Genomic DNA, 108,866 nt, shown 5'->3' with positions numbered 1-108,866 from the left:
GTAATATATTTCTGTATAATGGGACTGATTAACAAGTACTCTGGGATCTCCCTAGTTTCTTTTTCAAAGGGGTGGTTATAGATTTAGAACAAGAATAAATGGTCAGTATGTTTCCTAGATATTAATGTGGAAATACTAGACATGATTAAAAGTGAACATCTGTTAGTGTCACAAACTACTTACATGTGTTTATCAAGTATTTTGTTTGCTGAGGGTTGACAGATCTAGATATCAAGACTTCTGAATATTTGTTTTTCCTCTGTGGAAAAGAGAACTTTTCAAACAACTTTTTGAACACTGATCTGTCAACCTGTTTTACAGATGTGTATGCCTCCTAACAAAGCTATCACAATTTGTGTTTCTTTTAAAAGATAAATTTAATATGACAGATGTTTTTATCCAAGATGTTCTAGTACTTTGGTAAAGAATCAGGATTATTATCTAAACCAAGTCTATCATTAAGAGATGGTAGCATGATGCGTGAAGGTCTGATTTTTTTTCATAGAATTACTAAAAACATAAAAATCATTTTCCGTAACTCAAAACCCTTTTTTATTTAAGGATCTGGTTCAGTAGAACTCTAGGTTTTATGAAAAGAAATAACCATGTTGGAATTCAGCCATTTTTTAAGCTAGCTTACCTCCTCAGTAATTATTACATGTACATGATTGTTATATTTCTTACAATGGAATCTGTAGCATGTGTGAAGTACATACATATGTGTGAGCATGTCCACTCAACAGATAGAAGATAGACATTAAATAATCCTTAAGGGGATAATCCGTTATTCATTAAAGTATCTTCTTTTTCTTAGTTGGACTTTCAAAATTACAGTGCAGTAACTTTAAATGTAGATAGTGCAACTATTCTTAATTAGCACATCAAATTAGTATGTTCAATTTAAATTTGTATAAATGTAAATTAGTGTAAGTGGATAAAATAATACTTAATCAAGTTATTTTTTAAAAGATTACAGTAATTTTTTGTCTACAACTAAACCTCTGTGTTCATTTTGTATATATTCTGTGTTTGATTCTAATTGCACCTTTGTGATGTGTATTTATATATATATATATATGTATGCAGAAAATGTTTGTGAAATTTGGTTTATAATTGTAGATTATGTATGATGGCATTGTTGAGAATGTTTTTCTTCTGAAGAGTTGAAGGTGCAATCAATTGCTTTTAGTTTCTCTGGTTTTTCAACAAGCTATCAAAAGTATTAAGATTTTTTTCCTCCCCGTATAGTACTTCCTAAATGTTTTCCTTTTGTATTTAACCATTTGCATCAAATCGCTCAACAAGATTAATAATCACACTCATTCAATTATTTTAAAAGAATATTTGGGGTGGGCTGGGTATATCATTTTCTAGTTCTATTTACATCCAAAAGTAGAGAAGAATAAATTTATATTTACTAGAGCTATTCAGAAAAATACACTTTTCTATATTGTAAAAATAAAGCAGCAAGATAAATCATAAGGAAAAAATAAACATTTATACTATTCTGTAAAAAAAATTTTGATTTTGCATTTTTCTTTAGTTTCTTTAAAAATACTATATTTTTATTACATTTGGCAATTTAATAGGTAAGAAAGCTTTAAAATATGTAGGTGATATTCATTGAAAGTAAAAATAGCTTTTACTTTTTAAAGGAACCCACAAGTCAAAATCTGTCACTTTGCTTAATTCTTTAAATCAGATTATTGATTGTGAAAATGATGATGGCTTTTTCCCCCCCAAATGATAAAATTCACAATTTTAGTGTTTTCTAAATTGTGATAGCCTTATAAGTACCTTGGTGCCCCTACATACTAATGTACCTTCCCAATATCTTTGTGATGAAGAGTCTACATTTTTTACCCTTAACATACCAGAGGCTACAAAAGACAAATCACTGCTAAAGCTTGCATTCTTAGAGTTATTTCCTACTCACTAAATATACAATCTCCTAATAAATAATAATCATTATGTTTTCCTGAATCTTTTCTTCCCATTTCCTTAATTAAGGGAGCAATCTGTGATTTGGATGGTAGACAATGGTTCAAATGATTTTGAGCTGTATATAATAACCCTGTGGGGGGTATTTTTTTTAAATACCTACATCTTCCCCTGAATGATGTATTTTATTAAAAGATTTAAAAACCTTTTGGAGTTTCATTGCATAATATTGTTAAATAAGTTTGACAACAACACCATTCTACACATCTTAATTCGGAGTTGAAACATTAAGTACATCATAATAACTCAGTGAAGTAGAGCTTGACCTGATGGCTAGAGGCTGACCTTAGACTAAGTGAAGCTTGGGCCCAAGCCTAAGATTTTTATAATCATGATTCCTTTTACTTTTTTTCCTTTGAACAAATAAGCATAGTCAAGCAAAACAAATTCCCACTTTGGCCATGTCCAAAAAATAGATATCTCAATCTACAACTCAGTTCATCAGATCTGTGTCAGGAGGTGGACAGCATGTTTCTCCTTGAGCCTACTGGAATCATTTTGAAAGTTTTTCAAAGTTGTCATTATGTCATTTTATTGTATAAATTGTTCTCTTGGTCCTGCCTATTTCACTCTGCATTAGTTCATACAGTCTTTCCAAGCCTTTCTGAAACTATCCCTTTTTTTCCCCTTTGCATTTACATACCACAATTTGTTCAGCCATTCCCCAGTTGATGGGTATCCCCTCAGTTTCCAATTCTTTGCCAACATGAAAAGAGCTGCTATAAACATTTCTGTATTCAGGAGTCCTTTTGCTCTTTCTTTTATACTAGTAGAGGTATACTAGTAGTGGTATCACTAGGTCAAACAGTAAGCACAGTTTAATAACTTCTGGGGCATAGATCCGTATTGTTTTCCAGAATGGCCAAACTAGTTCATAATTCCATTAACAGTAAGTTAATGTACCTGTTTTCCCATGGCCCCTCATTTATCTTTCAATAACTTTGTCGGTCTGGAGGTGAGGTGAAACCCAGAGTTGCTTTAAATTAATAATGCATTAATGATTTGAAGCAATTTTTTTAATGTGGGTTATTGATAACTTATATTCTTCCACTTAAAACTACTTGTTCATGTCCTTTTATACATTATCGATTGGGGAATGGCTCTTATAAATTTATCTTGGAAATGGGACCTTTATCAGAGAAACTTGCTGCAAAGATTTTTTTTCCTCTTTAGATATCTACTTTCCCTCTCATTTTAGCTACATTGGTTTTGTTTGTGCAATCTAAGTTTTATCTTTTGGTCCTTTTTGTCTTCCATGATCCTCCCTATCCTAGTTTTTGGGTAATGACCCTTTTTATAATTCTGCTACAAAAAATCATGAAATAAAGGATGACTTATCTTGCTATCATACAATTTTGTCGGAAAAAATTACATTAAAAAACCCAGCACATGATTCATTCTGTTTATTCTATAAATTAGCACATAGTTGCAATTGTAACCTAAGTTTTGTTAAGTATAAAATAAAATAAATTTATTTTCATAATTTTTAGTTTCATTTTTTTCAAAGATTGAGTCACAATCAAACTTTTTACTATTCTCTCTGTTAACATTGGCTCCTGCCTTTTTTGTTTAGTCATGTTCAGTCATGTTTGACTCTTCATGTCCTCATTTGGGCATTTCTTGGAAAAGATAATAGAGTTTGCTATTCCCTTCTCTGGTTCATTTTACAGATGAGAAAACTGAAGCAAACAGGGTTAAGTGACTTGTCTAGGGTCACACAGCTAGAAGGTGGCTGGAGGTCAAATTTGAACTCAAGAAAATGAGTCTTCCTGACTCCCAAGCCTGGTATTCTATCCACTGGGCCACCTAGCTGCTGTAAGGTCCTCACTTAGTCTTTTCCTGATACCAATTTCCTCCAAGAATAAATTTCAAAGCTGAGATTTGATTTTAGGTCTCTTCATTCTGAGACCGTACTGTTTTCACTACAACATTCTGCCTTTTCTTGAAATAAAAGAATGGCTAAACCAGAGATAAAGATGTTCTTGTTTAGCGATGCCCTGTCTTAGTAAGTATTTTAGTAGAAGCTGGCCTATGAACAACTTAATGAATCCCTTTCCAATGAGAACTTTCTAATATTTAAAAATACAAGAACACATGAACTTGTTTTGATTCCGACAATAATTTTGCATTTTGTTGTTAGCACAGGAAGAAGGGAAATACCTAGCAGTCGGTAATCAGTAAAGGAAGAGACAAAGGGAGGTATACTAGCCATACCATTTTCTATTCTACATCTGAAATCTAAAAGGTTAAATTTATAGTAACTGATTTGTTTTATACTGGATGCATTAGCATTAGAAATTTCCTTGGCAGGAACTCCCCCTACCAACACAACTAAGTACCTATCAGCTCTGAAATTTATTGTCTTTAGCACTGAGAATTTAAGTGACTTGCCTAAGGTTAACTTGAACTCAACTCCAAGACCAGCTCTCCATCCACTACACTAAATTATTGGTTTATTATATGATGCGCAAATAATAAACTTTTTCCCGATAAAAACAAAGCAACAAGATCAATAGTTCATTACCCAGCACATGAGCAATTTATAGAAAGGATACTAGAAAACATTTCAAGTTAAGAGGCTAGGAAGAATTTTCTTTACCTAAAATTTTCCTCTACTTGAGATATCTTAATTTGCCCCCCATTTTTTTGTTTTTTGTTGGAAGTTTTGATTTTTATATCACTTCCCAATAATACTTCTCCCCTTTGAATAGACACTAATGAGTCATTGTCTAGATATTCTTCAATCAATGTGCACCCACTTTGTTTCTGTGTTTATTTTTCCTACCCCAAAGATGCTCCAACATGGAATGCAGGGATTGCATTTCTTTTGTAGGAAAACAAACAAAAAACACCCACTGATGACTGTTTCCAGCATAGCTATTTCAGAGGGTGCTAGATGGGAAAATGAATAATCCTTTGAAACAAAACCCGGTTTTTTAAAACCAAAAATACCTCATATAGTTACTGGATCTGAAAATGTATACAAATACAACCTTCTGTCCTAAGAGTTCCCACTTCTCTTCCATTAAGGTAAAGATTATTTATTCTTTCGGACCTTTGATTTTTCAAATAGCTTAGCTTTCTCTTAGGAATCTTTTAATTTACTTCTGTCTTTTGACTTTGTTTTATTTGTTCTTGTTGTCTTGAGAGATCATTAGCTTCTAATTGCTCAATTCTAGCCTTTAGGGACTGGTTTTTGGCTATAACATTTTGGTTTTCTTTTTCAATCTGGTCATTATTTCTGGTGTTCAATTTGCTTATCAGTTCATTTGATTTCTGAGCCTCACTTTCCAATTGCAAAATTCTGCCTTTTAAACTGTTATTTTCTTGCCTGATTTCCTTTTGAGCTATTTCCCATTTCTCTAACCAAATCATTTCCAACTTTCTCGTCATCTCAGTTTTGAACTCTTCAAGAGCTTGTGACCAGTTTTCATTATTTTGGGAGGGTCCGGATGCTTGTTTGTTCTCCTCCTCTGTTTGCTCAGTTGTCTGGATTTTCTCTGTGTAAAAGTTGTCGAGTGTTAAAGATTTCTTTTTCTTGTTGTTAATCTTTCTCTTCTGAACTTCCTGATTCTGGGTAGCCATTGTTAGCCCAGCAGCTTCTCAGCTTTATCCTCGTGCTCAGGGTCTGTCTGCGGTCTTTTGGGTCCTGAGGTCTGAGGTCTGGTTTTTCTCAAGGTCAAGCCCCCTGGTCGACCCCCTTGCTTGGTCCTCTACTGGAGGTTCCTTTACAAGTCTCAGGGCGCTGCTTCCACAGTTGTATACCCGTCTGCACTTGTTCCCCACTCAGGGTTTCAGAGCCTTAGCTCACGCCTGTGTCTGCCTCCACCCGCGACTCCGCCTGCGCCTACGCCTGCGCTCCGTGTCTGCACTCAGAGTCCATGCGTGTTCTTTAGCTTTTTGGGGTCCTAAATCTTGCTGCTCTCAGGAACAGGCCCTGGAGCTGCCAATGACTCAATGGGTGCCCCAAACTTGCTCTATTTATTTTTAGCTGGCTTTGGCATTGTAGGTGGTGTGTGTGGAGGAGGTGGTGGTGGGGTGGTTGCTCAGCCCGCAATTTAGTGAGAGCTGTTTCACCCCTTTATAGCATGGAAATGTCCCGATTCCACATACCTTCCACGCTGCACCCTGTTGTGGGGTCCCTCTGTTCGTCTGGATTTGTTTTTATGTCCCCTTGAGGAGTCCTGTATGTTTTGGTCAGGAGAGATTAAGAGCTGCTTTTTACTCTGCCGCCATCTTAACCTGGAACCCTTTTAATTTACTTCTTGTCATCACTGTGCATTTTGGTGTTTTTTTTTTTATTCTGCTTATATATTCTACAACCATTCATACAAAATTTTGCTACTTAGATTATTTATATTCATCACTTGCTGGACAAATATTTCTACTAATATTCATATACTATAGGGTTTCTGTTTTTATTTTTTCTAGTCATTACAATTACCCAGTATGCAATAATTCCAGGTCTCTGCTTCCAGAAAAACTCTCTAGGAATAATTTGATCTATATTGAACCTTTGTTTCTATACTGGTTCCCTTGGGGGTATATGTGTACAAGTGATATACCTAATTCAAAAAGTATGGACAATTAGTCACTTGTATTATTATGTCCCCCCTCTCTGTACTACATATTCCAAGTAAATATACAGAAAGACTGAAGTAATTAACAGATTCCATCAACAGAATATTAATGTTCCTACTGTTTGCACCATTAAAAAATAATATTTTCCCCAATTACATGTAAACATAATTTTTAACATTCATTTTTATCATCTTTGCTAATTTTTAGGTTATATGTCAAAATTAATGACTTGTTTTCATTTGCATTTCTGTTATTAAGGTCCTGGAGCATGTCTTCAAATGATCATTTATAGTTTTCAAAACTCTTGAAAACTTCATATCCTTAACAATTTACCTATTGAGAAAAGGCTTTTGTTATATATTTGTGTCAATTACATAACCATAGTATCAGATTTTTATCAGTACTAGTTGATTCAATTATTTTTCTACTTAAAATTTTAAAATCTTCATTGATTTTATTCATGCAAATGCTTTTTAATTCTGTATGATCAAAATGATTTATATTGTCTCATGATCTCCATTAGTGGTTGGATTAAAAATCTCTCTTGGGTTGTGAAATATACTTCCTTATATTCCTGTCTAGTTTTCTAAAATGATGTAACCATTTATACTCAATTTGTATATTCTACTTCAACTTATTGTGGGATAGAATACTATTCTAACACTAATTCCATTTAAATTTTTTTCTTAATTATGAAAATAATTCTTAACAAATATTCCAGTCTACAAAGAATATTTTTAAAATTATATACTGTGGGCTTCTGTTACATATAACTAAACCTAATTTCTGCCATCTATTTCCAATCTTTCTGGGCAACTTTCCTATATGATTTGCTAAATTATAGTGTTCAAGTTTTCCTTATGATTTGGGAAAGGAAGAATACTTCTAGTTCTGCAATTTTTTTTATCTCATCCTATCATCCAGTTTAGTATTTTTGTTTTGTAGTGCCCTCATCTTCTTACAATCTTTGTGGGTTTTTAGCATATTCAATTAAATTTCCTTATACCTTTGAATAACAAGTCTGTTATTATCTTTTTTAATGAAGTTACTTATTTTGGAGAGTAGTTCTAGCCTTTCTTCTCAATGCTCCCTGAATTAAAGTAATAATTAATTAGAACTTAATTCCATTCTTAGGAACTCTGATTTCTGACCTTATTTCTTGGATATTGTCACAGAATTTTTTGATTACCCCTTCTTAATTATTCTGGAGATTTCTTGACATCACATCAGGGAACCTGAAGAATTTGTTTCAAGCTCTTCACTATCCTTAAGATTTTAACTCCATTTCTTTTGTTGCAAAGTACATACTTGTTTGTTCAGATGGCTCTTTTCTTTGTTCATTTCTCTTCCAGTCAACTTAGAACTGTTCTTTTCAATTGCAGATATTTCTGGGACTTCCTTGTTTTGTACTTCTTACTGTCCATACGTATTGTCACTTCTTGTAAAGGCATGGTGCTATTGAATTTGTCCTTCCAGCTAGAGGAAGCTAGGTGGCACAATGGGCACAGTGTTGGACCTGAAGTCCAAGGAAATCTGACTTCAGACACTTGCTGTGTGACCTTGGGTAAACCACTTAACCCATCTGCTTCAGTTTCCTCATCTGTACAATAAGGATAATAATAGCACCTGTTTCCTATGGTTGTAAACTATGAAGCTCAATATAAATGCTAGCTGCTGTCATCCTTCTACAGCCCCTATTCCTATTCTCTGTTCTATCTTTAGACACCCAGTTTTAGCTGTAACCTATGACCTGTTGGGGTTTGGCCACAGACAACAAGGTCACTGTAATTGGACTTATTTTCTACCTGAACTGAAATTTCACTTTGTACTGAAATTTCATTGTAATGAGTCTCACCCTCCTCTTTTGTTGACTTTCTTCAGTCCTTTAATTCACATTGGTGCACTAGTCATTAACCAGTCCTAATGGGAAACTCTTAGAAGATTCATCTTTGGGTCTTTTCTCTATCTTTTCCTTACTCGTTCTGTTGGCTGCTCTTTTCCTCCCATACAATATTGTTTCTATAACCCTCACCTTCTATCTTAGAATCAGTACTGTTTATTGGTTCCAAAAGTCGAAGCCTAAAACTGTATCCTTCAAAAGGGATACAGTGCTTCCTTGGCCAGGATGATGGCAGGGTGGTAAGAATTAGTAGTATTAGGGTGAGGAGCTGGTGTTCAGGCATTTTTCCTGTAGGAATTACCCAAGTCTGGCAGAGGATGAGACCCTTTTTTCATACCACCATTCATGGTAGGCTGAATCTATCACTCCATGAAAGGCAGAATTCAATACCCAGGCTATCACTTAAGGGCGAGGCTTAGACACCAGCCATCATCAGTAAAGTAGTTCCCATCCACTCTCAGGATCACCATGCTTGAGACTGGTCCTAAGCCCTATGTCCGTGCTCATCTCCTATGACCGGCAAACCTGCCATCATATCCCTCGGATACCCTATTGCAGTTCTTCCTCTTTCTTCTATTGTCCTTTATAATTTTTGTTTCTTGGTTGACAAATTTTTCGTCTTAGACTCTAACTTTCATTCTCCTGCCAGCTCCTGGCACTCATTGCCAGAATACACTGCATTCCAGACCACTCTCTCCAGCAATGACTGCTCTTCCTCTCATGCTACTTCCCCAAACCCCAGCACAGTGGTCCTTTGGAGGGGGAGTTGGAAATACTCCTTGCTCCCCAGTACTGCTTCCAGATTCTCCCTGTGCTGTCAGTACTCTCCTCCTATCCACATTTATGACTCAGTCTAGACCCTAGTGATAGTTATCTTTCTATTCACTCACAAAGCACCCACTCTCCTTCCTTCTTCCAGAAGTTCAGTACCTGGTTCACAGTCTTCTACATTTCTACTCCTGCCCTTACAATAATATGTTGTAATAATGTAACTATAAACATTAAAAATAATTTTATCTGTTTTATCTCCAAGTTTATTGTTAAGCAGGTCTTCTATCAATAATTCTTACACTTGTTTTCTCCTCTCTTCTCCATCTTTTATAAGACAATACTGCTCAGAATCTTCCACTGTCTTCCATTAATTTTTTTAACCTTTACCTTCATCTTAGAATCAATACAATGCATTGGTTCCAAAGTAGAAGAGTCCTAAGGACTAGGTAATGAGAATTAAGTGACTTACTCAGAGTCAGACAGCTAAGAAATGTCCAAGGCTAGATTTGAACACAAGACCTCCCATCTTCAAGCCTGGCTCTTGTTAAAGACACTCTCTTTGGGCTCCAAGCTCTACAAGCTGGCCTGACAAGCTGGCCCTAGATCCTCAGGTAGTAGATGGATCTGAGGCTGGGTGATGGGTAAGGCTGCCTATGTGATCACCAAGATGTGATGGTAACCACCAGGGCTTATGGATGTTTAGCTTAGCCAAGCCCTCGCCCCTTTAACAGTGCCCAAGCCAAGTATCAAGTGAGGAGCTATATGCATGTTCAGCAGCTCCTCTGGCTCCTTGGCTTGGGATTGGGTCTGATGATAAAGGTTGGTTATGGGCTGGTTGTTGATGTGTTGAATGGATAATGCTATTCTGACTGCAGTGTTGATAAATCCCTTTCCCCTGTAGCTATAGATATTCACTAGCCTGGGAAAGAAATACCAATCTTCACTTGATTTAGGTTGAAATAGGGTTTAATGCTTTAACTCAAAGGGAAAGAACAGGATAAGGAAAGAGGTGCTGGGAAAATGCTATGCCATGTCTATTGAAACTAAAGTAATCTAAATCTAAGAACACTAGGTTGACATTTGGCTGGAGACTCTTTCCCCTCTCACGTCTCCCCCTCTCACAGTCCCTGGTCCGACCTGGCCGTAGTCTGATCCAAAGAAAGGGTAGGATAGTGATGTTCTTCTTGGCAGCTGTGCTGCTGTTGTTATCTCTCAGCTCAATTTAGTAACAAAGTGAATGAAACTTCTTGTGGTAATGAGGTATGGATGCTGGATTAGCAGGTCTATGGCCTACCCACCCTTGACCAACCTCTCCCAAGGTTCCCTTCTCAAAACTGAGACCCTGGGTGGCTCAGCCCATGGGCTTTTATAGATGTGGTCCCAACTGTCTTTTGCCCTTGGCTCATGCCACTTGGGTAAATTCCAAGTTCTGTAACCAACAATCCTGTCACTCAAGCTGTTCTCCATCTTTTTCCAGAAGTTCCTTGTTACACTCTCAATCACCTAGCTGCCCCATTTTCATTCAATTTTAAAATGTATTTTCTAAATTTATATTTCACATACATGTTAATATCCTTTCAAACAGCTTATCTTGCCAATTCCTCAGTCTCCTAGACCACCATGATCTCTTGTTAAGGATGTTCACACCCTTGATCTAACCATTACTTATTGCTGTTACATTTCCCTGGTCAAAAGTCCAAAATTCCTTTGTCATGAAAACATCAACAATTTTATCTCAATAATTTTCTCCCTATGCCTTACCTCATCTAAATCTATTCTTCATCCCTACTAGATCCTCTAAGCCAGTGATGGCAAACCTTTTAGAACCTTCTAGATACTGTGTGCACTGCCCTGTCCTTCCCAGAGATGGAGTGCTTCCCCTTATCCCAGACAGGGGAGGGAAAAAATAAGGGAGTGGCCCAAGGGCTCCACTCAGGGGAGAGAGTAAACACTTCCGTTGGGCTGATGGGCAGAGGGGTGGGGAGACTTGGTGGAGAGGGGGAAGGGAGCAGCTCAGGCTGGGTCCCTTTGCCTTTCTAGTAACTAACTGGTAGGTGATGATGTCATGTGTGTCACTATATGTCTGTGTGCCGTCTTTGGCATGCATGCCATAGGTCTGCTATTGTGGCTCTAAGCCCTCCATTCCTCAATACTCTCCCAGGCCATCATCTTTGCTATAACTTCAATTTGTGTTGCTATTTAGTAGTTTTTAGTTGTCTCCAACTCATCATTATCTTGTTTGGGTTTTTTTAATTATGTTTTTATTTTTATTTTGAATATTTTCCCATAGTTGCATGTTTCATGTTCTTTCCCTCTTCCCAAGCCCCCCTAACCCCTCTTTGTTTGTTTGTTTTTTGGTAAAGATATTGGAGAGGTTTGTCATTTCCTTTTCCAGCTCATTTTATAGATAAGGAAAGTGAAGTAAACAAGATTAAGTGACTTGCCTGGGGTAGCTAATGAGTACCTTAGGCCATATTTGAACTTGGAACCAGGAAGTTTTCTTGATTATAGGCAGGGCACTCTATCTACTGTGCCACCTAACTGGCAACTTCAATTTACTCCCTTTCTATTATCAGTCCTATAATTAAGCAGATCAATTCTACACTGTTGACTCTAAGTGTAGATTCTTGCCAAACTCCAATCCTGGATTATTCTCACTATATGCTCTAATGTTGCTGAAAAGAGCTGGAAGAAATATAACTTCAGGTCTGAGCAACTACAAGGGTTTTATAGAGGAGAGGGAATAGATAAAAGACTTTTCTGTGCCCTGCTTGAGGCTATCAGCCCAAGAATCTACATTATAATTTCTAATTATTCTGATTGCCAGAAAAAAAAAGTGAAAATAAATCAATAAACTTGGCCTTATGGTTTATTTAACAGGAATATGTGAAGATTGATTTTGAGAAACTCATTGACAAATTTGTAGAACCAAAACCACAAACTGTAATATTATCATTCATTACTGCAATAGACCATATGGAGAGATAAATTTTTTCATTCTTTTACAAAATCCACTAATGTAATTAAAAAGTATTAATCTAAGAATTTTTCTTTTCCATACCATAATATTTATTCTATTTTTTATATGCATGATAGCATATATATATGCATTAAGTAAAAGAAAATTTGTGCTGACTACATTTTTATTCTGATGTTTTTTCATTTCATGATTATTACCAAAATAATTTTGTTATATGGAAGAATGTTGAAAAATTATCCATTCTGATTGCTAAATATACTTGGTTGCTAAATATACTATTGAAGTAAAGTTCAAGGAAGTAATGTACTGAGAGGCCAAGTTTTCTGAGGAGACATTAACAAATACATTGCAGTAAAAAAGTGTGAACCAGCAAAAACTAGTTTGACCCAGGCCTAGAGACCGGAGGTCCTAGGTTCAAATCTGGCCTCAGACACTTCCCAGCTGTGTGACCCTGGGCAAGTCACTTGACCCCCATTGCCTACCCTTACCACTCTTCCACCAAGGAACTAATATACAGAAGTTAAGGGTTTAAAAAATATTAAAAAAAAAAAAACCTAGTTTGACCAATATACTCTAGTCCCCCAGATGTATGTATGCAAGGTTAAAAAAAAAAAAAACACAAAAAATGGGCATTACTCGCCCTTGACCTCTCAGGCTCTTGCCAGATGGCAGAGCTAGAATTAACTTTTTGATTTCTCTACCCTTCATTTTAGACTCTAATAGACAATTTAGAAAGTCATCTCTTATTTCGATGGTCTAGTTTAGTGATAGTGAACCTTTTAGAGACCACATGCCCCGCCCCGCCCAAGACTAAAGTGCCATGCCTGCCCACCCATCCCTTACCCCATACAGGGGAGGGAAAATGGGAGGGAATAGGAGGTAGGGAACTCCACTCAGGAGAAGGAGTAAATGCTTCCGTTGGGCTGCTGGGCAGAAGGGCAGGGAGGTGTGGTGGAGAGGGGGAAGGGAGAAGCTCTGCTGAGTCCTTTTGCCTTCCTAGTAACTAACTCTGCTGGGACGGCATGTGCCCATAGAGAGGTCTCTGCATACTATCTTTGGCACACATGCCATAGGCATGGGTCTAGGTTATTGCCTCCTATGGGATTACAAGGCAGTCTCCTATTGATGTTAGGTCATTTTGGGTCTAAAATTCTATATAGATTTCAGCCCTGAGGGGTTCTAAGCCCCCAGTCAGAAAACAAAAACTGTTTTCAATGTTCCATGTATCAGAGGCAATGGGAACCACAGCAAGACTCTTCCTTGTTGGCACTCGTTCTCTGGTTTTCTTCCCTTCTGAGTAGTAATAACATTTTATTAACTGCTCTTTATCTGAACTCTCTATTACTACACACAAGGGCAGAGCCTGAGATTGAAAGAAACATGAGCCAAGCTGCCGGTGGCTAGCTCATGTAGACTGATGAAATCAGCCTCCAAGGTTTCTGAGAGAAGTGGGAGTATCAGGGAGGAGATATTCATCAGGTAAATTACATGAAATTCTTTACATTTTCTTCCATTTTTTCATTCTTTTGATTTTGTTTTAATAATTCTTGTTGCCTCATTGGCTCTATTTGGTTCATCTGAATTTTCAGGGAGATTTTTTTGCTTGGGTATGATTTTGTTCCTCTTAATGCCAAATTGTTATTTCCCTTTCCAATTCTTTCTTCTATGGATCTTATCTTTTAAAAAAATTCTTAATTCTTATTCTGTATTTTTTTTAAAGCACAGAGATTTTTATTTTATTTTTTAGCTCCAAATCTCTGTCTTCCCCATGCCATTCAATGAGAAAGCAAGAAAAACAAATTCTATTACAAAGATTTATGTCAAAATAAATTTCTGCATTAGCCATGTTCCTTCTGCCCCCTCCCCCCAAAGGGAAGAAAAACAAAGTTAAAAAAACATGCTTTAGTCTACACTTTGAGCCCATCATTCTCTGTCACTCCCAACATTCTATGGTCTGGTAGCTAGCATTTTTTATGCATGAGTATTTTGCAATCATGGCTGATCATGTTGTTGATTAGTTACTTAGTTTTTCAAAGTTGATTTTTTTACAATATTTCTGTTACTGAGTAGATTATTCTCCTGATTCTGCACACTTCCCTTTAATCATATTCCCAGGTTTTTCTGAAACCAGTCATCTTCATTTTTTCATATAGCACAATTGTATTCTATCACATTCACATCCCATAATTTGTTCAGTTATTCCCCAATTGATGGGAATCCCCTCAGTTTCAAATTCTTTGCCACCACAAGAAAGAACTCATTTCTTTTCTCATTTTCACCTCTGTTGCCCTTATTTTTTAACCTTTTTTTAATTCTTTAAAAAACTTCTAAGAATTCCAGTTGGACTTGTGTCCAAACTAATTTTTTTTTCCTCTGAGGATTTGCTTATAGATGTTTTCAAGTCATCATTTTTGTGTGTTTTTGTCTTGAATTTCCCTATCACCACAGCAGCTTTTTATGGATGGATTCTTTTTTGGTTTGGTCTTTCTTCCATACTACTTCTTAACATTAGTGTTGGGATCTGCTCACTTCTGGGGAAATGTTTGGCCTAAGCTTCTGTTTTCATCGCTCTGTCAGAGGGTCTGCAAGTTTTCAATACTTCCCAGGTGGTGGAGTATGTGAAGAGATTTGTTCCCTGTCCCATAGTATATGCTCTGCAAATTGCTGACCTTGGTTTAGATCTGTTATGATTGAGTTTCAGCAGACTACAGATGAACTCAGTTACTGGTATTTCCCTGGGAAGTTCTGCAGGTTCAGAGTATCTAAACTGTTTGACTCTCCTTTGGTCTTGGTTTTCTGCCCTGGTTTATTCCATTGCAAACTTATGCAAAGGGCTAAAGGTTAGAACTACATCTGCCTCTGCCCTAAATTTCTGAAACTTGTTCTTTGCTCTTTACACAGCAAGAGCCTCTCTTGTTCACTCATGATCATTGTTCCTCTCCACCTTGGAACTGGGCAATGGGTGACAGAAGTGCTAGCTGGCATCTGTTCTAATACTAGCTCAGAGATTTCTTTCTGACTAAGTTTTAGTTTTCAGTTTCAGCTTTCCTTTAATCCTTGGGTGGTAGAATGCTTCTTGATGTTGACTGCCTCCAGTGTTGCTGTTCTGGGCTTCTGGCCAGTCACTATCTCAATGCTTGAAGATCTATCTAAACTGCTATGGACTGGAAAAATGATGATCTCCACCCCACCTCCTTTTTTTTTCTTTCTCAATCAGAATGAAGTCTAATGTTTTCTAGATTGGCGTAGAGGCAACAATGCTGATTCCACCATCTTGATTGGGCCCCTTCAGCTCTCATTTATCTTCCAATTTTTTAAACTCTTTTTTCATCTCTTCTAGGAATTCTACTTGTGGCCAACTTTGTGTTTTAGTTCAAGGCGTTGATTGTAAATGTTTTGGAGTACTTCTTTTCTTCTGTGCTTGTATCTATGAATTTCCCTGCCCATCATAACAGCTCATTATTGAGTAATTCTTCTTTTTAATTTTTTTGTGTCTAGTTTTCCCAGCCTACTTTTTGATTTTGGACTTCATGTTATAGCTGGGGTTTCTCATATTTTTGTGAATGAAAGTCTCAGTTGGTCCTGCTGCATCTTTCTTGGGGGTACTGAATGTTGTCCTATAGAAGGATCTTAAAGATAGACTGGGGACTTGAAGCTTTTAGTACTCCCCAAAGAGTTTGATCCAGGGCAATTACCTGATCATCAGGTAATTGATAAGGGGCCTGGAATGCAGGAGAGGTAAGATCTAGATACAAACATCTACAAATCTTCTGTATATAGATGATCACTGAGCATATGGAAACACAAGAAATCACCAAAGGAGAGAGTCTATAGGAAGAAGAGGGACTAGAATAGAAACGTGGGTGACACATATCTTTAAGGAATGTATAGATAATGGTCAGCCATGAGACAGATAGGGGACCAGTGTCAAGGAAGACAAAGGTATGAGAGTCTACTGGAAGAAGGGATGGTCTATCATGACTCAAACTGCAGACAGTGTCCAGGGGTATACAAGTTATCTCAGAATTTATAGGAAATTAACACAACACTTAGGATGAGGTCAGGGAAGAGAACATCAAATTAACATTTTAAAAATTGTTGGCAATTTTGAAGAGGACAGCTTCAATTGATTGGCAAAGCTTATTATGGGGAAATTAGGATTTTAAAGTAAGGAGCATAAAGCAGCAGCCAGAGCTTACAGGCAAGACCTGAGAATTCCAATTATGGAACAGTGGTGAGAGAAGGGACTTTTTTTCAGTGATTCTGTTGGTAATGGCAGTTGGATTGGTTGGCTTAGCTGTTTAAGTGAAGAGCCTGGGAAAAGTGGATTGTCTCCAGCAAGAAAACATCTCGCCAGTGAAGGAAAGTCAGGTTGAGCATAGAATTAAGTTCTGCATGGTGGACATGCAGACAAATTCATCTCCCTGACTTTATTACCCTGGGGATTAATTGCTGAGATACCTATGTTCCTATGGAAGCTGAGATGATCTGTGGAGCTGAAGTGGACACATCAGTGAGAAACCTTTCCCTCCTGACCAGCCAAGCTGGTCCTGCCTGACTGCTTTAGTTATAGTGTAGGGAGCCCACCTTCCAGTCCTTGAGTTCATCCATAGCTGATAAGATTGTGTGACCTTTTTCCTCATCACCTACCCCTTAAGCATAACATTAAACTGTTTTCCATATACTTCCTGTGTCTCCTCTATACCAACAAGAGTCCACAATTAAGTTACCATCCCATCCCTGGTTTCCCTGGCTAGTATGGTGGACCTTGAAACTGCCAACTGTCAGTTATCCAGCTTGTGTATTTCCTCTGACACTACCCATTCCCCATATCCCCTGTGTGGTTTATTCAGTGTATCTAGAAAGTCCTTTTCCTTGTGGGGTCCGTGTGTCCCTTGTTGTGTTTGGCACCTTGTTTGGCACCTGTTTGACCCACTTGCTTCTTTCTCAAGCTAGAGGTCAAGATATTAAGAATACCATTCTTTCTGGGATTTTGGCAGTAAAAGTGAAGACAGATATACACTGGCAGCTTCAGGGGATAAGAAACTGTTTAAAAGCATTGATTATATTTCCATATATGGGGGAGGAGGAGGAGCTATCAGCAAGGATTGAACATGAAAGCAAAAAGGGCTCTGTGGGTTAAAATTATATATTATTCTCCAGCATAAATTAGCTAGTATTAGTAATCTTAGATTAGCAACTTCCCATAGAAAATTAGTGAAAGTTAGGTGCCCATCCTAAGAGAGATACCAACCAATCTCTTCTTATGAAGAATAGAGAAACCCCCCCTTCCCAAGCATATATATATACACACACATACATATGTATATATACCTTTAATTGTCGTAATTAGTACTCTTTTCTAATGTAGCCAAACCTGACCTCCCCCCACTCCTTTTTCTTATTATTGATTTCTAATAAGCTCTGACAGTCAGCATTCAAAAGGTTATAGAGGTTAGAAGCTAGATGGTGATGGAAAAATGACAGCTCCAAAAGTTCCTATGGGAAAAGTCCTGAACTTAAAGTTACAATTTTAATTCCCTATCTCAAATATTTCAGTCCGAAAGACCTTTGCCAGGTCTCTAAACTCTGACTCAACTTAGAAATTGCAAACCTGAGAAATCCTCCCACGAGTTTAAGAACACTGGGAAACTTAAGGAGGGTAGGACAAGATAAAGAAAAATATAACATACACAGACACTGTATCCTACACAGGCGGTGGGTGACTAGAGAAGCGTGTTAATTTCCTATAAATCCTGAGATCACTCATATACCCCTGGACATTGTTTTGACTCGACCATTCTGAGCAGTGGCCCCATCTTCTTCCTCTCTCTAATAAAGGCCGCATTTTTCTGTTAAGAAGTAAACTCCGAAACACTGGTGCTGTTATCGTGCTCATTTTACAATTGCTGAATTGGCGCAGTCAAAAGTTAAGCGACTTGCCCAGTCATTTGGTGTCTGCGGCTGGACCTGAACTCGGGTTTTCCAGACTGAGTTCCCAAGCAGCTAGGATAAGATCGTTTGGGAGGGAAGGCACCAGCAGTTAGTGTGGGAGATGAGGTAAAACTTCCTGCATTAAACGATTCCCAAGCCGCAGCCGAGAGGGCGCTGTAAGGGGTGGGGGTGGGGGAAGGGCGAGCATTCCAGACATGCGCATGTCACCAGTGCCAGAAGAAGTTGAGAGATTGGGAGTGGCAGAAGGAACAGGGGGAATCACTGAGTGGAAGATGGTTAACGTGCGTCGACTCAGGAAGGATGAACTCGGCCAGGTCGCAGGAGAAATAGAGACGAGCCTGGACTACGCTGGCACCCTAAGGAGATAAAGCGCACAGAAAGCGGGCCACCTCCGCGCTTCCGCTTCCCGGCCCGCCCACGGTGGTGACGCCATCAGGATGAAGCCCCGCCCCTCGGCCTTGGCCTCTTTGACGTGGCTGGAAAGCTCGGTCCGAGAACCAACCAACGGTTCCTTCCTCCTCCACCGCCAGCCCAAGGAGAGACTTTTTTTTTGAATCCCGCCAATCACCCGCCCGCTGTGAGCCCCGGGAGCCAATCGGAATGGCGGCTTTGGCTGGCTCGGAGCCCCGCCTCCCTCCGGCTTTAAATGGTGGCTCGCGGGCGCTTCCCTTTCTTTTCTTCATTCCTTTCTTTGCTCTATCGTCTCACTCTTCGCGAATGTGGTCCCAGCGCCCCGAGATGAGGCTTGCCACCACGGAATCTTATGCGAGTTGCCCGAGGTGGAGGGTGAGAGCGGACGGAGGGTCAGGGAGGGCCGGGGAGGGAGACCTCGGGCAGCAGTCGTTTGGCCTTGCCCCTCCGGGGTGAGGCTGCAGACACGTGGGGCGGGCGGTGGCGGGGCGCCCTGGTCCGGTTTACCCTACCCTCGGCCTTGCGATCCCCGGGGCGAGGCCTTGGCACCCTCTCCTTCCGCGGGAGCTTCCGCTTCCTTCCTCGTTTGGTAAAACTTGGGAGACCCCAGCGGGTACCCCTGGTTTGGCAGGAGGCTGCAAAGAGGTACCGAGGCTCTGCGGAAATCCTGCCTGTTTCGATGCATTCTGGGGATCACTTGGGTTTTAATAACCGTAGATTTCCCAGTATCCCAATCCTTTCGCGACTACCGCATCATATTAAAATTTTAGAAGGAAGTGAAGGAACTCATGGAAAACCGAATTCAGTAGCATAAAATTTTTACCCTTGAGTAACCGCCCTCGCCCCAATTCCTTTCCGAAGGGAAAGTTTTTAATGGGTTTTCTACTAGGAGACAAAATGGGATGTCCACTACTGCTTCGTAAGAATCGCTTTAGATAATCGGTTACAATATAGTCGGTATCTAAGATATATGCCAGGTCACATAACTTCCCTGGACTTCCGTTTCCTTATGTTTCAACTGAGGGATTTCGGCTAGGTGACCTTGTTTTTTCAAGTTCTAGAACAATGATCTTAACAATGAATTTTAAAATTGTTAAGAATCATGCAGTAAATCGCATTGAATGTAAAGTGATAAAAGAGTCGAGACATTTTTTTGATCAATGCTACCACTTGGAATATTTCAATAAGAATGTTATTATTTACCAAGTATTACATTGCTTGACAAGCTATTTATAACCTATAAACTCCAGGTTGCCAGGCCTGAATTGCCTGTTTTCAGGACATCTTTGCAATTTGGCAACAAATGTTGGCTGAACTGAATCATTAATCATTTACAGAGAAATTGTAAATCACACAAGTCCATCTATAATTTGTATTTTCATTCAGCAAACATCAAAGTGATGGTTTTGTGCAAAACACTGCCAGATTCTGGTGGGCTAAAAAGGGCTTTTTGGCCCTCAAGGAGCTTCTGAGGCCAAAAAAACTCAGCTGGTGCCAAGAAATGTTGAACATTTAAGTATAGCTAGCTGAAGAAACTGGCTAAGGTAATCACGCCTTGATTTTAGTGGAGGGGTACACATATATAAAGATGAAACAATTGTATAAGGTTTTAATTTCTTTTATTACTGATACCTTTGGCCTCATCTAATGGCTTCATATCCAGTGATTAAACCTTTTCACTGCTGTTCACATCATGAACCGTTGTGATTATTAAATATTTGTATGAGGATATGCAAATTGGTCCAAAGATAGTTTTTACAAATAACCTATGTGTTTTGGGTGAACAAATAGTTTAAAAGAATCTTTCTCCTCTTAGGAATTATGTTGTTGCAGAGTCTGGAAAAATGTAACCTGAAATTCAGAAGAAAATTGTATATGCAGGTGAAGTGGATTTAAAATGTAAGTTACTCTTAGGCTACTATTTTTGGGTATGTAGAAATAAAACATTTAGTGAGCTTTAAGGTAACAAGTTAATTGATGATCACCCTGATAAAATATAATTAGCTAGAATCACCTCAATTAGTAGATACATATTTACTTTTATTTTGCAATAATTTTCTAATTTCCTATTATATGTGAATCTAAAGGCAAAAATCAGGCTGTCTTTGAAAGACAACTAATTTTTACAGAAACGAGTACCTAAGAAATAAAATACAAAGGTACATTTTTTTTTTTGGAGGGGAGAGGACTGCAGCTGGCCTGGGGAATCCATGTACTAAGTGCTTGAATGAAATTTCGAAAGGAAAAACTTTGAGAACTGAACCCCAATGGTGAAGTGGGAGTATACATCTGGGAAAGGGGACATCTAGGGCAAAAGAGACAAATGTTTGAGGAATATCAAAAAGGGTGCACAGGGGCAGCTGGGTAGCTCAGTGGATTGAGAGCCAGGCCTAGAGACCGGAGGTCCTAGGTTCAAATCTGGCCTCAGACACTTCCCAGCTGTGTGACCCTGGGCAAGTCACTTGACCCCCATTGCCTACCCTTACCACTCTTCCACCTGTAAGTCAATACACAGAAGTTAAGGGTTTAAAAAAAAAAGGGGGTGCACAATATGGGATTGGTAATGTATGATGAGGTTGGGCTGGGTTATGAAGGGCATTAAAAGTGAAAAGGCTTCTAATTTATCTTAGAAACAATAGGGAGGGAGCAGCTGGGTAGCTCAGTGGGTGGAGAGCCAGGCCTAGAGACAGGAGGTCCTAGGTTCAAATCTGGCCTCAGACACTTCCCAGCTGTGTGACCCTAGGCAAGTCACTTGACCCCCATTGCCCACCCTTACCACTCTAGCACCTAGGAGCCAATACACAGAAGTTAAGGGTTTAAAAAAAATGTAAAAAAAACCCCAAAACAATAGGGAAGTCTATCAGGTTTCTTAACTAGGGGAGTTGACTAGGTCTGGCTTGAGAAGGGGCTTTTAAAGTTGTCTGGATAGGAGCTGATGAGTATCTGAAAAAGGGTGGCTGCTGTGAGAGAAGAGAATGAAAACTGATATGTGGAATGAGGGAGAGAAGTCAAGGATAATGTCAAAAGTTGAAATGTGATTGGAGTTTAGGGTGGAGATTTAGGAAAGGAATGAAAGGTAGAAATGATGATACCACACTAGCTGATGACTGTAGGGAGAAGAGGAAAAAGGGGTCCCAGGACAACTTGGGGTATTCTTGGCAGGGGTACTTTTAAAAGTAATATAAGGATGAAGTAGCAGAGGACACCCAGGAGCTATTAGCTCAGAGAGGAGAGGGTATTTAGGAGGAGGTGATAAGCATTGTCAGATGTAGAGATCTCAAGAAGGAGGATTGCCAATTGGCATATTGGAAGAGCTTTTTTCTTCTGATGATTTTGGAAGTTGGATTGTATAGCTTGTAGAAGAAGGGAAAGGAAAAGAAATGAAAGCAATCTGAGTTTACCAGGGTATGTTAACTATAGCTACTAATCAGGTAATCTTGTAAACCTGTTAAAAAATGAAATTAATTAAAATAAAAATATGAAATTAGATAAAAATTTAAAATAACATCTATTACAAATTTTCTTGCTAGAGCAATCCTTAACCTAGGAACCCAGAGTAGGAGGAGATGTTGGGTTAAGGTTAAATGATAGCCCATTGTAAAGAAGGAGGGAGAAAGAAGAAAATTGATCTTTGTATAAATACTATCAAACTTTACCCCCGTCTCTCCCCTGTCCTCCAGAAGGTAATCTTAAGGTCCCTTGGTAACTTTGAGAAATCCAAAGGTGCCTATGGTCCTTTTTCCTAATTATAAAGTATCTGTAATTAGAAGTGCTAATTACTTAGGGATGTGAATGATTCTTTGGAAGCTCCTTCCATGTCTGCCCATTTCCTGCCCTAAATTTAAAGCTCAACATTAACCCACAGGGACGGGCAATACTGAAGAGTGGCTATATCTTTCCAGTCCTTAATTAGAATATTGCTGGAGTACTTATAGTAATCTTGATTTAATTTGAAGATGACATCATGTATATAGGTAACCCTGAAATGTTTGAAGAAAATGTTTTTATGCTAAAGTTTTTATTTCCTCCCAAATCCAAAAGTTTGGGCTTAGATATTCAAATTGAACCATTCAACTCTTGATGTGCCCTATACACATTTAAATGAATTGATTTGATTTCCTCTTCATGGTTCCCACAATCCAATTCAAAAAGGCATTTATTTAACCTTGACCATGTAAGGAACTCTGCTATTCGCCTAGGACAGTACTGGTGAACCTTTTAGAGATGGGCCCAAACTACCTTCAAGCTGGGAGGACCCCTCCCCACTCCTGAAACACCAGAGGGAAGAAGTGCTGGAATGGGGCTGTTGGTCTGAGGGGCTGAGCATGCAAAAAATGTCCTCAGGCTTGGGAAAACTGAGCAGTGTCCTAACCCTAACACAAGTCTCAGATGAGAAAAATGTAAAAGATAAGTAATAAAAGTACTTATCCCCTTAGGGGGCTGTGTCCTCCCAGATTGTGACCATCATTAGCCATTTTAACTTGGTTCATTTCAAGCTCAGATTTTCTAGTTTTAAAGCAAATTCCATAATTAGGCACATCTTGATAGGTATCTTTGGGGGCTCCTGATTTTAAGGTTATTTTTTCCCTCAATTCCTTTTGCTTTGCTTGAAACAGGTTAGTTAAGTCATTTTATCACCTGCATCATCAGTTAAAAAACAGCTGAGGCTAAGGAAGGAGCCAGGCCTTAGCATTACTAGAATTAGAGCAAATAGCAGGAAATATGGAACACCTCTTAGGGTTTCAAGATTGAACCACCCTTTGAATGTGGAAGGAGAAAAACAATGTAAGATCATAAATTTGTAAGTAGAAGCAAATTTGGGAATTATCTACTCCAAGCACAGAATTTTAGAAAATTGTCCAGAGTATAATCTTTATTGTTTTAGCGGTCTCTTGTGGAACCTATAAAATGGTGGACTCCTCACAGAGATGCAAAATGGAGCTGTAGGAAGAAGTCAGGCCACATCACCCAAGTTTTGATGAAAACAAGTTAAATTTCTAAGTCTGTTTCAGATCGATAGGTTTTGGAAACTGTTCTGATTTGAATAATTAGGATAATTGGTTTTGTGAATTGTTTGTTTCTGGGTAAGATTATGACTTCAAGTAACCAACCAATGGTGAAGGAAGGGAGTGACCACCTTTGCCTGAGAGACTGGGGTTAAAAAGGAAGCAGCCTGCTCCCACTCTTTGAACTTGCTTACTGGCTGTGTAACACTGGCTCACAAGTACACATTCTTGTGAGCATGAAATAAAAGACATTGGGTTCAAGATTCTTTTGAGTAGGTGGTTGGGACTCATCATTCCACCTAATGTTTCTCCTGAGCATTCCATTCTTTCATTAGCAACTTTTGGTTGGGTATTTCTCAGAAGCTATGCAGACCTTCCATAAGGCATATCAGATGTATCATGTGCCCTACTTGAATAATGAGTAAATACTTAATACTCATCATCTTTTTCTTTAACCCAGCCTACTTTGAGCTTTGGTGTTTTTCATTCAAGGGGGGCTCAGCAAGCATTCTGTTCCTCGAGGTTCACGGCCTCAGCTTTTTTTGTTCATCATTTTTTGTTCCTATCCATTGATTTCCTTCTAGTCCTGTCCCTTATCAAGTTTGGCTGATTCTTCCTCCACTCTTGTGGCATCTGTCCTCATCTTCACTCAGCCCTAAACTATTGACTTCTTTCAGGCCAATAATTTATCCTCCATAGCTTTTAATTAAAACTCCTAAAATTATCACAGGTTTCACCATTTTCTCTGAATTTTAAGAGATTGAACAGTCAAGCCTTTAAAAACTTTCCAAAGATTTTTATTCTGAATTTAATAAACAACAAATACACATGAACAATGGATAAAACAAATAAAAACAGACAATTTAAATAATAGACCAGAAAAAGAATTACACATGAAAGTAATTTCTTTCTATTATGTATAGCTTAAAAAAGATATCCCTTGAGTGGGTAGGCTTCGGGTAAAAGGATTTGCTGCTTGTTTCTTAAATTTATTTTTTAAACCCATACCTTCTGTCTTAGAATCAATAGTGTGTATTGGTTCCAAGGCAGAAGAGTGGTAAGGGCTAGGCAATGGGGGTCAAGTGACTTGCCCAGGTCACACAGCTAGGTCTGAGGCTATATTTGAATCCAGGGATGTTCCATCTCTGGCCTGGCTCTCATCCCACTAAGCCACCTAGCTGCCCCCCCTTAAGTTCTTAAAAACATATTTGATTTAAAAACTGTCCTTAGCTTCAGGGTTACACAAAAATAGGGTGTGTGGTTTGCCAATCCTGAGACAGAATGTAACTGATTAGTTGAGTTTTGAAGGAAACTAAATTTTAAGATAGAGGTGAAAAGGGAATGATAGAGGTGAAAAGGGAATGCAGTCTTTAGCTAAACAGATATTGATGTACAGATGCAAATTTTACTGAAGTCTAGTCCAGGTGCTGGCATTCCTGAGGGTTCCTTATGACAACTTGCTCGTTTGCCTGGGGTTCTTCCATTAATTAATGTTGGTTACAAGAAGAAAATAAATAGTAAGTAGAGAAGCATTGAGATTAAGTGAGTCTCCCAGTCATCCAACTAGTCTTCTCCCTGAGATAATATTTATATTTACCATTGTTGAACCCTCCACTTGTCCCTTCTCACTTCCCCCTTCCCTCTAAAGGAATAAAGGAACAAAAAAAGCAAGTTAAACCTACATGTCTGAAAGTACGTCTCATTTTGCACCTTGTTTTATTGGTTTTATACATATTGATTTTGGTCTTTTTCTAGGAATAAAACTGGATAATACAACTTCATGAGGAAAATTACTTGTTCAGATTTTGATCAAGAGTTCTGGAATTTGGAAGTCAGTATGACATCTCAGCTTGTACTCACTGCATCTATGACTTTGGGCAAGTCACTCTCTTGGCCTTATCTGCAAAATGAGATTTACTAAGATAACTTAAAGTTTCTTTCAACTGTAAATTTATACTACTAGTATAAATAGATGAGCTTTGTAAACTTCATTTTGATAATCTAAAATGCTGAGGAACACAAGTTATGTATTTATACAACTATAATCTACTTGGTTTTCCTTCACTGCATCCACTTTCTGACTTTTTGCTGCCACAGAAAATGCATTTATAAATTTTGGTTTGTATAATGGTGTTTTAATTGTTACAATGGGGACTTGAACAACTGACACTTCTTGCAAACTCATAAAGTGGCTTTTATTAATGTTACTGATAATAGCTTGACCAATGGTGTATAAGTGTCTATCTTCTTTAATTAATAATTCACTATCCCATCTTTTGTCATTTGCAGGTTATGACCTGAGAGGCCATGCTTGTGGAGTTTTTACCATTAAAGTTCTGTGAAATGTGGTTTTTGGAATGAATTCAGCAGATGCACAGTGGAATGATTTTTGGGGTTGGTTGGGGGTTCTGTTCAAAAGCCTTCTCAATTTGAGCCAATCTTCTATACTCAGTTTCTTGAGCTTCTTTGATAGAAAGTGAATTTTCTTAAATATTTGCTATCTTCAGACTCAAATAAATTTGTAAAAAAAAGAAATTAAACTACTGTGCACTGTATTTTTTTTTAAGCAACTGATTTATGGATCCCGTCTTAGTTTCCAGTTTTACAAGTTTTCAGGAAGGTGAGGTAAAATTAATGAGGATAGTGTTAGGTGTCAGGTCTGCCCTGCTTGAGGCACAGGGCAGTGGTTGGCTTTTAAGCAGGTTAAATAAGATGGGGTGGAAATGGCTACTTCCAACTCTTAAAATAATTCTGTTGGAGCAAATTGTGCTAAATTGGTATAAGATGTTCTGCTCAAAATGACTGAAATGCTATACTCTGGGTTGAACTTTTATGCCATTCATAATCCTGTTCAAAATCTGACAGGTTTGTTAAGATTTCCACAGACAACATTCATAATAAATCACCTCCCAACTCAGACCACCCAACCTACACACCCCAGTTCTTCTCCCACTCCACCTTTCTACCTCTTGTTTTCTTTTACCAGTAAAGGAGAGTAATAGAGACCACCTTGTTTTTGTATCCTCAGAGCTTAGCACATTGCAAAAAGGGGCTACATCCAAACAGTAATAAAGATATTATGATCTAATTAGCATTTTTTTCCTCTATGTTGGACAGGTTTACAGAAATAATTGCTAGTTATTAAGTCAGCGATAACCGAATTATATAGTCCCCAGCTTCAGTTTCAAGGTTTTAACGTCTTTATGTTAATAGGCTGCTAGGTAAGCTCTACCAATCCTAAATTGCTTTAACCCATTCACTAAAACTAGCCAGGGTCTACCCTAATTTTGCTTATTCAGCTTAACTTATGAACAGCTGTGTCCACCAAAGAGGAATCTCAAACCTACTGGGTTAGGCCAGTCTTCCGAGGTTTGCAAAGTCTCATTCTTTATACAAAATAACTCCATATATCCACCTTGTCTCATGTCCTCAGTCTCATTCCCTTTTCTGAACATTTCTTGGTATCCCTGCCTTTCTCATTCAAATCCATTTTTCATTTAGCTATCAGTATTTTCCTAAAGCCCAAGTCTGGTCACGTCACTATGCTGCTCAAACTCCAATGCTTCCATACTAGGATCAAATATAAAATTCTGTTTAGCACTTCTCTCACAACAACCTTGAAATTTTAAACCAAGAGGTAAGGGCTCGTCTCCTTTCACAGATGAGGAAACTTAGGCAGGTAGGCAGGCAGTCTACCTCCCTTCCACTTCACTCTACAAATCAAGCTCCACCTCTACTTCATACCTCATTCAATGTCTATTCCTAGAATGCTCTTCATCAGCTGCCACTTGAAGGTTCCCCTGGCAAATCCCATTTTTCCTTGTCCTCTGCCCACTCCCCCAATAATTTTTGCTGTCATGTCTTCAATGAGAGTTCTCTGAGCGTAGGGATCAGCCTTTTAGCCTTACTCTTAATCCCTTTAGCAATTCCCGACATTGTAAGCACTTAACTTATTTCCAAACTTAAATCATCAGTTTTGTGGACGTCCACTAAAGCTTTGAGGCCAAAGTAAGTGTAAGTCCCGTCGTCAACGGAACCCCCTAACAGTCGGATAAAAAGTAAGATTTAGGACTTGGATCTCCGATCCCTGGCCTTTGTTAGTGGAATCAGCCCCTCTAATTTCTGCCCCTAGCTCCCGGTTTTGTCCTTGCTCCCGCAAGGCAGGGCCCCGCCTCACACTTGGGCCTTATGTTCCTGGGCTCTGGATTCCCGGGTGGGCGGCGGTAGCCGACCTCCGCAAAGTAGTCCAGTCCCTCCTCTCCGACTAGTTCCGGTTTGTGGAGGCAGAGGCCATGTTGTCCGGGGCTGGGCTGGGCTAGGCTGAGGCCTCCGGCGGTCCGGGAAGTTCTGGAACACTCGAGGAGCAGGAGCTTAGCAGAGTCGTTCACAGCCCGGTCAGCAAAAAGTTGAACGCTATTACCTCACTTGCGAGATTTTCTCTCCTTCCGCCGGATGTCGGAAGTGCAATAGCCTCTGGTCCGCCTCCGCTGGCGAGGAGCGCCCCGTGGCAGCGTGCGCGCCTGCGTTGTCAAGGAGCGCCCCGTGTCTGCCATGCGCGCCTGCGCTGGAGGTGGGGGGGGGGAATCTTTCTTCTTTTCTCCCTCCCCGCCCGCTTTGCTCCCGGAAGTGTTCGCGGGGCGGGGCCGGGCCGCGGCTGCCACGTTGGAGGAGTTGACCGGCCGGGGGGAGGGGCAGCTGCGACGACGGCGTCCGGAGGAGCGGCGCTTAGACCGACAGACTGACTGACGGCCTGCCAAACGCCACGGCCTTTCTCGTTTTCGGTCCCGGACCATCTGCCTAGGGCACTTCTTCTTCCTCGGTGGCGGGCTCAGAGCCCGCGGCCAAGAGGCGAGAACCAGGAGCCCGGCCCGGCCCCGGCGAAGTCCCAGGGACAAGAGCGCGACCCAGCGGATCCCTCTGCTCTCAGGTGCGTACGAAGCGAGGCCCGCGCCTCTGCAGTCCCTTAGGGGCCCCAGAGCCACTAGCCCCTCCAGGGCTTGCGATTGCATTCCTTTGCCCACCTCAGGAGGCAGTTGCAGATGGAGAAACTGAGGCAGCAAGGGGTGACGCTCCTGGGTCCTGGGAATCCCAAATCCAAGGCTCGCCCTGTTTGCCCTCCGGACCCGCCAGGGTACAGCCGCTGGGGGAGACTAGGATCCCAGTGTAGGGTTGGCAGAGACCTTTGATCTCCTTCCACGGCAGGCAGAGAAGCCTGCTCTGGTCATTTAATACCATGTTTGCCCGTCTTCCTGGCTTCTCCTGTAATGATAGATAACTAAGAAGCAATGCATGCTGAGCCTTTTGAGAGGAGAACCAAATGAGAGGAGAAACTTGACAGAACTCTTAGGGGTTGTTGGAGGGATGTTCACATACACACGAGTAGGTGAAATCCAAAGCCAGCATCATTAGAATCTCTTTTCTAAAACTTGGATATTATTTCTGAGCCCTGGGAACACAAATACAGAAGGAAAACTGCCCCTGCCTCCTTTTTATTTTATTTTATTTTTTTTGCCTCACTTGCTTTTTATTACTTTTTATTATTTCCCCTCCCCCTTTCAAATGGGCCAGACACCCCCTCGTCTGGGAAGAGAGTTTTGGGGTAGGAAGCCACTGGGATGGGGAAGAGACTCACACACTTCTTAGAAGTTGTGGTTGTATTGACTCTTAAATGTTTCCACTTGAATGGGTTAGTTGTGCAGATGGGGAGATGAATGGCAAGAATTGGGCTGGTGGCAGCTATATAGGCCCGTGAATTTGGGTTCCATCAGATCAATTCAGTTTCAGGGTGAGACACAGAAACAGAGTAAAGGTAGCATTGAGGTAGATGGAAAAGGAAAAGCCATTTCAGGTGGGAAGAAATGGATCTTGGAAGTTTTGATTTTCATAAAGGTAATTAGAATAAAGTACATCAGAGGTTCTTATGACACAATATATCTCACAAGTCTTGGTCACAGTACTCTTTCTCAGTTTAGTACTGTTTCCATTTCTGAGTCTGATTTCCCATTTCCCTAAAAAGTGTCACGGTTTGTCTCTTGTCAGTTACAACCTTATTTTTTTATGTAAGGTAGAATTTGAATACTTTTTTCCCCCCTTGAAGATACTTAGCAACAAAATTGTGGTACAGTGCTGTTCTGTACAATGAACTTTTCCATACACTAGTTGATTTATCCTGATATATCTTGTAAACCATCTTCCTTTTGAGGATTTTTGATCTTTCACAACAAAGGTATGGATTTATGTAATTGAAATTAGCTTGTTTTTGACTGGCTGCTTATGTTTACTGGATTGAGATAAGTTTCTTGACCTCTAAGTGCCCCTGGCAATTTTCTAACCCAGACAACTGAAGAACTGTTACAGATTTACACTGGTTGAAGGAGTTTTTCCTCACTGATAATCAAACAGCAATGAGATTTCTAGCCTGGCTTGAAAAAAAGTATTCTGAGTAGGTCAGGTTCCCCCTGGTCTTTAGTATTGGTTACCCTTTGTAAGGCAGTCTTGGGGCCTGGTGGGTCAGGCAATCTGGATGCTAGTGGGTTTCTGGCATTGTAATGCTGCCTCCACAATATTTTTTAGCAGGATGAAGTTAAAAGAAGTGGACCGTACAGCTACGCAGGCTTGGAGTCCTGCCCAGTGTCATCCTATTTACCTGGCTACAGGTAAGATGATGAGGCATAATTGCTGCATTAGAATTGTGTATAAAAATTAATTTGCTTAGAATATTTTTAGTAGCAAATTATTTTATCACATAAGCAGATACTAGTAAGATATGAGATTGTCTTTTAGAGAAATTTAAAATTTGGAGTGAAAAATTATTTGTCTCATCTGTCTTCTTCATCTAGTCCTGTGCTGTTTTTCCTTTGTATCTCTATCCAGATATCTGCTTGATGTCATACTTGTCAAGATTTTGGATAGGATAAAGTCCTATGCTATCACCTCCAGAATCAACTATAAAATCCTTCAAAGCAGTTTATAATCTGGAGCTCTCTTCATCCCTTATCTTCTCCCCACACTTACCTCAAACACACAAAATTCCTCCCTCCAGGACTCGCCCCCCCCCCCCCAGCTCACCCACCCCCAATCCATTGACTGTGTCCTCTGGGGTATTCTTTGCACAAGACTCTGTAGCTCCTAATGCTGGGCATTTACATTGATTGTCCCCCATGCCTGGAATCCTCTTACTCGTCTCTGTCTCCTCGATTCCTTTAAGTCTGGGTCCACTGTTATTTCTCAAATCATGATTTTAATTAGAGTTATAAATTCTTTCAAAGTTTTCTTAGATTGTTGCCATTATGTAAAATTATTCTATATTTGTTTACTTTGTTCTCTATCACTTGAGGTAAGTTTCTCTGAATTCCATGTGCTTTTTTAAAGGTTCATTAATATAGTGATATACTATGATTTCTTCAGTCATTCTCCAGTCTATGGCTACCTACTTCCCTTCTTGTTCTTTGCTATGACAAAGGGTGCTGCTATCAATATATTTTTAATATCTGTAACCTTTCCCTTTGTCTTTGATTTTTTGAGTTATATATTAGTTTGAAGGGTACGTTTAATTAATTCCTTAGTATAATTCCAGATAATTTTCTAGAATAATGGGAGCAATTCATAGTTCTACCAATAAAGTCATAATGTCTTCCTTTGCAGCCTTGACATTTTTATTTTACATTTTCTTTGCCATTTTGATAGGTGAGATGAAAAATGCCAAAGTTGTTTTATGGTAAATTTCTCTTAATGATTTGGTCCTTTCATCTGATAACTTATGTTTGTATCAATTCCCTATGCATCTTTGAGCTTTATAAAAAACTTTGTTATGAAGATTTTTTTCCTTCCTAATTCACTGCTTTTTGGAATTATTTTTCATAGGAACATCTGCTCAACAGTTGGATGCAACATTTAGTACCAATGCTTCTCTGGAGATATTTGAATTAGACCTTTCTGATCCATCATTGGACATGAAATCTTGTGCTACTTTCTCTTCTTCCCACAGGTATGAAGCTCAGTGTACACCTAAATTGTTTGCAAATAGTATGCTGCTATTTGTGGTGTTCATTCTGTCCAGAATTTAAGTCTACAGGAAATGGCAATAGTGCTGAGACAAGGGAAAATTGTTGAAAATCTCAAGTTTGACTTGGTGTGATGTTGCTTCAGTTTTTTTAATAGCAATGATTAATTTATTTCTTTTGAGGCTAAAGAAAAGTTTACCACATTAACTGTTTAAGATGCTTTTTTTCTCTTGCCAAGTCATTTAGTTGCAGACCAGGTCCCTACTTGCATTGGTAGAGAGAGATTTCTCATTGGAAATTCCCTATAGTCATGAAACCACAGGTCCAAAACAAAAATTTTTTTTCCTATTATTTAGAGAATTTGATAAAGTAATTCTACTGAGACAACAAGACTTCTTTTGTAGGAATCTGGTTGCTCTTGCAAAACCACTAATGACTTAAGTGATGGGTGGTACTGGTTAAACACTAAAATTTTGCAAATTATACGTGTTCTTTTTAGAATCATAGGTACATCAAATTTGTGTGCTGGATTGAGCCCTTTGGGATCATTTAGCCCTACTCCTTTTGCAATGAGGGAAATTAACACCTATGAGAAAAGATTTGCCTATTGTGGTCCAGTTGTTAAAAACACACAAAATATTTCAGTTATGTGTTTCTGCCCATTTAATTTCTCTTAAATAATTGGCTTGAGAGAGTAGTCCTCCCTCCTTTTGTGCATAGGAGGTATGAGGCCTCTTTCTACTTCAGGAACCCACAGTTCATTGACTTCTGTTTCCTTTTTCGAGTTGAATGCAGGCTCCCAACAGGAGCTGTTTTCAATTTCGTCTTTGTATCTCCAATATCTAGCCCAGTGCCCAGCACATATTAGGTGCTTAATAAGTGCTTGTTCGTTTAAAATAGCATGAGAAATAGGTAAGTGATTTATAATTACCATAAAGCTAAAATATGTCTGTTGGTAGTAATGACATAATCATTTATTTTCTTATTTTTTAATTATCCCAAAGTAGAAACTTCAGTTCATTCTAATTAGCATTCTTAATTATTTTCTTGGTTCTGTTTAACTTCACTTTGCATCACTTCATCTAAGACTGCTCAGCTTTTTCTGAAATCATGCCCTGCATCATTTCTTACAACACAAGAGTCTACTGAAACCTTCTGTTCCCTAATTGTTGGACATCACCTCTGTTCAGTCCTTTGCTTTCACAAAAAAAAGAGCTGCTATAAATATTTTTACATGTTTTGGTCTTTTTTTTCTTTCTTTGATATCTTTGATGCCTAGGCCTAGTTGTGGTATCATTGAGTCGAGGAGTATGCAGTTTAATGAATTTTGGAGACATGATTCTGTCTTACTTTCCAGAATGACTAGACCAGTTCACAGCTCTGCCAATAGTGCATGAATGTACCTGTTTTCCCACAGCCTTGCTAGCATTTTTTTTGTCAGCTTCACCAATCTTTTGATTGTAATGAATCTCAGAGTTTTATATTTTGTTATTTCTCAAATTACTGGTGATTAGTGATTTAAAATGGATTTTTGATAGCTTGGATTTCTTCTTCATTTAACTCATTTATTTTTAGTAACTCAGATTTTACAAACCACTACAGTCTTCCTCTGGTGACCATTTGGGACTTGGACCTTTAGGCTAGGCCAGAAGAGCTCCTGTTTTAGAAATTCCTACTAAATTGGAAGGGAATAAAGCTAGGAACAATAATTGCAATGTATTTTGTGTCTTGTCTGAGTTTGGAGAGGCTCAGCTCCAGTTGAGCCACAAATCCTCTGAAAGACCATCTAAGTTAGAGAGAGGTTTTAGTCTGCTTCAGGGTAGAGAGTACATTATTATTATATATTGTTTTAGTGTCCATTTGTTTTTCAGATGCAATAAGCTAATTTTAAAATTTGCTTCTGCAGAAGATATTTGTTCTTTATGGTTAAATATGTAAGAATGTTGTTTCTCTTTGATGTTTAAATTAGATTCTGATGGTTGCAATGCTTTTCATAAAATTATGAAAAGATAGCTGGGAGGAGGAGATAGAGAAGGTGGCACATGACATCTTCTGTTTTATTTGGCACTGCCAGTGAATTGGTTCTACTTCTTTTATCTTTCAGGTACCACAAATTGATTTGGGGACCTCACAAGATGGATTCCAAAGGAAATCTTTCTGGGGTCTTAATTGCAGGGGGTGAAAACGGAAATGTTATTCTGTATGATCCTTCCAGAATTATTGCCGGAGATAGTGATGTTGTGATTGCCCAGAATGACAAACATACAGGGCCTGTGAGAGCCTTAGATGTGAACGTTTTCCAGGTTAGATTTGGAGAATTGATTAAAACAGATGCTTTGGGCATATGTTGCCATACTTTGAAGCAAATAGACAGTGTGGGGGGGTGTAATCAATCATCAGTCTTGGACTTACTTATCAGCTAAAAACTCAAATAATCAAATGGTGTTAAGTATTACTAGAAAATGGTCAGAAGTGTTGTAGGGGCCTGGCCTATCACACAAGACTTAGAACTTCCCATATATTTGGAAAACACGACTCCTTCTTTTACTGCTCTGTTATACTTTTTCATTAAAGGACACACAACTTCAGTATTGCATGTTGAGAATTTTTACTTTTTAAAGTTTCTTTTTAATTTATTTAGAGTACTGTTATCTAGCATGGCTAGTGATTACAGATGGTACATTTCAAATTTATTTACCAAAATAATTTTTAAAAATCTGAAGTAAAATATTTTAAAAAGGATACATGTTTACTATGTTGTCAAAAGTCATTGGATTTCAGTCCTGAGTTGAAAATCAAATTTCAGAGAATCCTTTTGAAGGACTCAGAGAGGGAGCTAAGCATATTGACTAGAGTGATAATGGGAGAAGCCTGGCTCCCAATTTTGGGGCTTTCAGGTTGGGTAAATATACCCTCTGTACACCAGCTCCTGTTTTACCCTTGGCTCTAGGGTAGAGAAGCCCTCCCTCATACTCCCACTTATGACTCAGGATTTTAGACTAAGCCCAGTATTTCCAGATGGTCAGGGCAGCTAGAGCTTAGGAGGCCCAAGATTTTGCAGGGTCTTTGCTGAATGAGTGACAGCCTGAACTTCCCACTTTGAAGGAGCTGATGGCTTGCCTTTCTTGTAAAGATCTCTTCTTGGGAAGCCATACTTGCCCCACAGCTTTTGGGCATCTTGCTGGTACAGATGCTGCTGCACTCAGCTGAGGTTTCTCCAGGGCAGTTGGGGAGCCAGGTCTGGCCTAGTCATAGGGGCCTTTTGGCTTCTTTCCAGTGTGGCACAATCTCCACCCCAATTCAATGGATGAGACAGTTGTAGTCTTCCCAGACCTAACAGTCTAGAGGCTACTTATCAGGGATAAAGTAGTGAATTAAGGTTGTGGGGCTCAGTGGACTCCCATGTTCCTACTAACCATGGATGAATTATTTCCATTTCTTGACCATAAGCTAGAAGAAGGGTGTTGTAATCCTGGCAGTTCCCTAGGCTTTGGATTTAGTACTTCCTTTGGGAGGCCATGGATAGTAGTGCCAACCTGGAAGAACACAGTAGACTGTTTTGGGTAGGGGGAAAAGGAGAACAGAGCAGGGAGTTGATTCCTTCTCTGAGCCTCCTCATGTACCATGTTACAGCAGGATAGACTGGGAAACCTTAGGGTGGATATGAGAGCTAGGCAGGAACAGCATGGGCAACAGATAGTGTTGGACCCATCATCATCAAGAAAAAAGCCTGTTTCTGCTGCTCAATAGATCAGAAATGGAAGGAATAACTGGGTGAGTCCTTATGGAGTCCTAGGTCCCCTTATTCAGTCAACCAACAAATAATAGCTAACAATAATTAGCATTTCTATAGCAGTTTAAGTTTCACAAAGTGCTTTACACATGTTAATGCATTTGATCCCCACAATGACCTTTTGTAGGTACAATTATTATCCTCATTTTACAGATGAGGAAACTAAGGCAGATGGCAATTAAAGTGACTTTCAAGGGTCATACAGCTAATACATGAGTTAGGATTCAAATTCATGTCTTCCTGATCCCAGGACTAAGGCTCTATCCATTGTACTACCTAGAAGCCTATAATTTATTGTCTTTGTTCAGTGGTTACTCTGTTCCTCTCCTGCCTCTGATTCTCCCTAAAAAAAAAACAGACTATAAATTTCATAATTAGAGAGTTTACTCTTCTGGGAGTTCCCTATATCAAAACAATTGCAGGTGCAGTCTCTTTCCCTTTCTTTTGTGCTAGGTGCTGGGGTTACAAAGACAAGTAAAGCAAACCCTACCTTAAAGGAGCTTATTCTGTGTAGAGAGATATAGACCAAATAAATGCAGGTTGGGATTGGGTGTGCTTTTGAGAATGTGGGGGAAGAAGGCATTAGCTATCAGGGCCTCATAGCTGCAAGGGACCTCATTTTTCAAATGAAGAAACTTGAGATGGTGGAGGTTGAATGACTTTGGTGGGTTCACAGAGACAGTGAGTGTGAGTCAGTCTTTGGACCTAGATCCTCTCACTCCAGAGCCCACATTCTTTCCTTTGTACCCTGAAGCCACTATTATTATTATTGCTATTTTTAAAACCCTTACCTTCTGCCTTAGAATAAAGGCTGGGGAATTGGGGTTAAGTAACTTGCCCAGGGTCACATAGCTAGGAAGAGGCTGAGGCCAGATTTGAACTCAGGACCTCATGTCTCCAGGCTTGGGTCTCTATCCACTGAACCACCTACTTATCCCACTGAAGTCCTATTGTTAAAAAAGCTCCTTTTGGAGAAAGGTTGTTCTATTTGGTTTTAAAGGAAATTAGGGATTGTAAGAGTTAGAAATAAGAGAGTGAATTCTAGGCCAGGGGGATAGCTTGTGCCAAACATGGAAGCAGAAGATGGAGCATCATGTGTGATTCAAGAGGCCTGTTTGGCCAGACCATAGAGTGTAAATGAGAGACCATAAAGTCATGTAGAGAAGACCAAACTGCCAGCTTGTGAAGGACTGTAAATGCCCAATAGAGAAGTTTATATTGTGAAGACCTCATCAGAGATCTTCAGCAGAGGCCAGAGGACCACTTGTTAGTCCTTGGTGGTGGGGTAGACTTGCTGACCACCAGAATCCCCTTTATGGTTCTGGGGGTGTCATCCCTTTTCCTCCTTACTCATTACTTTGAGTTTGTTCAGGCCACAGGACCTAAATCTGGATTGGATCAGATATAGGGGTGGCTGAGAAGGTATAGGAACCTTTATGTTGCTTCCTGCTATGGTTTACATGGAGTGACCATATCTGATGTTTGAACTTTCTTTACAAGTTTTATGAAGGCACAGATGTGTGTGAGTGGGAAGAAGGCAATACAGTTTATAGTTTAGAGTAAGATTTTACCAAAGATACTAATAGCAACAATGAAGTTACAGGCTACCATTGTAACCTGGCACTTGGATTTGTCAGTCCATGCTGACTTTATAGGATGGAGGAGTATGGGTTAATAGAATACTAGGTTCACAATTAAATTTTCTATTGAAATATTTTTTTCCCCCATAATAGCAAGCCATTACAAAAACTCTTTGTTGTGATAGATAATGTTCTGTTTGAAAGTATTCCTTTTAAAGTAGTTGCTTTAGTTATTTGAAACAGAAAATGCATTTGCTAAACCTTCTCCATAGCATCTGTCTAGGAACCTAGACATTTCCTAACTATGTGACTCTATGCAAGTCATCTAACTTCTGTTTGCTTCTGTTTCCTCACCAGTAAAATGGAGATATTAATAGAACCTATGTCCCTGAGTTATTGTGAGAATTTAAGGACATAACATTTATAAAATACTTAGCACAGTACCTGGCACACATAAGGACTTAATAAATATTCATACCTTCCATTGCTGGAGTAGTTGTTAGTTTCTCTGCATTGGCTGCTGTCTGAGAAGTACATACTACCACAGATTTCCTTTCTTTTTTCCTAGTTCTCTGTTGGGGACTCAGAGTTGTATCTCAGGGCATGGATAGTCAGGGAAGAAAAAGGCAGTGGTGGTACTCAGTATCATTCTGAATACCCCATTTTCTTTCATGTGAATTCTTATGCTGCCATGAAATGACCTCCCATAAGGCAGGCAGCAAGAATGAGCTAAGGAGGGGCAGCAAAGTGGCTCAATGAATAGAGAGCCAGACCTGGAGTCAGGGGTACCTAAATTCAAGTCTGGCAAAAGATACTTCCTAATTGTGTGCCCCTGGGCAAGTCATTTAAATCCAATTGCCTAGCCCTTGCCACTCCTTTACCTTGGAACTAATACCTGATATTTATTCTAAGATAGAAAATGATATGGGCTTAAAAAAAAGAAAAGAACTGAAGTACAGGGGCATTTAAAGCTGGGGGACATTTCCGTAGTGTTGCTTTTGTCCATACCAGCCACCTCCCAAAGCTCTCCATGCATTATCTCTTTAAGGGATGATCCTTCAGGCTAACTGTACTTTTAAGGTGGTTGATTGGGGTTGTCAGAGATGTAATTTTATAGGGGAGAATTTTGCATGGTAGTGTTTGATTTTTTTTTTTTGTTTTTGTTTTTAAACCCTTAACTTCTATGTATTGGCTCCTTGGTGGAAGAATGGTAAGGGTGGGCAATGGGGGTCAAGGGACTTGCCCAGGGTCACACAGCTGGGAAGTGTCTGAGGTCAGATTTGAACCTAGGACCTCCTGTCTCTAGGCCTGACTCTCAATCCACTGAGCTACCCGGCTGTCCCCTAGTGTTTGATTTTAAGGAATTTCCCCACATAGTTTCTTAAAAAATTGTGAAAAATACCTTTTGGCATAAAATGTCAGTGCTCCTTTAGACTCAACTCTGATGTTACACACCATTTTTCCACAGTTGAATTTGTAATCTTGATGGTCAATGATGAGAGTTTTACAAGATTGTTCCAAAGCTTTATTCAGTCCTCCTGGGTGTATGTTTTTTTTTTAAACAAATGATGTGATGGGGAAAGTTGGGACAAAAACTTCAAGGTGGCTTGCTTGTCCCTGGTTCTGTGGCTGTGGAGGGTCATTTCTCATACCTGTTTTAACAACTGTGTTTGTTGTTATTTCAAATTGCAGACTAATCTGGTAGCTTCTGGAGCTAATGAGTCTGAAATCTATATTTGGGATTTAAATAATTTTGCAACTCCCATGACACCAGGAGCCAAGACACAGGTATTTATTATGTTGATTTCTAATAAGTAAATAGAATTTAAGTAAAATTAATAGACGTGAAGTGATCCAACATGGTTTTGATGTCTCAAGGGTTGAATAGATTTAAACTTAATCCAGAGATAATACAGATTTGTTTGAAATTGTGATTTGTGTATCGTTCCTCTGTCCCCAGTGTAGCAGGTATTTATAAATTTACTTTGAGTTGCTTTTTAAGTAAGAAAACAGGTGGTTCTGTGATCAGCATGCTGGGTTTGGGATAAGCACTGGGTTCAAGTTCTGCTCTGTCACTCTGAATTTGGCAAAGTCATTTAGCCTTTTGAGGCCCCAGGTTCCTCATTTGTGACAAGAAGGAGGGTCGAATAGGTGACCTTTCTAAGGTTCTTAATTCTGACCTGATCCTCAACCTGTTTGGAGTGACAGTTTTTTGTTTGGGTCCTTACAGCCTCCAGAAGACATCAGCTGCATTGCCTGGAACAGACAGGTCCAGCATATTCTAGCCTCAGCCAGTCCCAGTGGCCGGGCTACTGTTTGGGACCTTAGGAAAAATGAACCCATAATCAAAGTCAGCGATCATAGTAACAGGGTGAGTGTATGTTTCATTTGTGAAGAACATAGTTTTCTACAATTTGTTTGTGATATTTGAAGTGTGAGAACCAGGGTGGTATGATGAGTAGAGAGCTGTTCTTGTACAGTGGCACCTGCATTCAAGCCTCCACCCCTGGGAAATACTCTGGCTGTGTGGTGTTGGGTGAGCCCCATGGCTTGTCAAATGTAATTCTGGTAGAGAGAATTTGCTTATCTGGGAGGTCCCAGTGTCTGGCATCTGAGTTCAGTCCCTTTCCCTAATCTGTTGAAGTGGTGAGGTGTATCTCTTGCTTTATGAAATGGCTGAATTCCAGAAGCATATTTGGGCATACAACCAAAATCCAGGTTTTCTATTAATATCCATCTTTGAAGTGGACAGAGTGCTGGCCTTGGAGTCAGAAAGACCAAGTTCAGATACCAGTTCTGATGTTTGCTTTGTGATCCTTAACAGGTTAATTAATTCCTCTGAACCTTAGTTTTCTCATGGGCAGAATGGGAGAGATTTCTATGGAACCTCACCTCTCAGAGTTGTGGTGAGAATCAGCATGTCCAGAAAGCACTTTTTTGGTAAACCTTGACTGCAATCTCAATGTCACTCTTCTAGTAAAGAAATAAAGATTTTTCCATCAGGAAAAAAACCTCCCAGGAAATGGAGTTGAGTTTTTTTGTGAGGAAGAACTTTAATAGGGGGCCCAGTCAGGACTGTGGCAATTCTTGTATTGGGGAGGTGCTCTTGCCTCACACTCTTGGCCCCTGAATCTTCTTTCCATCCCTCCTTCTGTCTCAAACATGAGTAACCCAAAACTTGGTTTTTTCCCTCCTTTTGGGTGGGGTTGGGGCAGAGAGGAGTAGTGCACTATATTTATAGTATTGAGTAGAATCGAATAGCAATACTATACCTGGCTACTAGGGATTGCCACTTAACATGTAATATTCCCCATTCTGAAAGTTCCTGAAGGCTTTGGAATGTGGCTATAAAATGCATCTGAATTAGTGGCCTACTTTGTTAAGTTTGAGTTTAATTAAGATAGGATGCCTGTATGACCCCATGAAATAATTGTTTTTAAAAATAGATAATTTTTTAGTTTGAACCAAGAGCAACTATAGTATAAAATGAAGGGGGAATCAAGTATACAGTAGACATTTTGACATTTTCCAGGACAACATTTTGTTATTTCAGAAATCTGTACTCTGGTCAGTATGGGAATCTAGCCCATTGATGAAGCTCACAATCACTCTGTAATTTAGCAGATAATGTTTAAGAGATGATGTTGCCAATTTGGTCATGAGTAATCTCAGCTGGCCCCTTAATGACAGATATACACTTCATCATTGGGTCCAGCTTGGAAATCTATAGAGCCTGGTATAGCTCCCAGTCACTCACAAGTCCTTTGAGAACCTGCCTCACCTCCAAACCATGAGGAGGCTTCTAATAGGGAACATGGAGTAGGATATCTAGTGTCTTCAACTCAGAGTTCTCAAGAATAGTTGGTTTATATGCTGAAAGGGCTAGAAAACAGTGTATATATCCTTTGATCAAGTAATATCATCACTAGGTCTGTATCCCAAAGGGATTAAAAAAAATGGGGAAGGACCTACTTGTACAAAAATATTGATAGCTCTTTTTGTGTTGTCAAAGAATTGGAAATTGAAGGGATGTCTATCATTTAGGGAATGGCTGAACAAATTGTGGTTCATGTTGGTGATGGAATACTATTGTGCTATAAGGAATGATGAACAGTATTACAAAGAACTAGAAAGACTTATATGAACTGATGCAGAGTAAAATAAGCAGAACCAGGAAAACATTGTACACAGTAACAGCAATATTGTGGAATGATCAATTGTGTTGAAGTTAGAATGCAGATGATAGCATGCATTTTTACTTTATTTGGGTTTTTGTTTTGGGGTTTCAGTTTTTATGATTATTCTCTTTTGATCAATATAGAAATATGTTTTGCATGATAATATGTCTATAACCCAGAAAAACAAAAGGAAAGACTGATGATGATAATAATAATAATGATAATAATGATAATAATAATAAATAGCTAATAATCTCCTTACCCAAAGGTCTCCTTGACAAAAGGGTGAAAAAAGTGATTATTAAAGCTTTCTGCTATTTTTATTTCTGAAGGTGCTATAATGCTTAGAAACTTTTTGCTGTTTTGTTTTTTTTAAGTTAGAAGCTAGTAGGGGCAGCTAGTTGGCTCAGTGGATAGAGAACTAGGTGTGAATTCAGGGGGACATAGGTTCAAATCTGCCCACAGACACTTCCTAGCCGTGTGACCCTGGACAAGTCACTTGCCCCCATTTGTCTAAGCTTTCCCCTTCTATCTTAGAGTTGTTATTAAGACAGAAAGTAAAGGTCAGAAAAAAAAGTTACAAGCAGGCATGGTATAGTATAGTGTAGTGATGGGCAAACTTTTTTAAAGAAGGGGCCAAAGGAAAGGAAATGCTCATCTGTCAGTCTAAGGCAACTCTTTTGAAGTTTCATTGTATTGTATCCTACTCATTATATTCATAAGATTAGGAATAATGTTGCAGGGGTGGATAGAACATTTCAGGGCCGAAGTTTGCCCATCACTGGTATAGTGGCTAGAGAATTGGTCTTGAAGCCAAGATTTTGGGTTCAAGTTCTGTTTCTGAGAAATACTTTGTGACCTTGAGCAAGTCCCTTAAACTCTAATTTTTCTTGGTAGCTCTCTTAATACTATGTTTTTTTTTTGTAAAAAAAAAACAACAAACAACACAATTTTTTCAGTACTTAAATTCCAAACAAACATTTCCAAACATTTAGAACAGAAAAAAGGGATATACATGAAACTGTGAATCTCTTAAGAATTATAAGAAGTATAAACAACTATATAAAAGTTCCTAAATTCGGTGTATATACACATGCATACACATGCACACATATACACACAAACACAATTTGCTTTTCTTTTAAAATTTATGATGCAGGGCCAGCTAGATAGAAGAGTGTATATAGAGCCGCAGGCCTGGATTTTGAATGAGTTCAAATGTGGCCTGGACAAGCCACATAAATAACTCATTTTTGTTACTTTTCTTCCTTAGAATTGATACTAAGACAGAAGGTAAAGGTTAAAAAAAAGTATTTAACACAACATGTAACTTTCATATGCCTTGCTTATTAGTGTTGCCTCCTAGCCTTCCTTATGTTTTTTCTGTGTATTTGTAAGTTGCAAAGACAGTGGTAGTCTGCATGGGTAGGGAAAATGGAACCACGAAATCACAGGCCCAGTTCCTGTCTTTATAGGATAAGCAGGAAAATTCATTTTGGCAAAAAATTCTGGTTTGCAACAACTCACCAAGTGTCACATAGTGAAAGCATTAGACATTTTTCTTTTTGAGACACTTAATAAAAACTCAAATACTGGCCCAAAAAAAGTTTTTCTATGTACAAATTGGACCTAATCTAGTGGATTAATTTTGATTAATGTGTACAAATGAAGAAATATCTTAATTCCAAGCTGATTTTTAATGGGTTAATGTTCATTTCAATTATATGTGTGAAGATGCATTGTTCGGGATTGGCTTGGCATCCTGACATTGCCACCCAAATGGTCCTTGCTTCCGAAGATGACAGATTACCTGTGATTCAGATGTGGGATCTTCGGTTTGCCTCTTCTCCACTCCGTGTTTTGGAAAACCATGCAAGGTAGGTTTTGTGTGTGTGTGTGTGTGTACACTGAATTTAGAATCTCTTGTACAGTTGTTTATTGACTACTTGTAATTCTCAGTGAGAATTGTTTTTCCTTCAGTTTTCTATATTGAAACAGTTTGTTACAACAAATGAAATTCCATTTCACAAATAAGTTTTCATTCACTTATTGCAAATGCAGTATTGTCTCATTGTTATTTTCTTTAATTAAATTGGTTGATTCTTTGACCCACCTATTCTTTATAACTAAATTATTTAGTCTCCAATTACTTTTTTTTCCTTCATTGGCCCTTTAGTGAATAAAATTTAAATGCATTGTCATCCATAGAAGAAATGTTTAGTATTTCTGTTTTTTTTCATTTTTAAGTTTTCATGGACTGATTTGTAAGTTCATTTGAAAGTTTTCATGGACTAAATACATGGGCAGTATTTGTAAAGGTGCCCTGCACAGTCAAGAAGTAAACATATATATATTCCTTTTTTTTTTTTACCATTCTTGAATATTGAGATACCTATAATTTCTAACTTTTGTAAAATTCTGTTCAGGTCCTTAACTTCTTTCTTGTTCAGGGTTAGCTAGTGAATTTGAGGGCTAAACCTAAAGTCAGGAAGATCTTAGTTAAAATCTGACTTCACACTAGTAGTGTGATCCTAGGCAAGTCATTTAACCTCGGTTTACCTCAATGTCTTTGATTGTAAAATGGAGATAATAATACCACCTGACTTAGGGTTGTTGTATGGTACCTGGCACTAGAAGAAGCTGTATAAATTCTTATTCCCTTCTTCTTTCCCCCTTATTTTTGGTTACATTTATCTAGGTCTGAGAAGGATAAGTTGAAGTTTTTTAGTTTTATAGTTGTACTCTCTTTTTCTCCCAGTATTTCACTTAATTTCATTAAGTATTTAGATGCCATGTCATTTGGTACATATGTTTTAGTATTCATACTGGATAATGGCTTTTGTTCAGACACATTTTTCCCTATGAATTACTTATAATCTTGGATCTATAAGTAAATATACATATATTTAGATAGATAAATATGTATAAAACTATGCAAAATATATATACACACATATGCAGTATATATATGCATATATATATACACACACACATATATTTCTGCTTTGACTTCTGTCCTTTTGAGGCACCTTTTACAGATCAGTTTGGAAATATATTCAAAGCAGTTTCAGGCTTTCACTATACTGCTAAACCACCATCTTGGCTCTGCTGACCATTGCTTTTGATGAAAGCTTTTGCTTTTTGCCCATCTACTCTGTTCTCATTTTCTATTTTTTTCCAGTTGTAGACAACTTTTCTTTAGGATTTTTTCTGAAAGGAAAGGAGAGCTGTAGAATGAGAGCTTAACAATCATCAGGGAATAGTGAAGGCAGTAGAGATGGGACTGGGAGCTCAAGAATGTAGTATGCTTGAAAGCAAACTGGCTTTTATGTCAGAGGGCAAAGGTTCAAATCCTGCCTTGACTTTTTACCTTCACCCTGATCTTGGGCAAATCACTGAACTTCCCCAGGTCTCATTTTATCATCTGTAAAGTGAGAGATAGTTTCCAAGGTCTTTTCCATCTGTAAGGCTTTGAGACTGAGGGGCCAATACATCGGGAGAGGCTGAAGATGAGTGTGTGAGGAAAAGGATGATTTTAGAGGATACCAGAAGAGGTAGAGAGAATTCTGGGAACAAGTGTATGGGACCACCTTGAATGGAGCTGTCTTTTGTCAGAGATTAAAATAAGTAAATAGGATAATGAGTTTTGAGATTTCTCTAGAAGGAAGAAAAAACTGTAAAATTCCATTATTTTGTAATGATAAGAGTTAGGAAAATGGCTGATTTTTTTTTTCTGAAATACTTGCTCCAATTATACTTAAAAATTTCTTTCCTTTCTCACCTTAAATATCTCTACAGAGGAGTTTTGGCCATTGCCTGGAGCATGGCAGATCCTGAGTTATTGTTGAGCTGTGGAAAAGATGGCAAAATTCTCTGCTGCAACCCCAACACAGGAGAGGTAGGGGGGGAAATACTACTTTTAAACTTGTGCTCTCCAAGGTAGTGGTATTTTGTTCTTTACTAAAGGAAAAATTCTTTATAGTGATTATTTTATGTATTTCAATGGATATCTGAAAGTAATACAAAGATGTAAGTGAATGTTAAACTCAAGAAAAATTTTATCATGGATGTTATCTGGTGTGATAATTCGATTAAGTCTACTACTGCCCGTATTTAGATTTAATCACCAAAGGTGAGAACACCTCCAATTTTGGGAGGTCTGTAACCCATATGTGCTAGAGTGGATGATGAATCAGAATCGACTGACTGCCCTCTAGGCAGTCCTAAGAAAAATGTCTGTTGTGATTGGACACGTAAACTAGGAGGGAGGCACAGGAAGTGACGCATAAGTGACCCCTTTAAAAAGAGACCTCAGTCAGCTGGGCTCAGTCTTCTTGTTTTCCTGGTTCGTGGAGGAGTGCTGGCTAGAAAGACCTTGGTGAGACTGCTTTCAATATCTTCTTTAGAAGTTCACGTGGTGAGTTTAAAGACTGAATCTTCCTGAACTTCTCTTAAGGAACTTCCCTTTAATAGAGACTCTACGAATGATCTACCTGGATTAATTAGAGGATTGTAATAATTTACCTACTGTGTTAGATTCTTATTTCCTCTCTCTCTTCTCAATTGTAAATAAACTTCCATAAAAGTCAATTTTGACTTGAGGTTATTCCTTAGTTGGAGAAATTTCCCCTGGTGACCACCTTTTAATATATTTGACCCCAAAACCCTTTTTCCCCTTACATTGGGCACTACTATTTCACTGAATTTAAAGTAATATATTGAAGTTCTTACTTATCTTATTAAACATTAGTTAATTAATGTAGCACTACATTGCTAAAAAAAAAACCCAAATATTCCTAAGACAGTGAGACCATTTTCCATGTTAGACTTAAGGAAATACCACATTCTTTATATTACTATCACATGCACTGGGAGCCCAGTGTCCCATGATTTTTTCAAAGCCAGTTTTAAAAATTTGTTTTAAAGGGTTGATCAATTTATGTCTTATTAACCTTAGTTTTTTAAGTAAGTTAATTGGGGGGAAAAAGGCTAGACATACCATCTTAGATTTAAAAAGACATACTTTGAGAACAAAGATCTATCCATTTGGGTCTAGTCTGCACCAATTTTATATGTGGGATTGTCTGGTTGGGAGTGGATACCAAGTTCAGTTGAGTAATATAGCTATACTAGATATAATGAGCAAGAGCAACCATTGGCTCCTCCTGGAGCCTGAGGAAGGAAGGTCTTGCCAAGTATCAGTTGGGGTTGGGTAAGAGGGATCTGAGATTCCTCACATATAAAAGGCTACTTTAGGTTCCTTTTATAGTCTCAGATTTTAAATTTCATGTAAGTACTATATTTTTTTTATTTTTTACTTGCTTAAGGTAAAAGGCTAAGATTACTTTTGAGAGAACTAATAGAAAGTAATAATGGCTAGCATTTGAAGATTGCCTAATACAACTTAGAGACCAAATCATGGAAATCACACTCCTTTTCTTTCTTCTCAAGAAAATTCAGATACGAAAAGTAAAATTGACTATTACTTTTAAGTAGTATAACTTGCTAATATGACTTCTGATATTATTAAGACCTTTGATTTACTCCTGTGGAAATTAGGATACTGTGGTGTGGATTCATAAGTCATTATTTGTCATTGCCGAATTAGCCATTTTAAGTACGAAAGATACACAATTTCATTTAAACTTTAAACAATTGTGAACTTAATCCCATGGAGAACAGTGACCTTAATTAATGCAACATTTGTGACATTAGGAAGCCTTTATGACCTGCTATTTCCTGCATTTCTTTTCTTGCTTTCTTCCCTAGGAGTCCAAATTGTAGTATCATTTTATGTCTTGAATGAGGGAAGGAAATGTAGAAATGTGCATATTTCTGTTACTGCACAGACAATTATATAAGCCTTGGATTGTTGTTTTTGTTGTTCATTGTTTGAGATTATTTTAAAAACTAAACTAAAATTTAAATAAAATTGATGTCATGTTAGCAAATAAAGGTCCAAGTGAATCCATAATCATACTACTATAATATATAATTTCTTCGTTTACTCTCATTAACTTTTATAAGTAAATGCTTAAAGTATCAGTTTCTGAGATGTGTTTAAGCTTACTGTTAATTTTTATGTAGAGTCTTCCTTTCTTGTCTCCTTCCTGGAATGCTTACATTTTTATTATTTTAACACTGAATATGCTCTGTCCCCATATCCAGGGACTTTGTTTAAGAGACTTTCTAAATAAACGTGTTATTTTTATTCTGGCTGGTCCTGATACTAAAACGATAATATCATTTTCTGATTTGGGGTTTTGGTCTAGGTGCTGTATGAACTCCCCACAAACACACAATGGTGCTTTGATATCCAGTGGTGTCCCCGAAACCCAGCTGTCCTCTCAGCTGCTTCCTTTGATGGACGTATTAGTGTTTATTCTATCATGGGAGGGAGCACAGATGGCCTGCGGCAGAAACAGGTAGATAAGGTAGGAGAAGTTTGGAATTTCAGTCAAGAATTTATTTTTCTTCCTCTAGAGGTCCTTGAAAGCAACTCTGATCAAACAAACATACACACCAGATAGTGCTGATTATGAAGAATCTCTTTGTTTTTCTGTACCACATAAAATGTATAATGCCTCATGGAAATGAATTTTTATGTTATTTTTTTTTTTAATGAAGCTTTCGTCATCTTTTGGAAACCTTGATCCTTTTGGCACAGGACAGCCCCTTCCACCACTGCAACTGCCACAGCAAGCCCCACCACAGGGAGTCGTTGTGTTGCCTTTAAAGAAGCCACCCAAGTGGATCCGAAGGCCAGTGGGGGCTTCCTTTTCGGTATGTTGATTTTGCTTACATGGGCTGTTTGAGGGGAAGATTGGTTGTTAAGGGATTTTTTTCTTAGTAAAGTGTCCTTTCAGGATGCAGAAGGCATAGGTTTGCAGAGATCCTGTGGTTTTAGTATAATACAGTTAAAGAGACTTCACTGTGACTGGGATTGTTGAAAGGGGGAAAGAAAGAAAGAACATAGGAAACCATGGTAGAGGTTGGGGTGTGTAGTGATGGCCAGTTCACCAGTGACCTCTTAGTCTGTGATTTTGATATCTAGCCAATATTCTAGCAGAAGAAACTCAATGTAAGGAATCCTGTGCCAACTCTATGCTTTGTGATTTTGAATTAAGATAATATATTTAGATACAATAAAATTCCATTATAAAATTCTCCTCTCTTCCAGAGATTATTATGCTGTAGATCTAGTCACATCTCATGTAATCCAAGGATTTTTAAGGGAACTCTAGAAATGACATAGTTATAGGGCTTCCTGGGTAGACTTCTGAGCCCCAACATTATATATATGATTCTGCTCCACTTCTTCCTCTTCTTTTTTTTTTTTTTTTTTTTAATTTTTTAAACCCTTACCTTTTGTCTTGGAGTCAATACTGTGTATTGGCTCCAAGGCAGAAGAATGGTAAGGGCTAGGCAATGGGGGTCAAGTGACTTGCCCAGGGTCACACAGCTAGGACGTGTCTGAGGCCAGATTTGAACCTAGTACCTCCCCAATCTAGGCCTGGCTTGCAATCCACTGAGCCACCCAGCTGCCCCCTCTGCTCCACTTCTGTATGTGTAATGTGTCTGAATCTGAACTCTTGTCACCCACACCAGCTCCCCTTTAAGACTTGCCTGGAACTTTGAGATTATCATGGTGCTCCTGTGTCTATTAGCATGGTGCTTGGCCCAGAGTTAGTGTTTAAGAAAGAATTTGATTAGTAGTCCTTCTGTTTCCAGTTACCATGATCCTCAAAACCTTGACTTCTTTCATGTCCAGACCTCCTACCTACAAGCTCATTATTTGCTAAGTTCTACTGATTCTTTCTTTGTCATGTCACAGGTATCCTTTTCCTTCTGTCTTCCCTCTAGTCACTCTTGTTCAAACTCACTTCTGCCCCTTTCCTTTGTCCTTTTCAACCTTTGCTTCAGCCTGATTGTCTTGTTGAAAAGAAATTCATCAATAAATATCCTAAAATACACCTCATTCATCTCATCCCTTACATATTGTAAAGTTCCAAGATAATTTGTGTGCCACCACACAGTGTTGGAGATGGAGAGATTCTTTAGTTCAAACTGTGCCCCCTATAATACTTTCCCTTTAAGCCAAGTATTGTCTTTGCTCTTAGTCCTGCTCATTCTGAAGAGATGCCAGACAGGCTGGGTCAGAACCTTCTTCCATACATTGAGCTTTCATGTTTTTACATTGTGATCTTCTCCTGTCATTCTAGCCTTAGATGTCATTCCCCTCCACACACTCTGGGGCAGCTAATGAGGGGTGCGCAAAACAGCACAGGAGTCAGGAAGACTTGAGTTTAAAAACAATTTCAGACACTTATTGGGACACTGGGCAAATCATTTGATGTCTGTCTGTCTCAGTTTCTTCATCTGTAAAATAGTGATGACAATGCTGTCACTTATCTCTTAGCATTGCTGGGATAAAATGAGATGGTATTTGTAAAATCCAAAGCATTTAGTGCCTGGCACATAATAGGCACTATATAAATGCTTGTTCTTCCTTTCATCTCACCTTTCTGCATACCTTTGCCTTATCTGTCTACCATGCCTAGAACTTATCTTCTTCCCTTCCTTCCTCTCTTGGAATCCCTGTTATCTTTGAAGACTTAGCTCAAACTCCAACTTTTGCATGACATCTTTCCTGGTATTCACAGGCGTTTTGTTTCCTCTTCTCCTCTTCAGGTCACCTTGTATCTGCTTTGTTTTCCATATAATGGTTATGTTGCCCCTCAAAAAGAATGTAAGCTCCTTGAGGCCTTTTTGTTTTTGTCTCTCTAGTATCTGTGAAATTTGTTGCCACATAGTAGGTGTTTTAATAAATACATTGAAGTTGATAGCTATCTGACCCCATTCTATTCTTCCAACCTTATTTCCCACTTGCTCCCTGTATGGATTTCTATCAGGTCAGACTGATGGACTGAGTGTATTTATAGACTTGGCTTATGTCTTTCCTTCTACTGAAAATATCTTCACAATAATACTAGCATCATCATAATAACTAATATTTATATGGCACTTACTTTTCTACTTCCATGCTTTCCCATTATTAGAATCCTATTTAGGGGGCAGCTGAGTGGCAGTCAGGCCTAGAGATGGGAGGTTCTGGGTTCAAATCGGGCTTCAGACACTTCCTAGCTGTGTGACCCTGGGCAAGTCACTTGACCCCTATTGCCTAGCCCTTACCACTCTTCTGCCTTGGAACCAATACACAGTATTGACCCCTGCACAGCTCATGTCGCTGTGATCTCTTCCCTCCAAGCTCCTATATTTTTAGTGTTTACAAAGAGCAGATATGGCTTTCTTCAAAGACAAGTCATGCCAGATTTTTGTCCTTTTTTGAACAGAATTACTAAATTGGAAGAACAAGGGAATTCTGCAGATAGGATTTACTTAGGTTTTGACAAAGCATTTCGTGAACTATTCCATGCTATTTGGTGGGAAAGATAGGAACTTAGATGGGAATAGTCAAATCAGATCAAGTCACTAAGCCTTTATTAAGCACACACTCTGTGCCAGGTATTATGCCAAAGGCTGAGGATAAAAAGAATGGGAAACCAGACTCCACCCTTAAGAAACTTATATCCCAGTACAATCAGATGACTTTGAAGCTGGTTGAATGCTCAGTCTCAGAGAGTTGTCTTTAATGGTCCAACAGTAGCCCGCCAGGAGATCTTCACTGGGATCAGTCTAAGAACATGAAATTCAGTAAGGAGAAATGCAAAATTTTATACTTGGGTTCAGGAAAGTGACTCTACAATCTTAGTTGGGAGATTGAGGCAGCAGTTTAACCAAGAAGAAGTTTAATGTTTCAGAGAACTATAGCAAGCTCATGGGGCAGCCGAGTGGTGCGGGTCCCCCAAGTCAGGGTAGTCTGAGCTGCATTAAGGATGACATAGTGTCTGGCATTACTGAGGCATTTGTTCCTTCAAACTGTACTCTGGACAGATGTCATTCTTTTTTTTTTTTTTAAATCCTTACCTTATGCCTTAGAATCAATATTATATATTGGTTCCATAGCAGAAGAGTAGTAATGGCTAGGCAATAGGGGTTAAGTGACTTGCCCAGGGTTACACAGCTGGGAAGTGTCTGAGGTCAGATTTGAACTCAGGACCTCCCATCTGGCTCTCTGTCCACTGAATACCTAGTTGCCACCAATAAACAGATTTTGATGTTTCATTTCCTTCTTGGATAGTCAGAAGTTCAGTTTTAGTCCATCAGAACTGTCTGAGCTGCATATTTGTGTGTATTTACCCTGCCAAAGTTCTTAAAAATTATCTAGGGAAAATAGCTAACAGTTCTTTTTTACTGTGTCCTTTTGTAGTTTGGAGGTAAGTTAGTTACGTTTGAGAACTCGAAGCCACAGCCGGGCACTGAGCAGCAGCCGCAGCGCCACCAGGTGCACATCAGTCAGGTTGTCACTGAGAAGGAGTTCCTACTGCGTTCTGACCACCTCCAGCAGGTTGTGCAATCCCAAGGCTTTGTCAGCTACTGCCAGAAAAAAATTGAGGCATCCCAGACAGACTTTGAGAAAAATGTGTGGTCTTTTTTGAAGGTAAATTCCCTGTGACCTTGAGCACACTCAGTGATTTTCCCATTCTGCCTTTCTCCTAGTGATTGTTTAACAAAAGAACTCAAAAATTCCAAAAAACACAAAAGGATTTTAGGAACCTCATGATTAACTTTCAGACCTTTAAGGGTATATCTCTAGAATGTGCATGATAAGAGTTTTGCTTTGTATTTTCTTTTAAGATTTGATTTTGATTTATACAAATTCAGTATTAAATGGAGGGAGCAGAGTGGCTTAAGATGTAGTTTTAAAATTATACTTTTTTTGGTATTTTGTAAAATGTCAGAAAATGCTTTGTTCAGCTGGGGTTGTTTTATATAGCTATTGTGCCAAAAAATATTTTTTGCTATTGAATTTTGTTTTGTTTAATTACCTTCACTTCAGGGTCTACTTTCTTCAAGCTTGATTAATGGTAAAAATGGTTCCTTAATAGATGTATGTATTTGATTTTAGACAGTTAAAAAGATATTATTTTGCATTAAATCAGCCTTTGTGGAAACAAAGAGTTTTAGACTGGTTTTAATTTGATCTATTTCTTAAAGGTAAACTTTGAAGAGGATTCCCGTGGAAAATACCTTGAACTTTTAGGATACAGGAAAGAAGACCTGGGGAAAAAGGTATAAGTAATAAAAAATTAAAAAAAGATGTACTTATTATGCACATATAACATTTAAGTCAGAATTTTGTGATTACTGATATCAGCCCAGGCATGATTCAGAAGTCTGTTTACTAAAGATGTTTGCTACCCACCATTATGGAACCTCTCCAGTGGAGAGTTCAAGCAAAGAAAGGATTTCCAAAAAGATTACAATCCTTTTGTTTGTAGATGATGTTAGTCTGATTGTTTTAGTCCTTAAATCACTGCAGAACTTCCTAAATGGGACCCTTAATCCTTTAGTCTTTCAGAAGAATTGAGACTTGACTCTTTGTACAGGAAAAACCAAGTGAGTGAATGTTCATTTCAAGAACAATGCATTCCTTGCTGGTCCTTCAGTTTTCCTATCTTGAATAGATACTCCTTCTGGCCAGTTAGCCAGCTTGAATTAAATGCAAGGAGAAGATTGGACAAACTTGCCTTTGGAAAATTGTATAGTGCTTTTATTGACCACAGACTTCTCCCTCACACCTATACTCTTGGTAGAAAAGAAGCACATGTTCGTCATAAGCAAACTCTGACATGTTTCCAGGGAACAATTGTATATAAGAAGCATTATGTATAGGATTTCATCAGAGAGATGTATGACTGGACAAGAGGTAGGCGAGGTTGCTGGCTGACTTGGAGGATGACTGATGTGCAGCTAGTGTCCCAGTAAGGGTTTTATTTTTTGTTTTGTTTTTAAACTCTCCATTTCCATTTTAGAGTCAATAGAGTGTATTGGTTTCAAGACAGAGGAGTGGCCGGGGCTAGGCAATGGGGATTAAGTGACTTGCCTAGGGTCACACAACTAGGAAGTGAGGCCAGGATCTTCTATCTCCAGGCCTGGTTCTCTATCCACTGAGTCACCTGGCCACTCCAGAATAGATTTGTTAAAATTCTGCTCTTGAGCAGCACATCCCACCCTACTTGATCAAACCCTTGTTTATTTGATTGTATTTCAGTGAGATTGAAAATTCCATGTTGTCTTCATTGCTTCTCTGTTTTCTCTCATTAACTGAGTAAATTAATAAGTCCTCTACTGTATCCTTTCTAAATAATAATAATAGTACTGTGTGCATTTTGCCTTCTCTTTTACATTCTATACCCTCATTGCTCCTGACAATTCTTCACTACATTGAGTATCTAGAATAATGGGCCCATAGAGGTTTTGTTAGGGAAGGGTGATTTTTGAGGTTGACATTATTATCATGACAGTTATTCCATAATAAGTGTTTATAGGATGTGTTCATGGAAATACTTGGCAATGAAATTATAGAATGAGAGAAATTTTTCTTCTATTCCTTATAAAAGAGTTTATAGCATAAGGCAGGATGTCAGTGTATTCTTTTGAAAAAGAGCTTTTAAAGTTTAAAAAACATAGAAAGATAAAAGAGGAAGTAATTATTGTCTTTACAGAACTGAAACTTGTATTTTAGGGCTGTTCCTCTCTCACCAGAGGAGGGTACCCTTCATTGCACACTCACCAGGCTTGGTATGCCTTAAGAAATAACTTGGTCACTATGCCATAAAAACATTGATTTAGTTGAGTTAAGATTTGAAACTAAATCCATGCTTTGCTTGTATGGAAAGTAAAGAGTTTATTTTCTTTTTAGATTTGTCCCATATCTCCCTTCTTCTCCTTTCCAGAGAAATCATCCCTTGTAGCAAAAATTTTTTTAAAAAAGAAAAAGAAAAGGAAGAGGGGGTGGAAATTGGCAAAATCAACTTGTTAAAAAAATCTGACATTTTATATGGTGTTACCCACATATGGACCTCTCACCTCTCCAGAAGGGCAGGGGCATTATCTTTTCCTATTTCTTCTTTGGAGCAAGTTTGAAGAATCAGTTTGCAAAGAATATGGACCCCAGAGACATCCCCATAATTATATTATTAACTCTCTTCTATGCTTTTCTCTTGCTTTATAGATAGCTTTGGGCAGGTAGATGGTACAGCAGATAGAGCACTGGCATGGAGTCAAGAAGACATGAGTTCAAATATGGCTTCAGACCCATACTAGATATGTGACCCTGGACAGGTCACTGAATCCCTATTTGCCTTACTTCTTTGTCTGTAAAATGAGTACACACTGGAAAAGGAAATGGCGAGCCACCACTGAACAACAACAAAAGATAGCTTTTGAATCTGTAAGGAAGGATTTCCATTTTCTCAGAAACATCATTCTTGAATCTGTCTTCTTGACTTAGTAGGGAATGCTGGGTTTTACTTTAAATGCTGTCAGATAGCTCTTCACTTTTGACTAGTGTAGCTAATTGGCATTAAATATTACATGTTACCACTAGCTTTATTTTTTTTGTAAATGATAGTTACAAATTATGAATTTTAGATAAAGCAAGATGACACGTGTATATTTAAATTTATAGACAATGAATCAAAAAAACTAGGTCATTGGTGTATATATGGGCTTATTTTTCACTTATATTTTTTCTTCTAATTTTAGCAACATACTTGGGATTTGAGCTTAGGCAAATAGCTTGCCCTCTAAGTCGTTTTCCCATTTTATAAGATAGGTAAGGTTTTTAATATTTAATATTTATTAAGCAAGTATATCTAGTACTATAGCCATTTTCTTTGAGTTTTGCAAAAAAAAAAAGACAATAAATTAATATAAAAGTATTACAAGTAGCCATTAATGGGGGAAAAAAATCAAATCCTAACTTGACAGTGACTGTTTTATTTAATGCCAATCTTTCTAGCATGGACACATACAGTGAATTGTGTTATTTAAAATAAAGAATATAGAGAAAAATGCCTCTTTTGATGATTTAAGTAGCAGGGAGGCTTAGCATGTAGAATTACTTGTAAATTAAATTAGTACTATTAGAGAACCAATTTTGGCCATTTGTTTTGTAAACATACTAAAAACATTTTATTCCTTGCTCAAGAGTTTTGGATTATTTTGCCATTAAACATGTACTAAGAAGTGAAAATTTTCCCTGTGTGCTATAAAATCTCACTTAATAAATTGTTTTTTTTTGCTTCAGATTGCTGTAGCTCTGAAAAAAGGAGAAGGGCCTGAACTGGTAAGAAAATAGAAAACAACTTTTGCCTTTTAGTTTTTCATCTTTAATGGAAGTGCAGTATGCATTTTTGTCTCTCCTGAGCCATCTGTTACAAATGAAATCTTACTTTGAAAAGTTTAGTTCAGGGGTATAATTCTCATTTTATTTTATCTTGCTCTTTGAAGTGTACCAATTTTCTGACAGAAGAGGAATAACTGCACATTAGGATTTAGCATATATGTGAACTGAAGGGATTTGGGGCTGGGCTAGACTGGGGAAGGAGATGAGAAGCATTGTTAGCTATATTTTTATTATTATATGATTATTACATTTTAATTTCTAGTATTTGTTGCAAATTAAAATGATTTCCAATTGCTGCTTATGTCAAGTCTATCAAATATTTGGCTTCCTTATATACTAATATTCTTTAATTCCTACGTTCTTACAACTCTTGCTGTTATTATTTCCTTTTTAAAGGTTCTTAAAGAGTCTAACCTGCTGGCACCAAATGATGTTCAAGAGAGCCATGCTGCTGAAGAGAACCTTTTTGGAGAGGTACTTATTTTTTATTGATTTTTAATTGTTGGACATGTATTTCTTGAGAGTGTCTCTTAACTGCCTAACTAAACATTTTTCTGACCCCTTTACCACATACAGTTGTGGAATTCGAGCTGTTTATATGCTTAGGTTTCAGATTCTCAGACTGAGGGATTTGTGTTTTTTTTTCAATCTTATGATTCTGTGACCGTGCTCTCAAGAGTAATATGTAACCTGGCATCAGATACTTCCTAGCTGTGTGACCCTGGGCAAGCCACTTTAATCCCCATTGCCTAGCCCTTATTGCTCTTCTACCTTGAAACCAATACCTGATAATGAGTGTAAGATGGAAGGTAAGGGTTTAAAAACAAAGTATATATACAATCAGCATCATTTGAACTAATGCAATATCAAAAGGGTGGGGGGGGAATTGAGATTTTATTCTACAATACTCTGCTGGCATTAAATTCTGAAGTTCATAAAATCATAGCTTCAGAACTTAAAGCAATCTTAGAGGTCCTCCAGTCCAACCCTCCCTCATTTTATAGATGAAGAAATTGAGGCCTGAAGAAGGGGCTTTTGCATGGTCAGAGGAGCAAAGAAGGTCACAGGGGCAGATGAACTTTGCCATTTTTTATTAACTTGTCAGGGATTAGTGACAGATATGTGTATCTGTTATTACTGTTAGTGAAAAAAGGAGGAGAAAACTTTTCTCTTAACTTTTTAGTTTCTTTTTGACCCTTGTCTAGACAATCCTTTCATTTACCCTTTTTTCTTTCTGGTATTTAATACCAGAAACATATTTTGATTTTTGATATTTCATTGTGGAAAATTGATCTCCAGATTTACATTTTTCCATTTTCCTTCAATTTCATCATTGCACATTGACTCATGGGAGAGTCTTGACAACAGAAACTTTTCCACATGAATTTTATTAGTAAGTTTAAAAGATGATAGTGAATTTTGAAACCATTAAACCATGGGGGGAAATTTTGTGTTTGGAGCAGACTAACTTTTAGATTATTCTAAAATGTTTTTTAAAAAATCACTTTTAAGTATTTAAAACCAAGCAACTAGTAATTTTAATAAATGCAGTTTCATTTGGGAAGACAATAGTAAACAAGTAATAAACAGATAGTTAACACATTGTTGTAAATGGGTGTTTTTCAAAGTACTTCAAAACATTTTGCATATTAAAATAGGTTAAACATTGTGACATGAAAAGAAAAGGAGTTAATAAAGTTATTCTAGCCTTTTGAAGTTGGATAATTAGGAGGAGGTTCATCATGTTGTAAATGTGTCATGTTTAAGATGCTGGTTGGATATCTACATAGAAACTTCCAGGATATCTTTTTTTTTTTTTTTTTTTTTTTAGACCCTTAACTTTGGTGTATTGTCTCATAGGTGGAAGAGTGGTAAGGGTGGGCAATGGGGGTCAAGTGACTTGCCCAGGGTCACACAGCTGGGAAGTGGCTGAGGCCGGGTTTGAACCTAGGATGTCTCTAGGCCTGACTCTCACTCCACTTAGCTACCCAGCTGCCCCCACTTCCAGGATATCTTTGAAAAATCCACCAGACTTTATTATGAATAAGTGAGCAGTGAGGAGGCACTGAAGCATTTTTAGATTGGCATTTACATGGAAAACTTACTGGCGAGGGGAGAGAATAATAAGCAGGGAAGCTATTTAATGGAGTAATGTTGTCCATGGGAGAAGTGATAAGATTTGAGGTAGATTGTTATATCTGTGGGTGGAAAGAGGGAAATGGATGCAAGATAAATTGTGAAAGTAGAATCAATGAGCCTTGACAACATTTGAATATAGTAGGTATGGTTGGGGAGATTTTGGGGTGGCTTTAGGTTCCCAAACCTAGGTGCCTGGGAGGAAGCATGGTGGTACCCTCAACTGAAATGGGAAAATTGAGGATGCAAGATGGTCAAAAATGCCTCCATGATCAGAGGTACTTTCCTTTCTCCTCCACTTGTTAGGGCTACCCCTATCTAATCATACATGTTGTATATAGCCTATATTTTCTTATTATGAACTGCCTTTATCCCCTAGAAGAACATAAGTTTCTTGAGAACAGAGACTTTCTTTGGGACTTGACCTGTTATTTATTGTGCCTAACAAGTAGAAAGTACTTACTAAGTAATTTTTCTAAGTTTTGACTCCCCTAATAAAACTGCTCAGGAAATTCTGAAGCACCATTACATATCTTTGAAGAAATAATATTCAAAATGAACAATTTTTGAGTTGCCAACGTACCTAATGAACTAAGAGTTAAAGTCGGATTTTGAATCAGATACCAATACATGATACAAATGACAGGATTTGAATGTTACAAATTTAGGATGATAAGATACTTAAACATTTAATAATCTGTTTCTATGATTCAGGGAAATTCCTCAGTATTGGTTGGGCTTGATATTAATAGTTGAAATATATCTCATTCCTTTCTTATTATTTAAAAAAAAATCAAGATTACAAGTCAGAGATATCAGACTTGTAGCTGACAGACCAAACTAGATTAAAACATAAATTAGGGAATGTTTACCAGTTAAATAAAATACAATAAAATAGAGATTATATGAATTTGCAGTTTTCTAGGTCAACATGTGCCCTCAGGGATCTGTTTATGCCAGACCAAATATTTTGTATTTTATCCTAATAGCAGTATTGAGTTGAGGAACCTCTGAATCAGCTCAGGCTAAAGCTTCTTGCTCAGAGAATAAAATTTTCAGGGAATAATAAAAATGTTCATGTGTGTTTCTGTTTCCCTTTCATTTTCCTTTCAAAAAAGTTTTCAATTTTCTCCTGGACATTAGATCATTTGATCTTTATTACATACACACTCAGGGCAACAGGAGAGGCATTAGTAGATTCATTTTGCTGTTGAGGGGACAGGCTTGGCTCAGTCATTTGTCCAAAGTTTAAAGTAATATTGATAATCCCATAGCCTAGATCTCCTTTCTCTTGGTCCAGTGCTCTTTGCACTGATGCAAAGTAGACTATTCCTAGAGAGAATCTTGTGTATAAGTCATGTATTTTTATATTACCTCTAAAATATTTCAAAGCTATTTTCCCAATAAACTGTTTCTTCTCCCTTCTCTCTTTAAGAGTATCAAGGAAGAAAATCGAGAGACTGAAATTTCTCTGTCAGCTGGAGGAACATTTAATATTTCAGTCAGTGGAGGTAAATGTGTATTTCTTTTGTATAGTTTATAAATATGTGAATTGTATATTTGTATAAATGTGTATTTGTTTTGTTTTTAGATAGAAATTAAACATTTTAATTTTTCTAGTGAAATATTACTATTTCCTCACTTAAGAACTGTTACAGTTGACATAAGGAACAAAAAGGAAAATGTCCATTATTAGATGATACTTAGATAAGTCCCTATACATTTGTTAAAATATTCTGACTAGGAAAATATTTTATTTATCATAAAACTTAATTAAAATGTTCTTAAATGTTAATGAAACTTCAAAAATATAGATAAATATTGTCTTTGTGTGTATAAAAGAAAAAATGAATGGACCAAATTATAGTGTATTTTCCCACATTGTCTTCAAAACACATATTGGTTTGTTTGATGATAGACTTAATTTAATTTGGTGGTTTTATTTTCCTATTGCAGATATTGATGGCTTAATTACCCAGGCTTTGCTGACTGGTAATTTTGAAAGCGCAGTTGACCTTTGTTTACATGATAACCGCATGGCAGATGCCATTATATTGGCCATAGCAGGTGGACAAGAGCTCTTGGCTCGAACCCAGAAAAAATACTTCGCAAAAACTCAAAGCAAAATTACCAGGGTATGTATTTTTTACTGGATAAAAGATGAAATAAAATCTCTAAAATTCTTTCTAATATAAATATCACAGTCAAAAATGCATAATGTATTTTTCCCTTCAAATTTTTTGAATTTTCTTTTTTTGCCTGATTTGTAAAGTAATACCATATGTTAACATGCTATAGAACTACTCATTTTTTAAACTTTATTTTACCTTCCTTAGAACTGAAAGGAAGAGGGGAAATAGACAATTAAGCTTTGTTGTTTTTAGTCCTAGTAATTTCAATATTGTGAATATTTGTGTAAAATAATAACAAATGCAATTATAAAGAATATAAAGAGTGATTCTCTTTGGAGCATCACTTTGGTGACTTGATCAGAACTCAGCAAGAAATAATGCCTTCTCATCTAGGTCTCAGTGAAGCTCTGTAATTTTGTAGGTGGGAAGAGAAGAGCAAATGGAAGGGTAGCTGACCCTTTCTTTTATTGTCACCATTCCCCCTTCACTGGAGGTTACCAGATGCTGTTTCAAATATGCCTGTCATCTACAATTTTTAAACCACCTCAGTCCCCAAAGTACCTACCAAAACAGAGTGCCACATTGGAAAGTTCTGAATGCTTGAGCAATTCAGTGAGGCCCCATCATTGAATTCAGAATAGTTCATTTGCTTGGTAATAAAAGTCATGTTGTCAGCCCTATTTCAGCATAAGGTCCTCTTATAGATGGGAGAATTCAGCCTTAACAGTGTTTTCATTTGTAGCTACATTCCATTTCTTAAAATATTCTGGATTTCATCATCATGAAATTTGCCTAAAATAATCTCTATGAGGAACAAGCCAATTGTGAAGAGTGGCTGCCTTTTGTTATTCCTTCCACCACCCAGCACATATATGTGTATACTTAACACATGCGTACACATAATACAAGAAAACTCATTTACATTTTTATTTTAAAGTTTTGTTTTTAAAAGAGGTCAAGTCTCTCCCTCCTCTCCCATAATAATTTATCTTATTAGGATAAGTAGATTCTTAAAATGGTACCATTTTGTACATCCAGAACCTATATTTTTATAGGAAGTATTTTTTTTTGAACACAGCAAATTTTATTTGTCCATGTATGAGTTTTTTAAGCAGTTGTTTTCATTATTTGACTTATCAGTTTTAAGATAGGCTGTGATCTCTCTGAAGAGGATTTTATTTCATCTAAAAAACAGATCCTTATTGATATCTTTTATTTTTAAATTACCTGCTTTTCTACCTACATCCTTCCCCTCTGAGAGCCATCCCTTATAGCAAAAAAAAGTTTTCTTAAAAAGGTAAGAAAAGAAAAGTTCAATAAAATGAGCCAGTATATTAAAAAAGGTTCCATATCCTTGGACACCCCCCCCCATATTGGAGCAGTGGGAAATAACTTCTATAATTTCTCAACACTCAGTTGCAATTGTTTCAAGTGTTTTGTGGTGCTTTATTTACATTAGTTTAGTCATTATATACATTCTTTTCTCGACTCCACTTTGATTAACTCTTCTGATGTTCTCTATTTTTGTCATTTCTTACAGCACAGTAAAATTCTTTTGTATTTTATTTTTGTTTTCAATTAATACTCATTTATTTTGAAAAACAAAACCCTTATAACAAATATGCATAGTCAGATAAAACAAACTCCCACAGTTGTCTATATCCAGAAATGTGTATTTTATTCTTCATCACTGTTGTCAGAAGGTGGGTCCCATAAATCATTAGTCTACTGGAATCATGGCAAGTCATTGCATTGATCAGAGTTCTTAAGTCTTTCAGAGTTGTTTGTCTTGACACTGTTGTTATTGCATAAATTGGTCTCCTAGTTCTGTTCTCTTCCCCTCTCATGGAGTTCTTACTATACAGAGGAATTCTATTACATTCATCTACCTTAGTATGTTCAACCACTCCTCAGTTGATTAGTACTCCTCTTAGTTTCCAGTTCTTTGTTACTACCTAAAGATCTACTATAAATATTTTTGTTCCAAGAGTCTTTTCTTTCTTTGATACCTTTCGTTTATAGGTCTGGTAGATTTATTGCTAGATTTGATATACAGTTACACTGATGTGCCACAGCTTGTTAGCTATTCCTCATTCATCAGTCATCAACATTATTTTGAGTTATTTGTAATACGACATAAAGGACAACCTGTGCTTTTATTTTTGTCACTGATCACCTTGGAATAATTGCATAAAAGTGAAATCTGGGTCAATGATTATAGACCTTTTAGTCATTTGCATAATTCTAAATTGCTTTCCTGAATGGTTGTTTCCATTCAAACCTCAACTTTTACTAGTCTCATCTTTTCTAATTTATTGTGAGATTTTAATTTTATAATGAATAATTTGGAGCATTCTTTTAGGTGATTGATAATTTTCCATTCTTTTTTCAAAAACTGTTGGTTCTTATCCTTTGACCTTTTATCTCTTGAGGAATGGCTTTTGGTCTTCTATGTTTTTGTTTGGTCTTATCTAACTTGAATATCAAATCCTTATCAAATATTTAATTCATAATTTCCCCCTCCCACCCCAGTCAATCTTTTCCATTCTTACTGTTGATGTATTCTTTTCTGTTACCTTTCACTGTTTTCCTTATCTACTGAGTTCTTAGCACTTGGGCATGTTCTTTTGACTTTGCTTTCTTTGATTTAACATCACTTAGAAATTTCCCTATATTTCTCTAAATTCATAATATTCCCCATTCTTAATGAAGCAGTAATATTCCATAATTTTCACATGACACATTTTGTTCAACTCTTCCCCACTTGTGGGCATTCATTTTGTTTTCAATTTTTTGTGGTCAAAAACAATGGTTTTTGTACTTATTGCTTTTTTTCTTGCTATTAGCGACTCCTGTATCATCTTACCAGTGAATACTCTTAAGTCAAAAAGGTATGAACAATTTGGTAACTTTTCCTGTATATTCAAATTGTTTTTCTAGAATATTTAAACCAGTTCATATCTTCACAAACTCTGAATTGTCATGCTAGTCCTCCACACACCATCCAGTAATGAATTTTTCCTTCTTTTCCCATTATTGCTATCTTGATGGATATAACATTAATAAACTAGGTCATTTTAAATTGAATTTCTTTGATTTTTAGTGTTTTTAAACATTTTTTTCAAGTGGTTTTGATCATTTATATTCTTTAAAAAACCATATCCTTTAGGACTCTGCTGAAGAATAATAGCTCTTAACTGGTAAACTTTGTGTCAGTTCCCTTTTTTATTTGGATGACAATCTCATCATGTTTAATGCAAAGTTTTTTCTCTTTTACTTCTGTATCTTTTCTTCTGATTCTACCTATACTGGTTTTATTTGTGCACAAAATTTTTAGTAATAATCACAGTTGGCCGCTTTTATCCTGTGTGAGACAATATAGTCAGAGGAATTAGTGCTGCAGATGGAGTCACTGAACCTGGGTTCAAATCCTTATCTTGTCCCATATTAACTGCAGTTTTGGGCATGTCTCTCACTTCTCCAGGCCTCACTTTCTTTTATCTCTGTAGGGAGGGGATTAGACTAAGCGAATGGCCCCAGGGCTACCTTTGAACTCCAAATCTGTGATCCTGTAATCCATTTATGAATTTCTTCTTTACTATAGTTGTAAAAAGCTATACTCTTTCACCAATCAGAGAAATTTCAGAGATTGCAAACCTGTATGGGGGCAGCTGGATGGCTCAGTGGATTGAAAGCCAGGTCTAGAGATGGGAGGTCCTAGTTTCAAATTTGGCCTCCAGCACTTCCTGGTGACCCCGGGCAAGTCACTTAATCCCCATTGCTTAGCCCTTACTATTCTTCTGCCTTGGAACCAATACACAGTATTGATTCTAAGATGGAAGGTAAGGGTTTAAAAAAAAAAAGTAATGCTTATGAGTGATGCAGATATCAAGGACATATTTGTCCCTGTGTATGTCTTGGAGGTTGATGATCTGGAATATCAGGATTTTGAGTGGATCTACACATCTACTTTTCCATTGATATACAAATTATATGTAAATAACTTAACACCTATGTTAACCCCTTTGTGGTATTAGCAAGGAACAGGAAGGTTTTCTCATTGTATAAGAAGAGATCACATCTTTTCAGTGAGACAGTTGGTAGAGAGCTATAGAGAACTCAGTATCACATGGTGCTTGCTTGTTGATTCTACCAAAACATTTGGTTTATTTGAGTAAACTGCCATCCTAAAGGCTTTCTTCCAACAAAATGTTTTTCCATGATAAAACGAGAGAAATAATCTTTTTCTTTGAAACATCAATATCAGACAAAGCATAAAATAGGGAGATGAATAGTCAAAAAAAGTCTTGACCACTCTCAGGGATGATGTCCCTCCTAGAACAGGAGTTGATGAAGAATTCTCTGTCCATGGTGATTCCCTTTTCTTTGCATATGGTGTCATGTTGATAGCACAACACTCAGTCCTACCATCCATACAGGAATAAACTTTTGAATAGAGGAGCACCAGTAGGTACGTGACAGTTAGGCCCTGCGGATACAGGGACATAATGCCTACTTGGAGCTGACATTGTGGACTTACAGCACAAATGGATGATGAATTGGGCCCAGAATGAAACAGGAGGGAGAGAGTGGATTGGATTATCTTGGGAGAATCATAAAGCTTCTCAACTTCTCCCAAATACAAAGGCTTACCTTCTTAGTAATATCTATACTTTATACCAGTGGTAGACAAACTATTCCCCTCCGGCCAGATCCAGGCTATAGTTTGTCACATTATTGCTCTATACAATGTCGTTATATGACTGCAGATCTTAGCACTCTAAGAATTATAATGAGCATGTTAGCAAGCATTTAATAGGTACTTATCATGTGCTAAGCATTGTGCTAAATCAAAGTTTGAACCAGAAGAAGACTGTGCCTGCCTTGAGGAAGCTCCCATTCTGATGGGGAAAATAGGATGCAAACCTCTATGAATAAGTGAGATTTATTGATAATAATTTATAGATAATTTGAACAGAATAACAGGGAAGCTTAAAGCAGGACCAGGAACAACTTCTTGCAGAAAGTGAAACTTTGGGTGAGACTTGAAGGAAAGCCAGGACCTAGCAGTGACGAAAGTAATTTCAGGTCTGGAGGACAGCTAATGTAAAATTTGCATAGTTGGGAGATTGTGTAAAGAATAGCAAATAGACAAACAGATTGGTTAGGTTAGGATTTGAATTGTTGGAATGAACTCCTGTGTTGATGAGATTAGAGGTATTTGAGTATCTGAGTAGCATTCAAAAATGGTAAAGCTATATGATGAGTATGGATAGGCAACAATATCCAGCAAGGACCAGAGACAAAGAGAAATGTTTGGTAAAGAGGATGGGCTGGTCTTGTGATGAGAATGAAGAATAGCCAGATGTCCCATGATCTGCTGGTATACTCGCTTTGTAGGAAGACTACATTTGTAAATATGAAAAATGATAAAGGCTTGTATAAATATATAAATTAGTATTTTAATTAAAGCCATGCTGATAGATAAAATCATTAGACCACGCGCTTGTAAGCATTCAAAATTGCCGCCTCCATTACTGTCTCCGAGTCTGCTAGCCAAAGCGCCTTACTGGCAAAGAGGCCACTTCCTCCTAACCCAGGAGATTTAAACCCTTCCCTGCGTCAAGACGTAAGCCTTCCCAAGCCCAAAAACCGGAAACGGAAACCCGTTGGACCACGGGAAATGTAGTTTGATACATTTCCCAAATTTCACTTTTACACATTGTAGGAGGAACCTTAATATGTTGAATGAAGCTGTATGGTAAATTTAGGAAAGGGCCCATACAAAGAATGGAGAGATCATCCAAATCGATGAAATAGTGCAAACCTTAAAGTAGCTGAGATGTTAAGTGGAATATTTATCTTTCTCTGCTTTATTTCTCCTGCTATTCAGAAAAGCCAGAGATTTTTATGGCCTTACCTTATGTTTTGCATAGCCAATAATTAAAAAAAATGCCAGCTAGACTTTCTTGTCACTGACATCAATGTCTTTTCTGTTTTAACCTGTGTTTAAGGAGATAACAATTTTAGTCATCTATATTCACATCTAGACCTCAGAAGTGCCACCTATATAGTTTTCTTACCAATCTCTGCCTTTCTTGAAAGAACATAGTCTCTCATTGACCTTTTCAGCAGTTGTGCATATATTCTTTCATATTTGCTGTCAGTTCTTGATCAGCCTTCCATAGTAAGTATAAATTGCTTGCTCTTAAGACTTCTTAAGTTTTTTGGTCTCCTCATGGTATTGTTTTTATTTATAGTAAATGCTGTAAGAATGACATTTGGGAGATGCCATCTTTAAGTATATATATATGTATTTTCTATGGACACGAGGAAATTATCAAACTACATTTCCCGTGGTCCAACGGGTTCCTGGTTCTGGTTCTTTGGGCGTGGGGACGCCTACGTCTCCACACGGAACAGTTTAAATCTCCTGGGTTAGGGGGAGTGGCCTCTTGGCAAGCAGACTCAGGAAGAGACGGGAGGTAACAATAATGGCGCGGGCAGCAGTTTTAAATTCTTACAAGCGCGTGGTCTAATGATTTTATCTATCAGCATGGCTTTAATTAAATTATTAATTTATATATTTATCTCAGTCATAATTATTTTTTATCCTTATAATGCCATCTCACTATATAATATCGTTTTTTCTTATGAAGCCAGTAGGTGGAAAGAGCAGCAGTATTAAGTAGGAAAGTAAATTGTAAATTGTTACTAAGCTCAAGATTGGTAGGTTGGAGTAGGGATTGAGGAGGTTTGTAATTAGCGCTTCTCCATGGCATGAAAGTTGTTTAATGGGTCAGATCTGAGCATTAGAGGTTGAAGATCATATTTAAAAACTAAAGATATGTTCTAATTGAATGTGCTGACTAGTAAAGTTACCTCTTGTGTCAGGTTATGTATGTCCAAAGCTCCTAGTCTTGGTAAGCAAGGATAATTTGTGGTCTTCATCTCTACAAAGAACATCCAAATTGATGAGATACAGAAAGGTCCTTTTGATTTGTTGAGCAAGTTAAGTTGAACATTTATCTTTCTCCTTCCTTTTAAAAAAATGTACAGAGAAGCTAGTAATTTTTAAAATTTAATTAAAAATTTTTTTATTGTCATGCTCATACATAACCAAAACCCCAAAATAAAACCATAAATACACTGATGTGAAAGATGACTCTAACAGTTCTTTCTGTGTAGGTGGATAACATTCCCTGTTATGTCCTTCAGGATTGTCCCAGATCATTGCAATGTTGAGAGTAGCCAAGTTTTCACAGATAATCATTGTCCAGTATTGCTATTACTGTGTACAATCTTCTCCCAGTTCTGCTTATTTTGTTCTGCATCAATTCCTGCAGATCTTTTCAGCTTTTTCTGAAATGATCTTGCTTATCATTTCTTAAAGCAAAATAGTCTTCCATTACCAACATGTACCACAATTTGTGCAGCCATTCCCCAATGGCACCCATCCCCTCAATTTCCAATTCTTTGCCACCACAAAAAGAGCAGCTATGAATATTTTTGGCAAGTAGGTCCTTTCCCCTTTTTTATTATCTCTTTGGGATACAGCCCCAACTGTGGCATTACTAGATCAAAGGGTATGCACAGTTTTATAGCCCTTTGGGTATAATTCCAAATTGCCTTCCAGAATGGTTTGTATCAGTTCACAACTCCACCAATAACATTACTGTTTTGTTTTTTTTTTTTGTTTTTTTTTTGCCACATCCCCTCCAACATTTACTGCTTTCCTTTACTAGCCATTACTTTTAAAAGAATACCAGCCAGGCTTTGTTCTCTTTGTAGCTTTGACCTGTTAACCTGTGAAATTCTCATCTGTTTAAAAAATTCTTCTTAACATGTAGTAATAGGGCTGGCTATCGGGAGGATTTTTGTCTGCTTCAGTGGGGGGTTACCCATCTCAATGAAAGAATCGCACTCAAAGAATTCTATGACTTAGTGTATGTAATTACAATTTCACATTATTAGTTACCATTTGTTGGTTCACTTGCTCTATCTTGGCCTCTGCATTTTACTGTAAAATTATTCTAAATGACTCAAAATGGGTATTTATTATCATTTATTGCAAGTTCAGCTGGGAAGTTGAAATAGTGGATAAAATAGCAAAATATGGTTTCAGTTATTTTACTGAAGTTTTAGATTATTACTTTATTCTTTGAGGGAAAAAACCATCCTAAACTGTAGTAATGCAGAGCCACAGTCTCCTGCTAGTATTCAATTTGCCTTGGCCACCATCTCCTCTTCTTCCGTCCTTCTCATTGTTTAGTTGGAGTTTTTCTTTCTCTTCTTATTCTGATTTCTTCTAAGAATAAGAAGAAATAATATCTGGCTTACTTTGGCATATTTGTTCCCTGTTTTTGCTTCCATTATGTCATTTGACTTCAAACTTGTTCATGTGGTATCAGTCTACATGAACTATGCACACTCTTCTCCTGCACCCTCAGATCCAGTTAGCATGGCCTTTTTTCTTCCTCCCACTTCTCCCATTTCTCCCAACTTTTGCCCTGGTAGTACCTCATGCCTGGAGTACATGGCTTCTCAAAGTCTACCTCTTCCTTCAAGACACTGCTTAAGCATCAGTTTCAATGTTAAGTCTTTGCGCATCTCCAGACTAGGAGTGTCCTCCCTCCTGAGCCGCCTCCCATTTGACTGCTCAGTATGGATTTGTCTTTATGTGTGTTTCACGTGTGCTTGTCTTCTCCATTAGAGTAGGAGCTCCCAAAAAGGTAGGGACTGTTTCTTTCTTTTCACTTGTCTCCCCAGCTCCAGGCATGGGGGTGGCCCTTACTGAACCTTGACTGATTGATTGAATGATCGCATGTTTTTCCAAAGCATTAATTCTTGAGGAAATGGACACTTAGGAGGCATTTACTTTTCTCTTTACTCTCTCTTTCCAAGCTGATTACAGCAGTGGTGATGAAAAATTGGAAAGAGATTGTTCAGTCCTGCGACCTTAAGAACTGGAGAGAAGCTTTAGCTGCTGTGTTGACTTACGCTAGGCCAGATGAATTTTCAGCTCTTTGTGGTAAGAAATGACGATTTCCTGAGCTTTATTAAGTGTCTGTGTTACTCTATATTATATGTAACTATGTTATGGTACACACATCATAGAATTATGTTGTTATACATATAATATATTGTAATATGCCATCCTCAGTTTCTTCTGCTATTTGGATCTTCTCTGTCCTTTCCTCTATCCTCAGCCATCTTCTCTTCCTTTGCTTAGGTCTTAGCAGAAGAGATAGCCATCCTCTCTGCCAAGGCTGACTACATGTATCTTCATCTCCTGAGACTTAATTCTACCTTCTCCCATAAACCTTCAATCTCTAGCTTTTCTGGCCCCATCAGCTCCTGCAACTGGCTTCTAGAAGGAGGAGTCTATCCTTTCAAAGCTGTGTCTGCTTCCTGACCACCCTCAGCAGCTCCTGCAATGCTTTGCATGGATACTTAACAGATGTGGAATAGTATTGATGCTACTGATGACTTCCACATTGGTATGTCCACACACAGCTCTAGTTCCAGCAGTATAATAAATTTCAGAGTAGAAAGCAGTTTCACCTGGTTCAGTTGCATCTCCCTTACGCAGGCTCAATAAAGCTCTTCCATGGTGAGGGGCACACTTAGCTAACAGACAAGGGGGTCTGTTCACAACTAGACAGCTCTCATTGTTTGGAAGATCTGCCTTGATGCTGCCACCAAGCAAACATTCCTTGTCCTGTTCCTGCATAAGTCACATTTTCCTGTTGTAGGATGGCCTTCAGTTAATTAAAGACACCTGTCTTGTCTTCTGAGGTCCCAGGACCTATTTTGGCTCCTCATACACCCTGTTAACTCACATTGATCTTGGGAAACCGATAGGTCTTTCTCCACATGAGTTTTTGTAGAACTTCTACAGCCATCGTCATCCTCTACTTGTACAATTGATTTCCTAAAGCTGAGTACCTTTACTATGGATTGCTTGGATATGCTGGGTCTGAAGGAGGATAGGCTTTACTCTTTTTGCAGATGATCAGCTTTCTGGTTTTCATTCTCCTCATCAGCTTCTCACCAGCCTGGGCACTTTGCTTCTGCTTTCTGCATTGTAACCTCTGTGACTGTACTTATGCTATTCCTTATGTCCAAATCAGAATCTTAACTTAACCCTTATAAAAATCCTTTCTCTCCTTTGAGGCCCAAAGGTCAGGTGGCCCTGCTTTCTATGTGACACCTCCCCTGATTCCCCCTATAAGAATGGTCATTCTCTTCCAAAACTCTTGAAGCCTCCCTTTCATTTGTGCATAGAGAATAGTCTGTTTCTACATGGCACAGGCTAAGAATGAGGTGACTTGGAAATGGTGCTGAGCTCTGAGTAAGAAGAGACCTAGATTTGGTGATTCAGGCTCCATCACTAAGTACACAACTGGGTTGGATTCTCTTCCTCGTTAACAAAATACCTCTCTTACCAGTCTCAGATTTTGACCATCAAATGAGCTCTTGTCCATAAAGGCTTTGCTAACTTTGAAGCACCATGAAAATATCATCTAGTACCGTCATATTCATTTTTTTTTCTAGTGGTTTCAACTGCCCTACTGGAATGGAAACTCTTATGAGAGCAGGGATAGGGTCTTAATTAGAGCCCCTCTAGATGCCTGGCTATACTATAGCAGGTGCTTAATTACTATTGAATGGATATTGAATCTGTGGTTAAAAATTTGGTCAAGGAAAACTGCAATTTTTAATTAATAATGGTTGCAACCAAATGTCATGTGAACTTTTTTATTGCACTTGGTTTGTTATCTCTCTGGGATTTTTTCCTCCCCTGCTATTCATGAGTTATAAAGATTCTTCTTTGATGCTGATGATAATATGAGGATAATAATAATAGCTAACATTTTTATAGCACTTTGAAGAATTACAAAGCACTTGATATGTGCTATTGTATTTGATCCTTACAACAATCTTATCAGATATTCGATGTTATCCCCATTTGATGGATGAGGAAACCGTGGCTAAGGGTTAAGTAACTTGCCCATCTTGATACAGTTAGTAAGTTCCTCAGATGGAATTTGTCCTTAGGTCTTCCTGACTTCCGAGACCAGGGCTCTGTGTATACTGGGCAATACCATCTCCCTTCAACTCACAAAAATGTTATTATAGTTCAGTTACTCATGTATCATTTGCCTCTTCTTTTTCTCCTCAGATCTCCTGGGCACCAGGCTAGAGAAGGAAGGTGATAGTCTTCTGCAGACTCAGGCCTGTCTCTGTTATATTTGTGCTGGAAACATAGAGAAATTGGTTGCATGTTGGACTAAAGCTCAAGATGGAAGCAATCCCTTGTCACTTCAGGTTAGTGTTTGCGTAAGGGACAACTAGGTGGTTCAGTGGATAGTCAGGCATGAAGACAGGAGGTCCTAGGTTCAGATCTGGCCTCAACACTTCTTAGTTGTGTGACTCTGGACCAGCCACTCAATCCCCATTGTTCGCCCTTACTGTCTTCTGCCTTGGAACCAAAACTTTGAACTGATTCTAAGACAGAAGGGAAGAGTTTAAAATAAATAAATAAATGAAGTAAATAAAAGAAAGTGTTACTACTGTTTACTCATGGTGTTTGTGATTTTGATGAAAAGATTTTCTTTCTCTTTTTAAAAATATTTTTTTCACAAGCCCTTGATAAGTAAAGTCCTTCCCTGTGATATTTTAGTTTGAACTTTGTTTTTCTCTGTGGGATTTCATTTCCTGGTGGAGTCATATAAGAGACTCATCTGCTGAAAATGAAATACAAGTATTGATTAGGAGTTTTGTGTCAACTTATACAGAAGAAAGCAATTATGGTTCAGTTTTAGATTGCCAGATTTGTGTGTGGCCTGTATCTACAAAGTCTTTGCAACTGAGACACTCCTTTTTGCTGATTTTTGTCATGAATGGCAACATGGAAAACTTGAAGTTAATCAAGTGATTATGGAATATTATAGATGGTGATCCTTACAGAGATGGAATGCCATGCACTGCCCCCATTACCGTCTAGACCAGTGATGGCAAACCTATAGCATGGCTGCCAAAGATGATACAGAGCACTCTCTGTGGATACTCTGTCACCCTTCCTTTCTCCCCACCCTCCACCCCCAGAGTTCCTTACTAGAAAGGCAGAGAGACTTGGGCAGAACTGCTCCCTCCCCCACTCCCCACCATGCCTAACGATGCCATTTTTTTCACATCTCCTGCCCCTCTGCCCAGTAGCTCAATGAGAGTGCACAGGGGGTAAGGTTGGAAGCTCACAAGTGGCAGAACTAGAGAGGAGTGGAGAGCTTGGGCCACACCACTACCCCTCTCTACACTTGCTGAGGACATTCCTCACTTCACCCAGCAGCCCAATGGGAGCTCTTCCTCCCCTGTGTCCGGTAAGGTGGGGCAGGGTGTAACCAGCATGTGGTGGGGAGGAGGGGCATGGCACTTGGTCTCTTTATGGTGTAGGCATGGCACTCAGTCTGGGGGGTGGAGTGAGGGAAGGGCCCAGCACTCCATCTCTAAAAGGTTTACCATCATTGCTCTAGACCAGTGATGGGTAAACTATGGCCAGTGGGCCAGATGCGGCCCCCTGAAATGTTCTATCTGGCTGCCAACATTATTCCTAATCTGACGAATACAATGAGTAGGATACAATACAATGAAACTTTGAAACAGTTGCCTTAGAAACAGACTGCCAGATGAGCATTTCCTTTCCTTTGGACCCCTCTTTAAAAAGTTTGTCCATCACTGCTCTAGACCAAGCTCCAGCTCTGCCACCTGTGAGTCACCCACCTTACTGCCTGTGTGCTCCCATTGGGCTGCTGGGAAGAGGGGCAGAGGATGTGAAAAAATGTTGTCAGGCACGGTGGAGGGGGGGAAGGGAGCAGCTCTGCCAGAGTCCCTCTGCCTTTCTAGTAAAGAACTCTTGGGTGGGAGGGTGTCCCATGTGCCCACAGAGAGTGTTCTGCATGCCATCGTTGGCACCTCTGTCATAGGTTCACCATCACTGATCTAATGTATTTCACCACTCCAGCTCTGCTGGCTTTTCCTTTTGATCTTCCCTCTATGACTTGCTTTCCTTTCCCATACCTCCTCCTGCACCTTCTTCAGCTTCAAGTTTCTACTTTGGTGCCACACTGGTGGGTATCAACATCTTTATTAGTCCAAGTATAGAATGTGGCAGAATCAAAAGCCAGGGAGTGTGGTTGGATAGGCTTTAGTCCTGTTAAAATAGGTTTGCCAGTGGGCATTAAGAGTCCTTTTGCTTTTCAGTGCATTGAGTGTCACCACCTTTTAGCCTTAATTTTTGGTAAGTATATCAATCCTTTCCTATCTTTTGTCTTTTCATTCTCTTTCCTTCAGGATCTGATTGAGAAGGTTGTCATCCTCCGAAAGGCTGTGCAGCTCACCCAGGCAACAGACACCAGTGCTATTGGGGTGCTTTTGGCTGAGAAGATGAGTCAATATGCCAGTCTGTTGGCAGCTCAAGGCAGTATTGCTGCAGCTCTGGCTTTCCTCCCCGCCAACACTAGTCAGGTAAGTGGATTGGACTGTTTTTCCTACCTTTCCTTTCTGTGAATGATTAATTTTTACAGATGAGACCCAGCCATAGATTTAAACCTGCTCGTAGGTGGTGAATTCTGGAGAAAATGAACTCATTTCACTAAGTGAAGACTAATCTTACTGACCTCATGTCTTGGTTGTATGTGTGCATCCTGGGGCTGTACCAGTGGGATGGAATTTCATTCAGCAATCATTGATAAAGTACCTGCTGAATTAGTTGGGGCCAAGCCTGGACTAGGAGTTGTGGAAACACATGCAGAGAATGGAATGGTCTCAGCCCTCAGGGAGCTCCCATTCTGAAGAAGGAGAGAGCAAGGGCACATGTATGTCCTTAGAGAGGTAACTACTGAATTAAATACAGAGTAGTTAGGAAGGGACAGCTTAGCAGAATGGCTTCCTGTAATGTGCAGCTGGGCTGTGTGTCCTGGAGGAAGGAAAGGGTGAGTTCATTCTAGGCCTGAGGGATGCCCATGCTGAAGTGTAAAGGTGAGAACTCCATTGTCACAGATGAGGATAGAGAGACAGCCAGTTTGGCTCGATCACAGGGCACGCACCCAGGCTGTTCTTAGCAGAAGGATCTCTTAGGTTTTGAAGACCCAGGCATTAGAGGAAGGACTTCAGTGATGGAAAGATGAAGATACCCTGCTGGTAAACACTTGTCTTTCACACAACTGACTCCAAGTTTCATCAATAGCTGAAGAAGGAATCAGATGGATTTGAGTCAGAAGCCTTTACTCTATAGCTTTTATTTCTTATAAACCCTGCCATAACTTAGTCTGAGGAAAATATTTGGAACTGTTCAGAAGCATTTTATGTACACTGCAAGGTCTGATGACCCAAGACTAGGTTTCTGTAACTTAGCCTGGAAACCTTAATTTCTAGTCTCTTCATAGTCTTTTTTTTCTAACTCTCCATTTTGAAGAAGAGTTCTCTTGAACCTGAAAGCAGGGTGGTTATGACTCTTCCCTGTGAATCTCCAGACTCCATATAAATTTTGTTGTCAGGGAGAGTGGTCAGCCACATGGTGATGGTAACAGACCGCTCACTCTTGGTTTTGTTTCCTTGTTTCTTTCTAGCCAAATATTGTGCAACTTCGTGACAGATTGCGCAGGGCCCAAGGTGAGCCCATGCCGGAGCAGGAAGCAGCCTCCCGGGCTCTCTATGACAGACAACACATGTCCAAGGGAGGACCTGGACCTGCTATGGGTCAGACCCAAGTGTCACGAGCACCAGCCCAACAATATTATCCCCATGTAAGTAATTACAGGCCCTAGGAAGGGCTCTCTGTCTCTGGCTTCACTTCTGCTTCTCATTATCCCTTAGCCCGACCGAATGAAGGAAGGTGAGATGATAGCCCTAGGTAAATTTGCTTGTAAAGCTTTATAAATGATATTTGTAATATTTGTTCTGAAAACAATGCTTCAATTTAGTTAAATTGCATAGATTTTTAGGTAAAAAGTACCTTTTAAATTACTTCTGTGGTTGTTCCTCATTTTCCCCTACTTAATTTTCCTCTAGGTCAGGGAATCTTAACCTGGGATTTGCCATTTGGATTGATATTGGAGGCCTGGGATGGGGAAAAAAATTTTACAATTTTCACTAACTTCTGAAATTTTCTTTTTTTTTCCAGTGGAATGTTTAAAAAAACCACACACACATTCTGAGAAGGGCTCCATAAATTTCATTAGATTGCCAAAGGGGTCCATGACACAGAAAAGGTTAAAAACCTCTGCTCTAAATTATTAAGTACCTAAGCTTATATGTTTTACATTCAGTGAAGAAAGGTTATGGAGTACTTATCAACATTGTTGCGTGCTCAGTCATCTCAAGAAGTTGGAAAATGAAGAGTAGCATTTTGGTGCTTAATTTGAGTGGTTCTCAATCTGTTTGGTGCTGAAAATAATAATCCTTTCCTTCAAGGAGCTTAAATAGTCTATTGGAGGATACAACATGTAAACGACAAATAAATGCAAGGTAATATGAGGACAAAGAGACTATACAGTACTTCCTAAAGGTTGTGGCATTTAAGCTGAGACCTCTTAAGAGATTAGGAGGAGAGCTTCTCCCAGGCATAGATAGAGAAAGAGCTAAGGTTATCACAGTTGTTGAAAGAAGGACAAGTATTGGAGAAGAGGCTGTGGTCAACAATATCAGAAGATGGGAAAAACACTAGTATGTCAATCTTTGATAACTTTGGAGGCTGCGGCTTCAGTCAGCTAATTGGACTAGAAGCCATATGTCAAGGGATAAAGAAGTGAGTTAGGAAATATTAAGTGTGGATGGCTATGGAAAGGAGAAGAGGGTCAGGAGAAGGATTTTTTGATGGGGTTTTTTGTTTGTTTTTGTTTTTTTTTTTAGGGTGGGAGAGTAGGGCATGCTTGTAAACATCAGGGAAGGCACCTAATAAATGAGATCTGTAATCATTCAAAAAAATACTTCCTGCTGCCTATCCTACTCTAAACAATAGACATGCTTAATTCACTTGGCTTTTTCCATGTGAATTCCTAAAAGTCAGACTTTTTTGAAGACAGGTACATAAACTGAGCTGAATATTTAACAGAAGGAAGAAATGAGTGTCATTACCTTGGAGATATTGGGTAGTAGCTTAAATTTTTTCAGAGAACTAAGGGCCACCAATATCCTATGACTATGAATCATATAGTCTGATAGGAGCAGAAGAAAAATGTAGAGGCACCTGGTGGGTGTGGGTAGGATGCTATATATTATCAGCAGACTGAAGTAGTGGTATAATTAGAAGTGTCTTCAGAGAGGCACAAGACTCTAAAAGATGGGCTGGTCACATGACAAGAAGGAAAGCTAATGGAGGATGATCTGCATGTCCTATTGGTCTCCATGCAGTGTTATGTCGTCTAGAGAAGGATCTCCAGAACAAAGAGTTGACCATCTCGGCATGATAATGGAAAGATGTGGACAAGAATTGCCCAGGATAACACAACCTAGATTGATTGTAGTCTGCAGTTTTGGAGGGAGTTTCCACCTCTAGGAGGTCCTAGATTAGATACATTTAAGCAAAGTTCATTAAATGCTGGCTGTGTGCAAGTACTGTGCTCTATAGATGCTGTGGGCACCAAGGCAACAATTAAATAGTTCTTTCCCTCAAGATCTCATATTTTACTTGGTGAGAGAATGTCGGATACCAGCAAGAACAAAGTACACACAAAATAATTTTAAGAGGAGAGAGTGTTAGTATGTGGGGGATTGAGAAAGGCCTCTGGTAGCAGGTGACTTGAAAGCCAGAGATTCTACTAAGAGAGAGTGCATTCCGGATTTGGGCAACCACTTGTACACAGGGCAAGAGATGGGACGTTTTGTGTATGGTGAACAGACTGGAGCAAAAACTGTGTGAAGGGAGGAATAGGGAATCAGATTGAGGATATCAGTTGGAGACTGGATCAAAGAGTTAAGAAACTGGAGACAGGAAAACTAATTGGGAGATTACTGGCCACAGTTGTCAGAGAAGATAAAGACCTAGATTAGATTATAGTTTTCCTGAGTAAAGAGAAAGATAATGAAGGTGAGAAACTTTGTGGAGGTAGAATCAACAAGAATAGGCAATTGAATGTTGAGAGAAGGAAGTTTCAAATGTTACTCTTATATGCACACCTGGAGTACACAGAGATCTGGTTATGGATTTGGGGTAGAAATAAGAATTCCATTCAGGACTTATTGCATTTAAGGTAATGAGGGACTTGGAAGTGTCCAGAAATATTTGGTAACATGGTACTGTTTAAGAAATAGATTAGGGCTGAGTATGTAGGTCTGCAGTTCATCTGAGTAGATATGATTGTTGTACTCATGGGAGCTGAAGAGATCACCAAGGGAAAGAAATAGAAGTTTTTTTTTTTTAAACCCTTAACTTCTGTGTATTGGCTCATAGGTGTAAGAGTGGTAAGGGTGGGCAATGGGGGTCAAGTGACTTGCCCAGGGTCACACACTGGGAAGTGTCTGGGGTCGGATTTGAACCTAGGACCTCCTGTCTCTAGGCCTGACTCTCAATCCACTGAGCTACCCAGCTGCCCCCAGAAACAGAAGTTTAAAACAGAAGAGCAGAGGCTTGAGAACAGAGTCTAGGGTCTGCCAGGAGGAGGAGGAGAAGGAGGAGAACCCAGCACAGGCCTAAGAAGGAACAGGTAGAAGGACCAGGCAAAATCATTGTCACTGAAGTCAAGGGAGAAGAGAACATGCAAGAAAAAGAGAATGGGGAGCATAACAAAAGCCTTTAAAACCTCTAGAGCAGTGATGTTATGTTATGACCTTTTAGAGAAGGAGTGCCATATCCACCTACCCCTCAGACCATGGGCCGTTCCCCTCCCTTCCCACCAAAGTGCCTTGTGCCCTTCTTCCCCCCTCCCCCCACATACACATGGGAGGGAGAAAGAGCTCCTTTTGGGCTGCTGTGTGGAGTTGTGGGTGAAGTGAGGAATGTCCTCAGTGAGTGTAGAGGCAGGGAGGGGAGTGACCCAAGTACTCCACTCCCCTCCAGCTCTGTCGCCTATGAGCTGCCCACCTTACCTCCTGTGCACTCCCATTGGGCTGCTGGGCAGAGGGGTGGATGAAGTGTAAAAATGTCATTAGGCCTGGTGGAGAGGGGGAGGGGAGCAGTACTGCCTGAGTTCCTCTTCCTTTCTAGTAACAAACTCTGGGGGGGTAGAGGGGGAGTGACTGCATTCCCACATCTTTGGCACCTGTGTCATAGGTTCGCTATCACTGCTCTAGATAGAACCTTGGCCCGGGCCAACCTTTCCAGACTCACTGCACACTGATGCCCACAGATATAGTCTAAATTGCCACCAGACTGACCTCTTATTGTTCCTTTTATACAACATGACACTTTATAAATATATGAACTTCTCTGGCATCTTCCCATTCTGGCTCCAACTTACCTTTAAAGTCTCATTTCTGTTACTTCATTTCACTCTTTCTATATACTAACTACACTGGTCTACTAAGCAGTTACTCATACATAACGTTCTATTTCTCTTACCTTTATCAAGGCTGTGCCTAGAATGTTCTCTGTCCTCGCTAGCTCTTTGGAAACCCCTCCATCCTTCTTCAAACTCCATGTACCACTTACATTAAAAGGTCTTTATTCTCTGATTGTTGTTCTGTCTCCATCCTCTTGAAATTACTTAATTTTTTTTTATTACTACACAAATATTTGCCCATATTTGTACCTGCTTCCTCAAGTAGAATGTTAATTTTTTGATCGTAGGTCAATCACTGTGTCACTAGCATTTATTAAGCACTGGAGCTCCCAATATGAATGGGAGAGACAGCCTATGCAGAATTATGGGCAAACAAGCCATATGCAGGATAAATAGAAGAGGTTCTTAGAGGGAAGGAGGTCCTAAGATGAAGAGGTTAAAGAGATATTAGAAAGACTTCTCAAAGAATGTGGAATCTCAGTTGTGACTTGAACAAAGCCAGGAGGAAGAGATGAGAAAGGAGAGTTCAGGCATGAGAGACAGCCATCAAAGATGCCTAGAGTTGGGAGACAAGTGTCATATTCAAACCAGGAGACCAGTGTCACTGAATCGAAGAGTGTGCAGAAGACTGGGGTGAGGGGAACCAGTTAAGAAGGCTTTTAAAAGCCACTTTAAAAGGCTCAAAAATAGGACTTGGGAGTCCTCTACAGAGAAGAAGCAGATCAACAATGTCAGCTGCTGCAGAGAAGTCAAAGAAGATGAAGACTGAGAAAAGTTCATCTGAGTGATGATTAAGAGATCATTGGTAACTTTGGAAGGAGCAAAAGTTTAAGTTGACCAAGCCAGAGTGCAGCAGAAAGGGAGGGGAAGGAATAGGAATGGAAGGAGGGAGGGAGGGAGGAGCAGGAGAGAGAGGAAACTCTTATTGTAGGTGACTTTCTCATCCTGTCAGTCGAAGAAAGATAATGGGGATGGATGGGTCAAGTGAGGATGAAGGAGCCAGGGACACGTTTATAGGCATGGGAGGGATATTGAAGATAAGTGGGAGAATAGGGATGATGGATATGCTGGAGAAGAAGGGGTGGGATGGGATGGTGCAAGAACTTGTGTAATGTGTATTGTGCCTTGGCAAAGAGAAAAACTCACTCTTCACATCAGTCAGGGTTGAAGGGACAGTATGAGTGATATGAGATGAGATTGAGGGGATGAAAAAGAGCTCTGAGAATTACTTTCTGTGAAGTGTAAAGTAAGATTCTCAGCTGAGAGAGTGATTGGGAGGTTCAGAGCCATCTGAGCCCTGAGGAAAGCTCAGAAAAGCTGCTCTGATGAGTCAGACAGTGAATCATTAGGGAATATCAGGATTGTCTTGCTACAGTGAGGGCCCCATTGAGGTAATCTAGTGAAAACTGGTAGTGGACACAGAGCATAGTCTCCAGATTTTCTCTTGCTTTGTTTAGTGGGGCGTGAATATAAGCAAAGGTAGCAGAAATGGGGATATCTGAGGTGGGGGTTTGGAAGGGGAATGTCTTTGATAGGATTAGGAGATGGGGACATGGGAGAAGAGGACAGAGATGACTGTTCATCTTACATCTTTTTTGTAGTCTCAGTGCTTAACACACTGTCTTAGTACATGCTCAAGCTTTTGCTTATTGGATTGAGTTCTAGTGAAAAGAAACTGGGTTTGGCACAGGAAATTTGGATTCTGATTTTTGCAATCATTTGTGATGCGATGATGGGCAAATCATTTGTTCTGCAGCTCCTTATCTGTTAAATGAGGATGTTGGATTGGATAATTGTGATTATTCTTTCCATTCTGATGTTTTATTATCTGGGAATTTCTCATTTTCTTTTCAAGAGAGTTGTACAAGATGGATATAACAAGTATTGTTAACATCTGTATTAGAAATAAGGAGCCTGACATGAGAGAAACTAAGGGCTAAGGGTAAAGAGACCTGTCAAGTGGCTGATCTGGCTCAGGAATCTTGGGTGTCAGTAAGTCATCTGATGTGAGAAATGGTGAGGAGATCAGCACACCTACACCTCTACAGAAGCCCCCAGCCCCACTCAAACATGGGAAGCAAATGGGAAACCTTCCCTGCTAAAAAGAGCTTTGAATGTCAGGCAGATGAGTGGCTATTTGATCTTGGAAGTAGCAGGAAGCCAGGGACTAGGAGCAGAGCGTGGTCAGAGCTGTGGGGTAATAAGGTTACTCTGGTGTCTGTGTGGAGGATGGATTAGATAGAGGGCAGACTGGAGGCCACAGAGGGAAGAGCTCCTAAAAAGCTGTCCTTCAGAAACAAAGTAAAGAACTAAAAATTCCCATTTTATAATGTTCAGTTATATCTTTATCCAAGTGTGAGTCAGTTTATCCAAGAGAAATCTGCTTAATTATTGCATCAAAATAATGTTGCTAATTGCCTTTTCTATAAATATATTGATTCAGAAACTGATGAACTTTTTAATTAACAAAAATTTTTTATGACAAAGTATAACTAATAATGTTGATTACACTTTGAATGTTTGTATCATCCTCATATTTGTACCATAACTGGTCTAAATAAATCATCTCAGGTTTTACTTATTAATTTAATTTTTTCCCCAATTCCATATAAAAACACTACAGTGTCAAACATTTTTAAAAATAATTTTGAGTATTGAGTCCTCTCCCTTTCCTCAAATCCCCGCTGGAATGGTAAGAAATCAAATGGAGGTTTTACATGCTTAATCATGTAAAACACATCTCAGTTTTTAAAACAGTCTAAATGACCTTTTGTCAGGGTGGTTGTAGAGGAGATTCCTATATTGGAAAGGTTACCATAGATGAAATGGATAGAGCACCAGTTTTGGAGGGAGGAAGAAGTAACTTCAGATTCTGCTTTAGCTTCACGATTCCAGCCAAGTCACTTAATTTGACTGAGCCTCAGTTTCCTGATGTAGAAAATGAAGGCTTTGAACTTGATCACTTTTTTTTTTAAACCCTTACCTACTGTGTATTGGTTCCAAGGCAGAAGAGCAGTAAGGGTAGGCTATGGGGATCAAGTGACTTGCCCAGGGTCACACAGCTGGGAAGTGTCTGAGGCCAGATTTGAACCTAGGACCTCCCATCTCTAGGCCTGGCTCTCAATCCACTGAGCTACCCAGCTGCCCCCTTGATGACTTCTAAGGTGATTTTCAGCTCTAAATCTATAATTATAATTTGGTGATGGGATTAAACTAGGTGACCTGCTTACAACTCTGAAATTCTCTATTTTTACATGAAAACAGAAGGTATTGTCTCATTCTTTGGATTGCATGGCAGATATGGGCGACTCCAATTCATCTCCTAAATGATGTCTGTTGTGGCTTTGGCAGCATGGAATAACCATTGTTATTAGAGCACTTTATCTTTTTAACCAAATTACTGACTCCACTCTTGAATGGATGATGATGACAATAACAATAATAAATTTACATAGATTTAAGGTTTGTAAAGTGCATTCAAATATCATCTCATTTTATTATCACAACAACCCTGGGAGGGAACTGAAGCCAATGGAGATTAAGTATCTTGCTCAGATTCACACAACTTGTAATGGACTCCTCTTCCTGCTTGCAAGCCTAGTTCTCAATTCACTGCTCTAACATCTGTCACAACTTGTCACTGCTGTTATCCTTGTAGAAATGTACATTTATAAGATCCCACCAGTTGCAAAATAATTATCATTTTCTTCCTAACAAAATTTTTTCTTGCTGGTAGAGAATTTTGATTTACCCATGGCTCTGAATCATGTACCCTAAAAAAAGAAATGGCAAATCTCATTTTGGATGCAACCTAAAAATTGAGTGACATTTCAACTGCCATGCAGTCTTACCAAAAAGGTGTCATTTTTAGTGACACTGTAGCTAACTCTGTATAAAAATACTACCGTTTCATTTTCAGACAAGTTTGCTGGACATTTCCACCTATACTATAGCCATCTTAAATTCAGCATATCTAAAATGAAAACTTATGGATCATTCTAGACAAAGGGAAGAGAAAAGGAGCAAGGAAGTTAAAATAGATTCTTATATAACCTAGTTTAACCTTTTTGTCATGGAATTACAAACTTAGAGCTAGAAGAAACTTTAAAGTGCCATCAAGTCAAATGCTCTCACTTTACAGATGAGGAGACTGAGGCTTAGATTTTAAATAATTTGCCCAGGTTATATAAGTCAAAAAACTGAGGCAGGATTCAAATTGATAAAATAGCTGATTTTGGGGGCAGGATAGAGGGACATTAATAGATAAATAAGCAGTTGTTAACTACTCTTTTCAAAAGAGAGGAAAATCAAATGGGAACAAAAATGAAAAAGGAGAATTCAGAACATTTGAAGATGAGATGAAGGAAACTAACAAATTATTTTGAAACCAAGTATATGGCATCAAAACTGATACAGATGGAATGGATGTATTTATAGAAAAAATATAAAACATTCAGATTAACAAAAAAAAAGATAATTTATATAGCCTAATCTCAAAAAAAGGAAACTGAACAAGCCATAAATAAACTCCAAAAGGGGGGGGGGGGAAAGAACCCAGGACCATAGGATTTATGAGTGTATTCTGTCACATATTTGAATAACAACTTATTCAAATGTATAAACTGGAAAAATTGGTAAAAGAAAAAGTTTTTTCTAAGAAGATTAAGGGCATAGCAGGGATACTTATTATCATGTTTATTGTTTGACATTGCTCTAGAAATGCTGGATATAGCAATATAATAAGAAAAAAGAAATTGAGGGAAAAAGGGGTAACAACTGTGGCTTTTTGCAGGTGCTTTAATGGTTTATCCAGAATACCTATATGAATCAAATTTTTTAAATCAACTCAAAAGAATGACTCTAGCAAAGTTGCAGTACATAAAAGAAATCCAAATAAATCATTAGTATTTACCTCTCCATTAGTAATCCCCCCCCCCCCCAAAAAAGCCCCACAAGAAAGATAGAAATTTCATTCAAAACAACTAAAGAAGTATAAAATATTTGGGAGTCTAGCAAGATAAACACAGGAACTTTATGAAACAACCACAAAACTGTAGAAATAAAAACAGGCCATAAAAACAGGAGAAACATTAATTGCTTGTGTCTAAAATGACAGTAATACCTAAATTACCATACGTCCTTCAATGCCATACTTGGCAGACTGCCAAAATATGCTACAGAGCTAGAAAAAATAACCAAAATCATCTGGAAGAACAAAAGGTCAAAAATCTCAAAAGAAGTAATAAAAAAGAAGACTTAGTAATTTGATTCATTATTAGAATTTTCATATTGATATAAAAATATTGATCAGTGGAAATACAGTAACAAAGGAACATAGTAGAATATTGTTTAATAAATTCAAAGGCCCCAGCCTCATAGGTAAGGACTTGCTGTTTAACAAGACATCCTGTGAAAAGTGGATTGGCTTCTGGCAGAAATTAGGTTTAGACTGACATCTCATACCATATAGAGCTCTAGTTGGATATGTGATTTAAAATAAGAAATTTCATGTCACAAATCTTTATCTGATGTAACTTTTTACATTTAACTTCTCTATCCATTTTGAGCTTTGATTATGTGCTTGTATATTGTATGATATGCTTCCCAAGCCTAATTTTTGCAAAACTGCTATATAGTTTTTCTAGCGATTCTTGTCCAGAAAGGAGTCTTTTCCCCAGTAATTTACTGGGTGTGTAGTAATTCTTGGGTTTATGAAGCACACAGCTACTCTTTTCACTTCCTTACTTGTTCTGCTCCACTGATCTTCTTTTCTATTTTATAATCTATTCCACATTGCTTTATGACCACCACTTTGTAATATAGTTTGAGGTCTGATAAAGCTATACATATAGGGACTGTGCCCCTGTTTTTAGCATTTCTCTCATTACTTTTCTTGAGATTCTGTATTTTTGTTCCTCAAATAAATTGTTATTTTTGTCTAGGACTCTTAAAGATCCCTTTGATAATTTGATATAACCCTAAATCAGTAAATTAATTTATGTAATGTCATTTTCATTCATTCAAGGATGGTGATTCTCTCACCACAATAGCTATAGTGTTCTATAGTTGTACTTTTATTTTTTAAAAAGGAAAAAGAAAAATAAAGTTTTAATTATTCAGATTGGGCTTATGTTGGCTAAAATAAAGAGAAGACCATAGAATATTTGAGAGAACATTACTGGGATTTAGAAGATCTGAGTTCTAGCCTTGTCTTAGACACCTGCTAATAGGATGATCCGTGGTGAGTCCTGCCCATCTCTCGTCTTCAGTTTTCTTCTATGTAAATTGAAAGTGTTGGATTAGAGGACCATTCAACTGCCTCCAAAATCTTCAGTTCTGATTTTAAGTGTGGTTGAAGGAGAATGGGTGGTAATAAGTATCTTTAACTTTTTTTACCAAATGGCTTTAAAAAACTGTTTATAGTCCTAATTATAGTGGCATGACTCTAATGCTTCTCACTTTACCATTCAATTTTCTTTTGTCTAAATGCTCCCTATCCTTGCTTTCCCCATATCCTTAATCCTCTTATGTGGCAGTTTTCAATGTGCTTTGACTGAGGTTTTGCCATTGATTTTTTTTTTTCTCCTTAAATTCTGCTTCTTTGAGAATTCCAGCTGCACTCTGAGCAGTGGCTTTTATCCATGTAGCTCTGCTTTGCATTTGGCTATTTAATGCCCTTTAGTTTTTTTACATTTTTTATTTTCTGTGATTGGTATTTCTTTGTTTAATTCAGGTTAGAATTGCCCCTACTGTCACTACCTGGAGTAACAAAACTCCTACTGCCCTTCCCAGCCATCCACCTGCAGCTTCTCCCTCTGACACACAGGTATAAGCTTTATTATTCCTCTTTGAGAGATCCTTGACTCACTTAGATAGATTCATCCAGGTTCTCTTCTTTGGCTCCTGTTTGCTTGTTTGTTGCCTTTTAATGCTTCTAGAAGCTAGGAACTTGGTTTTTAATACAAGTTGTATCATTTCCTCCCTAACCTTTTTCTCTCCCTGATAAAGTCTCATTTAAGTTCTGGTAACTGAGTTTGAAAATATGTCAGCTGTGACTTTAATAGTATCTTATCATCTGGCAACCATTGCTGAAGCTCTGTTTTGAACAGTGATTCTTAAAATTTAAGGGAAGCAAAAGTTGTTTTTGTAGCATTTAAATTAATCCCTTGAATTGGGAGTAATATGTAGAGAATGAGAAATGGAAAATATTAGCGGCTTATCACACACATCACTGATATGACAAATCTTGCTGCTGTTTTTTTCATTTTATGATGCTATTATTTACTCTCAGCTTCTAGTTGCCCTTCATTGAAACTGTAACTTGAGTTCTCATGTTGAAATTGCTCAGAATGCCTGACTCCTGAATCCTGATGTGATAAAACAGGAGGTGAAGTGTGCAATAACATAGTGGTGCTTATGCTAATGGATGTGAACCCAAGGCCCCAAATAAGAAACCCAATTCTGCACATATGATATCCTCAACACCAAACCCAACCTTTCTCTTGTTTCCCAGGGAGAAAATCCTCCACCTCCAGGTTTCATTTTGCCCGGACCTAATAATCCTAATATGGCTGTTCAGCCACCTACATCTTCTGGCCACATGTATGCACAGGTACCATCTTATCCACAGCCACAGCGTAAGTAGTCTTGACTGAAATCCCCTTTTCCTAGATTATTAAAGTTTTAAATGACCAACTTAATGACTTGCTTAATCCTGAAGCTCCAAGGTTATGTGTAGATTAGTCTTGTCATGTGAAAGATTCATCCATGTAAGACTCCCTAGGTTCTGGCTGCACTGAATCCTTGTTTTCTTAAAAAGTAAGTTTTAGTCAGCACGTCAGGGGCTGGCTGCTAAGTCAGAGTGCCCCAAGCAACAGATTGAAATAGGTTTCTGTTGGAAGAGTTTTTTCTTGAGCCCTAATGAGGGCTCTTCTAATAGAGGTCTAGTGGTCCCATAGTTTGGATATGAGAAACATTAGAGCAGTGGTGCCAAATTCAAATAGAAATGGAAACTGCCAGTTTTCATGGAGCAATCCTGTGGGTGGGCCTAATGGGCACTTGGCTTTAAAATGTAATGTCAGCTTTGTTTTTATTGTATCCTGATTTCTTTTGTTAACTATTTCCCAGTTACATTTGAACCAGAGTTCAGACTGCACTCAGGAGTGTTATGGCTGGTCAGTAGGCCATGTGTAATGGTACATGTTCTTTTCCTCCAGGAAAGATTGCACTTGATTATTCTAGGGGCCTGGAGGTACACTGAAGGAATGATATTTATTTCTTAGGAAGTAACTGTTCTTAGAAAGGTACTCAGTAGAGCTAGATTATTGGCATAAACAGGGAGAACTTGCTTAAAAGGGGATTAGAAGGGAGACTATCAAGGAGAGAACCAAGACAAAAAGGAAGATGAAATGATTTTAAAAAAACACCAAAATGGAGGGGCAGCTGGGTAGCACAGTGGATTGAGAATCAGGCTTAGAGATGGGAGATCCTGGGTTCAAATCTGCCCTCAGGCACTTCCTAGCTGTTTGATCCTGGGCTCACTTAGCCTAGCCCACTCTTCTTTCTCTTTTAGAACCAATATTGGTATTGGGTGGAAGGTAAGAGTTTTTTTTAAAAATCACCAAAAGGAAGAAAGCCAAGTGAAAAGGAGGCTTTATGTAAGCCCCATAGTAAGAAATTGGTTATGCCATTTACTTAATATTATTCATTAATAATAATAGATATAAACTAGAATTTATCTAGCCCCTTTCAATAAATATGTCTCTGCATTCCAAAAGATTTTCATACATACCCTCAGAGATTCACTGCATAGTATTAGTGTTTATGTTGTACTTTAATATAAAAAAGTTGGGAACTATATTCCAGCTTATATAGTGAATAATGGAGCTGAGGGTATTTCCTAATTCCCATTTAACTTATCTCCCTAATGAAAGCTGAAAACATCAAATAAAAAATGAATTGAAAGTTAGTTTTTTGTTATAACTATTGTATTCATATTAACTGTATGGAATTGAATCTTAACAACTGCTTTGTCAGTTGTCAGTAGAAGAGAGTTTTATATGGATATTGAACTATATTTGCTCTCAACTAGAGGAAGTGATTGTTTTCTTGTATTTTGGAGGGGTGCTCTTTAGCAGCTCTAGCTGTCACAATACTAATGTAGAGAGGTCTTGCAAGCTAATTCCAACTTTTTAATGGAAAGACTGATTGAGTATATGTCCCTAGGATCTCTTTTTTGTTGTTTTTTTTTTTAAATAGAGGAAAAGGTAAGCTTCTTGCAATTCTCAGGTGTAGTAATTAGATTTTTTTTTTTATAGCTGAGAAGAACTTTCAGATTTTGTGCCTAATGGCTTAAAAAAGATCTTTGAAGATCTGATTTTAAAACATACACCACATGTTAGTCATATGGACATATGAAAGAGAGAAATGTGAAGGTTAATACTACCAGAGGAAATACTCATTTGGGGTTTTGGGTTTTGGGTTTTTGTTTTTGTTTTTTGGCATGACCTGGTAAGTAATAAGTCTCTCTTTCTTCCTTTTTCATGTAGCATATCAACCAGCCCAACAGTATTCATTCGGAACAGGGGGACCAGCAATGTATCAGCCACAGCAACCCAGCCCCCTTCCTGCTTCCAATGCTTACTCAAATCCTCCTTACATCCCTTCTTCTGCTTCTTCCCATTCTGGGCAGGCTCCACTCTATGCAGCCCAGCACCAGGCTTCTCCAAATACCCCCAGCCCTATGTCTGCTTTCCCTCCTCCCCCTTCTGGAGCGCCCTTCCAGCATGGCGGGCCAGGCGCTCCACCATCCTCTACTGCTTATGGCCTGCCTCCCGGATCCACAGGTACACTGCCTGCTACCAGCGAGCTGCCTGCGTCCCAAAGAACAGGTCTGCGCTTGGTTTGCTGCCTCTCCCCCCTTCCCCCTTGATTTATTTGGTTGGCTGAGGGTGAGGGCTTGTTTCTTATTTTTTAACTGGTTTAATGTGAGGATTTGGCCACAAGTGTTCAGGGTATATTTCACCATGTTTCTAAAGATAGGATCTTCTCTATGGAAACTCTGGTTGTTAAATGAGTGGCCTTTGAGGGCATAAAACATATGATGGCATGTTCTTTCCTGGGTCAGCCTCCTCTGACAGCAGATGGTGGCAGACTCCATTTATGTTAAACTCTTGCTGAAGCAAGTTTGCCATAACTCATGAGATGCCTCTTTTTTCAGGGTTTTAATACCCTTATAACCATGAATGAAGTTCATGGATTTAGGGAAGTCCTGGAACATCCTACCATTGCTGGTCGGCACTTGCTCCACAGTTCACAGATGGAAAGAATGACCTGGGGCCCTGAGAGGTTAGCCCAGTACCACATGGCCAGTGTGGGAGATGAGACTTGAGCTCAGGTCTTCCAGAGGGCTTCTCCATTCACCAGCCCACAGTGTCTCCAGATAACTGGATGATTAGGCCAGGAAAATATAACTAGGACCCTCTAATCTAACTCACTTCTTTTATACATAAGCAGTATGAGGCTCAGAGAGGCCAGGGAGTAAAGCCCATCATAGGATGGCGGCCTAAAGCCAGTGTTTTTCCACTATACCATGAAACCTCTCAAATATAACTAGTGCTAAGAGAAAAGTAAAGGATAGGTAACAGTAATTCATTGCTTGGAGTCTGTACCATGTTTATTTGGAACTTGATGTCATGAATTACATGGGATGAATGCTGCTGTTCTGAGCCCTGCAGTGACATGGGTATTTAGTTGGGGTATTCTGTCAAATAATTTTGTGTTCCTTGCTTACAATATCCCTCATGCATCAATTTTTCAATATATTTCAAGGATGGAGCCAAATTGCCTCAGATTTCTGTGGCAATAATTTGAAAGGCTTTATGGAAAATTGCTTCTAAAATCCCACTTCTCTAAAGAGTTAAGTAGCAAAAGTATATGCATAAATTACACAAATTAACCTACAGAAATTGAAGGTGTTTTACCTTTAGTTTTTTTTCAGTTAATGTATAAAGAATTGTAATTAAGTATGCAGGCATTTTGAGGAGAAAAGTTATCAGAAAGTCAAGTTATCAAAAATATCTAATTCATGATTTAAATTGTAACTTCACTTTTAATAGTGAAATGAAAACTAAATCTCTTGAGGGAAAAGTAGTATGGGATAAATCATGGCTACAAAATAAGTCACGATTAATTTAGACCTAAATTTAGATCACAGGCACTTAACAGAAATTGTTTGCAACATGACAGTATTCTAAATACACTTCAGGTTAAATTTCAGAGTATTGATTGAGTTGTGTGCATTTGAGGCATGTTTGAAATAGAAACTGCCTGCTTACCTGTATTCAGGGGAATAGACCATTCTAACCTGGCTGAGCACCCAAAGGGAATAACTTGAAGAAGTACACCTTGCTGGCCCTCAACATGCATGCAGGAAGGCCTTGGCTGTTGTGTTACTTGTTGCATGGTAACACTTCTGTCTCTTGATTAATAGTTATAATCTTTCTTTGTTTTACTAACGGTCCTCTGAATCTCTTTGTGGAGGCTCTGGGAATAAACATGACTGAAATTTATTTTAGCTGTGTTCTACTGTGAGAATTATGAGGATTATGTTTTGGTACAGAGCCTGAAAATTTTCTTGTCAGCTCTAGGTTCAAAAATTCCATTTGCCAACATCTAAACTAGCATTTTTCAGTCTCTAGCAGGACCAAACCAGAAGATCTCATTTTTAGGGTTTGCAAAAGCCAGTGTTATTGGGAAAGGTGGTGTCCAACATTGTGCTCAGGGCACAATGCTACATCCAGAGCTGAAGCAGTCCCTCTCCAGAGACAAACATACCAATAGAAAAGATAAGACTCATTGGCAGGTCAAGGCATTATAAGTGCTGCCAGCCAAACGCCATAGGCCTGCAGTTCAGTCCAACATGCACTTAAGTGCCAGCTGTGTATAAGACATTGTGCCAAGGCTTAGGGAAAGGTGTCCCTAAGCTGACCCTGGAAGCTTGGTTAGGATTTCAGTAGACACGAATGGAATGAGAGTAGTCTCCTTCTAGAACATGGCACAAGTAAAGGTGATGAAAAGGCATGATATATATTCAGGAGTGGAAAATAGTCCAGATTGTCTAGAACATAGGGTCCAAATCACCTTCTGATATGCCCCAGTCCATGGTTAACAAATCTAGACCTTTTCTTCTTGGGCTCCTTTTGGCTCTTTGAACCCACAGAGACCTTATTCCTTCCCCCAGACAGTACCACATCCTTGGCCATCCTTGTTAGCACTGGCTACACTTTTTTCTAGTACTCTCTAACATACTGGTTCAGGGAATGGATAAGGAGTTATATTATTCTTTGTTCCTCACTGCCATTTTCACTAGCATTGCCTCCTTTTTGGAAGTATACGCCCCTCAGAATCAAGAGCCATTAACTGTTATCCCCTTGGAAAGTGGGGGAAAGGGAAACATGCACAAAGGTGAGCAAGTGAGATTTCCTTTTATTTAAGACTTCATAACAAGGGGTTTCATATAATGTAATCTACTTAATTAGAAGCAGCATAGGAGAATAGAGAAAGAAAACTTCATATCCAGAAAAACCTGGGTTCAAGTTCCATCTGCAATAACACAATGGTTTTATGACTGGGTAGATCACTGTTCTCACAGACCAAGTGCACAGGAGTTGCTGATCTGAATCCATTGGGGTAGTTTCTGCCCTGCAGTTCCCCTTGCTGATGAGACCATAGATCTGGATCAACTCATGGTCCCACCTCCATGTGCCTTGGTGCTGGGATGTTCTGTCCCTCTTCCTCTGGCTCAATGCCAGGGAGGGTGTAGGTTTGAGAAGCACCAGAGAGTGTGCTTAAGTGGATCCATGCTGGCTCCATTAGCTCTGAAAATAAATATTGTAGCCCTCAAAATTCACATTTGAATTGGGGCAAGCCTAGAATCTTAATATTTCTCAATTTCATTTGTCCTTATCCATATTCACCTCCAAAATCCAGGAGATCTTCTTTATTATGAGGCATTTTCATCTCCAGACTAACCTTAAACAAAGAAACCCCTCAGTCTACCTGCACTAATCAGAATACCCTAGGTCAGTGATGTCGAACCTTTAGAGTCCAAGAGGTCAAACTGCAACCCTCATGTGGCATGTGAGCTGCCCTGCCTTACTCTAGACAGGGGAGGGAGGAAGGGCTCCTATTGGGCAGAGGGATGCGTCATGTGACAAATATCCTCAGGCATGGGTGGAGAGGGGGAAAGGGATTGCCATAGGTTCCCCAACACAATCCTAGGTGCACTTTAGAGCTTATCACAGAGGTTCCTAGAAAGATCTTCAAAAGAATATGTATTAAGAGTTCTCTCTGTGTTATCCCCTTATGTATGAGGTAACTACCAAAGTTCAGAGCTTTTCCTTCATTGTAAAATGGCAGTGTTCTGAGGTGTCTTAACATTTCAGTATTTTCATCTCTGGTAAATATCTCACTGAAAATTTAGTAGGCTCATATAACTAGCCCCAAAGGATGCTTTAGAATTACTTTAACTAGTCCAAAGGATTCCTTTTTTTTTTTTTAAATAATGAAAATACTATAGATATAACACAATGGGTGAAGAAATGCCATCCCTTAGGAAATATTACTGGGCTTACTCAGTCTCCTGGGAAATAAACCTTAATTTTGAAACAGTGATATGCTGAAAACAATGAGATTCAAAATAAAATGAGATTACCTTTTTGGGAGAATCAAGTCAAATAGAAGAAAATCATATTTCTGGATTAATTAGGATAGCCATGGCTTCAATTAACTTATTTCACAGAGAGACAAATTACTTTCTCAGTTACAAGACATTTCATATCTCATACTTAAAAATCAACCTTAATTAGTAAATAAATTAACTAGATATTGGGAAGATGAGGGGACGGGGCAAGGCAATGTATAGATGTGAGGACAATTTTCAAGGTATACGTTATTATTTGAGTGACTTGCGTTTTGTTTACAGAAAATCAGTCTATTCAAGACCAGGCATCTATGTTGGAAGGTGAATTGGATGTAGAATATGTCTTTTGGAATCTTTAGATCACCAAATAAAATTAATGAACAGACATTTCTGTAATGCATGTGAATTTCCAAGTTGATCAAATCCTGAATCAGAGCAATCTTGTTTTGCATTGGACTTCTTAAATGAATCAAATTTAAAAATTGATTGTTTATGTAATAACTATAAACTTTCTAACTACCTCCTTCTTACAGATACTTTTTGATAATATATTAATTACATTCTCAAGTTGAGGATCTAAAATTATTTTCAGGGTGATGTTTTAGGATGGGGATTTTTGAGACAGTAATTTCCTTCTAAAGCGGTATTGGGGTGTAGTGGAAAGAGCGCTGGATGTGGAACCAGATGGTCTGGGCCTGTGGTCTGCCTCTGACTATTGTGGGGCCTTGAGCTTCTCACTTAACCTTGTCTACTATCAGTTTTTTCATTTCTAAAATAGGAATATTGATCACTTCCCTACTTAGCTCACAGAGGTATTGTGAATAGTGAGGTGTTATATATCTATATATACACACAACACTTGGCCTAAACCTTTGGTAAAAAGCCCTATATCAATCAATGTCTGTTTTTCTTGTCTTTGTAAAATAAGCCATGACTGGGGAGGTAGACCAGGAAATGACTGAATCCTAGAACTGGAAATTGATGAAGGATATGACCAGCCTTTAATTATTAGCAGGGCTTTGTGCATCAGATGTCAGCATTTGGGCACATCTCCTCTGGAGTTTACTTTAAGTGCCTTTGATACATCCTCTTTCCCACTGAAACTGCTGATAAATTCCCTGACTTTCTCATTGTTAGTGCTTTGTGCCACTCAACCCTCAGGCTGATAAGAATTCATCGTTACAATTTGTTGAATTGATGTTTGATGAAAGACATAAATATATTTAAATAATTTTTAATCATTAAAATATGTATAAGTTTGCATTTACACATGAAGCACCCATTTTGGAGAGACCCTTTTCCTTTACTTGGAAGATGTTTTTAAAAATTCTACTGTTGACAAAAATGTTAAATTACATGGTAATTTGGAAATTGTTGAGAGTCAGCTGGTGGCTCACTAGATAGAGAGCCAGGCCTGGAGACGAGAGGTCTAGGGCTAAACTCTAGCCTCAGACATTTCCTAGCTTTGTGCCCTGGGCAGGTCACTTAACCCCCACTACCTAGCCTTTACCACTCTTCTGCCTTGGAACCAAGGTTTTTTTTAAAAAGAAAGAAAGAAATTGCTTTGCCTGAGATGAATTTCCAGTCTGTTTGTTTCAACTTTTAAGGACACTCAGATCTTTCAGTCTACTTCTGCCCTAGTCTCACTTGAAGTGTCACATATCATATTTCTTGCTTTCTTTGTATGTGTTCTTCCTAGAAAGGCAGGTGCTCTTTTTAACTGCAAAACAATCCTGATTTATAAACAAGTTAAAAAAACTAAAGTTGAGGCTAGAGTCAGAGGATCTGGCTTCCCATCCCTGTTTTGTCTACACTACCTATGTGACTGAGGGGAAGGTGCTTAATACTCAGTTTCCTCACTTATAAAATGAAAGAATTCCATCAGATGACCTTCAGGATCTTTTATAGCTCTAAATCTGATCCAATGAACTAATTTACAAAAGCCAAATTTTTTTTACGAGTCATTTTTGGTAGTACTGTACTTTAAAAATTATTTTCATATTATTTAATTTATATACAGAATTTGCATTTGGCAGTGATTTATCCTGTACATAGACTAGTACCAAGCTGGTGTTTACTTTTAAGTCATTATTTGCAAAGAATTGGCTTGTGCTGAATTGCATTCTTGAGGAAAGGAGTTTGATAAGAGTTTTTCCTCCATGTTGAATACATTAAAAGCCTCATTTGGAAGGAAAAATCATAAACTTAGCCTCTGAATGTAAAGGAATTAAAAATACTTTTATTTTAGACACAGTTATGTTACATGTATTTAAATTGAATTAATTTTAAAGACCAGATTGTCATGAGGACAGAGCTTTTTGTGTTGAGAATCCAGTGCTTCAGAGAAAACTATGCAGGTCAGAGCAGTATTTTGCATTGGATCATGTACTTAGAGTTGGAAAAGTTTGGGGACCTTAGAATTGCAGAATCTAAGAGTTAGAAGGGAACTTGGAGATCATCTGACTTCTGGTTGAAGTTTTCCAAAGAAGGGGAACCCATCCTGACTCCAGGTAGCCTATTCCATTTTGGGCCATCTCCAATCATTAGGAAGTGTTTCTTGACAAGTTTAAGTTGACCTTCTCTCCTCTATTCCTGGTCTCTTCCTTTGGGGCCAAACAGAATGACTCTAATCCTTCCCCATCTAATAGCCCTTCAAAGATTCCTGCAGAGCTAGCTATCATTGGTCCACTGCCTTGTGTATGATCTGGTGAGCTAAGAAGGGTTTTTATGTTATTAAATTAAGTTTTGTTGGTATTAGCATATGAATAGTATGACATACTAAAAGCTTTGCTAAAATTTAGGTCAATTATGTTCACAGCTTTTCCCTCATCTCCTAGTTGAAAGCTACTTCCTAAAACTTCCCCAGTTTTCAAATTGATTGGACAATCATGCGCAGACTCTTGCCTTTTTTGAAAATCAGGATATTTGGGGGCAGCTGGGTAGTTCAGTGGATTGAGAGCCAGGCCTAGAGACGGGAGGTCCTAGTTTCAAATCTGGCCTCAGACACTTCCCTAGCTAGTGTGACCCTGGACAATTCACTTAACCCCCATTGCCTAGCTCTTACCACTCTTCTGCCTTAGAACCAATACACAGTATTGACTCCAAGATGGAAGGTAAGGGTTTAAAAAAAGTATCAGGATATTTGTTCTTCTCCAGTTTCTGTTTTTCCTGGTCTCCTCTTATCTTGCATATCTACTTAATTCATTTTTTCTCCTGTCATTTCCAATGTCAAAGTCATTCTCTTTTGCAGAGAAAACAGAAACACATTAAGAGTTGAGAAGCTTTTGCCTTCTCTCTGTTACAGGCCAAGGAGTCTGATGCGCATTACAGATGAAGAGACTAAAACCCAGAAAGGTTAATTGTTTTGACCAGGGTCACATAGCTAGGAAGTATCTGAGGCAGGATTGAAACCCAGGACTTGATAATTCCAAGTCCAGCGCTCTGGCATTTAATGATGCTTAATAGTTTTCCTAAAGGAAATGTCCTTTATTTTAAAAAGAGATTTTATAAGTAATAATATTATTTATCTGTTACAGGACCTCAGAATGGTTGGAATGACCCTCCAGCGTTGAATAGAGTTCCCAAGAAAAAGAAGGTATTAGATGAAAGCACTGATCCCTAACTCTCTCTGATTCCTCTTCCACCCATAGCAAATAACTGCTACTCTAGAGTAAGCTGTGCTTAGAGGACACTGAAGTTCCCAGGAAAACTCAAATTGTCTGTCTAGTCTGTTGAAAATTCCAGAACCATCTTCAAATTAGTGGAAGGAAAATTGTAAAGTGGAATAATCAAATTTTGATGTTAGCACTATGTATTAAGAATCCTTTTTAGAGGGAAAGATGTCAAAGCCACTTGTGCTTTCTCTTCCAAAAACAAGTTTAAAATGTCAAAGATGGGAGTTTTGAGGGATTATTTAGATCTTTAGGTTTCAGTGCTAATCAAAGGTCAAGTGATTTTGTATTGAACCATTTAGATGCTAGGTAGTAAGATTGTGAGTGAGATTTTGAAACAGACAGGAGAATCATGGAACTGAAAGAGACTTCAGAATACCATCTAGCCATCCTGTAATCCAGACATCCCCTCTGCCACATGGGCAGCAAGAGGTTGATCCATCTGGGTTGACTAGAAGAACCCCAGTGAGGTGGAACCCACTCTTTCCTTAAGGATAACTTTTAATTTCCAGAAAGATTGTCCTGGCACTAAACCTAAGTTTTCCCCTTTGCAACAACTCCCACCTGCTGCTTTGAATTCTTCCCTGAAGTAATAATGAATCATGATCCTGATTTTGTTGGTCTCCCTAGCCTTGGGATATATCAAAAGGTTAGTGAGTCTGTGATTAGTTGTTCCTTAATAAACATTCAGCAATTGGCTGCTTCTCTTGGTAATAAATATTGTTTTTAGAATTTGCAGGTGCCCAGGGACTAGGGGTTAACAAGACGCTAGAGAAAAAGTGGAAATAAGACTTGATTCTTCCTCCTTCCAGAGCTGACAGCCTAGTAGGACAACACAGCAGGAAATATCATTAGTGAGTTTGGGAGTAACAAAGCAAAGTGCATTGTAGGCTATTACTGATCACGGAAATCAAGGAAACCTTCCTAGATTTTTGGTATCTGAGTTTGAACTGTGTAAAGAATGAAGAGGAGTTAGAGCTCAGCATTCCTGTTAAAAGGAGAAGCTGGTGTGAGCACAATACAGGTTTAGGAGGGAAGTGGGGAGGGATTTGCCCTGTTAGACTGGAGAATAGAGGATTTGGAATGGAAGAATAATACAAGACTGGAAGAGCTGATGTCTGATGACCATATACACAATAGATTTCCCCTCAGAAGGTAGTTTTTAGAAGACTGATTTTAAGCATGCAGCCATTGGTCTATGTAGGTGATTCCAGAGGGAACTTTAGAAATTGGTGACTGGCCTAACCCTCTCATTTTGAGAATATTGTAACTTTCTTTTTAATTCTACTGTTGTGTTTGTATTTTGATTTTTAAAAGATCCCAGACAATTTCACACCTCCTGTACCCATCACATCACCAATCATGAACCCTCTGGGTGACCCTCAGTCACAGATGCAGCAGCAACAGCCGCCCTCTGTTCCAGCACCCACCTCAGGACAGGCTCCATTCCCACAACCACATCTCCCTGGGAGCCAACCTATCCAGCCCTTCCATGGCATGCAGCAGCCCCTGCAGCCTGCTATCCCACCAGCTTTCTCAAAGCCGAATATGGAGGGTGCCCCAGGAGCTCCAATTGGAAATACCATCCAGGTAATCAGAGGAGAGAAGTTGATGTCCCAGTTTAATGGCAGCCTCTTGTTTTAAGTTAAAGGTAGCTTACTTGGACTAGGGGCCTGAGGTGCTTTTCAGCTATGATGTATACAAGCTATGGTGTTGGTCTTTGAACATTGATACACAGTTAAAAACTACAGAGGAGATAAGAGTCTGTGCATGTTGGCCCTATGATGACGTTCTTCTTCCCATAGTTCTGCACTGAACTATTCCCATTTATTCAATTTTGACTATTATTTCAGGTCATTCTTCTGTCCCAGGTTGCTAAATGGAAACTTGCCAAAAAGAAAAGTAGATTATGAAATGTAGTAAACGCACAGTTGTTTTTGTAATAGAATGAAATGGTGTGACCCTTAAGGGGAAGCATATTTGTTTGTGTGCGACACTTGGATGCTCCACAGAAGACAAAGAATGACTACTTTCATTTGACATAAATAAATAGCATGTCTTTGTCTGCATAGCATGTGCATGTATTGTCAGACAGTTGGCTTCTGTCTTAAAGTAAGAAGCTTTGTTGGGAAGCATAAGGAAACCTAAAAGCAGTAATTATCAACCAGAACCTACCTTTTGTGAGGTGGCTGGCAGAATTTTAGGTTCTTCTCACAGTGAGTGGGTGATGAAATAAAAGATTGTTTTAATGGGGGTAAACTAACATTTTACAGTTTTTTAAAGAGCTTCAGTTTGGAAAATCCATCCTGCAAATGCTAAACTGAATAATTTTTGCCTTGTGTACTACACCTCCCAGTTAGCCCTGTCTAGCTTTGGATGCTTCTGTCTTAGCACGTCCCTAGGGTTCAGGTCAGTTACAAATCATAATTGTCAACCCAGAGATAATCAAGAGTTTTCAAGTATAACCATATCCTAAAAGTCCACCCTTGGTGATATAGATTGACTTTAGATGTAGGAGTAGCCAAAACTAGGATTTTGACACTGACGGCACTTACCTCTACTGATTTAGCAAGAATAATTAAAGTAGGAAATTATTAGATGGAGAGCTAAAGTGAGTTCTTTGGCCTGTCCATGTTGTGGTCAATTTCTGTCCACCATGAGGTGATGCTCCATCCCTTCTCAACTTAAGGGCCATGTTTATGTATAGTCCATGGTACTAGATGTGTGTTGGTGAAGACATGGCATGTGTGCCCTGGCGTGCTTGAGAGGGCTGCTCTGTTTTCCCTTTCCACAGCACCCGAGGACATTTTTCACAAGCTCTTCCCCTCCTGCAGCTCAATGCAAGCACTTCCTCCCTCTGCTAGCTGGGGCAATGCAGGGGGCTCACAGGCAGCTTAAAGGTGCGGTTTAGGCAGGTGATCTCTAATAGGTTCACCAACATTGCGCTAGGCCAAGAACCAGCTCTTTTGGGTGGGCCAGAGACTTCAGTTAATTCTTTAAACTCTTCCCAAGTCCTTGAATAATGCTTGATTACCATAGCTAGGTCAGGATAGGAGTAAATTGTAAGAACCCACTGGAAGCCCAAACCAGTCTCGAATGTCAGGAATGTGGCGCACTGATATGGAAGGCCTCTGAAGTCATGGCTTGTCTCTGAACTAGCCAGTGTGAGTCATGATGCTGCATCACTTAACTGTCCACAACCAAAACACAGTAGGTTTGTTATCTCTCCCTACCAGCATGCAGCCATTGGGTAGAATAGTATAATAACTACCATGCCTGCCACAGCAGACAATGAACATGTCATGAAGCCAGCTGTATTGTTAGGGCTTGTTGACAAGCAGAAGAGTGCTGAGGCCCAGGTGCTCTTATGTTCTTGCATGTATACATGTGTATAGAAGAGGTCTGTATTCCCTTGAAAATTCTCATGTATCCTCCAGCACGTACAGTCCTTGCCCACAGAGAAGATTACCAAGAAGCCCATTCCAGATGAGCACCTCATCCTCAAGACCACATTTGAGGAGCTTATTCAGCGATGCCTTGCCTCTGCCACAGACCCGGTAGGTGTTAATTTTTGTGTTTGAAAGATTAGAACCAACATGCATACCAACATGGAAGCCACAGCTTCCTATGAGAGCTGTTTATCATAGCCTTTAAAACTTCTGTGTTTGAAACTGAAAGAAGCTAACTACTTGAGGAGGAAGCTAGAGCATTGTGGTCAAAGCCAAATAAATAGAAATAGAGGCTGCTAAAGCATACAGAAGGATCCCTACAGGCTCTATATTGACTTAGTTTCAAAATGTAATCTTATCCATGCTTTATGATATTTTTATTTATTTTGTTCATTATTTCCCAATTACATTTTCATTTGATTCAGGCCATACCTGAGAGAGGTGCAGACTTGTGGGCTGTGTTTGACCCATGCTTATTGTATGACACACATTTCTTTTTGGGAAATTGGAAGGCATTTCCCTCAAATCCTCTACCCTGTGTTCCCAACATTAAACATATAAAACCACTCATACCAATAGAGCTTCCATCTGATTTCCTCAACTTGATTGTTTCCTGGGAGGTCAGAGATCGGGCCCTGGCATTGTCATAAGAGATCAGAACAGACTGATGAGGGCTGATGTTGTCGTTCTTTAGCGACATCCACTGCCCTCTTTCTGCTCTCTAAATGCCACTGGGAAAGGAGAGGAGGGGGCAAGGAAATGGGCCTGTGGGCTGGGAGCACCTCCTGTGAACTCCAATAGAGTTTTTTCATGACATGGATCTCATTTGTTACCCCTCTTGTTGTGGGCTCCTAGGACACAGTCATGGTGAGTATGGGAATCATTAGCCACCTCTTCCCCAGGAAAGTGATTCTTTCAGTCTTTTGAGTCACTCATAGAGCTCATTTTAGCAGGGCCTTGCTGAGCAGCTCAGCAAGCTGAAGGCCCCTTCTCTGTTCACTCTGGCTCTCCCTTATCCCTTTCAAGCTCTTCCTCAGTGGGTGCATACTCATTTCTTGAGGATCCTGACATAACAACACTTTTTGTCTTCTTCAAAGGGGAAGGTTAATGAGCCCCCTGCTTCCATAGCATCATGTAATGCTCCCCTTGGGCTTCTTCAGTAGTCACTGTCCTGGATGAAACCTGACACTTCCTTCTCCATCAGCTTCCAAAATTCCACTTTCTGATGCTGCCCCTACTACAGTTTTTTCAGGCATATAAATTGATTTAAACAAAACAAAGCGAATCCTAGATTTGGTCAAGGTACAGTTTCAGATACTACCAATAAACATTGTTCTCTTAGCCACTTGCTATTCTTTGGCTGTCAAAAAATAACACTTGAGATCTTTTTTTGGTGCAATTTTTTTCCTGGACAAAATCGCCGTTTTTACTATTAGCACAAGTTTTATTATAACATAATTCTACTCCCAATTTTACTTTAGTACTTCCAAAAGTTATAAAACACTACTGCATATGATTTCTTTTCTGGATGGTGCTACTAGCAGACTAGAAGTGATACTGATCAAGCCATTGTTTGTTTTCTTCAGTTTTGGATAGTTATTTACACAAATGACTCAGTCATAATACACTGATTCTTCCCACCTTCCAAAAGACAAAAACATGCACACCCAGAAAATACAACAAAAACCTTCCTTTAATTTAGAGGGTTTTAGTGTTTTTTTGGTTTTGTGGACTCCATAGGTGAAGCATATGGACCTCTTCTCAGAATATTTTAAAGTGCATAAAATAAAATACAGATGAATTATTTTGAAATGCAGTTATGAACATAGGAGAAAAAATTCACTGTCTTTAGGTTAAGAACCCTTGCTTTAATTTTATTACTTCCCTCTTTAATTTTCCTGAGTAACAAGAAGATTCTTTTTGTAACAGTGCTTTCTTTGACTATGCAGTTTTCTTTTCCTTGAAATATAGGGAAAAGACAGGATTGAAAACTTTATGGTTGAGTACTCTCATTTTTTTTAAAAACCCTTACCTTCTGGGGGCAGATGGGTAGCTCAATGGATTGAGAGCCAGGCCTAGAGATCGGAGGTCCTAGGTTCAAATCTGGCCTCAGACACTTCCCAGCTGTGTGACCCTGGGCAAGTCACTTGACCCCCATTGCCTAGCCCTTACCATTCTTCTGCCTTGGAGCTAATACACAGTATTGACTCCAAGATGGAAGGTATGGGTTTTTAAAAAAATGCTTCAATGACCCTCCTTTTTTCCTCCTTTTTTCTTATTTTTTTGGAGAGCCAATTTCTAGCTCCCCTTTCTCTCTGAAAATTCCTTACCTAAATATTAAAAGAAAAACACAGTCTTTGTAACAAGTAAGCAAAATCAAGCAAAATGGTTCCCCACCGTCTCCATGTGCATAAATGCATGTCTTTAGCCCTTCCCAAGAGATGGAGAGAACTGTGCTCCTTCCTTAGTCCCCTGGACTCATGGCTGGGCATTGGGTGGATCTGAGTGCTTTAAGGCCCTGAAAAGTGTTTTGTTTTTTTACAGTGTTTTTAGTGTATAAATTGTTTATATCACTGTTATTATTTAACTATGTTTTTCTCTTCCACAGCAAACAAAAAGAAAGTTAGATGATGCCAACAAACGCCTGGAATTTCTATATGATAAACTTAGAGAACAGACAGTAAGTTTTGGGGGGATGAGGAGAACGATGATAAATTTCTTTGTCTTGGTACAGAAGTAGCTCCCTTAACTTGTTTACTTGCTAAAAAAGGGAATAGATTGTCAAAATAAGCATATCTGGGTTTAATTGGAACATGCTGTTCTAACTTGACTCTCTTTTTAATCTACTAAGTTTGTTGATCAGGGAAATGCCGTGAACCTACTATATATACTTGGATTTCAAGCTAGGTTGACAAACCCCATGATCTCCATGTGGTAAGAGGGCATCATGTTCAGGGTGATAGATTAGGGAGGTGGAGTTCAGAATTCTGACTGACTGATCATAGTCAGTCTGAAAGAAGGCCTCCAGGCCAGTGCTACAGGGTGCCATTTGTGCTTGGTCCCACCTGGCCTCTTCCACATTCTAATTCAATTACATGGATGGCCTGTTGGTTAGATTTCTAGATGAAATAAAACTGATAGGATGCCAGAAATGAGACCCCAAAAATGTAAGCAGGTTGGAATGATTAACTATTCTAATAAAATGAAATTTAATAAGAAAAATATGAAGTTTTCCATTCGTGCCATTGATTTTCTAAACCTGAGTACCAGATAGGGGAAGATAGTTCATGTGAAGAAGACCTGGGCTTTGGTGGTCCACCAGCTGAGTGTGAGTCAGTATCATGTGGAGTAGCTTTTAGCTACATGGCCGGAGGCTCTAATAATGCCAGGATATCATCTGGTGTGAGGGAGGCGATGTGGCATCATCATTGCCTTGGTGGGGCTATCTCTGGAGACCATTTTAGTTCTGGTTGCTGCCTTTTAGAAAAGATATTGACAGACTGGAGGTGTTCTAAGAGGAGGGGTCCAGGAACTTGAAGAAGACTCCTGACTCTATAAGTCTGCCCTGCAAGTATCATTTGAAGGAACTGAAGAGGGTTAGTCTGAAGAGAAGACTTTGTAGGAAACCTGTAGAAAAGAGATACGTTTTATTCTATTTGGTCCAAAGAGAAAAACTGGCATATATTAGTAGAAATGAGAAGGAAGCAGATTTCTTATCTTAATGAAGGGATTTAAGAGAAACTTTCCTTGTAAAACTGTCTAGACCAAGTTAACCCAGGAGATGATTTGTTTCCTACTATTAGAGCTTCTAGGTAGAAGTTGAATGATCTTAAAAAACAGAATTATCATTTGAAAGGACCTTCAGAGCCCCCAGGGAGGTTAAGATCACTCACTTAAAACTGTGTCAGAAGGCATTTTCAGGAATGTTATAGAGAGAATTCTACTTCAGATAGGGATTGGATATTTTAGACACTCTTAAGTCTCATCCAAATATTAAAACTTCATGCGTAATATAATTGGTATCTTAAAAGCACCTCCCTTTAGTGGATTTGGAAATATAATTGCCATGCTATTAATTAAATGATGGACTTTTTAATAGCTGGTTGGGGAGGGGTTTGTTTGAGAGAGCAAGAGAGAGATGAGAAATTCTCCTTTTTTTAGAATAGTAAATATAAACTATCATAATTGCCCTTTATCTATTTTAATTGTTGTTTGAAACAAGAAAGAGGGGAGAGAAAGCGATCTTTTCCAAAGACCAAATGAATCATTTTTCTTTTGACATTTCTGAGACTTGACACTCCATTTCTAGGTCACAGTGTCGCTTAATAGCAGCATGAGCAAAGCAGTGAACGCAAGGCATAGGTTCTGCTTCCATATTCTTGTTTCTACTTGGGCCTTCTCCAGGACTCTGCGGCATTAATGAAAGTGCTCCTGGTTGAAAGAGAGTCAGAATTAGGCCTTCTTGGAGACCTTTTGAAGAACTTGGAACAATTTTGCTGGTTTGGGCATTTTTTTCCCATTTTGATTTTTATGTACCAAAATGAGAATTTGTGGAGCCACGTGAGCTCTGGGACCTATATCTCTCTTAAGGAGATGAGGTCATGACCTATAGGTTAAAGGGGAAGCCACTTGAGGTATATAGGAAGAGAAACATCTCTATTTTTGTTTTTAAACTTTTTTTTTAAACCCTTACCTTCCATCTTAGAATTAATACTGTGTATTGGTTCAAGGCAGAAGAGCGGTAAGGGCTAGGCAATCAGGGTTAAGTGACTTGCCCAGGGTCACATAGCTAGGAAGTGTCTGAGGCCAGATTTGAACCCAGGACCTCCCATCTCTAGGCCTGGCTCTCAATCCACTAAGCTACCCAGCTACTCTGAACTTTTTTTTTTTTTAAAGGAAAGTGGATTCAGAGTCATAAAAGAATTAAAATCTCTATTAAGGAAAATACCATTTTGTATTTATTAGCAACATTTGACATTGCTTCCTTTATTAACTGAAAATTGAAACTCTCTGATCTCTTGAGTAAATGAGTGTGGTGATAATTTGCTTGGGTCCACATTAAGAACTTTCAGAAATCCCAGGCTCCCAGAATATTCCAAAGAATATAGTTTGTTGCTATATTTTAGGTCATGTCCAGCCTCATTTTGGTGTCTAGATCTAGACTTTGGGAGGTTTTGCAGCCTGTTGGAAAGCTTCCATTTCTGACCCAGCTCTGTGTGCTTGTTTCAGCTTTCCCCAACGATCCTCAATGGTTTGCACAACATTGCAAGGAGCATTGAGACTCGGAACTACCTGGAGGGCCTGAACATTCACACACACGTCGTGAGCAACAGTAACTTCAGTGAGACCTCAGCCTTCATGCCAGTGCTCAAAGTGGTTCTTACCCAGGCTAATAAACTGGGCGTTTGAGTGACAGGCCCTCTCCAACCAGCAATGCCACTCTTTCAGGATCCTCCTTAGCCTACCCTCCCTCCCCCCCCCCCCAAAAAAAAAGTAAGCTGCAGCCCAGGTACCAATGCCCATTGGCATGCTTCTATGGCTATCAGATTGAGAGCATTTATGCTACTTTTGAAGATAAACTCATTTTAGAGTGGCTCCAGGACCTTGTGCTTTTTTAAGTTTAATCTCTTATTGCCCATAATGATTCCTCTCCTCTGCAGATAGTAGATTTCATGGGTTACACATAATATGGGCTAATAAAGTAAATATTGTACTAATAAAATGTTTTTTAATACTTTGATGAGTTGTTTTAAAAAGAACATTCAGTATGCATTAAACAGAGGTAAAACCAGTTTTACTCCATATTCCCTTACATCCTTGGGATCAACCAGATTAAAAAATATATAATCTTATTTTATGTGTATCTCATGTTTAATTTTTTTATTGTATACCCTCCCCCCCCCCCAATTTAGTTTAATCCCACTTTCAGAGAGGGGGAAAAAACAGTATTTTGGATCAGAGCAAATAACCAAAATCCAGAAGATAATACACAGGTTTCAGTACGTAGGATTTCATTAAAATACACTTACGTTAATACTTCAAAGGTCTATGGTTGCATCTGTGTGAGTGCTCTATTTACTGATGTATATTACAGCCTCTCTATGCCTTGGTAAATAGTGCATTGTTATGGATAAAACAAAACCATTCCTTGATGGTCAGCCCTCATGCAGTAAATTACTCTAAAAACTGAGGTTTCTAGAGTTAAAAAATCTATCTCATATGGAGAGCTATTGAAACATGAGATAATGTTACAATCCATAGATATGGACTTTGAGAATTATTGGCCCCAAAATAAATGTTACTAATAAATTTCGTTTAGATTCTCACATAAGGATTTGTTTCATGTCTATTATATTTGATCTTTTATTTTAATTATCACTGACTTGAGCTTAGTTAGCTTGGCAAATCAGAACCAAAAATTTACTAGCCTACCTTTAGGAGAGGAATTGCAGTAATAAATGGCCTTGGTAGTCTTTGCCATTCCTTCCTCCGAGTGAATGACTAATTTCCAAAGCTCCCTCTTTATCCTGGACTAAGCCGAGACAGGGATTTTCATTTGATTGATTACCACTCTTAGAGGAGCAAAAACACTTTGTGCATAAGCCAGACTCCTCTTTCTGATTAGATTGAGAACTTCCTGAGGGCTGGGTCTTCCGTGGCCTCACCATTGCACTCCATATGTGGAGTTGGTTGTAGCGGTAACAGATAATCTTGGCTGCTAAAGAGGAGACTATACTAACCCCAGGCTCACAAGACCACTTACGAGGTATTCAAGACCAGAGAAGAGAGCTGCTTCCCTAGCTCAGTGCTCCCCATCTTGTAGTATGCCCCTTGTCTACTGGCAGCATGCTGGATGGTGTGGCCTTGACATTGTGTGATGGTTCTTGACATTGAGAATTCCAGTGGAATTCAAATTTATAAGCATTGCCAAGTGTTTACTAGGTTCCAGGCAAATGTTAAAATAAAGAGGCAAAAAGCCATAGCCTGTGCCTTGGAGGGACTTGTTTTCTGAAGAGTTTGTGCTCAATTAAGTATTTATGATGTGCCTACTATGTGTAATGCACTGGGAATATCAAAGAAGCCGAAAAATCCCAAGGAGCTCATAATGCCATGTTTTATTTTATTTTTTTAAATTAATTTATTTTGGGGTATTTATTTATTTATTTGGAATATTTCCCCGTGGTTACAAAATTCATGTTCTTTCCCTCCCCACTTCTCTCCCCACCTCCCAGAGATGACAAGCTATTTTTATATTTTTATAACAATAACATTTTTCCCCTAACAATTTTTTTAACATTCATCTTTTTAAAGATTTGAGTTCCAAATTCTCTCCCTTTTTCTGATCCTCCCTCCCTGCCTTCTTCCCTCCCTGAGATGGTAAGCAATCTGATGAAGATTTTAAATATGTAATGATGTAAAACATTTTTCTATAGTGGTCATTTTATGGAAGAGATCTCAAAAAAAAAGAAAAAATGGACTATAGTATATTTCAGTCTGCATTCAGATTCTATCATCAGTTCTTTCTCTGGAGGTAGATGACATTTTGCATCATGAGTCTCTGGGATTGTCTTGGGTCACTGCATTGCTGAGAATAATTGGGTCATTCACAGTTCATCAAGAAGTATTGCTGTTACACTGCACAATGTTCTTCCGGTTCTGCTCACTTCACTTTGCATCAGTTCATATAAGTCCTTCCAGGTCTTTCTGAAATCATCCTCTTATTCCCTGTAGCACAATAGTATTCCATCACTTTTCCCACTTCCAAGCCTTTTCTCATATTACTAGTGATTTTGCAAGATTTCAGGCAACAAAAACTTGGGCATTGTGCTAGGATTTGGGGACCCAGATGACTCACTTCTCATTAAGGAATGCAAATTAATTCAAGATGGCAAATACATAGACTACGTGATGAGTACCTCTTAACTACCTCCAGTTAAAGGAGTCCATTTACCATTTTTTGTTTTTGTATCTCAAGGGTGATACTAATATTTTTCTTAGCCCTTACTTTTCATCTTGGAATCAATACTAAGTATCAGTTCCAAGATTAGGATTTAGTGAGTTTCACAGCTAGGAAATGCCTTGAGGCCAAATTTGGGATCTCCCTTCTACAGACCTGGCTTTCCATTCACTGAACCCCTTAGCTACCTCAGTGATATTACATTTTTAAAAAGCTCTTTATTTTTCCAAGTTTGTGCACACATTGCAAATTACATTCTAAAGGAAGCACATGAAGTCATTCTCCTTGCTTCTGTGATTTCACATCATTTGATGAGTTAACTCACAGGGTTGTGAGGAAAATGCTTTGAAGACTAAAGCATCACATAAATTAGATCATTAATGGCACTAAATGAGTAAAGACTAGGCCATGATCATTGCCCTTTGAATGGCCAGACTGCTTGTTCACACCCATTGGACTCAATTCACACAATCATGTATAATGTTTTGTCTTTTCATGCTTTCAATAGTACTGGAGTGACAGGAGAGTATTAGACTTGACTTTACGATTAGCCATATAATCTTGGGCAGGTCACTCACTAGACTTAGATTTCTGAAAAATGAGGGGGTTGCAGGAGATTTCTGAGATTCTATGATATCTGTGTGATCATCTGGCAACCCGTAAATCTCAAAACTGACCAAATGATCAGTCCCTGGCGTTTTAGGTTTACAGATTTTCCTTTTTATCAGTCAAAGATAAGTGATTTCATCAATGTAAGGCCCTCCATCCCCCTACCACTTCTAAACTTGCTGGGGCTCAAAAATTCACCTCCAAAATGAGAAGGATTGAACCTTACAGAGGGTCTGTCTCCTCAACAGGCACACTTTGGAGCCAGATAGAACCTGACCAGATCAGCATGATGGGACTCAAATGGAATATAAGTGGAAGTAACAACACTTAATAAATGAATTACCACACTACAAAAGTCTTAAGGCAGTTTGTGGTCAGCGGGCTTGGGTTCAGATCCCCACAGTCACTATAACGCTATGACCTTGGGCAAGTCACCTAGCTTTTCTAGGCCTCCATTTCTTCATGTGTAAAATGAAGGGGTTCCACTGCATGGCCTCTAAGATCCCATCCAGATCTGAATTTATGGTCCTGTGAAGGGCTCTTCCCAGCAAACAAGTGTACTGACTATGATTGACAAATGATCAGAACCTGTGTAATGTAGCCTGTTAATAATAATATTTAAATATTTATATAGTTCTTTAAGATACTTTGCAAAGCAAATACCTTGCAAAGCGCTAGGGTTTCCCATTGTGGGGGGAGCCTATTTGGAGTTGCCATCACTAGAGATTCTGCACCAGATCCTAGCACTGCTCTGGGAATTACCTTGGCATTTAACCCTAGACTGGCCCCAGACTGCCTTTCCAGGGGTATCATGGACTGCTCTTCTAATGCACTCTGTAGCCCAACCATACTGGATTACTTGCCATTTCCTTTACATGGGGTCCCATCTCACCCTCATAGCTGGAATCCACTCCTTCCTCACCTTTGCCAGCTTCCTTTTCAGCTCAACTCAAATGCTCCTGCCATAGCAAATCTTTTCAAATCCACCCAGCTGTTAGTGTACTATCTGTAGAAATTACCTTGTTAGCTATTTTCTTCTCCCCAATAGATGGGAAGCTCTTTGAGGGCAGGAGCAGATGCTGCTGTTTTCCTTTCCCTAGCACCTAGCATCATGTTTGTTGATTAATACTAGTTAAATTCCAAAGATAACCTTGGTAGCTCTTTATGGCATTCAGGAAATTGTCTACTCCTAGAAAATGTTAAGCAAATATGCCCAAATGGACCAGTCTACCAGAAG

At 38.7% G+C, this 108,866-nt stretch overlaps 1 protein-coding gene and 1 long non-coding RNA gene across 11 annotated transcripts; both read left to right on the top strand.

Moving 5' to 3' along the window:
* The first annotated feature begins 13,631 nt into the window (after window positions 1–13,631).
* LOC123253109 lies at window positions 13,632–25,477 on the top strand. Its single transcript, XR_006506537.1, has 3 exons — window positions 13,632–13,712; window positions 20,416–20,498; window positions 25,361–25,477. It is a non-coding gene; the product is annotated as an uncharacterized LOC123253109 (long non-coding RNA).
* Window positions 25,478–30,178: 4,701 nt separating this feature from the next.
* Window positions 30,179–104,915, top strand: SEC31A (SEC31 homolog A, COPII coat complex component). Of its 10 annotated transcripts, XM_044681518.1 has the most exons (28): window positions 30,179–30,261; window positions 31,469–31,592; window positions 33,713–33,911; window positions 38,674–38,769; window positions 39,212–39,352; window positions 42,894–43,036; window positions 44,958–45,057; window positions 47,432–47,593; window positions 47,787–47,942; window positions 51,490–51,720; window positions 52,278–52,352; window positions 55,375–55,413; window positions 55,870–55,947; window positions 59,045–59,120; window positions 59,566–59,744; window positions 68,646–68,772; window positions 70,927–71,072; window positions 73,095–73,268; window positions 74,372–74,548; window positions 84,975–85,067; window positions 85,755–85,878; window positions 87,790–88,131; window positions 92,226–92,264; window positions 95,480–95,538; window positions 96,932–97,204; window positions 99,052–99,171; window positions 101,672–101,743; window positions 104,293–104,915. In XM_044681518.1, exons 1-28 carry the CDS (start codon window positions 30,183–30,185, stop codon window positions 104,470–104,472), a joined length of 3,804 nt encoding a protein of 1,267 aa, XP_044537453.1. In that variant the 5' UTR covers window positions 30,179–30,182; the 3' UTR covers window positions 104,473–104,915. The 10 variants fall into 10 exon arrangements, with proteins under 10 accessions (XP_044537453.1, XP_044537456.1, XP_044537455.1 ...); XM_044681521.1 differs by lacking the exon at window positions 84,975–85,067; XM_044681520.1 differs by lacking the exon at window positions 92,226–92,264 and having other exon boundaries at window positions 87,790–88,086.
* The last annotated feature ends 3,951 nt before the right edge of the window (window positions 104,916–108,866 follow it).

This window comes from Gracilinanus agilis, chromosome 6 (genome assembly GCF_016433145.1).
Source record: "Gracilinanus agilis isolate LMUSP501 chromosome 6, AgileGrace, whole genome shotgun sequence".
Taxonomy (NCBI): Eukaryota; Metazoa; Chordata; class Mammalia; order Didelphimorphia; family Didelphidae; genus Gracilinanus; species Gracilinanus agilis.
This window is presented reverse-complemented; position numbering and strand designations above follow the sequence as displayed.

What these genes read in the sequence shown, in the direction of transcription:
- SEC31A (XM_044681518.1), top strand. Translation starts at nt 30,183, where the DNA reads ATGAAGTTAAAAGAAGTGGACCGTACAGCTACGCAGGCTTGGAGTCCT. An exon ending in AAGGAGAAGGGCCTGAACTG is followed by an intron (nt 55,414 to 55,869) that starts GTAAGAAAATAG and finishes TCCTTTTTAAAG; the next exon opens with GTTCTTAAAGAGTCTAACCT. An exon ending in TTGCCTCTGCCACAGACCCG is followed by an intron (nt 99,172 to 101,671) that starts GTAGGTGTTAAT and finishes TCTCTTCCACAG; the next exon opens with CAAACAAAAAGAAAGTTAGA.